General features: G+C 41.9%; 1 protein-coding gene across 2 annotated transcripts; it reads left to right on the top strand.

The window, feature by feature from the left end:
* The first annotated feature begins 36,503 nt into the window (after nt 1–36,503).
* On the top strand, nt 36,504–116,408 carry SMC5 (structural maintenance of chromosomes 5). Of its 2 annotated transcripts, XM_063455050.1 has the most exons (24): nt 36,504–36,926; nt 40,016–40,157; nt 44,615–44,667; nt 45,136–45,298; nt 54,237–54,371; nt 61,512–61,652; nt 65,878–66,039; nt 67,483–67,554; nt 69,257–69,512; nt 70,375–70,529; nt 70,803–70,916; nt 73,548–73,642; nt 75,983–76,115; nt 78,800–78,973; nt 82,408–82,577; nt 87,673–87,796; nt 88,432–88,554; nt 88,880–89,005; nt 102,228–102,323; nt 102,693–102,797; nt 103,993–104,112; nt 114,374–114,553; nt 114,635–114,730; nt 116,121–116,408. In XM_063455050.1, the coding sequence occupies exons 1-24, from the start codon at nt 36,808–36,810 to the stop codon at nt 116,256–116,258; spliced, it is 3,192 nt and encodes a 1,063-aa protein (XP_063311120.1). In that variant the 5' UTR covers nt 36,504–36,807; the 3' UTR covers nt 116,259–116,408. The 2 variants fall into 2 exon arrangements, with proteins under 2 accessions (XP_063311120.1, XP_063311121.1); XM_063455051.1 differs by lacking the exon at nt 44,615–44,667 and having other exon boundaries at nt 36,841–36,926.
* Nucleotides 116,409–144,179: the final 27,771 nt, after the last annotated feature.

Raw genomic sequence — 144,179 nt, 5'->3', positions numbered from 1 at the left:
TGCGCGGTGGGTGGGGGCCCTAATAAAACAATAAGGGGGGGGGGCCTATTGTCCTCCCCCCCTGGCCCCCACCCCTGAGCGGTGGGTGGGGGCCCTAATAAAACAATAAGGGGGGGGGACCTACTGTCCTCCCCCCCTGGCCCCCACCCCTGCGCGGTGGGTGGGGGCCCTAATAAAACAATAAGGGGGGGGGACCTACTGTCCTCCCCCCCTGGCCCCCACCCTTGCGCGGTGGGTGGGGGCCCTAAATGGACCCCCCCCCCCCATCAAGGTGACTAGGGGTCCCAAGCCCCTAGTCACCCCCCACCCAAAACATTCTATCCCCTACCTACCCCCCTCACCCTAAAAATAGTGAGGGGGGAATAAAATAACTAACCTGTAAAAAAAAAAAAAAATAAACTTACCATTTGACGTCTTCTTTTTTCTAAATTCTTCTTACTTCAGCCCCCCAAAAGGCCAAATAAAAATCCATAAACCCGTCGCACTTTAAAAAAAAAAAAAAAAAAAAAAAACGAGCGCAAACAAAAATTAATCCATCTTCACCCATGGAGGGCACGCCGCGTACTGAGCTCCGCAGGGCGGGTCAAGGCTTATAAAGCCTTGCCCCGCCCTGCAATTAGGCTTAGAACACAATGATTGGTTGGTTTAAACCAATCAGAGTGCTCTGTGTCATTTTACACAGCGTGGGAAAATTCAAAAGAACTTTCCCACGCTGTGTAAAATGACAGATCACTGTGATTGGATGGTTTTCAAGCCATCCAATCACAGTGCTCTGTGTCATTTTACAAGCGTGGGAAAATTCCAAAGAACTTTCCCACGCTTGTAAAATGACACAGAGCACTGTGATTGGATGGTTTGAAATCCATCCAATCACAGTGCTCTGTGTCATTTTACAAGCGTGGGAAAGTTCTTTGGAATTTTCCCACGCTTGTAAAATGACACAGAGCACTGTGATTGGCTTAAACCAACCAATCATTGTGTTCTAAGCCTAATTGCAGGGCGGGGCAAGGCTTTATAAGCCTTGACCCGCCCTGCGGAGCTCAGTACACGGCGTGCCCTCCATGGGTGAAGATGGATTAATTTTTGTTTGCGCTCGGTTTTTTTTGTTTTTTTTTTTAAAAGTGCGACGGGTTTATGGATTTTTATTTGGCCTTTTGGGGGGCTGAAGTAAGAAGAATTTAGAAAAAAGAAGACGTCAAATGGTAAGTTTAATTTTTTTTTTTTTACAGGTTAGTTATTTTATTCCCCCCTCACTATTTTTAGGGTGAGGGGGGTAGGTAGGGGATAGAATGTTTTGGGTGGGGGGTGACTAGGGGCTTGGGACCCCTAGTCACCTTGATGGGGGGGGGTTCATTTAGGGCCCCCACCCACCGCGCAGGGGTGGGGGCTAGGGGGGGAGGACAGTAGGTCCCCCCCCCTTATTGTTTTATTAGGGCCCCCACCCACCGCTCAGGGGTGGGGGCCGGGGGGGAGGACAGTAGGTCCCCCCCCCCTTATTGTTTTTATTAGGGCCCCCACCCACCGCGCAGGGGTGGGGGCCAGGGGGGGAGGACAATAGGTCCCCCCCCCTTATTGTTTTTATTAGGGCCCCCACCCACCGCTCAGGGGTGGGGGCCGGGGGGGAGGACAATAGGTCCCCCCCCTTATTGTTTTATTAGGGCCCCCACCCACCGCTCAGGGGTGGGGGCCGGGGGGGAGGACAGTAGGTCCCCCCCCTTATTGTTTTATTAGGGCCCCCACCCACCGCTCAGGGGTGGGGGCCGGGGGGGAGGACAGTAGGTCCCCCCCCCTTATTGTTTTATTAGGGCCCCCACCCACCGCTCAGGGGTGGGGGCCGGGGGGGGAGGACAGTAGGTCCCCCCCCCCCTTATTGTTTTATTAAGGCCCCCACCCACCGCGCAGGGGTGGGGGCCGGGGGGGAGGACAGTAGGTCCCCCCCCCTTATTGTTTTATTAGGGCCCCCACCCACCGCGCAGGGGTGGGGGCCGGGGGGGGGCAGTAGGTCCCCCCCCCTTATTGTTTTATTAGGGCCCCCACCCACCGCGCAGGGGTGGGGGCCGGGGGGGGGGGGGCAGTAGGTCCCCCCCCCCAATCTTTAACCCCGCGCAGGGGAGGGGGGGTGTTTATTGTTTTTTTTGTTTTTTGTTTTTTACAGTGAGCAGCCACAGGCTGCTCACTGCTTACTAGACATGCCCCTACTCGCGGTATAGCGAGTAGGGGCATATTATTTACTAATACTAAGTAATCTTTACTTAGTATTAGTAAAGTTGGCTGAAAGACCAATTCAGGTCTTTCAGCCTTTTAGTAGATAGCTCCCTGATACCGTGGGAATTAGGGAGTTATCTACTAAGCGGCTGCAAGATGCAGCCGCGGCAATGAATAGGATCGGAGTTTCATTCATTAGAATGAAATTCCGATACAAACAAAGTACCGAATTGCATCCTAACACCAATGGAGAATTCTGTTAGGATGCAATTCGGCAGTTTTGCCGGCGTTCTGTCTAAGTGACAGGACGTTTGGCAATACTGACAGGAAGCATTGTGGGAACAGGGAGGAAAGCTAGGGATCATGGGAAAATTGCTCTGACCAGCGGAAATGAAGCACACTTTGCTCCTCCGCTGGTCAGAGCTGGTCAAGCGGAGGAATCCCATAAGACAAAGAGTCCCTACTTTGTCTTATGGTTTTAAAGAAAACTAAAGGAGACAGGAAGAAAAGAATAACAGATCCCGAGAGAGGGGGAGAAGAGGAAGAGATTGAGGAAAGGTAAGTTCGGCATGACAGTGCCGCTTTAAGTGCCTTTCCCACGTCTGTATATAAGATAACCCATAAATGTGTGTCGTGCCTTGTAGTAGTTTATGTAAGTTAAATGTGCTTTTTTTGCATGGCACCAGACCAAGGCATGTTTTCTAGATTTCTGAGAGGTTTGTTTTGTTTGTCTGGGGCAATTTCAAGATACTGTGCTAATAACCATGATTTGGTTATATGAGACTGTTATGGATAGAAATTAATGTAGGTAAAATGTCTATTTACTGTGTGTACCTGTATTCAGTATTTACTCAAAATGGCTGCTAGAGCACTACCTCCCATCGACCAAACACCTTGTGTAACATAATGGCATCTCCATCCTGAGTAAAATCCCGAGATGATGGTGACATCACACTTTGGAGGAAGGGCATTAGATAAGACACTTAACACTTGACCAATTAAAGATGTACTTTCTATGTTATCTCATGTTTTGCATATGATGTATTTTGTGCTTTATAAAGGGCTTGCCGCCCCTCTAAGTAAACATCCCAAAGTTTTTCATTTACCTGAAACCTGTGTCTCAGTGTGATTTATTTCAGTGTGCACGCACCTTATTTCAAACAATCTGAACAGGGGCAGATATTCAAGCAAACACTTGGTTTGGTCTAAAACACGACTTCAGCTATTCAGAATACATTCTGGATGCTGTGCAGCTCTGTGAAAGATATCAAAGTATCAGTGCTGTAGAGTTGGTGGAGTGATTGTGTATCTATGTCTGTCAGTGTGTATGTGAGTGATTGTGTGTGTCTGGCTGTCAGTGTGTATGTGAGTGATTGTGTATGTATGTCTGTAAGTGTGTGAGTGATTGTGTGTGTCTGGCTGTCAGTGTGTATGTGAGTGAATGTGTGTGTGTGTGTATGTGTTGGTCAGTGAATGCGTGAGTCTGTCAGTGTGTGTTCAAGTAATATTGTGTGTGTGTCATTGTTTGTCAGTGTATATGAGAGTGTGTGTGTCTGTCAATGAGTGTATGCGTCTGTCAGTGAGTGATGGTCTGTCAAAGTGCGGCCATGACAGGAAAGGTGGGGAAAATTTTAATTGGGGGGGGGGGGGGGGAGACCCGAGCACCGTCCTGCCTAGGGCAGCCCAAATCCTAAATACACCATTGATAATATGTCTTGTTTTTACGAGTGTGGGTGGGATTATATAGAGTCCCAGTCGGACCACGTAGCATCCCCACAAGAAAGGAAAAAAAATAAAATAAATAATATATCTACTAGCCATATAAAATGCCACCAGCAATATAGACACTGTTTTGAAAATTCCTTTGATAAAATCAATGGCACACAAATGATCGAATACAGAAGGTATCCTAATAAAACTCATCACACTTGTTAGCTTATAATAACGCACTGATAACTAAACTGGAACATGTAATGAACTAGAGGAGAACAAAAGCCCTTCTTTTTTCTTTTGCAATGTTTAACCAAATTGTACTTGGGGAGGTCAGTCCACATTCAGTTTTCTGGTTTCTTTTGTTCTGCTTTTGGGGTCGAGTTCACAGAGGCGAATTTGCGTAAGACTACATTGGAGCACTTTTCAGGTTAGCAGTAGTCAAACACCATCTTCTAGCCCATTGCCCATCAGAATGGGCTATCATTAACTAAAATACTAATTATATATGGGCACTATAAAACATCTACTAAAACACTTCTCCAATAAGAATAATCTAAAATCTCAGTTGTGTCAAATCAGTCGTATAAATATAATCCTCATATGGCTGTCAATGTCTCAAGGCATCATGTAACATGGTTTGTATTAAGCAATCTGCTTGTTATTTATGTGTATACACCTCACACTATATATGTATGTTTATATGTTTATTAATGGATTGGAAGTAAAAAATGGAAAATTGCAATAAAGAAAATATATATATATAAAAAAAAATTCTAGCAAATTACCAACGAGGTAACTCCGTTCCTGAAAATAAAAAGGCAAGTCGGGAAGACTGGTTGGCTTTGCGGCACTTCAACATGGCTACAGAGAGCTCTGCAAAGTTGAAGATTTGAGCGAACTCTTGAGGAAAGTTGTGCTGCAAATGACAGCTTTTGAGCAGCAGAACTTTGATATGAAAGTAGTGAGCTCTTAGCATGAAGTCTCCAGGGATTGACTCTGGCTGATGTTTGGGGTATGTAGGCGGTGGATCCGGTCGGGCAGGAACTATATCAGCAAGGAAAGCAAATGATTTAAATGCCATGTGTAAATTCTGTAAGCTCAATGAGTTTCTGGAATATCTCTAAATCATAGGTTATTCAGCCTCGAGCGGTCTTTCATATTGGCTATTTTATAAGAATCAAGATATGTCACAAGCTACTGCACCGTGTCTACCATGCTATTATGAGCCTCTGCAAATGTTCCGATTTTGTTTTCTAAATCTTTGTGAAGGGTGTCCATGTAGTAATTAACTTGGTAATTAAGGTTTCAATGGAGGCCTGGAGAAAGTGCTTAATGAGCGGTTCATTGCCTGAACTGAACAGCTTTAGGGATCGACTGATTATCGGTCTGGCCGATATTCTGTATTTTCAGCAATATTGGCCAATGAAGATATCGATATTGCCAATAATGCAGACCAGGGCCCCCATCAGGGTCCTGGGGGGCCCAGCACACTCTTACGTACCTTCCCAGCAGCTCTCCTGTCTAACTCTAGTGAGTTCTGCAGCCGTCAGCGTGTTGCCACGGGTTACCATGGCAACGCTCCGTGCGAACGCAGGCCGCGAGAGTTAGACAGTGGAGCTGCTGGGAAGGTAAGTAAGAGTGTGCTGGGCCCCCCAGGGAATACCGTATCCACCCTCCCTGGTGGGGACTAAAAAGTCACTGCACCTAATAACAAGTTTGTTTTCCTGGCACTATAATGGTCTTTAAACTATTAACCCCTTAAGGACGCAGCTTCAGAAGCTGGACATACAATTAAAGACACAAGTAAATATTGCATTTTTTGCGGTCTGTAATTCAAGGATTTTACTATTAACATGACGTAAAGTCATGATTTTATTAATGACACGGAGGCGAGTATTATGCTACACTCTTTCTTTATTTCCCTCAGCAGCAAAGAAAAAAAAACTTTATAAATATAACAGTAGTAACATTAACAGTCTTAGTTGTATTCTTCCTAGTAACAGGAACAGCCAATCAGGTTCCACTTCTCCAGCATAATAGGCTCGGTCAGCCAATCCTGTTCCTCTTTATTTGTAGTCCCTAAGGAGTAAAGTGTCCAACCGAACATGAAACTGTACAGGAAGGAGTTTTCCCTTTCGATGTAGGGTAGATTAGGCTGTAAAAGAGGAGAAATATGGTAATACCTTAGCATCAAACTGGGTGTACGCATAATCATAGGTATTTGAGCTAGTGTTTGGTCATTGTTTGTCCAAGGGGATATTATTTAATTTGTACATACTGGTGAACGTATAGACAAAAGACTATCATAGTGAAGACTCATCTGGTTGCAAGTATAACTGTAATTTAATAGTCTGTAAAATGACTTACCGTAGGTCAACTTACCCAACTCCCGTCTACCTTTCCACCGTCGCCGGGTGGGAGGGAGGGATAATACTCGCCTCCGTGTCATTAATAAAATCATGACTTTACGTCATGGTAATAGTAAAATCCTTGAATTTTATTAAGACACGGAGGCTCCTATTATGCTGGTTTAAAGCTGAGAAACTACCGTTCCTGCGAAGTGTTGTATTGCTTTGAAGAAGAAATCACGGAAGGTAGTTTCTGAGGACCAGTCGGCCGCTTTCAAAATGTCTTCCAGGCGACAACCCATGGAAGAGGCCTTGGAAGCCATTGCTCCTCGTATGGAGTGAGGAGAAAATATGGAGGTGTCAATTCCTGCCGTAGTCATGATCCATTTGACCCAGCGGGCCAGGGTTGTGGTAGACACCGGTAGGTGTGGTCTTTGGAAAGAGATGAAGAGTTCATGTTTATTTGGGTCCCGCAACGTCATGGTGCGCATTTCGTAGAGTTGTAGGCATTTAACCAGGCATAAGAGAGGCTTGTCAGGAAAGGCTGGGTATGTCACTCTCTTTGTTGAGCTTTTTCTTCTCCGTGATATATCGAAAGTGACCCCTTCTGGCGTGTAGGACCTTGCGGTGATGTCTAACGCTCTAACGTCTGAGACCCTTTTGCAGGATATGAGGCATAGGAGCATGACCAGTTTTGCCGACAGTTGTTTCAACGATAGTGATGCATTATCCGGCCAAGATTCGAGGAAAAGGAGGATAATGGAGACGTCCCATAGCACTGAATAGCGTGGTAGCGGGGGTCGTGCGAATCTAATGCCGCGTATAAGACGGCATACCAGTGGGTGGCGTCCTATCGGTGCGCCATTGATGCCTTGGTGTGCGGCCGAAATGGCCGATCTGTAGAGGTTCACCGTCCGGTATGCTTTGCCGTTTTCAAATAATGAAGTTAGGAAGTGCAGGATCGAATTCAGAGGATCCGATATGGGATCCAAGTTCCGTTCCATGCTCCAATCGTGCCATTTGCTCCAAGCAGATTTATAAGCTTGTCTCGTGCCGGGTGCCCATGTGCTCTCGAGAAGTTGGAGAGTTGATTCCGACACCCCTTCGATTGAGTAGGGTTCCCAGAAACCAGCCATGCCGTGAGATGTAGTAATTCCTGTTGAATCAGGGGGTGAGGAGACCCGTCCGGGTCTTGGAGAAGATAGTCGAAGTGTGGGAGGGTGCGGGGTATGTCCACCACCATTTCCAACAGAGAAGGAAACCATGGTTGAGACGGCCATAATGGTGCCACGAGCACTGTCGTTCCCATCTGTTGCCGTAGATGTATTAGGCATCGGGGAATCAACGCAAAAGGAGGAAACGCGTAGTTCCTTGTGTAGGACCAGTCTTGGGTAAAAGCATCTGTTGCCAGTGCTTCTGGGTCTGGTTTCCAACTGAAAAATCTGGGGAGTTGTTTGTTCAAACGGGAGGCGAACAAGTCCTTGTCCAGAGGGCCCCATAGGGATTGGATGTCTTGAAAGACCCTGGGATCCAAGTGCCAGTCGCTGGAATCCCTGAGGTGCCTTGAGTATCAATCCGCCGTTGTATTGCAGAGGCCCGGGATGTACTCCGCTGTGACCGAGATGCCCTGTGCCAGGCAGAACTGCCAAAAGTCTCGTGCCAGATTCGCCAGGACCTTGGATTTCGTCCCGCCCAAGTGATTTATATAACGGACTGCTGATATGTTGTCCATTTTCAAGAGGATGGCACACCAGGCTTGAGTCGTTGAGAAACTGCGGATTGCAAAAGAACCGGCTAGGAGTTCTAGGCAATTGATGTGAAGCGTAAATTCCACTTCGGACCATCTGCCACCTGTAGAGATATTGCCACAGCGTGCACCCCAACCGTGCAAGCTCGCATCGGATTCTATTACTATGTCTGGTGTGGTGCCGAAAATGGCCCGGCCATTCCATGCTTCCATATGGGAGAGCCACCATCTAAGTTCTGTTTTTGCCTCTGTGTCCAGAGAGATCATGTCCGTGTATGAGGACCCGTCTCTCAGATGAGAGGCTTGCAGGCGCTGTAGCGCTCGATAGTGTAGAGGCCCGGGAAGATGGCCTGAATGGAGGCCGCCAAGAGGCCAATCACTCTCGCCAATTGTTTTAGGGAGATCAGGGGAATCTTCAGAGTGCGTCTGATTTCCTTCTTTATGGTGGCCAATTTTGCAGTCGGCAAATGTAGTGTCTGTAGAGTAGAGTCCACTACGAGGCCCAAAAACTCTATGTGTTGTGTAGGGGTCAGGATGGACTTTTTCCCATTGATAAGGAAACCCAGGTTCTGCAAGAGATTCTGAGTCCACGTCAGATGGGTCTTGATAATGTGGTTGGATTGACCCATGATGAGGATGTCGTCTAAGTAGATTATTAGACGAACCCCTCGACTTCGAAGCAGAGCCACCACGGGTTTCAGGAGCTTTGTGAAAGCTGAGGATAGTCCGAATGGGAGACAGGCGAATCTCCATTTTCTTCCTTGCCATATGAATTGGAGGAAGTTTGGGTGCTGACGTTCGATTGGTATAGTGAGGTAGGCGTCCTGTAGGTCTAACTTGACCATCCAGTCTGACGGTTGGAGGAGATCTCGGAGGCAGTGTATGCCTTCCATTTTGAAATGGTTGTAGGCAATAAAAGTGTTGAGCTGTTTCAAGTTTATCACTGGGCGGACGCCGTCGCCTTTCTTGGCAACTAAGAATAGGTTGCTCACATAGCCTGGGGTAGTCATAGGGATCTCTAAGATGGCTTGTTTGTGTGCCAATTCTAAGACCTCCTTGGAAATAAGGGAGGCGTCTTGTTGGGAGAATAGCATTCCCCGTGGCGGGGAGATTTGTACTGGGAGGGACAGGAACTCCAAGGTATACCCTCTTACCCAGGCATCTGATGAAATGTGTGACCATACATGGAAAAAATGTCGGAGTCTGCCCCCCACTGCCCCTAGGGAAGAAGGGAGTAGGAGAGGACTTACCATAAGGTCGTCTGCTTGGTCTGGTGCCACGTGATCCACGAGCAACCCATGGCCGCCTACGTTGTGGGAAGAAGGCCGGGGTGTTGCGGTGCTCCGTGAAGGAGGTTTGTCCAGTGTAGGAGCCTCGGTTCTGTCGGAATGAACCCCTGTTAACACGGCCGGACAGACGGCTCCTGGCTCTTCCGGCCCCACCAAAAATCTTAGGGTGGAAAACTCTGCGCATGTTTGATTGCGCCTTGTCTAGGGCAGTAAAGGTATGTACAAAGGAGCCAAGCTCCTTGACAAAATTGTCTCCGAACAGGAGACCACGGGCCTGGGTGCCCGGCTCGGTAATAGCCATATTTACCAATTTTGGCTCTATCTTTAATAAGATCGCCTTGCGACGCTCTGTGGCCATCGCACAGTTGGCATTGCCGATCAGGCAAATTACTCTTTGAATCCAACCACTTATGGCGGTACGATCTAAGTCTTGGTCGTTTTCGACCATATCAAAAATTTTGGTTGCTGGGCCCAATATATCCAATAATTTATCCTGGCAATTGCGCAGGGAGAAATCAAGGCCCTTATTAGGCTTCCAGCCAGTCTTGCCCAGGAATTGGACGATTTTTGGGTCTACTGCAGGTGTTCTGCAGGCCTCGTCCGGGACAGTAGGGCGTGGGCATTCTGCCCGTAGCTTATTGCGTGTTGCCTTATTTAAAGGCTTGCGAGTCCTTGATGCAACGTATTTGGCCACATGGGCCGAAGGGGACCAGTCTGCTGATCTTGAATGATGTAAGTCATCGGGGTCGAACAGAGGTTCCCCATAGGGGTCAACTAATTTGTTTGCATCGTCTGGGACCTTAAGCTCCATGTCAAACGATTCAGATGGAGGCGTATTATGCTCTCTGAGGCCATGGTCCTCGACCATATCATCGGATTTGGGGTCTGATGGATCCTCAGTATCCATGCAGTTTTCCTCTTCAATCTCGCTGAGATCTGACTCAGAATCTAGTTGGGCTTTTGCCCATTTCCATAACCTAGCCGATTTTGCCCGGCTAGTGGCTCTTTTGCGCGGTGGTATATTAGGCGCGCCATCTGTGACAGGTTTGTAGCTGTCCATCTGTGAGATTGAAGAGTGTTTGGTTTTTGCAGTGGCCTTACGGCCAGTGTGAGGTTGTGAAGGGACTACTACTGGCAAGGCCTGGGTAACGGTCGGCTGAGCCGATTTCTGTGCCTCAAGCAGAGCCTGTGTAAGAGTCTGCGAGAAAGATTCAGACATCAGTCCCATGGCCGATGTGAGGGCCTTAGTCATAACATGTGACATAGTGTCGTCAATCAGAGACTGCATATCAGCAGTGGGAGCAAAATCAGCGGGGTTAGCCGCTCCAGTTTCAGATACCCTTGTGGGTGTTTTAACACTCCCTGGTTTGGTGACAAGGGACCCAGAAGGGGTGGGTAAATCTTTCTCACCAGGCATGCTTAGTATGACACTGGTAGTAATAATAATATCTGAGCTGAAACTAAAATGGGTTGATTAACCCAAAGGAAAAGCAATATACCTTTAAGAACAATAAATTAATTACTCACATAAACTTTAGATTAACAGCAGTAATTGTCTGACCAAATATAGAAGATTCACAGGTAATAAGTAGGAAAAATAGCAAGGAGGGAGCAAAGAGCCGTCCGACCGCCACTACAGCTTTAACCCAACTCCGAGGTCCGGACGTTGGGGGTGGAGCTGTGTGTGAGCGCGGGAAGGCAAAGAAAATGGCCGCCGTGGGCGGCAGAGATGGAAAGAATAGGGAGATTTGGCCGGTAAGTTGTGCTCGCGGCGAATGTGTGATCACTATAAAGTGTACACATTCCAGCGCCACGAGCAGGGAACCGGCATTTGAGCTCTGTGAGCTCCGTGGATGGCGGCCGCTCACGGCGCCAGTAATGAAAGGGGGGCGCGAAGCGCCGAATGCGGCTCCAGCCGACGTCCCCGAGCCGCTCGTTAAATTAGGCTCTGGGGGACAGGCTGGACCGCGGAAAAGATTAAAGGCAAGAAAATATAGCGGAATGAGAAAGAATCAATAAATTAAAACAACAGTAAAATACAAATAACGGTATAATACTAATGATACCGGAGAAACTGACGGAAGCGAAGCACAGAGAGATGGACACAGGTTTCTTCAGGAAGGAAGAGATTCTTTATTGGATCACCGATCGGGACTCAGAGGGACTAACGTCACCAAAATACAGCAAGTTCTGAGCCCCGGACAATAGTGCAGGCTCCTTATATAGGCACATAACTCCTCCCATATTAAGCTCCACCCGCACATTCTCTTAACCAATCAACACAAATAAGAATTAACTTCCTGTTTGACCGCATGGCTTGTCCAGCACAATGGAGGAGGGGGAATACTACATCCTGTATTCTTGCACATGCTCCGTACACTACTGATCGTATCTTGCCTCGTGCAACCAACTGATCGATACGTCAGCATATGCACGTACACATGCCACGTGGTAATCTCGGCCTACTAAATTTATTTTTACCGAGATTCCACCACATTCCCCCCTTTGATGCCTCTTGATATTTCACAATTACTTGAGGCATCACTTAACCTTGGTTTGCATACACCGCAAGTTACCTTGAACCAGACCAGACTTATCTTATGATGTGAATCTTCAACACTCATCTTCTTGCATTGGTTCTCCCTGATTTAGAGCCTTATACTTATAAATCGCCATTATCTGTGCAGCAGCCTTCCTCTCTGCTATATTTTCTATCAGGCTTTGCACAGACCTAACTACTAAGGGTATAAGACACGGCAGGAGTAGACACAACATTAAAATCAGTAGGACTCCACCTACCACTGCCTTAAGCCCTCCAAACCACTCATACCAGCTACCAAACCAACTACTTGGATTATACCCTTTCCATACCTGAGTAGGCACATGCGCTAGTTTAACCATATGGCTAGTAAGCTCAGCTATTGCTTGCCCTTCGTCATCTATTTGAAGACAGCAATTGCTCAGGTTAAACTTCCCACATACACCTCCCTCTACTGCCAAAAGGTAATCCAAGGCTAATCTATTTTGGTAGACTGCTGTCCTCATCCTGGTGTTATGCTTTGCTAGAAGATTGAGCGCTTGTGATGTCTCGTTAGTAATAATCTCAACCACCGCCTGTAATCTTATAATACGGTTGAGCATATAAATAGGGGTTCTGTAACCAAAGGTACCATCCTCAGCCCACGTGGCTGGCCCATAATAATCTATGATACGCTGGGGAGGCCATTCATTATCTTCCCAGGCGCCTATCTCTATGGGTCCCCTTTTCTTCCTATGATTCACATCATACACTTTAACACCTAAAGTCTCACCTGTTTCAATCGGTAACAAGAAGAAGGATGGTTTGAGCATACCCAACACACATGCCCCTTCCCAGTCCTGTGGCAACTCCGAATAGGCTTTCTTACCACAGATCCAGTACAAATTTGCTGGGGCTCTCCAGGTAGATGTGATGGATAAATCAAACCACACATCCTTTAAATTGGCGTATCTAGCAAACGGGTTAGATGGTTCCGAGACATTTGAAGCCGACCACCAAGTTGTATTCTTTGTATCATCATCATAAGCTTTTTGCCCTAGACAAGTTAATTCTCCTACAGAAGTATTATACATTATTCCTTTCCTTGCTATGCAAACATAACCTATGATGGAGGTCTTTAATCTCCACTCAGATTTACCTCTAACACTCATATGATAATCGGCTTGTGTAGATATCAGTTGGTCAACTGCCTCAGAACCGGACATTACCTCCTTTGCTTCCCAAGGCCATTGGTCTCCCATGTTAGTACCTCCACACACATAGCAGTTGGTAACATTAAGACTACCGGCAATACTTTCGGCTAAATCGATGAACAGGTTTTTAGCATTATGGGGGATCTTATTATCTATACTCATCTCTTCATAAAAGGAATGGTATACTTGATGAGTTTGGGAGGATACCGTATCAGTCTCTATCCCTATAAACAATAATGTCCCAGGATCTAAACCCGTCCCGTATATCTGAAACCCAAATAAATTGCCATATTTGTCTAAGAACTTATCGGGGTTATTTATAAGTATATGGATGGGATTACATTCCATAGACTTACAATATGGGCTAGTCGGCAACTTAGTCACTATCATGTCTTTGTCTACTGTCTGTCCCCAAGTCGCCCACCCCACACAAGACCAATATGGGCAAAAGTTATAATCTTTATTTGGGCATCTTGGACTCACATATTTATTTTTACTACTGGGACAAATATATTTATCATTAGACCCATACGTCCTCTCCCATCTAAGATCCCCACATACATTCCACGGCTTTCTACCACTCGATATCGCTTTACACGCATCAAATAGCAGAACACCCGAAGAATGTACGGATTCTAACACCGTCTTGTTAATTAGGGTCCCCTGAGGATCTCCATTCCTGAGAGTCAACCAAATACGAGGTTGATACTCTGGACTGAAGCACTTAGGTTCTCCTACTCCTAAATGGCACACACTATAGTCTATATTTAAGTATCTACATCTCGGTACATCTCCTTTACACTCGTATTGTGAATGCCAAATTAGGGTTTGGGAAATATGGTTACCTGTTCTCGTAGTCTTAATGCATACCTCACAGCTAGGAGTGTCGGTACCTCTACCTTCCTGAATATAAAAACACATATAAATAAACACTATCAAAAGCACATCTTTCGCCGTCATCCTCAGTCTTCGTCCGTGCGAAGGCGCCTCAGCTTCCAGGATGTGAGGGCTGCAGGGAATGGAGTCCTGCTCGTCTTCACAGGTGTCCCTTCGAGACTTTCCTGGCTTATATACTATGTGTTGGTAAGCGGACAGGCTTTGTTATGGCCTTCTCACTCACGCACCAAATCCCTGTAACAATAAAATTTGTAATCCACACGATTCCTCGTTACTCCGACTGAGTAGTGCGTTTTAACCGGATCTTGCAGGGATTCTCTGGATCTGCTGTAACTTGCCAAGAATCGACTGCTGCTGGTTTAACCCTGGAGTGATGTATCCACGGAGTCACTTCGGCTACTTTTATCGCTGTAGGGGTAGACAAAAGAACAACATAAGGACCTCTCCACTTGGGCCCTAACGGTACATTATTCCACTCTTTAATCCACACTTGATCTCCTGGAGGATAACTATGAACAGGGGGATAAATATTCACAGGTAATCTATCTTGTACCCATTTCTGTACCTCCTCCATAGTCTTACCCAACTCTACAACCTGCTGCCGGGTAATTCCTTCTCCCAACTGACTCAAGTCCCCCCTTAAGTTACCAAGTACGGGAGGTGGTCGTCCATACATGATTTCAAAAGGAGAGAGGCCCATCCTTCTGGTAGGGGTACTGCGGATTCGCAAAAGAGCTATGGGTAAGAGAACGTTCCACTTAAGTTGGGTTTCCTGACACATTTTAGCCAACTGATTCTTAATAGTTCTATTCATTCTCTCTACCTTACCAGAACTCTGGGGTCTATATGCAGTATGAAGCCTCCACTTTATACCAAGCATATGAGTCAGTTGTTGTAGGCACTGATGAACAAAAGCTGGACCATTGTCCGATCCTATAGAACAGGGTAGTCCATATCGGGGTATTATTTCTCGTAGCAGGAATCTTACAACTTCTCCTGCTTTCTCTGTACGAGTAGGACATGCTTCTACCCAGCCTGAATAGGTGCACACAATTACCAACAGGTAACGATGTCCACCCGATTTAGGCATCACTGTAAAGTCTATTTGTAGATCGGACATGGGGAGTCCCCCCATAAACTGGACTCCTGGTGGCTTTACTGGTCCTTGTCTTGCATTATTTTTAGCACACGTTACACATCTTCGTACAATGGCCTGAGTCAAGTTGGACAATCTTGGTATGTAGAAATGTTTTCTAAGAGATTCTTCAGTGCTGTCTCTCCCAGAATGTGTCCCGTTATGATAATTTTGGACAATTTCTACCGCTAGTGATGCTGGTATGACTATTCTTCCATCTTCTAGCTGATACCACTTGTTCTCCAAATACTTTCCTGGTTCAGTCTTTAACCACTCCTCTTCTTGAGCTGTATAAACTGGAGTCCATTGGGACAGTGGAGTTGGTATAAGAGCAGCTATATGCCCCACATACTCCTGTCTTCCTGATTCAGCAGCACGCTTAGCTGCACTATCTGCCATCCGATTTCCCTTGGTTACATCACCATCTCCTCTCAGATGCGCTCGACAATGTATGATACCGACTTCTTTCGGCTCCCACACTGCTTCCAATAGTTGTAGGATTTCAGCTGCGTATTTGATTTCTTTGCCTTCTGAATTCAGTAGTCCTCTTTCTTTATACAAAGCTCCATGGGCATGAGTGGTTAAAAACGCATACTTAGAGTCCGTATAGATATTCACTCTTAAACCTTCAGCCAATTGTAACGCTCGTGTTAGTGCTATTAATTCTGCCTTTTGTGCTGATGTTCCTTTCGCCAGTGGCCGAGCTTCTATCACCTTGTCTATTGTTGTTACTGCATATCCTGCATAGCGGATCCCTTCTTTCACATAACTACTGCCGTCGGTATAATATTGAACATCGGGGTTCTGGATGGGAAAATCACGAAGATCTGGTCTACTTGAGAATACTTCATCCATTACTTCCAAACAATCATGTTGACTTTCAGTAGGTTGTGGCAAAAGGGTAGCTGGATTTAAGGTGTTTACAGTCTCTAAATGCACTCTTGGGTTTTCACACAACATTGCTTGATACTTGGTCATACGGCTGTTACTAAACCAATGATTTCCTTTGTAATCCAACAACGTCTGTACTGCATGTGGGACTCGTACATAAAGTTCTTGACCCAGAGTGAGTTTATCGGCTTCAGCTACTAGCAGGGCGGCTGCAGCTACGGCTCTTAGACAAGGTGGAAGTCCGCTGGCCACTGCATCCAATTGCTTAGACATATAGGCAACAGGTCTTTGCCATGATCCCAAGTACTGTGTCAATACTCCCACAGCCATTCTTCTTTGCTCATGTACATATAAGTAGAATGGTCGTGTGTGATCAGGTAGACCTAATGCTGGGGCACTCATCAAAGCCTTCTTCACATCTTCAAATGCCGTTTGCTGTTCTTGGGTCCATAAGAAGGGGTCGTGCTCTGTACCTTTGATAGCTGCGTACAGAGGTTTTGCCAGTATCGCATAGCTGGGAATCCATATCCTACAGAAGCCTGCTGCCCCCAAGAATTCTCGCACTTGTCTTCTATTCTTGGGTATTGGTATTTGGCAGACAGCTTCTTTTCTCTCTGGCCCCATAATTCTTTGACCTTCAGAGATATGGAATCCCAGATATTTGACAGTTGGCAAACACAACTGAGCCTTCTTTCTAGACACCTTGTATCCTGCCTTCCAGAGAATGTGTAGTAGATTGTGCGTTGCTTGCTGACAGATCTCTTTTGTAACTGCTGCTATCAACAAGTCATCTACATATTGTAACAATACACACTCTCCTGGGATGGACTCGAAATCCAGTAGATCTTGACTTAGGGCTGAACCAAATAGGGTAGGTGAATTTTTAAACCCTTGGGGCAGTCTTGTCCAAGTCATCTGGCGTTTTGAGCCCGTTACAGCGTTCTCCCATTGGAAAGCGAAAATACATTGACTTTCTGCGGCAATTCGGAGGCAAAAGAAGGCATCTTTGAGATCTAAGACTGTGAAGTAAGTAGCCCCGCCCGGAATTAAAGCAAGCAGGTTATATGGATTGGGTACAACTGGATGTATACTAACAACCGCATCATTGACTGCTCTCAAGTCCTGCACAGGTCGATACTCATCTGTACCGGGCTTTTGAACAGGCAGCAATGGGGTGTTCCAGGGGGAAGTACAGCATTTTAGGATACCATACCGTATGAACTTATCCAGATAGGATTGGATGTTCTTCTTAGCCTTCTGCGGGATGTGGTATTGTCTTAGGCTCACTGGATAAACCCCAAGTTTTAGTTCAATTTTTATAGGTGGAATATTGCGGGCCAGTCCTGGTGGGTTGTTCTCTGCCCAAACTCCTGGTATGTTAAATAATGTCTCATCACTCCTAGGGTTTTGGCTAGTCAACACTGTATAAAGTCGCCACTCTTCTTCCTTTGGTACGGATAATGTCATGATACCTGAAGGTCCATTAAACTTTAAAGATGTTGTTCCATTTGGTAGGAACGTAATCTGCGCTTGTAATTTTGATAGCATATCACGTCCCAGCAATTGGACTGGACATTCAGGCATATAGAGGAATTGATGTTTTACTACGTGGCCTCCCAATGTACAGAGTCGACTTTTAAGAACCGGTTTTTCAGCACTTCTTCCAGTTGCTCCTATCACAGTAATAGTCCTTCCAGATGGAGGAGCAACTAGATTAGTCACCACTGAATGTTCAGCACCAGTGTCGATCATGAACGCACTCCTTTTTCCCCCTATTGATACATCGACCATAGGCTCCGCTCGACCAAGGGGGATGGAGCCCGGTCGGTATCAATAGTCCTCCATGACCGTGTCAGCCAATCCTACGAAGTCCCTACCTTCTCTATCGCGGGACCTTTGCGCTGCTGGAATATACCTGTCTTCCCTAACACTTCCTCTGTTCCCATTACTCCCTCTATTACCATTACTCCCTCCGGGGCCTCCTCTACCTCTCGCTCTGCCTCTAAAGTTTCCGTAGCCTGCCCTGGGTAGGTCTCTCTCGTACTGCTCTCTTTGCGGACATTCGTTCCTCCAATGCCCTTCTTCCTTGCAATATGCGCACTGATTCCTACTCAAAGGCTCCCTACTCCATCTACTATCGCCTCTATCTGGGCCCCGTCTATCTACGCCTGCGATCGCTACCGCTAGCATATCAGCCTTTTTACGCATCTTGCGCTCTTCCTCTTTCTTACTTTCTGTTTCCCTATTCATATAAACTTTATTCGCTACCTCCATTAGTTGGGTGATTGACATACCTGCAAACCCTTCTAACTTTTGTAGCTTGCGCTTAATATCTCCGTAAGCTTGGCTGACAAAGGCGGAGTTCACCATTCGGGAATTATCTGCGTCTTCCGGATTAAAGGGGGTATACAAGCGGTATGCCTCCAATAATCGGTCATAAAAGACACTGGGCGCTTCATCGCTTTTCTGAATCACCTCAACTGTCTTCGACATGTTAATAGCTTTCTTTCCTCCGGCTTTCATGCCAGCAATTATAGCGTCTCTATAGGCTCTGAGTTGGACCATATCAGCACCATTTACGTTCCAATCGGGATCGGTGTTGGGATAATGTGTTGCGGCCCATGCTGCTGGATTAGCTTGGTTCAAAGCACGGGCTCTATCCTCTAGTGCTTTAATGGCTGCTTGGTTAATTCTTGTCCTTTCCTCATTGTTAAACAAAGTCATTAATAACTGCTGGCAATCAGCCCATGTCGGGTTATGTGTCTGTACTATTGAGGTGAACAGATCAGTCATAGCTTGTGGTTTCTCAGTATACGAGGAATTGTGGGTCTTCCAATTTAAAAGATCGGTTGTCGTGAATGGGACATATACAAAGACTGGGTCAGCATGTGCCATTTGGCCTGCGGCATCGATATAGGCTGACCCAGGATTCAGACGAAGAGGCATCTGATAGTGTCTTAATTGTTGGGCACCGGTCAACTGTCGGGTCTGTATGGGGCTACGTGGAGGGGCGTCAGTCATAGGTTCCAGTCGGGGAGAAATAGGGTATGGGGATATGGGAGCTTGGTTTTGGGAAAAGGTTGTAAATAAAACACTTCGAGCCGAGCTAGATGAAGCTCGACCGGAAGTCTGAAGTGGCGCCAAATCAGGATATTCGTTTTTAATGGGGGTTGGTTCTGATTCCGGAAGGGGAGATTTAGTACGAGGGGGGGTGGATCCTGTACTGGAGGAGGAAGCGGAAGTGGATGAGGTTAATGAGGGGAGGGTTGCAGGACTTCCTGCGTTTGCGTCACTTCCTCTTAACGGAAAGTAAGGGGGCGGCAAAGGGATCTCGGACTCAGGGGGCGTGTCCAAAATGGGCCTAACACCAGTCCTAGTGGACGAACAAGTCCTAGCTACCATGAGGCGACACTGCTCCTCGTGGCATGTCCGGAGCCATTTTGGCGAGTCATTTACGGCCTGTCTCCAACAATCAATATAAGGAAACTGGCCGTAAAGTTCAGGCCTACCTGATACAGCCACGTGTAAGCGCTGTACCAGAGTTGGATCCAAACTGCCACGTGGCGGCCATGCCGCAACCAAAGTAGGCCACTCCCTAGTACACAAAGTGACCAAACGTACAGGAGACATTTTAACCCCAAAATCACAAGTTTTGAATCCCTTTTTAAAATTCTTCACCATACAACCTAAGGGATCCGGAATCGTTGACTGCGACGCACCCATACTTAACAATGGAACGTCGTCGACAACGAATACTATGCACGCGTACTATTCAACAGTCACACCCGTTTCCTCTGGCAACAGCACCACGTGGTACGGTTACCAAGTGAAACGTACACAATAACAATAAACACTCAGGGAATTCCCGTACACACACAGCTGCTACACCAGTCACTATATAATCAATATTATGCCCTTTGGCGTAACTATACAGTCACCCACGCTATAATTCTCTATATACGAATTACCCGTCTATAACACACCCCAGTAACATCGTCTTTTACAAATAGCGGTTACAGTACGGTTAGCATAGGTCAAAGCACAAGTTAAGGTCACAATACAATTATTAGTGGTTATGGTGTTAAACATGCAATGGACGACAATGATTAGTACTTATATACAGTGTCAGTAAATATACAGGGTTATGGTACCGTGCACTATAATACAGCAACACACTATTAACACTCTCGCTAGACGGCTGAGCTCGCGCTATCTAACAAGATATACACTTTACTAAACAATCGTTAACACATTTACAATTCCCAACTAAACTATTGGCCAGTACCTTGAATGGACTACCTAAAACTATATACACCCGTTTTGGTTAGCCACACTGCCCAATCACCACATATAGCGAGCTAGAGAACCGAATTTACACAGGCGCCTCTTAGTCGCACTATCAAAAGTCTAGTGGGTTCCAAATTTACACGCCTTCCCACTTAGCCCAGATAGGTTGAGAGCTAGCGAACCGAATTTACACAGGCGCCGCTTAGTCTCCCGGTCCCTCCGACCTAGCGAACGTAATATACACCCTAGAACGCTAGTCTAGACAAGACACCGGTGTCCGGCTAGGGCTATTTACACCAGGACCCCGCCTGACTAACAAAATCAAACGGTCTGACTAAAGAGCGTTCGATCGAGCGGTGCGCCTTCGCTCCTTCCCTCCGACAGAGGGGGCAGATACACAGATTCAAACCCCTTTGGGCCTACCGCACAATCGGTATACCCCTAGTGGGTCCTGCCGTCTAAAACAGCAGTTGTCTTACCTCCTCGTTCCTGAACCTGAGTTCACACTCATCGACGGGGACACCCCAGCACTTCTTACGTAGAGGCCGATGATCTCCTGGACAACAGACCAGTGGCGCCGAGACGAAGGGAGGTCCACGCAGAAGTTCAGGGGTGCAGCCGTAGAGAACGTGGGCAAAGATAGACCGTCTCACGCCTCTGCCTCTCAGCTACCGTTGAACGATGAGCTTCCCGGCCAATGCACCAAATGATACCGGAGAAACTGACGGAAGCGAAGCACAGAGAGATGGACACAGGTTTCTTCAGGAAGGAAGAGATTCTTTATTGGATCACCGATCGGGACTCAGAGGGACTAACGTCACCAAAATACAGCAAGTTCTGAGCCCCGGACAATAGTGCAGGCTCCTTATATAGGCACATAACTCCTCCCATATTAAGCTCCACCCGCACATTCTCTTAACCAATCAACACAAATAAGAATTAACTTCCTGTTTGACCGCATGGCTTGTCCAGCACAATGGAGGAGGGGGAATACTACATCCTGTATTCTTGCACATGCTCCGTACACTACTGATCGTATCTTGCCTCGTGCAACCAACTGATCGATACGTCAGCATATGCACGTACACATGCCACGTGGTAATCTCGGCCTACTAAATTTATTTTTACCGAGATTCCACCACACTAATAGTAGTAATAATAATGAATAGTAAGAATAATAATAATAACAATTAATAATAGTAAAATGATAATAATGATAATAATAATCCCACAGTTAAGGAGCTTAACTGAGGGAGCAGCAAAGAAAGAGGAACAGGATTGGCTGACAGAGCCTATTATGCTGGAGAAGTGGAACCTGATTGGCTGTTCCTGTTACTAGGAAGAATACACCTAAGACTGTTAATGTTACTACTGTTATATTTATAAAGTTTTTTTTTTCTCTGCTGCTGAGGGAAATAAAGAAAGAGTGCAGCATAATAGGAGCCTCCGTGTCTTAATAAAATTCAACTGCAATTGGCAGTTACAGATTGCAAAATACAAGGACTTAAATGGAATGTAAATGTGAATCAAATTTAGAAGTTGGCATGTTTGTCTTGACAGTTTAATAGCCATCACAGTAAAAAAAATGTGCCACATAAAAAGTATATATTTATATAAAGTAGACATCACTGGCTATTTACCTTAGGTTATTTTGAGACTTTTTTCATAACCATTTTACTACTAAACTTTTTTTTTTCTACATACACACATATAACAAGTTTTTTTAATGTGTATTTCGTAAAGCTTGTGTATGCTTTTCCTGTACAAAAACCCATATTGTGTTAGGCTACATCTGCTGAGTACAATATCCCCGTTGTATGCATTTGCCACTATTCTGTGAAGCTACAATGCCTTAGAGGAGACCAAGCTATATCAATTTCTATAGATATAATTTTCATAGACGGATTTGATGGCCCTAGGACTCATTTTGTGGCTTTATAGTAGTTTGACTGTTGAAATAACCACACAAAGACCTTCCATTTGAAAAAGACACTCCAGGTTATCTTATATGGCATATATTGTACTTTAACGTGTGGCCATTTTTCACCAATTTATATAAAATTTTGTGGTGAGAAAAAAAAAAATTGAATTTTTGACATACGTGTTGCATTTTTACTGGGTATTTTGCACATTTCATATGTTCCAGTGTCATAAAATCCCCCAAATTATGCTCAGTTACCTCAGCATAACCACCATTATGTATGACAGACACTATTTTGTGAATTTACAGTGCTGTGAAAGAGACGTGTCAATTTCTGATTCTTCCGTAAATTTTCATAGAAGGTTTTGATAGGTCCGTATTCCATTTTAGAGTATTTTAGCAGGCTGCTTATTCCAACTACCCCACAAAGGCATACCATTTCTTAAAGAAGACATCCCACAGTATTGCAAAAGGCATATTTTGAACCTATGCGTGGGATAATTTTTCCGCTAGCTTCTACCAAGTGTAGTGGTAATGAGCCTTTTTGACACACACAGCGAGCTTGTACTGTATATTTTGTTTTGAATATTTTTTATTGTTTTCACAATATAAACGCATATATCAAACTGATTTGTAATAAAGCATGTAGTTGCCCGCGCAGGGGCATAACCATTAGTAAATAAAGGTGTAAACATTTTGTCGCTTACGCAGAAGCAGATTTGTCATTTGCCTGTATAGCTGAACATATTGGTTCATATTGTCGACTGATCTATGCAATTAAATTGGATTATCGCTTCATGAGTTGATTGTGTACTCTATGCAATCAATTTTCCTTATAAGATCAATGCAAACATTAAAGAACGTAAGTTGTATTCCCACAGTATAGGTCTTTAAGCATCTAGTATTTAGGCTAACGTAATAAAAGGAGCGAGTAAAGGAGAAATTTACATATAAGTAAGAACATTCCCCCCCCCCCCCCCCCTTTTTACCTATAGCATGCAGTATAAATCCTTGCGTGAGTAAACGCTCTAGGGTATTCCTGTGTACTGCTAATCTAAATGCTGTATGGTCCGACGTATTGCGCAATTAATCAACTGAGTCTACACTTTGGTGTGTAGTTGTGAGAAGCAAATGTAATTTCTGGTTGAGGCGTGAGTATGCTATTATCTAAGTGATGTGGGATTATTTAAAAATCCTTATTGTACTCGTATTGAATTATTGCACTAACCCCATTTTAACCTCATACTGTGAATCCTCCATTTTGTCCCTCCTAACCTGACTTCTTCATTCCTCCATTTTGTCCTCATAACCTAACTTCTTCATTTTAAAAACTACATTACTTGACAGAATTTCCCAGCATATCTAATACAATAGACAAAGACTGTATTTTCTATAAAGACATGATTAACTCAGGAACTGCTGACTTTCCCTTAACTTGCAACATAGTATAATTTGAAGGCCATGAGAACACAGTAGTAATGAAATGTTCTATTCATAAGAGACCTTGCACCTGGCCACGAGGCCTGAGATCACCGACCGTGTAAAATGACGCTCAAGACCCCCTTGTCCCCACCCGTGTCCAGAACAATCCCACCTCTCGGTGGGTGGGCACGGGACTAACCACTTAGTTTTTGAGCCAATTAATAATATTGATAGGTGGACACTAATCCCGACACTTAACAATTAATCCAATTAATGATGTTTATTTGCTGATATTCTAATAATCAATGATGACGCAAAATGCCTCTTAAAAGGGCCTGCGCGCCCGCTTTTTAATCACTTGCCAGTAAATTTTCTCGAAGTTATTTTAACCTGAACCTTGTGTGTCAGACTTAATTACTTCAGCGTATATACGCAATTCAATTTTATCAATTTGGACAGGAACAGATAGACATTTAAACATTTTGGTTTACTGCTAAAAAGTACCATAACAACTTGGCGCCCAACGTGGGGCATCGGGCTATGTCCGGCCGGTGAGCCGTCCTAAGGAAGACAAGGGTGGACGGAGGAATCCAGGGGGAAGGAAAGGAGATTGATCACCTCCAGGTACACGGTAGAGACTTCTGCAGAGCCACCGGTATGTTCCGGCCCCTTTGATTGACCCGTCCACGTGTCTGTGACTGCTTCCCGGGAGGACATCAAAGACAGGTAATATCTTGCCCGGTGTCTCGTTACTCACTTGTTTACCTGCATTTTAGTCTATCTGTTGCCTGGGTGTGTTTGAATTGTTTGCCTGTTTCCCCATTTTGAGATAAAGGGGGGTGGACCTGAGGGGATTTGCCTGGGTCTTCGGTTTGTCTGTCTATCTGTTTGTATTTTACCCCTTTTGGGATAAAGGGGGGTGGACCTGAGGGGATTTGCCTGGGTCTTCTGTTGCCTGTTTCACCCCTTTTAGGAACCACGGTGCTGTGGTTGTAAGGAAAAAGGGGGGTTGACCTGTGGATGTGTTCCTGGGGGTCATCTTTTCCTGTTTAACTCTTTTAGGAGCCTCGTGGCTGGGGCTGTAGGGAAAAAGAGGTGTGTTGGATCTGTGGAGATTGTGTAGACTCATAGTTTCCTGGGGATCCTTCTTGTGTCACTTTGATAGCCTAGCTAGCTTCTCTGTGCACGTTACTCTGCTTGCAGAGTGGTGGTACCCTCCAGCTTTGAGCGCTGAGCTGGAGCCATTCCAATTTTTATTTTGTGGTGTGTGAATTCGGGCAGGCATTGCTGTCTTCATCACCACGGAGTAGTGGGACTTATAAAGTGGGTTTTTATAGGGGCACTACAAGAGTGAGGGTAGCGCAGACACTATTAGTGGGCTGCTGTGACGAGGGAGGCATATGGATTTCGGACCGGTGTTAGCTGTTATCCTTGGCCGCTGGTAGTAAGATACTACGGGATTGAGGGAGGTGACTTTGGAGTAAGCACACGAGTGAAGGAAAGGGATCACTGTTGATTTCATTTGAACTGTGATGCATGCACTGTATTTCAACTGTATTGTTGTCTTGTTTGTTTAATAGGAGTCTCATGAACTCCGGTGTCTGTCTCTAAGGATTTTTTCCTTGCCTTTCATCTTTTCTACACTTTCTATATTGTTATACTATCCACTCCCATTTCTCTTAAAAGAGAAGTGATTGGTCACACACTTCTCACCTCGCTCCAATCCGTGTCTACCACCCCGGGTAGGCGGATTCAGTGACTAGTCTACGTTTTGGGAAGACGCACCTGAGAAAGTCCCACGGTTCTCAGGTGGCAGTCGAGCATTGTAGACGTTCCTGTTCAGTTTTCCTTCTCTCTCCCTATATCTAGGACGCTGGTATAGGGGAAAAGGGATTATGGGGCAGGATTTAAGCAGGCCCAGTAAGGGCTGGTTAGCATGTGATTTAGTTGAAGACAGAGAGGGTGAGGAAATGGTTAAAGGTGTTGAAAAGATTGCAAAAGTGTGTAAAATTGCTGTACCGACATGTGGAAGATTGCAACCAGAAAGTTGGCGTAGGTTACTGACAGAAAAGAAAGGCAAGCTTACAGATAATGGTTTATTAAAGACTGCTGAAGCATGGTACAGAGTAGCGAAGGCTATTCAGCTAGAAGGTTGGGTTGAGGAAGAAATAAATCACAAAGTGTGAAATTGTTTGTGTATCATAATAACTGTGTTGCTGGGGTTTATCCTCAGCCAGCGCCCCAAAATGGCGCCCAGGGAATGTCTATCCCCAAGGTTCAGTCAGCAATAGGTGATAGCCAGCTGACTATGTTCCCCACTCCCAATCCTCCCGAAACCCATCCCATCACCTCCCCTGTCTGCCCGGTCCTGAATTCTGATGGATCTTTCTTTTCCCCTTCCCCGTCTCTAACATTCCCATCATCCTCATCCATCCCTACGCTACCTGCTGTGCCTACTCCTAACATTTCGTCTGCCATTCCTTCCCTGCATTCTCTCTCCGTTAATGATCCCCTCCTCTCTTCATCCGCCCAGCTAACCACCTCCTCCACCCTTGCTCTGGCTCCTCCCTCTGCACCCACCTCTACCAATCCCTCTCCGTCCCTTCCCGTCTCCACCCCAGTCCAATACCCCACCTCCTTAAATGTAAATACCCACCCTACTCTCCTCCCCTCCCCAGCCTGGCCCTACCCCTTCCCGTATCCCATGGCCCTGCCCTATCCCGGCTACCCACAACCCCTTCCCCAAGCCACTCCCCAGGTTCCGGTCATGCCCAGTCCGGCACAGTCTGCCCCGGATGTGCCCACATCCAACATGGCCGCCACTTCTTCCCTTAATCCTAATGCAGTTCCCTTTCCGGCCACCAATATGGCGGCCCCCAGTACAACCCTGATGCCGGTAATTCCCGGTGACTACCTATCTGGTTATGACCCGCTAACCACCCATGCATCTGGGACCCCCTCTCATCCCCCGATCCTGTCACCTCACCCGGGCCCTGCACGCAAGAGAGCCCAGATCATAGAAATAGATGAGGAAGAGGAGGATAGGGTATCCCAGGACTCATCGGAGGCTGCAGGAGCCGCTGCAGGAGCCTCAGCTCATCGTTCTATCGATGATCCCTTTGGTCACAAGGGTCGGGGAGAACGGGCCCCTCCTAAGTATGTTGCTTTTAACCCCACTCAAGCTAGTGCATTAATGAAATCGCTCCCTGACCCAGAAAAACAGCCTATGCCTTTTTACCGAGGGATAGTTCAAATTCAAAAGACTTATTCCGCTGCCTGGCGTGATCTACTGAGCATTTGTGCTATTAAAGCAGGGGATGCATATTGGCCAAGCATGGCCCGTCACCTCAGTACAGATCTGCTTTCCAGTGATGTTGATTACCCCTCCGGGGTAACCTTTTGCAACCAATTAAGAGAATGGGCTAAGGACAAACTTGCAGATCAGGCTGCTGGCCTTACTGATGTTATTCAAGATAAAGGAGAATCAGTGGAAAGGTTTCATGCAAGACTGTATCAAATGTTTACAGATTTGGGGTTTGATCTTACTGACAAGATTCATTCACAAATGCTGTCCGGTGCGTTTGTCCAAGGTGTTAAAGACTCTATACGCAAGGGAATTATTGCTGCCCGCCCTGAATATAAGGTTGTCCCCCTGGATACTTTACTCCTGGTTGCTAGGGGCCTAGAATCTGCCCAGACCCCCAGAAGGCCAAGCTCTGCTCCTCTTATGGTGTCACGCACTACCCCTGTTCCCAAGGGCACCAGACCAGAGGATGGTTTCTGCTTTAATTGCAAGGCTAAAGGGCATTTTAAAAGTGATTGCCCGGAACCCAGGAGAGAGCCAAGAAAGCCATCCAGGCCTGCCCCGGCCTCTAAGGCCGAGAAAGAGGTTCCAATAGTTGAGGAACCCGATGAATAGGAAATTGGCAAGCCTGTGTCTGTAACCCCTGTCATGGCAGTGTCTACAGGGGATAAGGGGGGGCCACTTGCCACAGTAACTTTGCCCATTGAAGGCCACCCTACCACATTTCTTGTTGACACAGGTGCAGCCCGTAGTGTTCTGCGAGAACAAGACCTGCCAGACCCATCTTTCCTGTCAAATATTGATGTCTCTTGTGTTGGAGTGGATGGCCAGCCAAGACATAGCCCTTTAACAACTCCACTACGAGTTGGTTCTAGCCTGCTTGCTCGTTTTGTGATATCCTCCACATGCCCAATTAACCTGTTAGGTGCTGATGTTCTCTCACGCCTGCAAGCATCCATCACCTTCACCCCAGACGGGCAGGTAGAAATGTCTACACCTCTATCTGAATCAGACACCTCAGCCCTGTGCTCCTTGCCTCTGATGCTGCATTTAGAAAAGCCCCGTGAGGAAGCAGCTGAATTAAGGTCCAATATACCAGAAGTATTAAAGACACAGGTGCCCGCCAAATTATGGTCCTCAGGCCCAGAGGACATAGGTCACCTACATGTTCCCCCTGTGGTGGTAAAGCTTATTCCAGGAGCTAAGTTACCAAGAAAGCCACAATATCCATTAAAACCAGCACAGGCTGCAGCCATTTCTATCCAAATCAAGGCACTCTTGGAGAAGGGTGCTCTGATAAAATGTAAATCTGAATGCAACACCCCATTGTTCCCTGTGAAAAAGAAAACTCCCAAAGGTGAGCCAGAGAAGTACAGGATGGTTCAGGATCTCCGTGCTGTCAATGAAGCTACCGTCCTGGACACCCCTCTTGTACCAAATCCCCATACTCTGCTCTCTGGAGTCCCACCATCTGCAAAATTTTTCACAGTCATTGACCTGGCCAATGCCTTTTTCAGTGTCCCGCTAGACCCATCCTGTCAATACCTGTTTGCTTTCACCCATGAGATGCAACAGTATACCTGGACTGTCATGCCCCAAGGGGCACAAAATTCTCCGAGTCAATTTGCAAAAGCCATGGGTACCATCCTTGACCCATGGCAAGCTGAGCACCCAGAAGTTGTTTTGCTCCAGTATGTGGATGATTTACTGCTCTGTGGAGATGATATACCCACTACTGAAAAGTGTTCAATTAGTCTTCTCTCCTATTTGGCAGAACAAGGATGCAAAGCTTCACTCATCAAGCTGCAATTCTGCCAATCTTCAGTAATTTTCCTTGGACATTGCCTATCTCAAGGTACCAGACATCTTACTCGGGACCGGGTAAGAGCTGTGCTGGATATTCCACCTCCAAGGACTTCAAAATCTCTTCATGCCTTCCTAGGCCTCATTTCCTACTGCAGACCATGGATCCCAGAAGCCTCTCTGCTTATGCAACCTCTCTATGATGCACTCAAGTCTGACCCATTCTGTCTGACCACTGAAGCTCTGGACAATTTCAATGCTCTCAAACGAGCCATTGCTTCTGCTCCTGCCTTGGGCCTACCTGACTACACCAAACCTTTCAAATTATTTGTCTCTGAAAGACAAGGCCATGCAACAGGAGTTCTCACCCAAACTAATGACTTAAGAGGCCGCCAGAGGCCTATTGGATATTTCTCATGTCAACTGGACATTGTGGCCAGAGGGACTCCCTCCTGTCTCAGGGCAGTTTTTGCTGCAAGAGAGCTCATAGAAAGAACCTCAGACCTGGTCCTTGGCCACCCTCTGGTTGTTTTGGCCCCTCATGACATTTCTGCCATCATCAACCAAGTCCAGCTCAAGCACGTGTCTCCAGCCAGACACCTGCGCCTACAGTGTCAACTTCTTTTGCCTGACAACATTTCCATTCAGAGATGTCAAGTGCTTAATCCATCCACTCTTCTTCCACTCCCTGAGGGGGGTATCTACTATGGATTCATCACGGATGAGACCTACATTTACCTGCTCTGTGGGTGTATCAAGAAGATCATGCACCCACATTTGACATTTCAAGAAAATGAGAATCCTCTCTGTGAAGGCCCAGATTACGCCTTCTGTACCATGTGGTACAAACCAAACATTACTCCCGAACCTTGCTATGAAGATGAGCTTTACCACTGGACTGATGTGAAGCTCACTGCCCAAGATTTCTATTGTGACTCTGAAGGCAATAGCATGGTCTTGGTCCAACTACCTCAACAACTTAACTACCTCTACCGCCATTGGGATACTGCTATCCCACATATTCCTGTTACCAAGTTAAAAACAAGGTCATGGAATGATCTTGGGCCCATGGCAAAGTTATGGGCCACCATGGATGAAGAACAGCTACAGGAGAATGGTATTGCCAAATACCCAACAATTGACCTTCTAGAAGCATGGCCACGCCATTTCCTGGAAAAGGAATTTCAAGATCTGGTCATAAAGAATGATTATGACCCAGAAACACCTCATGACTGTTTCGAACAGATGAAAATGGAAACAGTGCACTTACCAACTGTACATGAGAATCCATTACCAGATCCAGATTTTACCCTGTTTGTGGACGGTTCAAGATATGCTGATGAAGAAGGAAGATACCATACAGGATATGCCGTAACCACAACAAATGAAGTTATCAAATCCTCATCTTTACCACCAGCAATGTCTGCGCAAGAAGCTGAATTACGGGCTCTGACTTCAGCATGCAAAATTTCCGAAGGAAAATGTGCCAACATCTATACAGATTCAAGATATGCTCTGGGTGTGGCACATGACTTCGGCCTAATTTGGAAGACAAGAGGATTTCTTACCACCGCCGGTACACCAGTCAAACACAGCACTGCAATCAAGGAGCTAATGGATGCCCTCCTACTCCCTAAAGAAGTGGCCGTTTTGAAAGTCAAGGCCCATGGGAAATTGGATACAGATGAAGCAAAGGGCAACCATTTAGCTGATCAGGCTGCTAAGCTAGCGGCCAGGGATCTGCAGGAAGTGGATGAAGAAGTGTCCGGACAAGAAGAAGAAGAAGTTCCTATTTTTGCTCTGCAAACTCTTCCTACTGATTTGCGAATTTTGCGAGAACAGCAAGCTGCAGTCACTCCTGAAGAAATCCAGAAATGGAAAAAGAAAGGAGCTGTCCAAAAGGACGGAGTATATTACAACAACTTCAAATTTTGTCTTCCCAGGAATTTATATCCAGCAGTTGTCCAATGGGCACATGGGCCTGCACACCTGTCAAAAGAATTGATGGCCGCCCTCATACAGAAGTATTATGAAGCACCTGGAATTACAACATTGATCAATAGTTTCTGCAAGGCCTGTGTCATTTGTGCAAAATGCAATCCAGGAAAACCAATCAAGGTGCCTGCAAAACACCTGGCAAAGCCCATGTACCCCTTCCAAAGAATTCAAATTGACCACATCCAAATGCCCAAGAGTGGGCCCCATGAATATGCACTAGTCATAGTGGACATGTTCTCAGGATGGCCAGAGGCCTACCCAGTGACCAATATCACTGCAAAAACAACCGCAAGACGCCTACTTACAGAGATAGTATGTAGGTTCGGACTCCCAGAAGTCATTGAAAGTGATCAAGGCCCAGCTTTTACAGCAACAGTGACTAAAGAAATTTGGACTGCTCTAGGGGTGACTCTAGCCTTCCACACCCCTTACCACCCACAAAGTAGTGGTAAAGTAGAGCGCATGAATGGCACTCTAAAAGCCAGAATGTTAAAAATGTCACAAGAAACAAAAATGCCCCGGCCAGAAAGCCTGTCAATAGCTTTATTTAGTGTTAGGCACACACCTAGAGGGAAGCATTCACTGTCCCCATATGAGATTTTATTCTGGACAGCACCCAGACTAGGTTGTTATTATCCGCAGCAGTTACAGCTCCAATCAGATGTTTTAGTAGACTATGTAACTGAACTTGCAAGTGCCTTAAACAAAATACATGCCCAAGTTTTCTCTTCAATTCCAGATCCCGATTTGGATACAGGTACCCATAACCTGCTTCCCGGAGATTGGGTTCTAGTCAAGAAGTTTGTGCGGAAAAATACCCTGGAACCAAGATTTGACGGCCCATTCCAAGTTCTCCTGATTACCGCAACCTCCGTCAAACTGGCCGGTAGGCCAAATTGGATCCACGCTTCCCACTGCAAGAAGTCCCCTGCCCCAGAGGAAGCAGATACCGCACAAGCATGTACCTCTGGTACACCTTCTCCTTAATTAGCCTCATAAAGGCCCAGCAAGTAGCCATCACCAAAGATGTTAGTGGGTACACCTTCTGGTACAATTCATCATGCACCCATGTGGCTACTTATACCTTTGATTACTGTGATATTGTAGAATGCCCATTTCCCACATCACAAATCCAGAGTATCTATAGAGATATCCCTCACTCAAAAGACCCATATGTTTGTGTAGTTGACAAGCAATGGGGGCACAATTGTGACCATTGGGGGGCGGCGGGATGGAATGCCGGGCCTACCTGGGGTTACAAACCAAAAAGTGCCTTATCTAAAGTAGATGATCATGGTAGATCCCTTCTCCAGAGAATGACTTTGAGAAAGCCTGGGGGGGGGTACACCAATGAAATTAATCCTTAACATTGAGCATCCAAGCCCCACGGATGCAGACCAGTATGTGATGGGAATGTATTGGAAAAAGGGTTCCTACCGTAAATTAGGGCATTTCTACCTCAAAGATATGTGCAACTCTTCTGAGTGGCAAGGGGCCACCCATATGGTCCCTAACCCATTAAAACCCCATATCCAGACCTTTCAAGACATGATGGCCATTGCTAACCCCACCTTTGAAGATACCATGGCCGCTGAAACAGGTTTTAATGATGTTAACCTATGGTTAGAATGGATGAAATACAATGCTAATAAGCATAACAAGACCGCATGCTATGTGTGTGGCGGTGCCCGGCCTCACCTGGGTACTGTGCCTTTAATCCTGCCAGTAGATATAGAAGAATGTGTTTTAAGCCTTTTTGCCTATCACTATGATTTTAACAGGTCCATATGTATAGCATGGACAAAGGAGTATCCTCTCCTAACCAAGGATGTCAAACCCCCAGATGGTATTACCGTGTATAAAGGTAATTACACTTGTTATGCTAATTATGATGGAATTGGTAGATTCTTGGGTAACTTCTCTAAGGGGTATTGTGCTACCTACAGAAATGTCTCTATGAACTTGTTGCAATTTCACACCAGGTCATTAGGAGATATTTACTGGTTGTGTGGGGATTTACAGCTAAGATCCAGAATGGACAAAGAGTGGTGGGGGGAGTGTACTCTGGCTAAAGCCATTATGCCTATACATATCATCTCTGACACACACCTCGTCACCCATGAGTCCAGGCACACTAAGGTTAAGCGTGACGCCCCAGTGAAAGGAAGTTTTGATCCTCATGTTTATATTGATGCCATTGGAGTGCCTAGGGGGGTGCCCAATGAGTTTAAAGCAAGAGATGAAGTTGCTGCAGGATTTGAATCACTTTTTGCCATAGTTACCACGAACAAGAATTTAAATTGGATAAATTACATTTATTATAATCAACAACGTTTTGTTAATTATACCAGAGACGCCCTCCAGGGGTTGGCCGAACAGTTGCAGGCCACATCCCAAATGGCTTTCCAGAATAGAATGGCCTTAGATATGATCTTAGCCGAAAAAGGAGGGGTTTGTAAAATTTTGCCCGACACCATGACATGTTGTACCTATATCCCGGAAAACACAGGCCCTAATGGTAAAGTTACATTAGCCATAGAAAAATTAAATGACCTGTCTGAAGAGTTAAAAAGGAATTCTGGGATAAAAGATCCCTGGGAAAGATGGTTTGGTTGGATGACAGGATGGCAAAAGGCTTTAATGCATATTGGTATGGCAATACTAATTTTTCTTTTTCTCTTTGCTCTTCTCTTTTGTTGTATCCTCCCATGTCTGAGAAAATCCCTCATGAAGACTGTTGACCAAGCGGCACCCACTTTCACTCATCTTGAAGTTGATGACCAAGATTTACAAGACATCAACTCACCCTGTATACCGCTGCAAACAATCCCTTTTGTTGATAAAGTGCAGGAATTCTAGGAAGGGACCAGCTTAGGGACAGCATCTGTCAGTGAATGGTAAAGGCCCCGTGTGGAGAAGTGGTGGGTTAGCTGCCATGGGACACCCATGGGTGTGAAGTGTTCGAGAGCCATGCTGACGGATGAGTTAGCCTATCAGGGTCAGATCTAGGGACAGTCTTGCACTTTGCATTAACACCTAGCTAGCGGCCACGGGGTTTCTGTGCCTTTGGGTTAACACGTCTTCCTGGTACTAACTCAATAAAGTTTTATCTCTTAGAATCTAACATTTCATAGGGGGGACTGATGTGGGATTATTTAAAAATCCTTATTGTACTCGTATTGAATTATTGCACTAACCCCATTTTAACCTCATACTGTGAATCCTCCATTTTGTCCCTCCTAACCTGACTTCTTCATTCCTCCATTTTGTCCTCATAACCTAACTTCTTCATTTTAAAAACTACATTACTTGACAGAATTTCCCAGCATATCTAATACAATAGACAAAGACTGTATTTTCTATAAAGACATGATTAACTCAGGAACTGCTGACTTTCCCTTAACTTGCAACATAGTATAATTTGAAGGCCATGAGAACACAGTAGTAATGAAATGTTCTATTCATAAGAGACCTTGCACCTGGCCACGAGGCCTGAGATCACCGACCGTGTAAAATGACGCTCAAGACCCCCTTATCCCCACCCGTGTCCAGAACAATCCCACCTCTCGGTGGGTGGGCACGGGACTAACCACTTAGTTTTTGAGCCAATTAATAATATTGATAGGTGGACACTAATCCCGACACTTAACAATTAATCCAATTAATGATGTTTATTTGCTGATATTCTAATAATCAATGATGACGCAAAATGCCTCTTAAAAGGGCCTGCGCGCCCGCTTTTTAATCACTTGCCAATACATTTTCTCGAAGTTATTTTAACCTGAACCTTGTGTGTCAGACTTAATTACTTCAGCGTATATACGCAATTCAATTTTATTAATTTGGACAGGAACAGATAGACATTTAAACATTTTGGTTTACTGCTAAAAAGTACCATAACATAAGTATTGATCATGCTATTAAATAGGTTAAAGACAGAAGCACCATCTAGGGTAAGCGTTGAACTACACTATTAGCTATATAGCTTCAGGATGTCTATGTGGTGGAATCTCGGTAAAAATAAATTTAGTAGGCCGAGATTACCACGTGGCATGTGTACGTGCATATGCTGACGTATCGATCAGTTGGTTGCACGTGGCAAGATACGATCAGTAGTGTACGGAGCATGTGCGAGAATACAGGATGTAGTATTCCCCTCCTCCATTGTGCTGGACAGGCCATGCGGTCAAGCAGGAAGTTAATTCTTATTTGTATTGATTGGTCAAGAGAATGTGCGGGTGGAGCTTAATATGGGAGGAGTTATGTGCCTATATAAGGAGCCTGCACTATTGTCCGGGGCTCAGAACTTGTTGTATTTTGGTGACATTAGTCCCTCTGAGTCCCGATCGGTGAACCGAATAAAGAATCTCTTCCTTCCTGAAGAAACCTGTGTCCATCTCTCTGTGCTTGGCTTCCGTCAGTTTCTCCGGTATCATCTATATTTATATTTTTATATAATAAATATCTAAAAAGACAAAACGTTATTGCTTCCAAGACAATCCTTATTATATATTGTATTCTCAATTATTTATATATGTTAAATAGAGGATCTCTTACTAACTATATAAAATTATGGCTAAGATATCTGTATGGTTAGCCCTACTAAGTTCTATGCTTTAAGACGTTATAGTGGTAAATAAGGGAACCAGCCGCGATTACAACATGCTTCTCCCTATATGAGCAGCAGAAGTGGCGCTCATAGAGAATGAAAAAGGATGGCGTCCCAGCTGGGCAAGTATGGCACCATAACCACTACAGAAGCCTGTTTTGGTTATGGTACATGAGGTTTCACTTTTACAAAAGGGGATATTCTGCTAAGCAGACATTAAAGGACCACTCTAGGCACCCAGACCACTTCAGCTTAATGAAGTGGTCTGGGTGCCAGGTCCAGCTAGGGTTAACCCATTTTTTTATAAACATAGCAGTTTCAGAGAAACTATGTTTATTAATGGGTTAAGCCTTCCCCCAAATCCTCTAGTGGCTGTCTCATTAACAGCCGCTAGAGGCGCTTGCGTGATTCTCACTGTGAAAATCACAGTGAGAGCACGCAAGCGTCCATAGGAAAGCATTGTAAATGCTTTTCTATGTGACCGGCTGAATGCTCGCGCAGCTCTTGCCGCGCGTGCGCATTCAGCCGACGGGGCGGAACGGAGGCGGAGAGCTCCCCGCCCAGCGCTGGAAAAAGGTAAGTTTTACCCCTTTTCCCCTTTCCAGAGCTGGGCGGGCGGGGGACCCTGAGGGTGGGGGCACCCTCAGGGCACTATAGTGCCAGGAAAACGAGTATGTTTTCCTGGCACTAGAATGGTCCTTTAAGGTGGTGCTCTCCCCTCTCATTAATATATATTTATAGATCTTTCTATATGACCAAAATAACGCACAGCCCAGATATATAGATAAGCAGAGATGCTTGTGACACACAGTAACAGGAGATGGATGGCTTACTAGCTGACACAGTGATGGGAAAATCACGCCGAACATTTATAAATCCCACAAACAAAAAAGGAATAAATAATAATAATATAGTATTTTCTCCCTGGTCTCCCTTCGATCCTGCGCCATTACAAGAATGACAGCAAACGCGAGCCTTCACGGGGTGTGGAAACATCACAAGGGGGCGGAGCCTGCCGCACGGAGGTTTGCGCGAGCCAAATGTCATAGCCTGGATCCACCACGTGACGTCCTCTCAGTTATCGACAAAGCGAAACCATCCGCTCTAGACTGCTAGCCCCGCCCACTGACAAGCTGCCATCCAATGCGGTTACGCTGAGAGAAGGAGCGCGCGCTTGGGCTATGTAGTGTCGTAATGCCCACTCTACCCACAATGCAGTGTGGTTGTGACTCCTGGCTCGGAGGGAGTTGTCGTTGTTATTATAGTTTATAATACACACTGGCAGGGTCCCTCTGGGTGTGCTGTTTAACTGATGTGAGCCGAGTCCCGTTCAGACAGTACATTAACTGGAATAGGACTAGAAAGTGATGGTTTTGCCCACACGCAACATGGCCGCCGGAGTGTTTCGGTCTGGTTAGTGTCGGGCGGCGGAGGAGGAATTTGAAGTGAGCGAGAGGGAAGCTCCGGTGATCTGGTAACGGAGAGTGGGGCTGTGAGATAGGTGCAATGGCAGCTCCGCTGGCCAAGAGGAAGTCTGATGGGCGCAAGGTGTTCACTGGCAGACCCGAGCCGAACCCGCAGCTCGTGGAGGGGGCTATTGTCAGAATCAAAATGGAAAACTTTCTGTAAGTCACCGGGATGGGAGAGTATGAGCGCTACATGTGGGTGGGCAGGACCTGGAAAGTGCTGCTGTGGAGTATGTAGCATTCACATGCTTCAGGAGGAGACTGGCTATTCAGGGTCTCAATGGAGTGCTTTGATTTCCCACCTGCAGCTCATACAGGTCACATGGCGAAACACACCGAGTTTACCCATTAGTATCCAGAACATGGCAGATATGACACATTGAATATTAATTGTCATACCCCCTCTTCTTTCTTAGTTTAACCTAGTTTAGGACATTATGTTGACCTGTCGAGATAAATGTGATGTGTTTCCAGCAAACATTTCAGGTTAGTGTTAGCTGAGACTTGGCCAGTGAATAATGTGTAACGCTGGCATGCTCACACAAAGTAAAGACTTCTCTTTCTACATATTGGGGCAGACTGGAAGTACCCAAAAGCGCTAAGCAAGTGTCTATGATCTATTTGTAAATAATTTGACAGCTTACTGTGGTACCAGAGAACTCCGGGCACAAGTCACCACTGAGCACATTAGCGGTTATGATGCTCAGACCATCTCATTTGTGTTTTTACTGCAGTGGAATGAGTGGACAGGTGTTTATTAGGTATGTTTGGCACAATAAGTTAGATGGTGTTCCAGGTTTGGGTGAGAGTTATTGTGGTATGAAGAGGTCATTAGTGAAACTGCTATAGTAGGACTGATTTTGGTGACATTATATATATATATATATATATCTATATCTTTAAAAATGAACACTATAGGGTCAGGAAATCAAACCTGTATTCCTGGCCCTATAGTGTTAAAACCACCATCTAGGCACCTCCCCCCACACACCTCCTGTGCCTCCCTAAATATAGTAAAATCTTGGCATTTTTCACACACAAACAAATATGAACGCTAACTTTGGACAGTGTTTGTGACCAAGTGACTACTAAAAAAGACTGGACGTACCCCATTTGCAATACTTTCAGTTGTATACTATTGTAAATGGTATGCCATCATGGCGGTAATTCTCGTTCCTGGGCTACCATATGGTCTCAAAGGCAACGTAACCATTAAATGTAACGTGCTATATTTGACCCTGTAACTTCCCAAAACACCATAAAACCTGTACATAGGGGTGTACTGTTTTACATGTGAGACATCGCTGAATACAAATGTGTATTTTAGTGCAGTAAAAGCAAACGGTATTATGACATTCAGTTAAAATGTCATGTAGAATTTAAAGTGTGTGTGTATGTGTGTATATATCTCCCATTTTTTTTGTTTTTTACATTTTATTCATATTAAATTGTTTCACAGCTAAATATTTGTTAAATGAAAACCCTGTTTCCCCTGAATAAAATATTTATTTATAAAATATTTTACCAGGAAAGATGCATTGAGATTTCTCTCGTTTTCAAGTATGTCCTGGGATAAATAATAAGTGTGGGTGCACTTAATATGGAAGAGGTGAATTAGTTTAACAGACATATAGTCAATTTCCAGGTTTAGTTTTGATCACAATGTGTTCATTTGGCTCAGGGTTAAAAGGACTGAGACAGTTGTACAAGTTCAGATCAAAATGTAAACAAAACCTTGAATTTGCTCCATATGTCTGTTCAACCGTAATTCACCTCTTTCATATTAAATGCACCCACGCGCTTTATATATAATTTTGTTCAGGAGAAACAGGGCTTTTATTTATATAGATATATCTATCTATATCTATATTATCTATATATATATATATATATATATATATATATATATATATATATATAATTATCTATATCTCACTATAGCTTCAGCAGCTCACCTTAAAGGGAATCTCCAGTGCCAGGAAAACTATCCGTTTTCCTGGCACTGGAGGGTCCCTCTCCCTCCCACCCCCCAATCCCCGGTTACTACGCGCCGCTCCTCCTCTTCATTGCGTTGGCCGGTGGGCGAGACTGATCCTGCCCACCGGCCGAGGAGACCTAATGCGCATGCGCGGCAATGCCGCGCATGCGCATTACGTCTCCCCATAGGAAAGCATTGAAAAATAATTTCAATGCTTTCCTATGGGGAAATGAGCGACGCTGGAGGTCCTCACACAGCGTGAGGACGTCCAGCGACGCTCTAGCACAGAAAACCTGTGCTATGAAGCAGGAAGTGCCCTCTAGTGGCTGCCAAACTCTGTGAAACCCCAGAAAGCGCCTATATGGGCGGTCTGGTAGCCAGTAGAGACAGTCTAAACACTACAATGTAAACATTACAGTTTCACTAAAACTATATTGTAGGACTAATGGGGACAGTGCCCCCAGACTGTTTCAATAAGATGAAGTTGTCTGGGAGCCGATAGTGTCCCTTTAAGGGGTTAAGATATTAAAAAAAAAATGTAGTGACTGTTATTCTTTAACAATTGGTTTAATAAAGCTAATTTTATTTTAATTGTTTACTCCTCGTACTTCTTGGAAAGGATAATTTATATCCTCCTCACTACTAAAATCAATAATTAATTGGTGTTGACCCTTTTGTTTTGCTCTAGTAAGCTACTGAATACTAGGAACACTATAGTGCAGGAATCACGCTTTAGGTCGCCTCCCCCCTCTAAGTGGACATTAAAGGCTTAAAATGTACCTTTTCTCCCTCACCTCAATGGCTGAAATCATCAGTCTGTATGATCTCAGTCAATACCCATAGAAAAAGCATTGGCAGGATATTGCACATGCACCAGTCTGCATCTCTTCGTAGAGATTCATTGATTTAATGCATCTCTATGTGGAGTGTTCAACCTCTATGTGGAGTGTTCAGCCTCAGATATTCAGTGTCGAGATGCTGAACACTGGTGCAGCAAACTGTGCAGCAGTGGACTAGGAAGCACCTCTTGTTATGGTCTCAGTTACTGTCACTAGAGTTTTTCCTAGGCAGCAATGTAAACTCTGAATTTTATCAGAAAAGACAGTTTTTACAGTGTTAAAACTGCAGGGACATGCTTTAGACACCAGAACCACTACATTAAGCTGTAGTGGTTCTGAGGATTATAGTGTATCTTTAATTATGCTCTAATTTTTATTTTTATTTTAAATCTATATGAAATTAAAAATGATATTTATTTTCTTCTTTCAAGAACCTATGACTTGTGTGAAGTGTTTCCTGGTTCCCATTTAAACATGATTGTTGGTGCTAATGGAACAGGGAAATCCAGCATTGTTTGTGCAATTTGCCTTGGATTGGCTGGGAAGACCTCCTTTATTGGTCGAGCGGACAAGGTACGTAGACTTTGTTCATACAAGGTGGAGCCCACCGTCCAAAGTAAAATAATTTTTTTTTATTTATTTGTTTAAATTAAAATCAATTCTTATTCATAAATGGTTTAGCAGAGTAGAGGAAAGCTGCAAATTTGAGGAGTTAGCACCCAGTTTGACACACTGACACACTGACACACTGACACACTGACACACACACACACACACTTCTTTTTGCATGCTATGTTAGAAGCAAATCCATAAAAGAGTATATCCAGTTGTCAGTTTGCACATTGTTATTGTACATGTTACGTATAATGTGTATGCTTATTGATACTATCAATGGGGGAAAAAATGTCATCCTTTTGTCTCCACTCACAGGACAAATGGGTTGGAAACTTAAATCTTGGAAGGCACTTTAGAATATAGAATACAAAACACTACATTAAAAGGATAATATGAGGATTAAGAGAAATCGATTATACATATCAGGGATCTTCACCATTTCCTAATTCTGGTAATACATAGGTTAAACTGTATATTAATATAAAACCAAAGGCAATTTGGGGATAGAGCTAAACATCTACAAAAAAAATATACGTACAGTAGTTGAATAAAATTATGGCATGAATGTCAGAAACAATTTTAAAAGCTCTCACAAAATGTAAAGCAATAATAAGCTGCAGAGTGCCTTACTAATGTTATGAGGCTAGATACAACCAAACTATCAGTCAGCCAAAGGGAATAATAACCTTTCCAACTACCTTCATTAACTCCAGCAGTAAAGCAAAGCTAAAAGTATTTTATTGGTGCGATATATTCAAACAACGTGTTTTATATATATATATATATATATATATATATAATTACATTTTAAATATCCCATAAGTTTTAAAATATACGATTGGTAAATGAAGTTATTTAAAGAAAACCTAATTCAATAAATATTGATAAGCTAAAGCTCATATATAAATTGTATACCCTATTTAAAAGAAAAGGTGGAAGACAGAATGAACCGCTCAAAGGAAGTGTTACCCAACTGCTGAGTCACAAATTAAAGTGGAGGTCTAGAAATATTTAAAGAATGAATCTTGCTGGAGGGATTAGGGCACAATTGGTTCTGCCTTTTCTTGTGAGTATGCTTTTAATGTAACTTGTGGTTGCTGAAGAAGTCCTAATCGGAAGAGATGCATTGGACCAAGATTCTTGTGTTTAAATACATTATTGTGCCAATAAATACTTTTAGCTATACTGCTGTATCCTGCTGGAGTTCCTGAGAGCGGTTGGAGAGGTTATTCCACCAGGCTGACCTATCGTTTTGGGTTCATCGAGCCCCTCAAAATACCAGGGCAGGCATGTTGGAGCTTATATTTTCTACACGAGTGCATTTGAACTTGCTTGTAATGTTCATGCAATAAAGCTATTGTACATTACCACAATATTAAAATCACTGCGAGATGAAGTGAATAATATTTATTATATTGTTACAATGACATCTGTCAATGGGTGGGATATATATGGCAGCAAGTGTAGTAATTTCTTGTTGGAAGCAGGAAAAATGAGTGTCTTTGACAAGGGCCAAATAGTGAGGGCTAAAAAAACATGGTCAAAACCTCTTCAAAACAGCAAGTCTTAGGTTCTCCCAAATAGCAGTGATTCGTAGTTACCAAAAGTGGTGCAAGGAAGGACAACCGGTGAAATGTCATCAGGGTCATGGGCACCCAAGGCTCATTGATGCATGTGGGGAGTGAAGGCTAGCCTGTCTGCTCCGATCACACAGAAGAGCTACTGTAACTCAAATGCTGAAAAATGTAATGTTGTTGACCATGATCGAAACGTGTCGGAACACACAGTGCATTGCAGTTTGCTGCATAGCCGCAGGCTGGTCAGAGTGCCCATGATCACCCCTGTCCATCTCTATAAGTGCCTTCGATCGGGACGTGAGAGTCAGAACTGTACCAAGGAGCCATGGGAGAAGGTTGACTGGTCTGATGAGTCATGTTTTCTTTTAGATAAGTGGGGTGACCCGGTGTGTGCATGGGAAAGAGATTGCAGCAGACTGACGGAGGCAATGTTCTCCTGGGAAACCTTGGGTCCTGGCATTTATGTGGATGTTACTTTGGCATGTACCAACTATCTAGAGATTGTTGCTAATCACGTGCACCCTTTCATGGCAATAGTGTTCCCTCAGAGCCGTGGTCTATTTCAGTGTGTGAAAAAAAGACCAACAGTGTGTCAACGCTATAGGATATAACACATACAGTATGGCAGCACTCAATCCCAGTGATACAAAAGTATACACAAAATACAGACAAATAGTTACCACAAAAGCGTGCTAAACTGATATTTACCAGAACCCTATCAGCCCTGGCTCTGGGTTTGCAATGCTCCATTTGAGAGGGAACATTCCCACACTGATAGAACTCCAAGTGGTGTGCTCACTGGAAACTGGTAGAACTGGGCAATATAAGAGAGAGAGATCCAATTGAATGGTATCAAATACAATTTATTAAACAACGGTTAAAAACTCTTACTTTGCGAGTGGTGGGTTATGCTGACATAGCTACCCACATAAAAGCATGTAAAACCGCAGATAGAAAGTCACTTCCTGGTTTCGTCCATCCTGATCACGTGATCACTTCCGGGTCCGCCTCTGTTGTGACGTATTTCGCCCGCCTCCACAGGCTTCCTCTGACAACGTCATGGACATCCAGCCCTTTCTTTTAAGTGTCTCACTCCTCCCCCTCTGTTATTTCATTGGTCCGGGGGCGTGGTTTCCTCGTAAAGGCTGGTTTCATTCTTCCTCTATGGCAGGGGTTCTCAACCTTGTCCTCAAGGACCCCCTACCAGTCCAGGCTTTAGGGATTACCTGGGTGTGTCTAAGGTGTTTAGAAAAAGAAAAAAAAACACCTTAAAGTCTAAGGTGTTTTTTTCCCTTTTTTCTAAACACCTTAGACACACCCAGGTAATCCCCAAATCCTGGACTGGTAGGGGGTCCTGAGGACTGGGTTGAGAACCCCTGCTCTATGGGAATCTAATGTCCCGCCTACCTTTGCATATATATGTTTAATCAGGAAACCAATATTTAAGGGCTAGTGTCCAACCTACTATTGCACATAATTACTAAATTAAACACACAGAATGCCATATATAAGTTTGCCTTTATGTTGAAACTATATTGGTACAGAAATATTGAAAAATTATATCATAAAATTCAAGATAAATTCAGTATACAGCTTATGTAAGCAGAGACTCCACTTAGAGATCCAAATGTAGACAGCTAATTGTTAATTATCAAGGATATCTCTGTATTATAATTAAAGAATAGGTATTGCTGAGTCCAAATACAGAATTTAAAGGGATATTCACCTCCATAATATCGCACCTTATTATTACGTATGGTTTAGCGACCCAATATGATATGAGGGTCTATATTTATCCTAAAAGGATACTAAATCTAAACTTTAATTGTCTTTCAGTGTGTTTTGCACTGCGTGTGTGGTATAGATGGTTTGTGTAACTATACTTGAGATAGATATATATCTATAGCTCTAATACTTGCTGTATGTAAGCCTTATGCAAACACGCATATCTTAATTTTATGTTCAGCTTTAAATGGCATCAGGTTCTTTAGAGACCGGGTGATTAACCATAACCATTTTTATTGCATTTGTGTCACACCAGACAAACCTGATTCATTTGATTCTATGCTAATTTTACATCCTCTTAAATATTGACAGACCATGGATAGTATGTAATCTCTAATACTGTATAACCTTCAGTATTCTTAAATGGTAAATGAATAAATGTAAAAGTAGTTAACATTTAAAAAAAAAATATATATATATATATATATATATATATATATATATATAAAAATTGTATTATAATTGGAGTTTTGTATTTGAAACTACAAGTTATCCACCTTTTCCTGTGCTTACTGTGCATCACATCTTTCATCCATCATAAACATTGGGTAAATGGAGAAGTTATTTATGGGGTAAAACCATTTTACTGTAATGGTGGACCTAAATTTTAGCGATAAATCTAGAAGTCGGAGTAACCCCACCCCTTTTTTTAAATGCATAAAGTAGAACCATGTGCTTCCACAAATTTATAGCTTGCAGAAACACTGGGCGAATCTTTCAGAGATCAGTAAGCCTTTCCAATCAGCTCTTATTGTCTGTGCATATTTCTTTTCCTATAAACCCTGTCCAACAGAGGTTTATGGGATAAGTTCATGTTCTTTCCACTCATCACGTAATATGAGTAGATCTGCTCAATGAGCAGATAGAAACCATATCACCCTGTTCACAGCCCCTTTGACAGTGAAATGGACTATATGCTGCTGGGATGAATTACAAACTTGTGCTGCATGTTGTGCTGTTGCACACCCAACGAGGACTAAGAGGCTGGTTGAGGGACCTTATTTTGTACAAAGCAAACTAACACTTTTCTTTTTTTTTTTTTCCTCTTCTCAGGTTGGATTTTATGTGAAACGTGGGTGCCAGAAAGGGATGATTGAAGTAGAACTGTAAGAATATTTTTTTTTTCTTGTTGTTTTATGGTGTACTTTAAGTTCCGTTTTTATTGAACAATATAAGTGTAATAACCATATGGGAATCGTGCTGTAACAAACACCCTTCAAGTAGGAGTCCATCATGCTTACAGCAAACATTCACCGATAAAGGAGCACAAGTTAGAGGGATATGAATAGCGGGAAAATTGGTAAGGAGGTGAGACAAGGGGTAACAGAGTATCAGAATTTTAGTGTAGTGGGATAGAAGACTAGCAGCCTTTGGAAGGAGCAGGGAATTTTACAATTTGAGAAAAACAGTGAAGGACACGATAGTTGAGTCAAAATGAGGGAGATGGCAAATGTAATTTTTACGGTCCTGTTCTAGTAGTGTCACATAGTAAGTATGAATTACCATATATTAATTAGTATACAATTATTACTTTGCATATTCTTTTTTTTTTTTTTTTATATTTTTATTTCTAGGTATAAGCCTTCGGGTAATGTGGTGATAACACGTGAAATGCAGGTTGCAAACAATCAGTCAACATGGTCTTTAAATGGTAAAAGTGTTCCTCTTAAAATGGTTGAGGAGACTGTGGCTTCCCTGAATATTCAAGTAGGAAATCTTTGCCAATTTTTACCACAGGTATGTGTCTCTTTAAAAAAAAAAAAGGTTTATTTAACAATTTGTAAGGTTTTTTCATGATCTGAATTATATATTTCCTATCTTGTAAATATTACTTTGTTGCATCAAACATTCTTTGTTTTAATTGTATACATTACAACTGCAGTTTGTCACGTATGTATGTGTGTGTATGTATATATGTGTGTATATATATTTGTGCTCGGAATTTAAATACGTAATGAATAGTAACTGTGAGCAAAGTTGGTTGTGGTGTGCCGAAAAACCAACGTACGAGTGGGCCTGTAAATAAAAGAGGGCCCACCAAGGAGAATGTTCCCACCCACCTACACCCTGTTATAATTACATTCTCCTTGGTGGGCCCTCTTTTATTTACAGGCCCACTCGTACGTTGGTTTTTCGGCACACCACAACCAACTTTGCTCACAGTTACTATCCATTACGTATTTAAATTCCGAGCACAAGTTAAAAGGCCTGAACTTGTGGAGGCCTGAATTTGTGGGAGGAGTAAGTCCCCTACTTAAACTCCCAGCCCCTACTCACCTCTGCCGTTCAGCTGATTGTTCCCACCCACCTACACCCTGTTATAATTACAATCAGCTGAACGGCAGAGGTGAGTAGGGGCTGGGAGTTTAAGTAGGGGACTTACTCCTCCCACAAATTCAGGGAGTTTTAGGTGTAGGTGGCAAAAGGAGGCAAAAGCCACCATGGTTTGAATAGAGAAGTCACCTTGTAGACCGAACTCTGCAGTGAATTTATTAAATATATTAAGTGCCCTATTGTAAGTGATAGCCGTGTTTGGTGATAATGCTTGGTGAGTGAGTGCTCTAGCGTGGTTCAAGAGTGTGCTTAATCCAGGATTAGCTCGTGGAACCGTGGTGTCCTGGATGGTTGTAGGTGAGCCGTTGGGAGTGCCTGAGAAAATGCCTGAAATTGAGAACGAGAAAGAGCGTCAGCGGCCGTGTTGTGAATCCCCGGGATGTGAAAACAAACTAAGTGAAACTGGCCGGATGCTGCCAACCAGGTCAGCTTGCGAATCAGCCGCATGATGGTTAGGGAAGATGATCGCCCTTTGTTCACGATTTCGCAAGCTGCCGAGTTATCAGAGTAGCATTTGACTGCCTTGCCAGACCAGAGATGACCCCAGGTGTGTGCGGCCGCCACAATGGGATAGATTTCAAATAAAGCTGAGGTCTCTCTGAATCCTGGCAAGGCATCCGTCTCAGTGGGCCAGTGGTTCCCGAAAATGGCTGCAAAACCGGTATTGGCTGCTGCGTCTGTGTGGATGATGGGTGAAGAGGTGGAGAGAGGGGGAATAAACATGGAGATTCCATTCCAGTCTTTCAAAAACTTCCCCCACATAGCTAGGTCAGCCTTGGCGTGGGGGTCCAAAGAAACTGTGCCAGAGTCCGGAACTCCGTGCATCAGGCAAAGAAGTCTGGATATGAAAGATCTTCCCTGCGGAATGATGCGCATGGCAAAATTCAGGGATCCGAGAAGGGACTGAAGTTCCTTCCTAGTGCAAACATCATTCCGCAGGAACAAGTCTATTTCCCCTCTCAAACGTGTCAGTTTGTCGTGAGGGAGGCTAGCTTTGAGGTTAATCGAGTCCAGTTCTATCCCCAGAAAGGTCAATTTGGTAGTGGGGCCTATAGTTTTGGCTGGGGACAAAGGGACTCCAAGTGTGGCAAATAGTGCAGTAGTGCTTTTGATTGATGTGGGTGATGTTGACCCTGGCTCTATAAGTAAAAAGTCGTCGAGGTAGTGGATAACGGAGTGACACCTGGTGATGTTCAGGAGCAGCTAGCACAACGACTCTGCGAAAATGTCGAACAGTTTGGGGCTGCTACGAGAACCGAAAGTGAGTCGTGTAGAGAAGTAGTATAGATCACGCCATTTAATACCGTGTAAGTGCCAGAGTGAGGGGTGCATGGGTAGTAATTTAAAAGCGTTAGTAATGTCCGTTTTGCTAAGCCAGGGTCGGTTACCAGATGAAATTATGGAATGTATGGCGTCGTCGATGGTTACGTATTGAAGTGAAAATTCGTCTGCTGGAATGAGTGCGTTTATGCTAGGAACAAAAGAGGAGTGCGGTGCCGATAAATCAATAATTAAACGTTTTTTATTAGAATATTTGTGAGTAGCGATGCCAATGGGGTTAGTGCGCCAGGAGGAAAATGGTGAAGAGGTGAAGGGGCCTATCATAAACCCGTTGGTGATTTCTGAGGCAATGAGGGAGTCTGTGGAGACTGGGTCTAAACGTGCAGACTGTAGATTAGGGCATTCTAATGTACCTGGGGGAATGGCAACTATACCCGTGAGAAACCCTTTAGTGAACCCTGTGGTGAGATAATCTACCAGATGCCTGCTAGGGTGAGACCTTAGATAAAAAACCAGGTTGTCGATGTTTATGTCGGTTAGTCATTTGTTTGGTGACAACCTGGCTGGACACATGGTCTTAGTATGTGCCCTGAAACATATGGAGCAGATGTGCAATAATCTACAGGCGCTGAAACTGCAGGAGCCTGCGTTAAAGTTATTGCACACCTGCGCCTTCCCTAGAAAGGAGATGGGCCTACCTAGCTTATCCCGAAGACCACCTGATGACTTGCTGTAGGGGGTGAAAGTAGAGTGAGGTGTGAAAGAGTGAGAGGTGGGTGTGGAGGTGGTGGGATCTGCTTCGACTGGACATAGGTCCGCCATGTGGGATGTCGAGTTGCATATGGCACAAGCCGGGGGCCTGAGTCCAGCGAAGTGGTGACAGAACAATTCAGTGTCCATCTGACCCCAGTTCATTTTGATATTGAACTGTTTTAGATGGGTCGCCGCCTTCGCTGACACTGACTTGTGGTAGTCATAGAACGAGGAGCCCCCGTACTTGATGCCTAGATCCACCACCTTGTGCAGATAAAGGTCTAACTCCTCTCTCCTGTGGGGGTACACTGTGCAAATAACATCTCTATATATCCCGAAGGCTATCACAAACTGTGGGATTGATAATTTTTTATTAAGCCTGGGATCCCTCGTCTTGAGTACCACAGAAATGTCGCCATAGTTGAAGGCCTTGTTCTCAAGAACATCCTGGGAGGCTATGAGCAGAGACACCAGACACACGTCCTTCCCGTCTAAGATATCTTTCTTGATAGAGTCAGGGACGGAGTGTGCTGGTGACTCAAATGGTGTAATGGCTGTGCCTGGTGCTAGGGGGGGGGGGGGTATGGGAGGGCATGTAGGTATGATGGGTACAGCCGTGATAGGAGCTGGGATTATCGTGATAGGGGCTGGGACTATCGTGATAGGAGCTGGGACTACCGCAGTAGTACCTGGGGAGGAGATGGCGCTCTCCACCTTGGATAGTCTGTTATTGAGGGCCTGAAGATTGGCCAAGATCTCTGCCAGGGTATCCTGGTTGGACGTGCTGTAACTAAGTGGTAGTCCTTGAGAGCTAGTGCCTGGCCTAGGCTCGGGGGCTTGGTGGGTCAGTAGCCTATAAAGTTCAGCCTTTCTGGCTGTGGCCGGGAAGGGGATTCCCCTGAGCCTAAGTTCGGCCGTAATTTTGGGAATAGTCCATGCTCTCAAGGACGTGGGGGTTGAAAGGGTGAGAGAATCGCTTGGAGACTCGGGTCTGGTTGGCGTGAATGGTATATCTTCAGTCAGTTCTTCGGTTGGCATGGGTTCTTGGGACATTCTAAAAAGGAAATGATTATGCGAAGATATATTAGTGAGGGAGTACGGAAGTTTGGGGTGTGTGGGGGGTGAGGTAAATGGAAGAACTGGACTGTAATGCTAGATGCCGAAGCGAAGAGTTTAACTGTTGAATGTTTTGGTAGGTGAGGCCCTGCTAATGCCAAGTGGCGGTGAGAGGCTCTACCTATGATTTGGCTTATGACGTGATTGCCACAGACGTGGTGGCGGGGTGTTGGCCTCTCGGTGACAGTAAAGAAGGATCAAAACGTGTGGCCGTGACGGGTGAGGCCCTGACTAGAGCCCTATAGTAGGGCATGCGAGGCTTCTAACTATGATTTGGGCGTGGGGCCGTACCTCCGTGTTGAGGTGGGGCGGGGATGGATGGCCTCGCAGGATAGGGTTAGAACTAATAGGGTGAGCTTAAGGCGTAAGGCCTAGACCCTGTAGCCAGTTCGATTGTATACTAAGGGTATAATGCGTGGCCTGGAGTGGTGTGTGGATACCAACCTTAACTGGACGCAAATGGTTTCTGGAACCTTTTAGGCAGATTAAGTGTAGTGAGTCTTGTCGTCTGGCTGTCCTCGTTGAAGAATCCTGGGAATTTAAGAAAGATGTTGATGTATTTATACGTATCGTGGTGGCGTATGATTTGTTTTCTTTTTGATAGGGGCCTGCGTTGAGGGATCTGGAATGTTTATGGAGTTTGATTGGGATGATTTTTGCTATTTTTAGAGAAGGCTGAATGAGGCCTAGGGTTGGAAAATGGACGTATTCGGGAAGGGCGTAAGTACCTGAAGGTATGGCTGAGTACCGGGTCAGGATTTGGTGTGTGATCCAGAGCCTGGAGGCCGTATGACCGTATGTCTGGATAGAAAAAATAAAGTAACGAGATTAACGTATCGTGGGCGTAAGCTTCTGAAAAAGCAGAAAGGAGATGATGAGACTACGTGAGGTCTTGTATGAAGATTTGTAAGTAGAAATTAGAGGACTATACCTTGGTAGGACGTACAGAAATTTCGTATGGACGTAGTAGGGTTACCAGTGTAGACCGGTGGAAGCCTAGGTTAAATTCAGGAGCTTAAGGATTGACTGAACAAAATATACATAGTTAACAACAGGTGCGATGGTATGTAATGAATTTTGTATTTTAATTTTATATATTTAAATGAATTTTACTTAGACCGTGAAGACAAAGAATGATAAAATACCGTACCTGTTCCTGTAAAGAAAAAGGCCTTGAAACTATCAACTTTAGCTCAAAGTGAGAAACCGAAGTATTCTGTAAAGTTAAAATATGTGGCGGCGTGATTATATGAGAAATGCTTTAGTACATGTGTTTAATGTTCCGGGTGTATTTACTGGTTAGACAAAGTATTTATTAGTATATGTGTCGTTTTACAGAAAATTTAGGGTAGCGAGCCGTATATTTTACAATAGTAGTGGGAGTATTAAGGTTAGTAAAATGAATATTGCTTGTCTAACATTGATAGAAAATCGAAAAGGCTGGTATTAACAATGAGTAAAATATATCACACTAAACAGACGAGTAGGTATTAAATAGTAACCTGATGTAGATTTATTTAAAATAGACCTACATGCATACAGTAGCCTATTTAAATAAGATCTAATCGCATATGTGTAGGAGCGTCGTGTTTGTACTTAACATAAATGACATAAGGTGGTCCTGGGTGACCGCATGTAAAGAGGGGTATACCGGTAATATCATTGTGTACATGGAATTATAAGCTAAGTAGTGAATAACGTATGAATATGTAAACGATATGTAAACGATATGTAAACGATATGTAAACGATATGTAAACGATATGTAAACGATATGTAAACGATATGTAAACGATATGTAAACGATATGTAAACGATATGTAAACGATATGTAAACGATATGTAAACGATATGTAAACGATATGTAAACGATATGTAAACGATATGTAAACGATGAGAAAAAGAACCGGTGCGAGCGTAGATTAGTTTAAACGAGCATGTAATAGTGTGATTAAGTTTAAAGGGAGCCTACCCCCACGTTTTTAGGCCCGAACGGCGGGAAAATAGCGGAACGCTATTTCCTTCGCCTAACTCACGAGTATGTGCCGGTGTTGAGACCGGAAGCCGGGTACCTCGACCGGAAAACGGCTTGGAGGCTACGAACGGACGGAGGGCTTGTTCTGAACGTCTGTCTGCTGGAAACACGAGAAAAATTCTGGCGGGAACCGGAAGTGCTGGTTGCTATGGGGACCAAACAATCAGCTGAACGGCAGAGGTGAGTAGGGGCTGGGAGTTTAAGTAGGGGACTTACTCCTCCCACAAATTCAGGTCTCCACAAGTTCAGGCCTTTTAACATATGTATATATGTGTATATATGTGCATTATTTCCACAAAATGAATCTACATTTTAACAGATCTCTTCTGATCTGCGTCCATGTTACACCTAATTACTGCACTATTTAGATTTGCATGCAATATATGTTTGAATTAATTTTAGATACACCTTTTGAAAATTTGTACACATCCAAACGACAATGCTTTGGTGCCCATCTTTATTTGCACACCATCTAGTGAATTTTTAGGCTCTAAATGTCCAGAGTGCATTTTTGCACCCTCTTATCTCTTTAACACCATTTTTATTATTGGATATGACCTATCCATTCATTTTATTTTAATTTTAAGAAATTTGAATACATGGCTATGATTTACAAGTATTTGTCTAATCTGTGATATTTTCATGATGCTTCCCAAAATTGCTTAACTGGCAGAAAAGCAAAAATGTTAATTCAATAATAAAGAGCTTTTGAGGGTTTTGTGGATTGTATATTTCAGCATTTTGAAAAACCTTTAGGAAGATTCAACTAAGCAAGTCTATATTGGACTTTGTAAACTATTAGGTATCCAGAAAATGGTTTGAAAATAACGTTGAGGTGTGTTTGAGGTATTTGTGGCTAACTACTAAGGAACAAGAGAAAAAAAATGTGTGTGTGTGTGTGTGTGTGTAATCCCTCCAACACACCTTTAACTTAGATGTGCATGATGTAGGTAACATGGAAAATAGACCATTAGCTGTTAAAGTGTCTCTGTCAGCAAAAATGTACTTTATCTAATCTAATTCAATATAGTTCTCTTGGTATGAATCTCTCTTTATTTAACCAATTTATTTATCTGAGTGTTGTAGTTTTCATAGAAATCTAAGGAAAAGTAAGGGCTACCTTTAGCAATCCTAATTGCTAATCGCAATCACGTTGACAGAACTTGGCAATGGGCGTGGCTTAAAACAAGATTTTGTTTCAGTTGCCACTCAGATTTACCTACAGTCCAACTGAGCATGGGCATTTGAAAACAAAATGGCTGCACCCAGATACTGAGAACTGGCACAAGGAAGAACATATTCTAAATATGCAAAATGCAAATAAGTTACAGGGAACATAAGGAAAGTAAAAAAAAAAAAATCTGAAGATAAACAGAACCCTTTAAATTATCTCCACTACATGGCACGATCATTCATTTAAAAATGTGCAACAAAAATGCATTTCCCTATTATGGTTTCATTATAATGTTTTGTATTTGTTTTGTATTAAACAATATGAAGCAGTTGTATTTTTATTCGATTACGTTTTATTTTTCATTAGTAATTAATCTGGTGCAATAATGTAAGTTAACAAGAATTCTTCTTGGAATTGTAGGAGCATGTCTGGCATTATTTGCAGGCTTTTTTTTTTTTTTTGGTCAATCTTTCTTTGAGGCATTATGTAATTCACTACAGAAAAGAGAATTTCAGTACATATTCAGAAGACATTAGTGTAATAGGTGCATAGTTCCAATCAGACTCAAGAACAAACTGCCTCATTTTACGTTAAGAAAATACATGTCTAGGCACAGGAGTAAACAGGAACATTAGACATACGATTTATCTTAGGCATGTGGTTATACGGTAAAGCGTGTGAGGTAAACAAGAGAAATTAGGGTTGCTGTCCTTTTTTTAAACAGTTTTATTTTTCATTTTATACCGGTTACAGTTGGGTAATCAAAACCAGTTTAGTTTAATAGCGAGTGGTTTTGGTATATTGATCATGCCACTACAGTCCAACTGCTCTATTCTTTGCTATTTAGGAGTTAAAGTGGACCTCTTATGCTCATTAGATTGAGTGAATTATGTTATCTATACATTGTGCTAGCAGTTTTGCCAGCAAATGTATAGATTAGGAGAAAAAGGCTATTTGAAGATATTTTCTCCCAGCTGTCAATCAATGCCTTCAACCAGGAGCTGTTGTTGCAATGGAAACTCCCAGTTGGTGCTTCTAGTGCTGGCCAAGGTGTATAAAAACTGAGTGCCACTACATCACTTATTTACAATACTGGCAACTAAGCCAGCGTGCTGACATCAAGGAGGAGGTTTTTACCTGCTTGGGCATGCATGTCAAGCATTGCAAATTAAAGAAAACTGCAGGTGGAGCAGAGGATGGCTTGGAGGAAGGTGTTACACGAAGAGTAACAGCCAAAAAGCAGTGCTGGAATAGAGGAAAGATGAGTAAATAATTCTATCTTACATTGAATAAATCATGTATCTTTGTAAAGTATGGTGTATTAAATATATACGGGAGTGACTTCAGGTAAGTGAGTTTTTTCCATTACAGGTTTACTTTAAATCACTTTATTTATGCAGCTTTAACCACACTTCCCCTGCATGTGACCTACACAGTCTACCTACAAATTTTCTGTAAACCGAATGTAATTCTGTAATTGCATCTTGTGTTTGATGAAAATTCAATTAACAGAGCAGGAGATGAAGTCTTAATAAGTATACACACTAAGGTGTCACATTTGATTGAAACCATTTTTTCCCTCCATGTTAGCTGTGTGAATCACAGACAGGAGAAGTGTGGCTAGAGCTGCATAATCAAAACAAAAGTAATTTAACTCCTAAATGGCGGAGAATTGAGCAGTAAGACTGCCAGGTCATTATCTATACCAGTGGTTCCCAAATCAGTGCTCATGGACCACAAACAATCCAGGATGTATGTATTTTTAGTTCAGTGGAGATACTCACAAAACATTTGTGGCTGTTTTAAAGACACGTTAATATTCTGCAAACAAAACGACAGAATTTGTATTCCTTGTATAGTCGTCGGCTGCAGTGTATTGACTAGGCATGTACATTTTAATACTACATTTCTGTTGGACGGTTGTACAGTTTTGCAATGCATGACTAATTATGTAGACTAATAGACCCATTTGTGATTATTCAGGATAAAGTGGGAGAATTTGCCAAATTGTCAAAGATTGAACTTCTTGAAGCAACCGAGAAATCAGTTGGACCTCCAGAGATGTACAAGTTTCATTGTGAACTGAAAAACTGCAGGGAAAAAGAAAGGGAACTTGAAGTATGTTTGGGGCTGGTTTGCGTGCATTTAAAAAATGTTTTTAAAAGAAATTGTATTTCCCACTTTCTTTCTCTTTCTATAGCATTTTCTTCTTGTTATTCTTCAGTTAATTTGATTGAGTATTTTAACCCCTTAAGGACAGAGCTTCAGAAGCTTGTCTTTCACTTAATGACAACGGCATTTTTTGCATTTTTTGCTGTTTGCGTTCAACTGCAATTTGCATTTTACTAATTTATTGCACCGACGCATATTATATACCGTTTTTTAGAGGACAGAAAGGGCTTTAATTTGATGTAACATACCGTATATACTCGAGTATAAGCCGAGGCCCCTAATTTTACCCCCAAAAATTGGGAAAACGTATTGACTCGAGTATAAGACTAGGGTGGGAAATGAAGCAGCTACTGGTAAATTTCTAAATAAAATTATATTAACTGAATATTTATTTACAGCGTGTGTATATAATGAATGCAGTGTGTATATGAATGCAGTGTGTGTGTATGCAGTGTGTATGAGTGCAGTGTGTGTATAATGAATGGAGTGCAGTGTATGTATGAGTGCAGTGTGTGTGTGTATGAATGCAGTGTGTATATAATGTATGCAGTGTGTATGAGTGTAGTGTGTGTATATGAGTGCAGTGTATATGAGTGTGTATAATGAATGCAGTGCAGTGTGTGTATATGAGTGCAGTGTGTATATGAGTGCAGTGTGTATATAATGAATGATGAATGCAGTGTGTGAGTGCAGTGTGTGTATGAGTGCAGTGTGTATGCAGTGTGTGTATAATGAATGCAGTGCAGTGTGTGTATGAGTGCAGTGTGTATGAGTGCAGTGTGTATGAGTGCAGTGTGTATGAGTGCAGTGTGTATGAGTGCAGTGTGTATGAGTGCAGTGTGTATGAGTGCAGTGTGTATGAGTGCAGTGTGTATGAGTGCAGTGTGTATATAATGAGTGCAGTGCAGTGTGTGTATGAATGCAGTGTGTGTATGTGTGAGTGCAGTGTGTGTATGTGTGAGTGCAGTGTGTGTGTGTGTGTGTGTGTGTGCAGAGCATTAGTTGGGGTTGGGCATTTTATTAATTATTATTTAATTATTATCTTAATATTTTTTTTTTAGGTGATTATTTTTTTATTTTATTATTAATTGTATATTTTTTTGTTATTATTTTAATAATTTTTTTTTCTTATTAGTTTTATTAATATTTTTATTTTTTCGTCCCCCCTCCCTGCCTGTTAGCTGGCCAGGGAGGGGGGCTCTCACTCCCTGGTGGTCCAGTGGATGGGCTGTAGGAGGGGGGCTGGCAGGAAGCTGTAACTTACCTTCACAGCAGCTCCTGTCAGCTCCCTTCTCTCTCCTCCGTCCGTGCAGCTCCCAGGTCGGCTTCCTCTGCAACTCTCGCGGCCGCACGGAAGCCGACCTGGGAGCTGCACGGACGGAGGAGAGAGAAGGGAGCCGACAGGAGCGGCTGTGAAGGTAAGTTACAGCTCTGCCAGCCCCCCTCTCCCCCCAGTCTGTATTATGGCAATGAAAATTGCCATAATACAGACACTCACTCGAGTATAAGACGAGTGGGAGTTTTTCAGCACAAAAAATGTGCTGAAAAACTCGTCTTATACTCGAGTATATACGGTATATATATATATATATATATATATATATATATATATATATATACATAAATGCTTATTTATTATTAAAAAATACAGAAAAATGCAAAAAAAATTAAAAATTCTGATTTTTTTTTTTTTTTTTTACAGTTTTTGCAATAATAATGTGTGCACAATTAGTGCAGGTTAAGGAAAGTAATTAAAAATAAATTCATTTAGTTGTTCTGATTTACAGAATATATAATGTGTCTGGGATTTTCATTTTTTTGTGGTAGTTACAGGTCACAAAGCACAAGGAGCAAAATAAACTTTAATGTGGAGCGATTTTAGAATTTGGTATGTTTGTCTTGTAAGCCTAATAGCCATAAAAGAAAACAAAATTGCCACACAAAAGTATATATTTATATAAAGTAGACACCACAGGCTATTTAAACAGAAACTGATAGTCAAAAGAAATGGCTATCAGAAAATAAGAGGGAACAAGACAGAGAAATGAGTGAAAGCTCGAAAACTGGAATGAGTGGGGTTTCACCAAATCCCAAGGGTTAACGTAGAAAAGATACAATTTATCCAGGAGCTTATACAATGAAAAAGAAAATGCCTTACAGGCATTTTCTTTTTCATTGTATAAGCTCCTGGATAAATTGTATCTTTACCACAGGCTATTTACCTAAGGTTGTTTTGACACTTTTTGAGTAGCCATTTCACCGCCAATCTCTGCTAAATATTGGAGTAAAATTGTGTTTTTGGGGGGTTTTCGCATACAAACTTATAACAAAGAACTTCTCATGTGTATTTTGTAAAGTTGGTGTGTGCTATTCCTGTACAAAGTTTTATTATGTGTTCAGTTACTTCTGCTGAGTAAAACGGTACCCCCATTGTATGTCTTTGGCACTATTTCGTGAAGCTACAGTGCCATATAGGAGACCTGTCCTTTTCAGTATTCACAGTAGAATTTTGAGAGACGGATTTAATGAGCCTATGCTTCCATTTGGGGTATTATAACAGTTTGACTGTTCAAACCCCCCCCCCACAAAGGCCTACCATGTGTAAAAGTAGACACTCCAGGGTATATCATAAGGTGCATATTGTGCCTTAGCATGCCCCCATTTTTTCACCAATATATGCCAAAGTATGTGGTAAAAAATAATTTGGGGCATTTTTTTACATACGCATTGCATTTTTGCTGGGCATTTTGTATATTTCATATGTGCCATTAAGTTCAAAACCTCCAAATTATGCTCAGCTAAGTCTTCTGAGTAAAAAGACATCCCCAATGAATGTCTTTGGCACTATTTTGTGAAGCTACAGTGCCATATTTGAGACCAAGCCATATCAGTTTTTACAGAACTTTGAATTTTGACGCTGGGCCTATGTGCAATTTCCAAGCATCTTCGCAGGTTTTAAATTCAAACTACCCCACAAAGGCCGCGATTGCGACGATCTGGGGTTAATTTTACCGCGTGACGGGCGAGGTCCGTCATCCGTCGTTAAGGGTTTCCCCAGGATGACGGACCTCGTCCGTCACCCGTCCTTAAGGGGTTAAGTGCAGCAGCTTGTTGTGGTTTTGTTTACCTTTAATGTTTCTACTTACTTAACCCCTTAACGCCGTTACGGCGTTCCATGCCGTCGCGGCTTTAAAGGGCTTTAAAGCCGTTGCGGCGGCATAGAACGCCGTAACGGCTTGCAGCCCCAGGAGCAGAGGTGTACTCACCTCCGCCGCGATCCTCTTCTGGGGGGCTGTCTGAGAGCCCAGGCAGCCCCCCTCCGGCAAATGAGGCCCCCGGGGGCCATGTGATCGCTCTCAAAGAGCGATCACATGGCCCCCTATAGCTGGCTATGGATCTGCCAGCAGGGGGACTGTCTAAAATATTAGACAGTCCCCCTGCTGGTAGGTAGTGTAAAAAAAAAAATATTAAAATGTTATAAAATAAATTAAATGCCTTTTTTTATATATATATATATATATATATAATATGTGTATATATATATATATACATATTATATACATGTAACGTCATACGTAATGTATTTTAATATTAATATTAGTATATATTAATATTAAAATACACTTAGAATGACGTTACATATATATAATATGTATATATTATATATATAATAGATCTACATATATATATTATATATATATACGCATAATTACAATAATAAATAAATAAAATAATTAAATAAATAAATAAAATATTGAAACAAAATATAAAATAAATTATATATTCATATGTAATTTCATTCTAACTGTATTTTGTTATTAATATATATATATATTGGAAACAGAATACACTTAGAATGACATTCTATATATATCTATCTATATATAAAATACAAATAACCGCAAATATATATATATAGAGATAAATACATATAATTACATTAGTATACACGTAGAATTTATATACCTATAAATGCATATATATTAAAATTCTACGTGTATATTTAAGTAATTTTTTAACATAATTATGTCATTTGATTAATTAAAATTTGATTGACATGCCTGACAACACAGGGAGAAAGTGCAGAGAATTTAATTTGCAAGCACTATATTAGACCCTGTAACTCTCCAAGACACCATAAAACCTGTACATAGGGGGTACTGTTTTACTCGGGAGACTTCGCTGAACTCAAATATTAGTGTTTAAAACTGGTAAATTGTATTACAACGATGATATTTTAAGTAAAAGTGAAGTTTTTTGCATTTTTTAAAAACAAACGGCACTTTTATGGACTATATTATTGTTGTTATATGTTTTACTGTTTTAAAACACTAATATTTGTGTTTAGTGAAATCTCCCGAGAATAACAGTACCCCACATGTACAGGTTTTATGGTGTTTTGGAAAGTTAGAGAGTCACATATAAGGCTTGCATTTCATTTTTTTGACATTGAAATTTGCCAGATTAGTTATGTTGCCTTTGAGACCGTATGGTAGCCCAGGAATAAGAATTACCCCCATGATGGCATACCATTTGCAAAAGTAGACAACCCAAGGTATTGCAAATGGGGTATGTCCAGTCATTTTTAGTAGCCACTTAGTCACAAACACTGGCCAAATATTAGTTTTTTGCTTTTTTCACACAAAAACAAATATGAACGCTAACTTTGGCCAGTGTTTGTGACTAAGTGGCTACTAAAAAAAAACTAAACATACCCCACGTTCAATACCTTGGGTTGTCTACTTTTTCAAATGGTATGCCATTATGGGGGCAATTCTCATTCCTGGGCTACCACACCGTCTCAAAGGTAACATTACTAATCTGGCAAATTTCAATTTGAAAATGGAACGTTCTATATTTGACCCTGTAACTTTCCAAAACACCATAAAACCTGTTAATGGGGGGTACTGTTGTACTCGTGAGACATCGCTGATTACAAATATGTGCATTTTGTTGCCGTAAAACCTAACAGTATTATGACATTTACAGCTAAAATGTGAGGCGGAACTACAAATTAAATTTTTTTTTTAAATTTCTCAGTTTTTTTTTTTAATTTTATTCATAATAAATTGTTTCAAATACAAATATTTTATATGAAATGAAAGCCCTGTTTCTCCTGAACAAAATGATATATAATAAGTGGGGGTGCATTTAATATGAAAGAGGGGAACTACGGGTGAACAGACATAGCGCAAATTCCAGTTTTTGTTTACGTTTTGTTTTGATCAGAACGTGTACTATTGACTCCGTCCTGAAGGGGTTAAAGGTTATTACATGCTTCTTTTGTTTAATGAATCTTATTTCAGTTTCATTCAGTTATTCATTCTTTGTAGCACAATGGGATATTTATACATGTCTGCAATAACACACAGCTAAAGAGAAGCAATGGTCATAACTAAATCAAAGACCTATATATGCCAACGCTGAAATTAAGCCATATTTGTGTCATTCTTAGTGTAAGTTTTGTTCAAAATGTAGCATTCTGTATCACTTTTTTAATCCAGGATGACGCACAGTGTAAATGTGGAGGTTTAGATTCCATAGGTCTATCTTTTTTTTTTTTTTTATCTTTATTTTTGCTGTGCAGATAAGAAAAATTACAAACTGGCTCCAGGTACCCCAACGGCAATCCTTGAGTTGCTTGGCTTGTATAACAAATAGGGTAGTTGCTAGGCATTGCACATTTTTGGTGATTTAGGTACAAGATAAGGTTACACGCAGATGGTATAGTTAGTTTAGCTAGGTACACGTTTAAACATGAGCGATATAGCATCCCCCCCCCGAGACCCCCACAGCTACATATGAATGCAGTTAGTAAGGCTAGAACAGTAAGACAGGTAATATTTCAACATTGCCATAGTTATACTGGGGCAGGTAAAGACTAGATATGACATCTTTAGCAAGTCCCCTTGTGACTCATGGATTCAGCTTGTTCACGTTGTTGTCCGGTGGTCTGCCTGTGTTGCGGCTGTTGCGGGGCTGGTTGACCGATGTTGCACTGAGTGATGTGCGGCATCCGGCTTGCTGTACCTGGACCCCGGTGTGTCTAGAGGGTGGCGTGTTGTGGAGTGGGGGCTGATGTTCCCCGCTGTTCAGGCAAGTGCTGGCTTGGCGTGCTGTGCCCCTTTGCAGAGAGTCACCTGAGGTAAGTGTCCCATTAGGGTGCCAGGATGCGTGTGTGCGGCTGGGATTTGTGGGTGTCCGCTCCTTTGGTGCTGCTGAACCACTTTGGTTGCGGCATTTGTGCGGTGGGCAGCTTTCAATCAGCTCTTGGTGTAGGCGCGCGGTCTCCGCCATCTTAGGGTCTGCATCTGGCAGTGCTGCTAGGCCTTAGTCTCAGTTGTAGCGGTTGGGGCCTCAGGGGGAGGACCGGGATCACCCCCGCCGGTCCAGAGGGGGGGGGGGGGAATGGAGCCGGTTCCTCGAGGGTGTAAGCCCCAGGTTGTACACTGTTTGGCAGGATAGCGGGGCGGCGGCTGTCCGCTCCACTCACCGCCGGAGTAGGCCTCCGCTTCAGCGTTGAAGATTTCTCCCCCAGGGGACTAATACTCATCGAGCAAGCCTCACCCTGGGTTCAGTGCGCTCTGCCCGTCGAGGGCTGCCGTTGCTGGCCGGTATTTCTGTTAAAAGTCGTAGTTTTGTGGTTGAAATGGCTTAGTTTTTGCTGGAGCTGGTCTGTCTTGCGACCGTCCAGCTCGGCGGTCCGGCCCCGCCCCTGATAAGTCTACTATCTTGTTGCTGATCAAAGAATCCTGCGTCAATATTAATGTGTGGATGTCGCTTGATAGGGGGTACCGTTTGAGAATACTCACTCAGGAATGGTGCACTGTATTGTTTGACACAGCAGAACAACACTTTCTAGAGGCTAGTATCCTGACCAGTGTTTAGAACTGCGCTTCTATGCGTTTTATTTTTTGCTTTTTTCTCTAAAGCACTAATAGACTACTTTGGAATTACTTGTTACTCACCATTCAACTCCAGTCTTCCAGCGGTGAGAATTTTAATAAATGTTTTTAATGATGTAGGGCTTTCTTTTTATTTCTTAATTGTAGGTTGCACTAAATAAACTCTCTTTGCTTATAACAGAATACTTACAATAGTAAAGCTGAATATTTACAGAATATGAAGCAACAAAATGAACGCTACAAGAAGGATGTTGAGAAATACTACGAAAAAAAGCGCCACCTTGATAAAATAGAAATGTTGGAAAGAAAAAGGCCTTGGGTGGTAAGTTATATTTGTTTGCTTGAATGGACAATTGGAAAACCCCAAAACAGCATGAATGGAAATAGAATTTTTCTATAAAAAAAAGCATGTTCATTTATACTACATAACCATCTACACAATGGTACTCAGACTCAAAATTATTGTGAAATCATGTAACACTCAAAGTGCACACTCTTAAAAAACAATGTGCGAAATGTTAAACCAGTGTACAAGAAATAATTTAGATACTCTATAAATGTATTTTCCTTGCAGTATATGAACCTAAATTAAGAAATGACAATGCAATAGTGTATCCCTATAAAATAATGACTGTCCTAGAGCAATGTGTGGAAGTAACTCACTGAAAGCAACTTGATGTACTGTAGTTTTGCGCAATAACCACAAATAAGTACATACAGCACGTAAAAATTAAAGTCTCTGTTTTTTCCTCTATTTATTCATTGTAACACAGAGTAACTATGTAATCTTATAAATCATAAAAGGGTAACTGTTACAACTTAAATACTGTTGGGATGGAGTTAAAATATAAATACCTTTTTATTGTTATATATTTCCTTTTTATATATATATATATATATATTTTTTTTTTTTTTTACTTGCTATTTTTATTTAAATATGCATGTGTTTGTTTTGTTCCCAAAAGAAGCTTATTCAGTAATCCAATTTAATTCATATGAGTAATTCAGGTATTTTATTTGCACCCCAACTGTGTATTTTATTATTATTTTATTATTTATATAGCGCCATCCGATTCCGTAGCGCTTTGTGTGTAATCCTGCAATACAATTCAGTTATAACAAAGTAGCCCTTTTACGATCACTACAATTACATTGTCACTCTGTGTTACAATGTATAAACTGAAAACACATCTGAGAATATTTTTTTTTACTTGCTGCTTGAAACACTGCACATCCAGAGTTATTTGCACTTGTGTCTCGCGGGCAAGTTGCACCCCCGCCACATTCTGGGCTGCATAATGTAAATTCCGTGCTTAAAAATTTCCATTATACCGAGGGAAGCTCTCCCTATCCCCTCTGCTATTTTTTCATTTCCCCATCCTTGCTCCTCCTGTAAATTGGTAAGATCAAAGCATTTGGACCTATGCGCGACTACCTTGATGACAGACAGGAATGCACTGAGCAGCGCTGGGAGTTTCAACCGGTGCTTTATTATGGAGAGTTAAATTTTATTCTTAAAACCCTCTTTGAGAGTTTTTGGTGGGGGAACCAAAAGAATGCAATTATGCTATCTTAAAGGGACACTATAGTCACCAGAACAACTACAGCTTAATGTAGTTGTTCTGGTAAGTATAATCATTCCCTTCAGGCTTTTTTCAGTAATTCAATTTTTTTTTTTTCAGTGATAAGGCAGTGTTTACATTACAACCTAGTGATCACTCCACTGGCCACTCCTCAGATGGCTACTAGATGTGCTTCTAGTGGCAGTGCAGCACAGATATTTAGCGTCTCCGCCCTCTGCACTGAAGTGAGATTTTACTTTAATTACGGGGGCTGGCATGGTTAGATGGTGATTTTAACACTATAGGGTCAGGAATAAATGTTTGTGTTCCTGACCACATAGTGCTCCTTTAAACAAAAAAAGTTTGGAGAAACCCTTTTAAAAGGACTTTACAGGTACCTTCCTGGTAGGCAGCCACTACAAGTGCTTCCGCTGCTACAACAGAGTTAAACTTGGTTATAGCTCAAATGACTCTCCTAGAGAACATTTGATTGGCACTGTGTGGCATTTCACGGTGACTGCTCTGTTTGGTGTCTTAGTGTCATGGGGTGCAGGTAAAGGTGTGTTTTTACTTACTTTAACCTGTTCCTAAACAGAGCCCATTTCCCCTTGGTGATATTACAACATGGTAAAGGTGAGTGTTTCAGAAAGGCTTTATCTTTAATTAGATTTAAGTTGTTATGTTGACTATTGACATATTTTGATAGAGCAGTCTGGGTAATTACAGGCAATTGTAGAAAGTGTATAAAAAGTACAAAAACACAATCTAGGAGCAATCCTTTAAAATACTGAAAAGGATGTTGAATAATTTTAGTTTCCTTTTATGTAATTGCAGACATATTTAACAAATATTTTACAAACCTTTTTTTCTATACCATTCCTACCACTGTAAATATATGTATAACATACATAGTAACACTGTGATGTGCAAGCTAATAGACCCCACTTTGTGTGTACTAACATACCCTGAAATGCACTAAATATTAAATGAACACTGTAGGCATCCAGACCATTTCAGCTCATTGCCCAGCAGTGGCAATTATTGACATTATTGAATAACTTCCTTAATTACCTTGCAAGGCTAACTCCACCCCTAGTGGATGTCTACTCGACTTCCAGGTTATTAGGTAACTTTTGGTTGCCAAACTGTCAGGCCCTTACCTGATGTGGAGTCTGACGTGCAGAGATATACACTCACCCTTGCCAATAAACAAACCAGGGTGACCAGGTAAGAAGCCACCTGGGCTGTAGTCTGTGCATGGGGGCTGTGCATGATATAGCTCCAGGTCACAGTACAGGCAAGGACAAGCAGAAGATTAGTCGTGGAAAGCTGAAGCCAGAGGTCAGAATAAATGAGATAGGCCGAGGTCAGGAGCCATCTGGGGAACATTGGATCAAGAACACAAATACAGGAAACCGAGTCAATGAGAGAGAGGCAGTGTTTTATACCTGGCTAATTAGCGATAAGCTTCAAGTGGACCGAGATAGACAGGAGCAGCCACAGGAAAAGTCCAGCCCCCAGTGCTGGAGACAAGGCAAGGAAAAACATTAGGCGGAAACAAGAACTGAAGCGTGGCTCAGAGGCAAAACAGCAGGCCCAGGACATAGAAGGATCCAGGTTCACGGTGAGAACCGTGACACAAACTGTCGCTGGACGTCCTCGCTCTACTGTGATGGACCGCCTTGACACCCTGACTGGGTACCTCCTACAAGCTTCGCTTCGTAGCTCTCCCCCGGAACACAGGGATGCTTCAGCCCCTTGCTGCCATAGCTTGGCTGGGGTCTTTCTGTCGCTTCCCGCCCTGGAACAGGGTCCTGGGTACAGCTTTAAGTGATTAAGCTCTCCTGCAGAGAGTATAGCTGATCCACCCAAACACTAGCCCAGACTGAGTGAATGGTGAAATGGAACTGGTTTATTATGGCTAAGTTGCCTGCTTTTATACACAGCCCCCAGCATGGGGTCTCCATTCAGTGCAAGACAAGCCCCTCTTCTAAATCTCTGTGCCTGGGAGATAATTGCCTTAAAGACAGGTAAGCTACTTATCTCCCAGGAACAGAGAGGCAAACACCAAAATATAAAAATACCCCAAACCATCATAAAATAAACCCACAAATAATACATCCCTAAACAGCCTTGATCTGAGAGCCAAAGTTCTCCAAATAGCTCTTAGATCCGTGCAGTGTAGGGGAAACGCCACCATGTTCTGACGGACTCGTGGTCCTATGCCCAAAATAGTTGTAGGACGCTTGGTGCTTTGGCCTGGTCAACTTTCGGGAGCTTCTGCGTTCAAATATATGGGGTGATCCGTCTGGCTCTCGGGTAGCGTTTGTTCCCCTTAGTCTCAGGCACCTTCCCTCCAAAAAGCGCTCTCCTGGCGGGTTGTTCAAAGCCCGGACCAAGTTGTCCGGTAACCACGGACCCACGTCCAAATGGGGTTTTCCAAATGCGATTGCGGCACATGCCACGCATTAGGTCCCCCGTAGGGAGAGGAGGAGCAAAGGCAGAGCCTAACACTACATCTATGTATGTGACAAAAGGGTTTTTATCCCTTTCATCAGCATGGGGGGTGGGAGGTGGGTAACGGGCAAGGGTGCCCTATAGGCTAGGAATACAATTTGGTATTCCGAGCCTATAGTTTCCCTTGAACAACTTCAGTGTTGAAATAATTTTTCGTAAAAAATGTAATACAAAATTACATAATTTTGTTTTGTGAGATAAGAAACAAACTAAAGGTTTGAAGTGGTTGACCTTTAAAGAAAAAACAAAATGCATAACATATGCATTAATGATCTATGTATAAATGAACATACATGTTCTTAAACCAGTATTTATATAGAATAAAAACGTCATTGTACAGTCGTGCCTAAACACGCAAACAGAATTGACTTTATTGTCCCTCTAAAAAAAATGATTTTGGCAGCGACTTTTCTTTGTTTTAAATGTTCTTTGATAACATTTCATCTTCACGTTTGTTTATCGTTACAGGAATATGAAAATGTGCGCCAGCAATATGAAGACTTAAAAAAGAATCGTGATCGTTTGAAAGAGGAAGTCAAAAAGTTACAAGAGAAGCAATCTCCTCTTAGTCACAAAATCCAACAAATTGAAAAGCAGCTGAAATTGATTGATGGAAAAATAAAAGACAAGGTGAGAAGTGTTTTAAATATGAATACGCTGATATGTTTACACTAGGGCTGTGACTACAATTTATTTTTGTAGCTCCGTAAATGGCAGTGTTGGATGAATTGCGTAAAGAATATGTGAAATTTCTTTTATAGAAAAAAAAGACAAAAACAAATCTAAGCTTCAAGTCCAGTGTTGGTTTCCATTTAGAACTGGATAATTATGTTAACAATTTGAATAGTACACTTGCAGCCATCAATGCTGATGTAGGAGTTAGTGGTTGAGTTGTGTTGAGTCGACAATGAACTGGCAAAACATAAGAGTGTAGAAACAAATATTAATAATTATTTTTCCATAAGTAGCCTGTAAAATGTTCACAATACACTCGGGGACTTTGATATTATTTTTGCAGATAGCAATTCATTCAGGTCATTGGAGAATTAAATTGATATTATCTTTCTGATGTATTTACCAAAATATACTCTTGGTGCTTGCCGTTTTGTTCATTATTCCTAAAATATTTTAATGTCTGTAAATCACAAGAAACTGGTACTAAACATCTCACAATTTCAAATGAATATGAAAGTTCTTCAAAACCATTAAAGGAACACTCAATTGTCCTTTAAAAGTCTTTGAAAAAGGGGGGGGGGGGGGGGCTTGCAGTCTATGAACTATCCCTGGAACTGCGAATGCATACGCGATCACGACTTTCTAATGCTTCTTAATGAGCTGTAAAACAACTCATTGAAAATGTGCTAAGGAAGGCACTCTTTAGCATAGCATGCCTGCTGCTTTTGTTATGAATCTGGCGTCAATATAGGCAGAAGAAAACCTCCCTGGCTGTTTCTGCCCCAGTTATTAAAGTGGTGATTTTTATAAACTTTTCCACTTAAAATCTGCACTTTTGTTAACTGCCCCCCCCAAAAATAAGACGGTAGGCTGGAGACAGACAAAACCCTTCAGCTAGTTGAAATGCTTTGAGTCAGGAGTGTTCCTTTCCAAAACACAAAATAATCTTTATTTTTTAAAATCTCACCAACTAGTTACAGTATAGACAGTCATTTCAATGGACAGGTTCCGTTTTGAAATCCCCTGTTGCGCCAAAGTGCTGATGTATTGAATTCACATTGCTTCCCTTTCATGGTGCAAAAGCCGTCTTTCTACAAGACCCTCTTTGTGGGTTCTTCCTAACTGATAACGTTTAAACGCCCTAGTACTCTTTTTATTTTGCATATAATTTAAAAATGCCAAACTATGCCCTGCCTTAGTTATTTTTTCTGACTCTATTGTGCATGTGGTCTCTGAAGCATAATTTTTGACTACTGTAGTAAATATTTTCATTTGAATAATTTGTACATAGCATGGGGGGTGTATGTGTATTAGTATGGTAATTATTGTTTCTTTGATTAAAAGCCAAGGCAGTAGTTTTTAATTTTATGTAAGTGTAACATTTATTGTTTTTAAAAGGGGTTGGAGATTAAAGAGACTTCACAGAAATGCAAACAGAAACAAGATGCTTTGGAAAGGAAAGATAAACAGGTATGTCTTTTTGTTCTTTTTGGCATGCCTATTCACTCTTTTCATAATGTTGCACTTGAAAACTATAGATTGACTACAAGATCATCCATTTGATTTGGATAGTAAGAGCAATAAATACCTATTCCATATTTGCAGTACACATTTTTTGAAAGACATTTAATAAAATGTTTCTTCAATAGACATTGCTGTATTTTCTGACCTGTACATTAAATTAGTATGTCATAATGGCAGTTGTGAAAATAATTGAGAGAAGAAAAAAAAAAAATGGCTGCTGAAAACTATTTTTTATTTTTTCCCCATCACGTGAACAATTATGTAAATGTCCTGAGGATGGAAGATAAAAAAAATGTAAAAGTTGCAATAAAAAAAATGTAAATTGTATTACAAATACAACTGCAGAGGAAAGTCTTATTTGATTGATCGCATATTAGTAAGTGCCAGCACTTGCAGTCTATCATTGCCATCCAAGGTGCTTGGATTCTCCAGTGAGAGAGCCAAACTGCAGACTGAGATTATCTCTGCTGTTTTGTAACTCAAATAATGGCTTCTCTCGGTTCACAGAGCAGTTCCACTCATCTGATCTGATGTGATGTAGTGGGACTACTCTTGGGTGTAAACGAGCTATACCATAAATGTCTGGGCAGAGTTTCATGAAAGTGTATACTCCATAGAACAAAGACAAAGTTTGGAGGCTCAACCTAGGGAACCTCACTAGACGGAGTCTACAAGAAAATGTTATGGCAGTTGTATTTTTTTTTTTTTTATTGCCTTGCATAGAGATACATAAGGGTAATTTCAAACCCCCTTTTTTTTCCCTTAAATGTACATATGCCGCTTTCTGCCAATATGGTTTTGATGTACATAATTATAGGGGAACTGACACTTCTCCAGAATGTTTAGTCTTGCCAAATATGTATTTGTGAGGCGTGAAATATAAAAGTAAGTGTTAAAATCCACCCTTCTATATTTACCTCTGTCCTGGAAGGGACCCTCTACCTTGGTTACCTGTCAGTTATTGTTATAGCTTTTGTTATTAGTACCTGACAGTACAGAGATACTATGCAGAGAAGAGAAACAATGACAAAATCTTTATATTTGCAATGTTTCACCTGACTGTGCCTGGACCAAACTGGGTTGTGATGTTTACTTTAAATGAACTGTCCAATGTTAAAAATAAATAATAGAGTTCTTTTTATAGTTTAGATTACTGCCCTATCCCCAATCAGCCAAGTCTGGCAGATCATCACGAGTGAAGGGAGGCCAGGGTATAAGCATGGCACTGAAACCAATTAATCTCTGTGAGAAGCACTCCTTTCCTCTTTGAGTGAGCGCTAGAGATTAGCGAGGAAGAGAATGCTACTGACTGGTTGACAGCCAACAAATGTTACCATGGGAGGGTTTTTTTTTTTTTCCTCTTGAAAGTGACACTTCTGTAAAATAAGAAAGGAATCAAGTGGTTTAGAAGACTAGATTAGAAAACACAAAAATTAAGCATCACATGCTAAAAGATTAATGCCAGGTATAGGAGATTTTAATTTTTTCGTTCAGTGATGTAATTTCCAAAGAAGCAACAGTTCCTCTTAATTTATTTTTATTAAAATGTGAAAATGTTTAGTCCTAACCTTTTCTTGGCTACATATTGTATGTGTACTTTTAGAACAAAAGCATTTCCATGTAGTCTCGTGTTTTTATTTCCAAATAGATAGAAGAAATCCAACAGTCACTGAGAATGAGGAGAGATGAGGAGTGTGACAGACAGAAGAAAATCTGCAACATTCGTAAGATGATAGAGGACTGGCAGAATGAGCTGAGCACAATGGACAACCGTGAACAACTTCAGCCAGAATTGGAATCCATTGCCAGTGAGCTACGACACATACAAGTAGAGAAGGCAAATGCTGATAGTGAACTAAGCGACTTACGTATGGAGAAGGACAACTTAGAGAGAGAAAGGAAAAGTATGTTAACAATTGTTATATTACTAGGCTTAAAATTTGATATTAGTATATATCATTGTGTATTAAAAATATACACGAATACAGACCAAACTTTATTTCAAGCCAGTTCCTTAGCCAGTTACAAAAACATTCTTTTATCTCTTGAAAGAAATCTAATACATTGCAAGTCAGACTATTGGAAGTAATTTGTTCTAACCATATTCTTAGCCGAAAACTCTGCTCTTTACAGCAATGTGAACTGAGGGCAAATTGTATGGTTGTAGTCAGATAATAGATCTTATAACTGTTGCTGGAAAATATGTCCCCTGGATTGTTGCCAGCCACTATATGGAGTTAGATTTTTCTTTACTGGAGGTCTGATATTTACCTGCCCCTGGCTGTGACTGCTTTCCATCATCGGCTGAGAGGCATCAGTGAGATGTAAATGTTTTCCTATTTTAAGGTTTTTATATTATTTGTATTTGGAAATCTTACAAAAAAATATTGAAAAAAACAAAACTTTTAATACCAAATCAATCAAATTCTATAAAAAAAGTAATCTGAACCCTTAAATAATTTTCCTTAGACTATTTAATTTACCTAAAGACTCATAACAAGCTAAGCTTTCATATATATATATATATATATATATATATATATATATGTATGTGTGTGTGTAATTACAAAAAAAATCTAATTAAATCCACGCCATAAGTAATTTCACTATAATGCATCTGCTAAGATGGTTCCATTCATGTCCTTCCATGAATAACAAAAAAAAACCTGGCAAGTATACTCAATAGTTTATTAGATATACCCAATTTAGAATACTCTCTTTTCTATGGCTGTCATGACTAAGTTTGAGTATAATTATTTTAAATAGATAAGGCTAATCGAATTAAACAACTTGAAGATTTACTGAATCAAAAGGAAGAAAGGCTGAAGAAAAGATTTGTTGACACTTACAATGCTGTTGTTTGGTTAAAAGAAAACAAACACCGGTTTAAGCAAAATGTCTACCAACCAATTATGCTTGAAGTAAGTTTTACTGTTGGTTTTATTTTTGGGGGTTTTCCTCCCTATTCTCAACATTGTTACTATTTATATTTGTGAGAAAACTGATTTAAAAAATAAATAAAAATTGATTATCGTATAATTAAAAATAAAGATTATTTTCGTTTCTTATAATCATTGTGAGATCATGACCCCTATTTACGGTTATTTAAACTTTTATTAGATACATGTATGTACTTAGATGCTTATTTTAAACTGATGTTTATAACATAGTTTATATCCATTTACATCTACTAGATCAATATGAAAGACCAACAACATGCAAAGTATGTTGAAAATCACATTTCAGCAAATGACATGAGAGCATTTGTGTTTGAAAACAAAGAAGACATGGACATGTTTCTGAAGGAAGTAAGTGGTAAAGTTCCTGGTTAGTGTTACCTTCTCGCTTTTTAACCCCTTTAGGACCGCCCTGTTTTTGCGATGTTGTACGTTAAGGACCAGGGCTCTTTTAACACTTTTGTGGTGTTTGTGTTTAGCTGTAATTTTCCTTTCTCTCATTTACTGTTCCGAAACAAGTTATATATTGGTTTTTTTTTCAGGACAAAAAGGGCTTTCTTTACATACCATTATTTGTATCATGTCATATAATTTACTTTAAAAACACATGTTTTTTTACTTTTGCTTGAAAAATCTTTTAATTACCTACGAACACTAATGAAAAAAACTGCTAAATAGATTCAAAATGTTGTCCTGAGTTTAAAAACGCCTAGTGTTTACGTGCTTTTTTGCTTTTTTCTTTGCAAGTTATAGGGATAGAAGTACAAATAGGAAATTGCTGTTTCAAAATATATCAATGGTGACATTGTAACACTATTAATCTCTGAATCACACCCCACATGTACATATTTTTTAAAAGTAGACAACCCAGGGTATTCAATATGTCACAAACACTGGCCAAAGTTAGCGTTCATATTTGTTTGTGTGTGAAAAAAGTAAACTAAATTGAGCGCTAATTTTGGCCAGTGTTTGTGACTAAGTGGCTACTAAAAAAGACTGGACATATACCCCATTTGCAATACCTTGGGTTGTCTACTATTGCAAATGGTATGCCATTATGAGGGTAATTCTCATTCCTGGGCTACCATACCCTGGGTTGTCTACTATTGCAAATGGTATGCCATTATGGGGGTAATTCTCATTCCTGGGCTACCATGCGCTCTCAAAGGCAACGTAACCAACCTGGCAATTTGCAATGTAAAAATATTTGACCCTGTAACTTTCAAAAACGCTATAAAACCTGTACATGGGGGTACTGTTATACTCAGGAGACTTTGCTGAACACAAATATTAGTGTTTCAAAACAGTAAAATGTATCAACAATTATATCATCAGTAAAAGTGCTGTTTGTGTGTGAAAAATGCAAAAAAAGTTACTTTCACTGACCATATCATTGCTGTGATATGTTTTACTGTTTTGAATCACTAATATTTGTGTTCAGCGAAGTCTCCCAAGTAAAACAGTACCCCCCCGTGTACAGGTTTTAGGGTGTCATAGAAAGTTACAGGGTAAAATACAGTTCTAGCAAATTACATTCTCTGGACTTTTGGCCTGGGTTGTCAGGCAGGTCCCTCAAATAAAATTACTTAATTATGTAAAAATATTACATAAATACGCACGTAGAATTTAAATATATATGCATATTTATATATTTGAAGTCTACGTGTATATTTATGTAATTTTGTATATGGACATATGCATATTTCGTATTTTTATTTATTTATACATAGATATATATATACAATTTAATTCTAAGTGTATTTTGATATAAATATATCTATTAATATCAAAATACAGTTAGAATAAAATTTCATAGATATAATTTTTTTCCCCATTTTTTATTTAATTTACTTATTATTTATATATTATAATATATATATATATATATATATATATATATATATATATATAATATACGTGTGTAATTTAATTACAAGTGTTTTTTTTATATTATATGTATATAATAATATAAAAATACACTTAGTATGACTCTATATCTATATATATATATATATATATATATATACACACGTCCCAGCACTCAATGCCCCCAGTCTTTTAATGCTCAGGTGCTGTCTCCAACCAAATTGTATACGATACCAGTAGAGAGCACTCGGGGGTCTTTCAAGGTAAATTTCATCTGTTGCTTTATTGAGCAATTACAAATTCACACAACGTTCCAGTCGACGTTTCAGTCTGTAAAAGACTGAAACGTTGGCTGGAACGTTGTGTGAATTAGTAATTGCTCAATAAAGCAACAAATGAAATTTACCTCGAAAGACTCCTGAGTGCTCTCTACTGGTATCGTGTGTGTGTGTGTGTGTGTGTGTGTGTGTGTGTGTGTATGTATGTGTGTGTGTATGTATGTGTGTGTGTATGTATGTGTGTGTGTATGTATGTATGTATGTATGTATGTATGTATGTATGTATGTATGTATGTGTGTGTGTGTGTGTATATATATATATATATATATATATATATATATATTACCATTAACTTTTTTATTTTATTTTTTATTTTACACTGCCTGTTGGCCGCCCGCTTCCGCTCAATATGAGCCGCCTGCCTGTATAGATTCTAGAAAATCTATTTTATTAGATAAAACACCTATAAAAATGCTAGCTGCTTTATAAATGTATTGTTTGTTCAAGATTTTTTTTTTTAATTTAAATGCACTGTGTTGCTAATGTTAAATACTGCAAAATAGTAATTATTGTAGCTCAAAGAAATCTATATATAGTACAGGTCTAGCATGTGAACACAAATTTTATTTTTAGATTTTATATATATATATATATATATATATATATATATATATATATATATATATATATATATATATATATATATATATATATATATATATATATATAGTGAGAGATATCTCTATTATACTCAGATTTATTTCCTATTGTTCTAAATGTAAGTTGTGTGTAGTTGCTATTCTGCTTTATTCTAATTTTTGGTTTTCTGTGTTTTAGATCCGAGACAATCAAAGGTTAAGAGTGAATGCTGTTTGCTCTCCACAGGAGTCATTTGCAAACCGAAACCCTACGAGACCTATAAGTGAACTTCAGTAAGCTATCAACTGAATTTTGAGAAAAGTTCTGCCCATTGCAAGATCATGCTCCAAGTAAAAAAAAAAAAAAAAAAAAAGTGTTTCCTATTTTAAAAAAAAAACAACTTTATGTGCATAAAAAATTAGAAAATAGGTCAAAAAGGAAAAACCTTTAAATTGATGGAACTTTTAGACCATCACGCTATTTAACAATGTCCAGATTTTGTAGAGAACGAGCATGACTATGGTCTTAATTTAGTTGGATCAAAAGCAGCCAGACGGCTGAAATCCATGGCTGAATTGTTAAAATAAGAACACGGATGCTTCAATTCTGTGCTCAGATTTTCAAACCACAAATTATTTGCCCACTGGCAGCGCAGCGCTACCAAATCTTCTAAGCATTACATTTTTTTTGGCAGGCAACCATTGCTGTCCAGTTGCTAGAAACGCCTCATTCCATATGGGTGGCAAAATTTAAAATCAATGCTCCACCCATGGGCTGCTGTTAGAGGCTACTAATAAAATATACACTTGTTCACACCCCACACACTTGTGCCAGTCTCTCCCTCCTCTACCCCATAGAGATACCAAGGGAAAGGGACTTTCTTCCAACTGGGCAGCAATGGCTCCCCAGTCACTAGTTTATATTTACAGTGAGCAGGTACTGCTGTCCACTGTTTAGTAGATATGCCCTCACTTTCTGCAGATTGGATCATAAAGTTTAATATTTTTTTTTTTTTTTTTTTCATTTTATTGTGGCAACTGGCTTCCTTTGCACTGCTGATGATTTTTTTTTTTTTTTAACTAAAGCAAATGAATGATCATTTACAAACCTGTTTTATAAATATTCTAAATCCCTATACTTTGTATAGAGTACGGATGTGAAAAGCACTGTTTAATCCAGACACTGAATGCATCTGACCAATTGGTGCAGATAAGGTCAGTTGAGTTTGCAGATTTCCAACTGGAGTGAGCTTTAGTAAATATGAAAATTGCCATTTTAGTTATAATTAAGGCATTTTCACTGGATTTTGTCCATACGAGAACATTCTGTGTTTAGGATATTATGAAAGTCACTGTTTGCAAGGTACGCTATAGCTTAATGTAGTTGTTTTTGTCAGTATTGTATGTCCCTGCAGAGAAAAGGCAGTGTTTACATTACAGCCTAGTAACACCTCCAGTGGCCACTCTTCAGACTGGGTCCATGTAAATGGACCCGCGTGGCGCTGAGAATTAGGTGTGTTTTCTTATTATGTAAGAGGCAGAAGGGAGGAGGGGGGAGGGGAGGGGAGGGGGGGGGAGGGGGGGAGGGGAGGGGGAGGGGGGGAGGGGAGGGGAGGAGGGAAGGGGGGGGAGGGGAGGGAAGGGGGGGAGGGGAGGGGAGGGGGGGGGAGGGGAGGAGGGAAGGGGGGGGAGGGGAGGGGAGGGGGGGGGAGGGGAGGGGAGGGGGGGGGAGAGCAGGGAGCAGGGACCCTACATGTGTTCCTGACACTATAGTATTCAGTTAAGCTAAAATCGCAGATTTGGCAAATTTCTCTAATTCCACTTTAGTCTTGACATCTTTCCCTGTTTTGAAATTGCTAGTTTTGACTTTAGTGAATAAACCCGGAATTATAATTTCTAAAAAACAGATCTATAGTTTGTAATATACAATATAGATAAATTGGCGCAACAATATAAATTGAATTAAAATCTGATATGCAGCACCCGCTATAAACCTTGGTAGTAGGGTACAGGTAGTAGATAACAAAAAGTGCTGGTGCGAAGGAATTAAAAAACAAAAAAAAAAAAAAAAAAAACACCAAGTGTTAATATATCATAAAGTGTTTTTAAAGTACATACAAAGTAGATATGGCGTTATCCCACATTACAAACACATCTATCAAGCACACATTTGCCTATACTTATAACCTGTAAGTATGCACTGTTGATTTCTGCAAATAGGAGACAAAAGGGGACAAAAGAAGCACTCCTCGTGCAATAAAGTTATTAAAATCATATAAAAGACTAAAAATCCTCTGAAAGAATAAAACTCAAATTAGGAGTGGTATTGGCCCCATTCAAAGCTATAACGCCCAAGGAGGATCAGTCCCTGGAGTACGTGGGATCCAATAGATGCTCTGGTGACCCAGGTAACCGGTGTAAAAATACTTTATTGGTATGTTAAAAAAGCTTTAGCAGCAAAACAAATATTAAGATCTAATATTTGTGTTTACACCTTTTTTTTTTTTTTTTTTTTTTTTTTTGTGTGTGTGATGCATGATAGGGATGCATGATTTTGAAAATATTTTCTGCAATTAATATGATCATTAATTTTAATGAAAACTCCCCTCACCCCCTCCCTTTTCTACCACACAGACGATATGGCTTTTTCTCCTACTTAAGAGAATTGTTCGATGCTCCTCCACCTGTAATGAGTTATCTGTGTTCTCAGTATTTTGTGCATGAAGTGCCTGTGGGAACCGAACAGACCAGATCTGTTATTGAAAAAGTAAGATCATTAAGAGCTCTGATATGAATTGGTACTATCGTGGTGTACTATACAGTAAAGAAACACTCAATATGATTCAGTAACAGATGAAAAGTTACTTCCTGTCATGCTGTGATCTCATGTTAAGAGTACTCCTAGGTCACACTTGCAAGCCAAATGTATTCCTGATATTTGTAAAGACGCTATAGAGATCTCTTCATATGCTGCTCTCTGCTCATGAACCATGTAAATATATATGCTTGCGTATATATCTATAGTGCCATGAAGAGCACAAATTCTTACCTTGTAAGACACAAATCTATTTGGCACATTGCTTTACTTTAGTCATAGTGCATGCATATGTTGTTTCAAACCAATATACAGCTGCACTAGGAATGACATTTGTGCCACTCTGGTGACTCCCAGAGTTTTGCATGAACACCCCGGGTATTGTAAACCGTAATTTAAATGTAAACACAAAGATAAAGCACCGCGCTTACAGCAGCAGTAGCTTAGTATCCAACAGCTCATAATACGTAGTAAAAACAAAGGCAATGTTACCTGCACTCTGGCCTAAATCCCTATGTACATTTAAACAAAATGGAGGCTCTTTAGTTTTATTCCAATGGCCATTTGAATATAAGGCCTCCTGCCACGTCAAGGTGAGCAAGGTGTCTTGACGTGGCAGATGATCTTATATTCAAATGGCCATTGGAATAAAACTAAAGAGCCTCCATTTTGTTTAAATGTACATAGGGATTTAGGCCAGAGCGCAGGTAACGTTCTCTTTGTAAGTCAAATGTGGTGAATGAAAAAAAAATAAAAAATCATAATCCAGTTTGTGCTGCATTTTGTTACCTTCAGCTGCTTCACCTGGAGCATCTTTTGCCAGAACGGAACAAAAGTTCTAATGTGAATTCCATTCATGCTGATAGCAGGCGTCAGCACAGCATGCTGACAACAGGCATCAGTTTGCACTGTGGGCTTCTGTACCAAGAATTGTTGAGTGACAGAGTAAACCTTTGTTGCTGTTCTGCTCAGTTTTTGTTTGATCAGTATTACCCCTGGAGCGGGTGTGGAAAGCATAAGGAATAAGAAGCTGGTAAATATGAAATAAAAATAAAAATATTAACCTGCTTTTTTTAGCCTGCAGAGTGAGGCAACTGTCTCATTCAAAGCTAAAGGATTTGAATGAGACATTTGTCTCAAAGTGATACATGTCGCTTTAATATTAAAGAATTACTTTTTTTTTATTCAATAGAACATTTACCATATATACTAGAGTATAAGACGACCCGCGTATAAGCCGAGGCCCCTAATTTTACCACAAAAAAATGGGAAAACGTATTGACTCGAGTATAAGCCTAGGGTGGGAAATGCAGCAGCTACTGGTAAATTTCTAAATAAAATTAGATCCCAATAAAATTAATATTTATTTACAGTGTGTATATAATGAATGCAGTGTGTGTGTGTTTGTGTGTAGTGTGTGTATATAATGAATGCAGAATGTGTGTGTGTTTGTGTAGTGTGTGTAAACTGTGTAAGGGGAGGGCATTTTTATTTAAATTTATTTATTTTAATATTATTATTATTTTAATATTATTATTATTTTATTATTATTATATTTTATTATAATATTTATTTTAATATTATTATTATTATTTTAATATTTGTATTTTTTATTAAACAGTTTTTTGTCCCCCCCTCCCTGCTTGTTGCCTGGCCAGGGAGGGGGGCTATGTTAATCCCTGGTGGTCCATTGGCAGTTCAGTGGGGGGGCTGGCAGAGAGCTGTTACTTACCTTCACAGCAGCTCCTGTCAGCTCCCTTTTCCTCCGTGCAACTCCCCTGTCAGCTCCGTTCTACTCACAGTGTAAGTCTCGCGGTCTGTGTGCCGCGCGGAGCGTTGCCACGGTAACCCGTGGCAACGCACTGACGGCCGCGGGTGTCGCGAGACTTACACTGTGAGCAGAACGGAGCTGACAGGGGAGCTGCACGGAGGAAAAGGGAGCTGACAGGAGCTGCTGTGAAGGTAAATAACAGCCCCCAACAGGACCGCCGGGCTTGTAATGAGCCTGGCGGTCCTGGTCTGTATTATGGCAATGTAAGTTGCCATAATACAGACCTTGACTCGAGTATAAGCCGAGTGGGGGTTTTTCAGCACAAAAAATGTGCCGAAAAACTCTGCTTATACTCGAGTACATACGGTAAATGTAATACTTAAAATAACACTCTAGACACCCACCAGATGCACTTTCTGGTCCCTAACAGAGTTTTCTACGTCAAATTATGTTACGCTTTGCATGAGGATGCCCAACATTGTTAAATTCCCCATAGGAAAATATTGATTCATTGCTTTGCGAGAGGAGGAGACCTATTCAGCACCAATGTAGCTTTGCCAATGGAAAGAGGGAAGTGAAAGAAAGGGTTTTTAACCCTTTAATCGCTGGATGGAGAAGGGGCCCATTTATTTAAAAACTGGGACACTATAGCGTTTTGAATACAGGTTTGTATTCTGAACACTATAGTGTTCCTTTAAAAAGGTATGATATGGATGTAAATTAAGATGATGTAATAGTGTGTTGTTTATTTTAATGATTTTTTTAAACTCTTAAATATTTGGTCATTTTAATGAAGTGTTTTCAGGAACATCACTTACTACTTCTTATGTGTTTTTTTTATGTTTGTTTTTTGTTTGCTTTTTAGGTTATTCAGGAAACTAGATTACGACAAATGTATACAGCGGAAGAAAAATACTCAACAAAAGTGTCTGCTTACACAAACAAAGTTATTTCTAGCAATATCTCTCTAAAGGCAGCACAGTTTCTAACTGTGACAGTGGATGCCGAAGAAAGACGGCAGTTAGAAGAACAGTTAAGGGTGAGTGACTTCATTTTATTTTTGAATGCTTTTATATGTGAATCCTCACTGGAGACATTGTTTTATAAATTATGTAAACTAGTTATTTATATAGTGCCAGCAAATTCCGTAGTGCTGTACAATGGGTGGACTAACAGACACGTAGTTGTAACCAGACAAATGGACGCACAGCAACAGAGTGGTTGAGGGCCCTGCTCAATGAGCTTATAGGAATGGGGTATAGTGACACAAAAGGTATAAGGAGGGGTAATGAAATAGGTTGCTAGAAAAGTATTCACTGAGAACTTAGGTTATTTTTGACAGTTGCAGGAGATGCGTAATGGGGGGTAAGCCGGGAGAATGAAAACCTGCTAAGGTTAAATGATATGCTTTCCTGAAGAAGTGTGTTTTCAAAGATTTTTTGATTGAGTGAAAACTGGGTGAGCATCTAACAACTGAGAAGGGAAGGGAGTTCCACAGAAAAGGTGCAGCCCTAGAGAAATCTTGGAGGCGAGCATCAGATGTGGGAGTACAGACAGAGGATAGACGTAGGTCTTTGGCAGAGCGCAGGGGCCTTAACGGGACATACTTGTGTATTAGGGAGGATAGGTAGGTTAGAGCAGCATTATGTAGGGATTCAAAACAAGAATCTTAAATTGAGCCCTATATCTAATTGGAAGCCAATGGAGGGAGTGACATAGGGGGGTGGCGTGGGAGGTGCGGCCGGACAGGAAAATGAGCCTCGCCACCACATTCATTATAGATTGCAGCGGTGCAATCTTGAAACACGTAACACCAAGAAGGGGGTTGCAGTAGTCAAGACAAGAAAGAGCAACGGCATGGACCAGCACCTTAGTCGCGTCTGGTGTTAAATAGGGGCGGGTGGAAGCGGCAGGATTTGGCGATCGACTGGACTTGAGGGGTGAAGGAGAGGTCGGAGTCAAAAAGAACGCCTAGGCAGCAAGCCTGCAATGTAGAGGTGAAAGTGATGTCGTTGACTTGGAGTGAGGGAGACACTGGAGTATTAACACTTGAGGGTGGAAAGACCAGAAGTTCTGTTTTGGGCAGGTTGAGTTTAAGGAAAGTGAGCAGCCATCCAGTTGGAAATCGCGGAGAGGCAGTCCGAGACATAACTCAAGATGGGTGGAGAGAGGACAGGTAGATTTGTGTGTCATCTGCATATAAATGATAATGGAAGCCAAAGGAGCTGATGAATTTACCAAGGGAAGCAGTATAGATGGAGAACAGTAGGGGACCAAGGACAGAACCTTGGGAAACACCAACAGAGGGGTTGGGGAGTTGCGTGCTTACAATGTTAGTGCATGCTGTTGTGTTTTTATTTTATTTATTTTTTTTCTCTTTCCCAAGTTTCAAAATAGAATTTTGTCACTCACCATCTATGCAACAGAGAATATACTTCTAAGTTGTATGTGAGAGAGTCTATAATGACTACATTTATTGTACACGTCACCTTTCATTTACTCTAAAACTACCGTATTTATTCGAGTATAACGCGCACATGTGTATAACGCGCATCCCTAATTTTAGATTAAAAATCGGTACAAAATTTTGCGCGTTATACTCGAATAAATACGGTAAATGAATAAAAACAGAGTATACTTGGTCCCCTTGGCCTGTTCTCAAACCAGTCCTTAAAAAGCAATTATGTGTTACCTTTTATTTGCCCCAAGCGAATAATTATTTAGCAGCTCCATCAATGGCTTAATAGCATTGGCCACTAATTTTAAGTCTTTGTGCACCCTCCACTGAGTTTATATCTCACAGTTAGGATAAAAGTTATCTTTAAATATTGGGCTACTTTCTAGTTTACGTGAATGGTTACAGTAAATACTGAATATGGTTTAACTTAAATGTAGTATATAATAGTATATGATGCATCAAGGCTTATTAGCTTTTTTTTATACTTTCATTATCCACGTTTTAACTTTTTAACAGTAGTATGCGTTCTTCCCTTCACCTGATATTTGTGCTATCCGCTCTGGGGTCCAGATTAGGTGTGCGGGTGGACCAATGTTTCCCGTTTTAGGGTATCTGCCTGTTGCTGCTATGGTTGAGGGATGGGGTTGGTAGCTGAGTGGGATTTTTGATATCTGGGCAGTGATATGTAGTAGGTGATGACTTTGGTGACCTTGGGAGGCTCTGTTCATTTGGCGCCGTCTTGGTGAGAAAGATCTGAATGTGCAGTGTAGTTTAGTTGTGTGGAGTGGTAACTGGTGGGGATTAATATCTCTAACAGAGGAGAGGAAGGGAGGACTGAGAGGGGTAGAGTGGAACAAGTTGTCAGAATTAGTGGAGTATATGGCCAGGTACTAGGTTGGAATTGGGAACTCGAAGAGCCAGGGGTCCCATATTTTGTCACAGTGTTTGGTTGTGTTGTGGATTAGGGCTGAAAGACTGTCTGGCCTTGTTTTTTTTTTTTTTTTTGTTTGTTTGTTTTTTAAGTCCCCCATGGTCGGTACTGTGGCTGCGCCCAAGTGTGTCGCGACGGATCTCCTGGTCGCTAGTGCTAGATTGGCCAGTAATTTATTTTGTGCCTGGGGTATTTCCCTCACGGGTTTGGAGTGCAGCCACAGCCAGTGGTCCCTAGGGATGGTCGTGTGTATGATTTTAGAGACTAGGGTTGTTACTTTAGTCCATAGTTGGGCTATTTAGTGGCATTCCCACCAAAGGTGATCGTACGTCCCTTTGTGTCCGCAGCCCTTCCAGCACAGGTCGAAGGTGGACATACCCAGTGACTTTTTAATGTATCTCTTTTCCCAGATGGCACTGTTGAGGTTTGAATGGACTTGCGTTTATCTCGCATGCAAGGGTTTTAACTTAAAAGGTTTTTCATAACATGATTCAGCTTGATAGCTCCATATTCCTGCATACTCTGCCTGTATGTTTACCATAACGACCTGCACAAAAATCTTACATGCACTGTCAGACAGGAAGCTGTACATCATCCTTGCTGACTAGACAAGGTAATCAAGTACTGAGGTGATGAGAATTTACAGGATTGTGTGTGCTCCAGAAGATAGAGGCCTCTTACCAATGAAGATATTGTATTTATTTAGAGCTTTTTCTCTTTTATTAGGTTATCAGTTTAAAAAAAAAAAGTTCATTTTAGAGATACGGAATTGGTTCATTTTATTTGTGACTGTCTGTTATTGCTACTGTTTTGTCACATTAGGAAGAGTTGATGCTTTTGTCATGATACGCAATAGAATTTAATATTTAATCCTCAAATTTAGCTTTTAGCAATTTAAATTATTGAATAAGATTAGGCCCTTCATTTTGCCCATGTCAACTTTAGTTGTCACTTAATTTTGTGGTAACAATATACTTTATTAAAATTATTTAAAATACTTTATTTCTAAAAATGAAAATTGTTATTAATTGGGTCTGATTGCAGAAGGTTAAAATGCACCGTAATGTATTTTGTTTATTTTCAGGATATTCAGAAACGTTGCATTCTTCTAGAATCTCACTGGAAAGAACTGGTTAACAAGCAGAAACTTCTAGATAAAAGAGATAATGAACTGAGACAGAGGAAAAAAGAAATACTGGATGTGAGAGCAAAAAAACGGCAACTCGAACAAAGAATTAGTACTAGAGTTGACAGGTGAGATGCTTACTAGATTATGGTTTACTAGAAAGTAAAACTGAACAAAATATTGAATTTACATATTACCTTCTATACAAAAGCAACTTCCTGCTTGTAAATAATAGAGCTGTTCCACTGTGAGTTACTTTTATATGAACTTCTCTAGCAACGTGCACACAGTTTAACCCCTTAAGGACACATGACATGTGTGACATGCTGAGTCACAATTTTCAAACTTATTTGTCAGCAAGCTTACATAAAATCAACTTGTCTTCAAAAGACTAAATATTTAAACTAGATTTTATGAAGTTAAACAATAAAATGGACACCAAATATCTTCACAATCCATTATTGTAAAGTGCATATAATTAGCATATGTACATAACATAAAGTGCATGAATAAATTCAAACTCTATAGAACAAAGTGCTTATATGTGCAATCACTTGTAAAGGTAAAATACAATATTATTTATAAAAGTGCCAATTTTTATACCAATTTGTCAAGTCTTCTGGAATCAGCCACTTGTATAATTTATCAAAAGCAAAAAAGAAAATAAACAATAGTGCAGATACCGTATTTTTCGCTCCATAAGACGCACCTCACCATAAGACGCACCTAGTTTTTAGAGGAAGAAACCCAGAAAAAAAATATTCTGAACAAACTGTCCCATAGTGTTTCTTACTATGGGACAGTTTGTACAGAATATTTTTTTTCTTCCCTGTCCCATAGTGTCCCCCCCTCCCATAGTCTTCTCCTCTCTCCCATAGTCTTCACTCACCCCCTCCCCATAGTCTTCACCCACCCCCTCCCCATAGTCTTCACCCACCCCCTCCCCATAGACTTCATCCACCCCCTCCCCATAGACTTCATCCACCCCCTCCCCATAGACTTCATCCACCCCCTCCCCATAGACTTCATCCACCCCCTCCCCATAGACTTCATCCCCCCCCTCCCCATAGACTTCATCCTCCCCCCCATAGACTTCATCCTCCCCCCCATAGACTTCATCCTCCCCCCCATAGACTTCATCCCCCCCCCATAGACTTCATCCCCCCCCATAGACTTCATCCCCCTCCCCATATTCTTCTCTCCCATACTGTCCCCCTCCCCTTGTCCCATAATTACTTACCTGTCTTGCAGCGTTGGCCGGCAGCACAGGGCGCACCGCGGTAGTGGAACTTGAATTTCATGTTCCGGTTTCCGGCGGGACTTAAAGGAAGTGCGCACTCAGCTTGTGCACACTTCCTTTCAGTCCCGCCGGAAACCGGAACATGAAATTCAAGTTCCACTACCGCGGTGCGCCCTGTGCTGCCGGCCAACGCTGCAAGACAGGTAAGTAAAGCTTCATATTCGCTCCATAAGACGCACAGACATTTCCCCTCACTTTTGAGGGGGAAAAAAGTGCGTCTTATGGAGCGAAAAATACGGTAGTCTTAAAAACATACGTAAAATAAACACCTATAGACTTCTAAAATGCCAACTCAAATTTTACAGAGTCTTTGGGATGGCTCTGTTTTATAGGCACTGGTGTATCTTTCATATGACTTCCTTCTTCTTTACATTGACTTGTAATCCTCTATCTTTTTCCCCAATATGGGCTGGTATCATAGAAGAAAAAGAAATGTATGTATTGTAATAAATTTGTATATATGTATTTCACACTCGCGTGCATCGAAGCCTTTTTACATTGGCTCACTTTAACCCTTAAGGATTGAGGCAGTTGTACAAGTTGTGATCAAAACAAAAAGTAAACAAAACTTTGAATGTGCGCTACATGTCTATTCAATCAGAATTCCCTTCTTTCATATTAAAGGGGCACTATAGTCACCCAGACCACATCAGCTCAATGAAGTGGTCGGGGTGCCAGGTCCCTCTAGGGTTAACCCTGCCTGCTGTAAACATAGCAGTTTCAGAGAAACTGCCATGTTTACATTTGGGGTTAAGCCAGCCTCTAGTGGCTGTTTTGGTGTGTAGATCATGCTCCTGCAGTCTATCTGCTCAATACTCTGTCATGTTCTCTGAGTGGTGTGTTATTTTCCTGCCTTTAAAGTGCCTAGCAATTTTTGCTTGGCTTATGGAGACAGGACAGAGGTGTTCTTGTTTCTGATTTATCTACATTTTTTGATTTAGCTTCATAGGGCTATGTTCCTGCATACTCTGCCTGTATGTTTACCCTAACTACCTTTACTCTGTTTTAGCTTTAGTTTGGAGTAAAACAAGGCTTTAGTAAAACAAGGCTTTAGTAAACTAGGCATTTTCTTCCTGTTCAGTTAATGCATGCACAGTTCCCAGGTTGTAAACTTTTTGATATTTTAGTTGCAGTTGCACAAAAATCTTACAAGCACTGTCAGACAGGAAGCTGTACATCATCCTTGCTGACTAGACAATGTAGTTAAGTACTGAGAAGGAGATAGGGTGATGGGAATTTACAGGATTTTGTGTGCTGCAGAAGACAGAGGCCTCTTACCAATGAAGCTATTGTATGTATTTTTCTCTTTCATTATGGTGTTTTGGTGCCATCTACTGGTCGCTTTTGCATACTAATAATGATTTCATGGAAGCTGCTGTATATCATGGTCACCTTGTGGAGGATGGAACACTCAGATGTTCTCATTGCTGTTTAACCCCTTAAGGACCAAACTTCTGGAATAAAAGGGAATCATGACGTGTCACACACGTCATGTGTCCTTAAGGGGTTAAGGTAGTATACCTGCCTAGAGTGCACTAAAACATTTCTCTGGGCTGTATGTTCTGCATTCCAAACATTAAAGGGACACTATAGTCACCAGAACAACTACAGCTTATTGGATTTGTTTTTGTGAGTAGAATCATTACCTTCAGGCCTTTTGCTGTAAACACTGTCTTTTCAGAGAACATGCAGTGTTTACATCACAGCCTAGTGGTAACTTCACTGGCCACTCCTCAGATGGCTGTTAGAGATCCTTCCTTGGGTCATGACTGCCTAAAATGCATCCAAACATTCAGTATCTCCTCCCTCTGCATGCAGACACTGAACTTTCCGCATAGAGATTCATTGATTCAATTCATCTCTATGAGGAGATGCTGATTGGCCAGGGCTGTGTTTGAATCATGCTGGCTCTGCCCCTGCTCTGCCTCCTTGTCAGTCTCAGCCAATCCTATGGGGAAGCATTGTGATTGGATCAGGCTACCACTTCTGATGTCAGCAGACTGCTTATTTGTTTTGAGGGAAATAGCATGCAGAGCTACAGCTTCAGGCTTGAATACAGTAAGATTTTGCTATATTTATGGAGGCATGAGGGGCTCAGGGGGGCTAGATGGTGGTTCATAGGAAGGCTATTTTATGCCCTGTATCTTGTGCGCATCTTGGCAAATCTTACATGGATGTCACTACTGCTGTAAAGGTATTTTGGTTATTTTATTTTACAACTTAAAGGGACACTATAGTCACGCAGACCACTTCAGCTCAATGAAGTGGTCTGGGTGCCAGGTCCCTCAGGTTTTAACCCTTCAGATGCGAACATAGCAGTTTCAGATAAACTGCTATGTTTACATTTGGGGTTAAGCCAGTCTCTAGTGGCTGTCTTCCGGACAGCCACTAGAGGTGCATCTGCGACGCTGGAGGCATATTATGCCTCCATTGCACAGAGCGTCCATAGGAAAGCATTAAGAGATGCTTTCCTATGGACACTTTGAATGCGTGCGCGGCACTTGATGCGCATTTGGCTCCGCTGACGTTGGCGGGGGAGGAGAGGTCAACGGCGCTGGAATAAGGTAAGCTGCTGAAGGGGATTTAATCCCTTCAGCGCCACGGGAGGGGGACCTTGAGGGTGGGGGCACCCTCAGGGCACTATAGTGTGGAAAACTGCTTTGTTTTCCTGACACTATACTGATCCTTTAACATTTAAACAATAAGTCCGAATACTTAGAGCTGGATAAAAATGTCTGATTTACCCTCTCTTTCTTTTCAGTATAGTGAGGTATGCCCAGGGTATGCTATTCCCTTGTCAGTTCTTCCTGCCCCCCTCCCCCTCCCCCCCCCCCCCCCCCCCACACACACTCAATTTTTATGGAGTCCTTGTGTCACAATCTTGGCCTTTGTCTAAGACAAAATAATCATGGATATGTATTTTGCTTTTTCACTATTATTAAGGTATTTTAAGTCTGCATTGTCCCTAGGCAATTTGGAATATGCTGAGTTTACTTCTTTACAATTCCTGCTGGTAACAACGCTTGGGAGGTTGTTGACCAAAAGGCAGTACCACTGCTGATAACACATTAACTCTTATTAACTTGAACAACTTCTGCAATATGGAAGGGTGCATTATCCTGCTGAAAGAGGCCAATGCCATCAGGGAACACCATTGCCATGAAGGGGTGTACGTAGTCTGCAACAATCTCTAAGTAGGTGGTACATGCCAAAGTAACACCCACCTGAATCCCAGGGCCCAAGGTCCCAGCAGAACATTGCCTAGAGCATAACTCAACCTCCACCAGCCTGCCTTCTTCCCATAGTGCAACCTGTTGCCATCTCTTCCCCATGTAAACAACGCACATGTACCCTGCCATCCACTTGATCTAAAAGAAAACTGGATTCATTGGACCAGGCAGCTTCCAATGCTTTATGCTCCATTGTCCAGTTGGGTCATTCACATCCCCACTGAAGGTGCTTTCAGCAGTGCACAGGGGTCATTATGGGACTGGTCTACGGATACTCAGCCTCATACACAACAGACTGCGATGCCCTGTGGCCAGCATTACGTTTTTCAGCAATTTGAGCTAAAGGTTCTGTGTGATCGGACCAGATGGGCTTGCCTTCACACTCCATTTACATCAATGAGCCTTGGGCGCCCATTACACGGATGCCGGTTCACTGGTTGTCCTTCCTTGCTGCACCACCTTTGGTAGGTACTAACCATTGAATACCAGGAACACCCCACTGGACTTGCCATTTTGGAGATGCTTTGATCCAATTGTCTAGCCATCACTATTTGGTATTGATGAATGGTATTTACTTCACCTATCAATGGTTTTAATCAGTAAAATTATGTTTGTGTGTGTATATATATATATTTTTATTAATCGAACATGTACTCTGTATGATGTTAGAATGTCTTACCTTCTCTTTTATAGTTTAAAGGAGTTGGAGCAAGAGAATATGGATTTAGAATCTGCAGAACAGCAAGCCAATGCCAAGATTAAAGAAATCAGTGTCCAGAAAGCCAGACTTGTTAATGAACTAACACAATTAATTAAGGTAAATGTTGCTATTCATATACCATTATATACAAAATACATTCCTTTTGATACACCGGTATAGAATAACTAATGTAACTATAGCCTACGATTGTTAATTTCAGCATTAAATATGCTAAGATTTGGTTATTTGTGCAGTATACAGCAAATCAATTGCTAACAGAAGATTGCGACTGTAGAATGAGAATCAAGTAATTTGGTTTGTTAGTGCATGAGCTGTAGTACCTTTTTAAATCTTCAGCATCACGGGTTTTATTCTCCGCAATCTTGATTCAAACACAAATTCTTTTGATGCTAATGAGACTAGTAATCCTGACTTCACTTAAAATAACATGTCTATCTCCATGTTCTTCCTGGTAACTTACTTTTTAAATAATCAATTCGGCCCATGTACAGTTTTAATAATAATGTCTGATTCTTTCGACTTGATATATGTGTTTTTCTAGTAGCTTTTTTTTCTGTGGCTTATAACACAGCTACAACCATGTTTCACAGCTACATTAGGTTAATACCCTTATGGTGCATTAATTGGAAACAATGTGAACACTGTTAATGGTAATGACTGTGTATTTGGTTGGTTTGTCCAAATCTCAAATTCCATAATTACATTTCTTTAATTTGTATTTTTATCTCCAGAGCTGTACATTGCGTAGTATTGAAAAGGTGGACTTGGCCCTTCAAAGCACTGCTGTGTTATCAGAGAAGAATAAACTTGATTCAGAGTACAAAGAGGCTATATCACAGCTCAAGGACCTGGATGTAAGCAAATAAGCATTCCTCACAATAATAGTATTGGGTCCTCTAAATATGTCTGCAGAATTTCTCCATGAATGAATTTAACCGCTCTAGGAATCTAGTGATTACTTAAATGGTTACTCCAACCACTATGGCCACTTCAGTGATTGGAAGTGGTCATGGTGGTAGGAGTCAGTATTGTACCATTTGAAACAATGCAGATGCCATAGAATGTTCTTTAATTATATGCTGTTTTTCAAAAGAACTATTCAGATTTGATTTTGTAATAGTTATTGTTTTGTTATTATAAACATTACGTTACATATTGTTCATATTTTCTGTCTTCAAGAATCAATTTATGCATGCTGATGAGATGAAGCGAAGTTTACTAGACAATTGCAAAGAACTGTTAAGAAAAGCAAGACAGGCTTGTAACTTGGGGGCAAATCAGGATGTCCCACAAGATTTCCAGACGGTAAGTATTTGCGTACACCTCATATTTAAATTGTATTAACATACCTATCTTTTGATTTTGGTAAAATCCTATGATTAGGAATCTACTAATTTCTATGTATAAAGCATCTACCAGCAATGCAGTTGTTACTTTTGTGCAAAGTGAACGTGAAAATGATAAAATTTATATTGCGTGATGTAGTACAGAACTGTACAGCCAGCAACTTCCCTCTGTACAAAAGATAAGGCAGCCTCATACAATTGTTTGTCATCTTTGACCTAGTCAGTGAGGTGGGGCTGATACTCTTCTAGGTATTGTTAGCATGTGGTCCTAAATGAGCTAAAGCTTGTTTGCAACCTTAACCCCTTAAGGACCAAACTTCTGGAATAAAAGGGAATCATGACATGTCACACACGTCATGTGTCCTTAAGGGGTTAAAGGTAAATTATAGACACAAAGACTACATTATCTCAATGAAATGTTCTGGGTGCCATGTGTCCCCAGTTTTTACCCTGCAGATCAGCATTTTTTTCATTGCATGGTTTAGGTACCTGTAATAGCTATCACTTTGAAATGTCTGAGGAAGCACCTCTAGCAGCTATCTGCGTAAAACTCTGACCATCTGACTAGCGCAGTGCAGTGTTTGGCGTGCATGTGCACTACTTTCCTATGATCTTGATGATCTTAGCCAAGGAGTGAGAACCAGCCATGGAGACCAGAGTTAAATAAAGTTAAATAAAGAGTGGACGATGCTTCCATATTCCATGTTCTATCTAAATCCAGCAACTACATGACTAGATACAAATTGAATGTATATTTGACTGATTTTAGGTTAAGGTACCCTCTTGATTATGGACGATATTAGTTTAAATTTGAAATTTGCATATCGTAATTGTGGATAAGAGGGGAAGTTTATTTTAAAATTTATACTAAAACCTGCTGTCTGGTTAACATCTAGATGTCTTGTTAATGATCTACCCGCAGGTTCGGTTCAGAACTGTTATTCAGGGGAATTGTTCCTGTTTGGCAAACACTTCAAGATTGTAATTTTTAGGTGACAATTTCTGGCCAGCCTGTTTAAAATCACAAGTCGTTCATCAATTTGTGGCAGCATTTGCCAAATTGCACTGTATGTCTAGAAATCTGGCTGGCCCACATGTTTTACCACATCCTCAGATACTATTTTACGGTTTCATCTTTAGGTTGCCGTTGGTTACTACCCCAATCCTCCTTAATCTACTCCTATAGAGGACATTTTCAATTACCAAGTTTATAGTCCTTATTAGCGGAGGGTACTGACTTTCAGAGATCTCCGGCCTCTAAGCCATAGGCTAGTGGTCCTGCGAGGCCAACACTCATCCTCCTACTCGGAGGTATACGCCCATCGGTCCAACGCATAGTTATCCGCCTTGCATGGTTGCATAGAGAGGGCCTCACCTGTCACATCCATACTATCTTCTTCAATTGTCACCGCGAGTCTGATACACCACCACAACGTTCGGTGAAAATACTCTGTTTAACTTCAGTATGGCTTGGAGTAGACTCGATACGGAGTTATTCTGCAGACGTTTTGCAGGCCTCAGGACTCCTGCTTGTGCAGTTTGCACATCCCCGTCACACGCAACAAATGTACGCCCTAACACAGCAGAAGCTTCTTGGGGCCACGCAGTTTCTTACACACCTGCAAAATCTGGTACGGTAGTTCATGATATGCTGGGTAGGGACATTGGTTTTTGGGGCAAGTTCCAAATGTGCAATAATTTTAAGGCGGGTACTTGCGGTTTCTGTGCTTGCAGGTTATTGCAGGTATTAATGTTATGTGTTTTGCTGAACTATTTATGGTACCAACCCTCACAATCTTCTCTTTTAGTGGTTATTGCAGGGGTTTCACGATGGTATCATACACATGCCATATGATACGCTGGAATGCAATAATTTGCAGGCAACGCTAGTAGATCCAGAATCAGTGGATAATTGATAAAGACTAAGTTGGAACAGGGAATTGTTTTTGGGCCTTTTAGGTCCCCCCCCTTTTTACTTCTTCGGGAAGAAATCCTATTGGTATAGTCACTGGTAAATCTTCACATAAATACTGATTGATCGTTGACCTATCGGCACCACATTCCTCCACGGTTCCTAGTCTTAACCCTCCCGTACCCTCTGAAGGTTTCTTATTGCAATGTTCCACCATGGAAAATGCCATCTGTGCCTTCTTGAAACTGGGGCGTGGGCATGACTCAATAAATCTGATATTGTCATATGTGTTCAAACTATTTCCCATTCACCCTCACTTTGGCATCTGCACGGTATTAAGAGGCAGGGTTTATATTATTTTCTCCCGGTGTATGTTCAGTTCCAAGATAGCCCCAAGATATTCGATATTTTGCTGAAACCTTGTGCTGGTTGCTACTTGTTGTATACACATAATTGAAGACCACTTCCAACCCCCTTGCGGTCTCACAGTAGCAATCGGTCTTGTTTTAATCCCTGGGTATACCGGTCTCCACTAAAAGGACAGAAGGTCCAGACATGGTTATACATTTTCTGGATATTCAACTAGACTCAGTCAACATGCAGTCTGGTCTTCTTCGTGGAAAGATTGAGCACAGCCTCTCAAGTAATTACCTATACTTGCAGTTAGGTTCTTGCACCCGTAAAGAACTACAGTCTATGCTTGGTTCGCTCAATTTTGCCATGAGGATCACCCCACAAGGTAGATCCTTTACTTTCCAACTACTCTGTTTGTTCCCTGACCTTCCCTCAGACAATACCCGCATCACGTTAAACCCGCAAGCGATGGCTGACTTACTGATGTGGCGCACTTTTCTCTCGACATGGTAGGGGAAAGCAATGTTTATTCCCCAATCTCCGACAATTCCCCGACATTCTGGACAGATGCTGCGGCCAATTCGAGTTTCACAGCCATCTGTGGCAATCAATTGCTCTGGGATCCTGGGACTAATGAAATCAAGTCCCTAACAAGTTTTCCAAAACATCGGTCTTATTCGAGCCTTACCAAATAGTGGTGGCAGCAATTATCTGGGGTCCTGGCTGGGCACGTCACTCGGACAGATGCTTCTCAGACAACCTCACTGTCTGCCACATGGTAAACAAAGACCAGCATCATTTTGGTTGTTATGAGGTTTTGAGGAGACTCACTTGGGTGGCGGACAACTATCCATTTTCCTCACTTATATTCATATCCCTCCATAGCCCTCCATTCCGAGACATATTAAATGTTTTATTATCAAACGTACTGAATCTTATCCACTTAGCACTCGTGGTTTACACTAGGAAATCATACGATAGGGCTTTATATCAAATTCATAGCCAATTTTTTTAATTCATGAAATGTTTGCTACAGAGAATTTATTGGAGTTTACGTCCTTTTGCCACCTTAAGTTAAAAAATTATCATAGAACACTATCAAACTCTACCTAACATTCAACATCACATGCTGAAACAACACCCTAACAAAACATGAGTCCTATCATCCCACCAAATTAAACCTTACTGAAAGGAATACAAAATCTGACACATTACCCTCTAAAAGACTATCCATTCCATAGCAAACTTTTCCAATCAGTATCTGATTTATTAGTCATGTCATCTTTTGAACCTGTCACCGATACGGTAATTAAAACTGCAATATATCTAACTTTTTACAGATTCCTACGACCAAGAGTTCACCTCTATTTAATGTACTTCCACATATTACCTTTAAACTTTAAATATCCATAAATCTATAGATCACTACATCCTTTCACTTCCCTACTCTAAACCAGCCAGATGGCACGCCTGGTTAACCTGACTTATCCAAGTAATTTTAAAGTATTGTAGAACAAATACATTTTGTATGATACACTTATTTTTATCCTCTTTATTACAGGCTTACTGCATTGTCGGTTCCAACACACTACAACCGACTGGTATTATTAACTATGATGTTTATTACTAGTTATGTGTTATCTAACCATTACAGCAATATTGTCCCAACCACAAATTTAAGGCGGGGCCTGTAGTTGTGGGAGGGGCTTAGGTCCCCTTTTTAAGGGCCTTCAATCCTCTCTCACATAACGTTATTGGTCTGCGAGTTGCCCCTCCCACCACTCCATCTTTTCATATCACTCTCTAAGGTAGGCCCTCTTTATTAAAGGCCTACTGCATTGTCGGTTCTGGCACACCACAAACGACTGGTGTTTTTAACTATGATGTTTATTACTAATTATGTGTTATCTAACCATTGCGGCAATATTCCTCCGACCACAAATATATATGTGTGTGTATATATATGTATATGTGTGTGTGTGTATATATATATATATATATATATATATATATATATATATATATCTCCTTTAAATTTATCATATTGCTCGAAGTTAAAATGCAATATGTGATTTAGATGCACATTGCTCCTTTAATAGCGACCTGTTTTGTACTTACTAGCATACCGATTAACCAGTGTTGTTAGTTTTGTTACAACATGTTTTGATACTTTTGTATATTGAGTTTGCAAAGATAGATCTAGTTGGATTTTCTGTACAACTCTGTTTCTTCTCAACAGTGGGTCTTGGGTACTCTATCCTTATCTGGTTCTCTCGCTTTATCCAGTCCTGAATAGGCATGTTCTCTGTGTTGGGAGTTGCACCCCTTGGTCATTTAGCCTCAGCAGGTGCTCTTTTACATTATTTGTTTGAACTCACAGTATATTAATAGTCCACTTATTGAGATGAGCTCTTGACAAAGGCGCATGCTAGCGCCAAAACGCGCGTTGAGCGTTACCGACTCTAATTTAACTTAGACTGTCCTACTGAGGACTATTACTTATACCTGAGCGTTACTGACCGAGCGCTTGAGCGTTACCGATTCTAATTTAACTTAGACTGTCCTATTGAGGACTACCACTTATACCTGAGCGTTACTGACCGAGCGCTATCGACTTTAATCTAATTTAGATTGTCCTATTTAGGACCATTACTTTGTTCCTAACTAAGGATTATAGATTTCTTTTAAACTATTCCACACTGTCCTACTTAGGACTACAGTGTAGCCTATCACAGGGTCGCTGAGACTTAATAGTTTGGATAATTGGATTGGGGGTTTCTGAATGGTGGGGGAATCTTTTTAGGGCTTGCTCTATACGTATATTTGCTTGTTGGACACTGGGTTTGAAGGGGTTATTTTACTAATATCCTCACTACATCATTCTCCTAAGTATACCTACAATAGACAAGTCTCTAGTTTCCTCCCCCCCTTACCTTGCCACCGACTGTTTTGTATATCAGATGGGGATTTAACGTAAGAGTTTTCCCGTTATATTACTTGTGTAAAGGCCATCTATTTACATTTAGTGACCTTCCAGAGTATTTGGGAACTAGGTCTGATAGGTCCAGAGTTACGTGTCTTTTTAACCTGGACATCTGGCTGGTGTTTTAAAGGGTGTTAAGAGGTGTATGGGCTTAATTTATGATCGTTTCCCTATGCGATTCTATCTGCCGTCCACTCTCGATTTTCCCCTCATATTCTATGACACCTAGCTTGTATTTTGAGACCACTTGGAATATTTAAACTAGGGAGACTGTGTCATTTTCTGACCACAGTGCAAGTTCGGTGTACACTGCTCCCTCCAGATTCCTCTACGTTCTCCACAATACACTATCGTCAACGTTGGCAATACCCTCTACACCCCCAATGCTATATGGGAGTGCATCTACCTAATACTGTACATGACTCATAGATACTGTATTCACTTATAAGCCGTCTAAACAGTTGCAAATACTATCTATATTACGAGTATGTTTCAGTTTATCTAGACTTCCTACTCCTCCCATCTCGGCACTGTATATACTAATTTTTAATCTCTTCTCTATTCCCTCAAGAGGGACTAATAAAGATTTATATCACTGTACATAGTTCGTTCTATGCTCCCATTCACAGCACTTTTTTGCTATACACTGACGGAGCAGACATATCTAGGGTTTAGAAGTTGAACATGGATGTACTGAAACAGTGCACTCTATTTCAACTTCCTCTTTAGCCTGTGAAGAAATATAGTCCACAGTTTCAAAAAGTGATGATTGATGGGCTTTCGAAACAATTCCTTCAGTGGGACAATGGATTTGACTGGCAGTTTAATCTTCAATACTGCAGTCAGGAATCTGGCAACGTCCATGTCAAAAGCCCATTTGTGATCGGTGAGGTCCAAAAGCGCAAAGACATGTACCTTAAATGATCACTATAGGGTCAGGAACACAAACCTGTATTCCTGACCCTATAGGGTTAAAAGTACCATCTAGCCACCCTGGTCCCCTCATGCCTCCCTAAATATAGTAAAATCTTACTTGTATTCAAGCCTGAAGCTGCTGGTTTTGTCCCTGTTTCCTTTAGACCTGCCTGCTGACATCAGCAGAAGTGGTAGCCTGATCCAATCACAATGCTTCCCCATAGGATTGGCTGAGACTGACAAGGAGGCAGATCAGGGGCAGAGCCAGCACAATTCAAACACAGCCCTGGCCAATCAGCATCTCTTCATAGAGATGAATTGAATCAATAAATCTCTATGAGGAAAGTTCAGTGTCTGCATGCAGAGAGAGGAGACACTGAATGTTTGGATGCATTTTAGGCTGCCATGACCCAGGAAGGATCTCTACCACTAGGCTGTAATGTAAACACTGCATTTTCTCTGAAAAGACAGTGTTTACAGCAAAAAGCCTGCAGGTAATAATTCTACTCACCAGAACAAATTCAATAAGCTGTAGTTGTTCTGGTGACTATAGTGTCCCTTTAAGTATTATAGCTGAGACCCTTATCAAGGCCCAATTGTAGGAATTCCAAAACTTCTTTAGTAGAAGAGCTATAATTCTCGATTTATTTTCTTAATAGGTGGCCGAATTAGATTTCTGGCCTTTAGGAGGGTATCAATCAGAGCAGAAAAGAAACCATTGTCTTTAAGCCTTTCCCTTTTAATTTACATGCCTTCAGGTTGAGGGAGGGATGGATCTGGATGAAGCACTGGATCCTGATGATGGAGGGATGGAATTTGTGGGAGATCTAATGGAAATTCCTTGCAAACTGTCAGAAGTAGGGGAACCATGGTCTGCAAGGCCAATACGGAGCTATCTTGACTATAGCGACTTTCCTGCCACAACCTTCTCAGAAGAGGAAAGATGAGTGGAGTTGGTGGAAATGCATAACCCTGGTTGAACTGCCATCAGCATGATGGGGCATCTCTTCCTGCAGCTTGGGAATCAGAAAAAAACAATAATAGGCGCTCACTATAGTACAATTGATTATTTGGTGAGGGCTGCGGTACAAAATACAAGGATTCACAAAACCTTGTGAGATAAGATTAAAAAAAAGTGGATGGCGTATACAGCACCCAAGATTTATACGTACAAAGCTCTTCAGGGGGTACAATACTTTGAACCTCAGAATAATAGAAAAAGACAATAATGGTGCAGTACAATATGGTAAAGTACAGATTATATAAATAGCTATATGGGAACCACTCACATTTGATTGAGCTATCTAAGAGCTCTGCTGTATTTCGCGTGGACAGTATAATCCCTGCCTAAGGATATGTGGTGGTATAGGTAGTGCTGGTGCTCCAGATGAAATGCAGGTATGCGTGGTATATATGGAGACAAGAAAAGCAAGAAAACTCCAATGGTATAGTCAGTACTAATAAATAGAATTAAAAATAAGTAATGTACTTACATTTGATAGAGCAAGACTTGCTCTTCTTAAAACAGCATGGGTGATATAATCCCCACCTATGGATATACTGGTACCAGGTAGCAAACAAAAAAACAAATAGTTTATATAAAAAAGTAACTAGTTATTTAACAAAAAGATAAAAACAATCTAAAATTAGGTATAAATGTCCCACTTGACGCGTTTCGCCTGTTCAAAGGCTTTTTCTGTGTGTGTGTGATGTAGATTAATTTAGAAATAAACAAATATGTTTAAATGTCTCTGTTCCTGTCCAAATCTGAGATGATTAAATTGCGTATACGCAGAAGTAAGCTCACACTGACACATGGAGTTCAGGTTAAAAGCACTTCAGAAAATTTAATGGCATCTAGTTGGAAAACCGTTATGCAGACCTTTTTAAAGGCAAAATGACATCATCATTGAATATCAGATAATAACAAATAAACATCATTAATTGGATTAAATGTTATGTGACTATATCAGTGTCCACCCATCAATTTTATTAATTGGCTCAGGGGTTTGAGTGACTAGCTAGGTGTCCTCCCACCGGGAGGTGGTATTGTTCTGGACAAGGGTGTGGACAGAAGGCTCAGGCGCCATTTTTCCCAGCATGAGTTTTACTCGGTGGAAAGGGGGGCTTGAGCGTCATTTTACACAGTCAGTGATGTCAGGTCTTGTGGTCAGGTGCAAGGTTCTTTTATGAATAGAACATTTCATTAGTACAGTGTTCTCATGGCCTTGGCTCTGGCCTTGGTTATACTTTGTTGCATGTTACAGGAGATTCAATAATTCCGGAGTCAGCTATGTCTTTATAGAAAATACAGTCTCTGTTCATTGTATTAAATGTACTGGGAAATTCTGTCATGTAATGTAGTTTAAGATGGAGAATCTGTCAGGTAATGAGGACAAAATGGAGGGTTTTTCACAGTGTGAGGTTAAAATGGAGTTAGTACAATAATTCAGTACAAGTTCAATAAAGATTTTTAATAATTCTACATCATGTGTGTATCTCTATCTCTATCTCTCAGCATTGTGCCAAAATAGGATTGTGATGTTCCATAGCGCGCCGATTGTGCATGTTGCCATATTCTTCTTGTGTTATTTTATACTGCCGTTGCTTTGTATCGTTGTATTTGTGTGTACATGAGCTATTATATTGTATATGTTCACGATTAGTTTGTCGTATCGTGTATGATACATATGAATGTGGGCTGTGTATGGGGGCTGCTTGTGGAATTGTGTGTGTGGATGGATTTGTTACATTGTGTGTTTGGTAGTGTGTGTGTATGCGTGGGGCTGTTTAGGGTATTGTATGTAAGAGTCTGCATGTGGGGTTGTGTGCATGTATGTGGATTGTCAGTGGTGTTAAATTTGGGAGGATTGTGTGTTGGCTCTTCGTATTATTTGTATGAGGGGAGGGTTATTCTGCATCTACGTGTATATCTAGTAGTGTGGGTGGCTTCCCTGGCTTTCAGTGGGTACAAGGCTGGCCAGGTACAGGTCAAGGACAGGAGCTCTCTCAGGACTTTGGAAAGTGTTCGAGGTGCGGTGCTGAGACCTAAAAGAAGGGCTCTGAATTCAAAATGTCCTTTCTCTATGGCAAACCAAAAAAAAAAATCTTGATGTTGAGAGGCAATGGGATTATGGAAAAAAGTGTTCTGTAAGTCTATAGACATGACCCATTGCCCTGAGAAGACAGCTTTTATGTACTGCAGGGATTCCTTCTTGAATATGAATGAAATCCACACATTCTTTCTGTATATGATACCTTTACAATAACCTCTTCTTTCTGAAGGGATGGGTTGAATCTCTGTAAAGCTTCTCTCGTGTCTTTGTCCCCTGCCTATTTTCTCTTTTGGAAACTGCGATATGGAGGGGTTCTGCAGAATTCTTGTAGATATTCTGTAAATGATATTTAGCTCTTGTCAAAGCCACTGAAATCGTTTCACTTGTCTATTTTCCGTGCTTCCAATGAGTTCAACAGAGAATCGCCTTTTTTGTTTTATTTTTTTTATAAATCTTTATTTTCAGTGCAAAATGTACGAGTTTCACAAACTTGTGCCGTAGAGGCTATGATAAATTAGCAACACTGTAATCAAGTTACGAGAAAAAAAAAAACTTTAGCAAGGTACATTAAACACATTTTTAGTTATAGCAGGACTGTCGGGTTGTATCGGCATGTGATCGTATGGTAATAAAAGTGGGTATGTCGCTCTATAGTCAGTAGCACCACTAGCGTAACCTGTTAGTGTTGGTTGGTAGTGGATGTTGGGTCTATTGACTTCTATTGACTCCGACTTCTATCTGGAGGGATACTCAGGGAATATGCCCTATGAGTGGCTAGGCTAATTGCGTATGTCCATGGCTTAATTGTGTAGGTGTTACGCTGTGTGGTGCCTCGCTAGGCTAGGTCTAATAGTGAGCGGTCTAGTTGCACAGTACACGTCCGTTCAGGAGTAGTGTCAGCTAGTGCGAGTCTATAGATGTCAATGTTGGGCCATGTAGTGGTGGTCCGCCTGTGCTGTCCAGCGGAGTCCCTGTATGTGTGTGTCGTTTGTATGTGCAGAGCCATTTAGGTCTTGTGTGGGCTCTGTTGCAAGCAGTTCCCCTGTGACCCTGGGGTTGGGGGGGGGGGGGAGGGAAGAGGTGTTATAGTAAAAGAGTCCCGGAGTGTGTGTAACCGCGTGGCGGTTGGTGATAGGACAGTTCGTCTTGGGTATTAGGGCCAACTGTTGAACTAGAAATGTCCCATTGTCCCCGGCCGGGGTAGGTAGGAGTTGATGTTGATTCAGGTCGTATCGTCGCGTGGTCCTCTGAGGTCTGATGCCCCTCCGCTTCTCGCTGTCCTCTGTCCGAGGCTGGGGGTGGTGGTCAAGCCTTGGGTCTGTAGTCCCAGAGTCGTTAGTAGTGCCGGTCCCTCAGTGGGGTCTGATATTTTATAATGTGTCCCTTCTTTAGTTATCCACAGGGTCTTTGGCGTCGCCCACCTGTAGTTAATGCCTGCTTCCTGGAGGGTGGTTGTGATTGGTCTCATCATGAGTGTTTCTCTGCTTAAGTCCTGAAATAGGGAGAGTTGACAATTCTCGAACTTGTAGGGGGTCCGTCCCCGAAATGCCGCCATTAGTCCCATTTTATCAGTCATGGTACAACAGCGTAGGATGAGGTCTCGTGGTGCTGACGTGTGAGCACGGGGCGATTTTGCTATTCTGTATATGCCATCAAAGACAAACTGCTTGGCCCCCTTGTGCGGTAGGACTGTCGCCACAAGGCGCCTGACGAAATGGGACAGCTCTTCTAGTTGTATGTTCTCTGGGACTCCCCTTATTTTTACGTTTTTTCTCCTGCCTCTGTCGTCTAGAATATTTAGTTGCCTGGCCATTGAGGCTTGTGTTGATTGCAGATTCAACATTGTTTCCCTCATGGTGTGAAAGTCCTGTTTCAGGTCTGTCAGGCCTGTTTCAGTTGCCTGTGTGCGGGCTGTCACTGAGTGTACTTCCGTGGTGAGTGCTGCTAGATCAGCCTCCCACATTCGTTTCAGGTTATTTTGCAGGCCGGTGAGCATTTCCTGTATGTCATTTTTAGAGGCAGGTGTGTGGCCCCCTGCCGTCGGTAGTGCTATCGGGGAGTGAGTGTTGGAGGGGAGCATATCAGGGTGGTCCCCTGCCCTCAATGTTGCCTCCGGAGGATGAGCATTGGAGGGCATAGTGTCCGCGTGGGCTCCCTCCGTTGAGGAGGCAGGTGATGGCTCGCGGGGCGCCGGAGTCATTGGGGAAGAGGAGGATTGCAGCATGAGGCTGATATCTCGCTGCATTTTCGGGTTGAGAGGAGGTTGCTTTTGCGACCTTCGCCCCATTTCACTTGCCTCTGTTTGTCCGTGGCAGTCCGGCGTGTATCGCGGATCGTATCCCCAGGCGAGCTCTGCCGGTTGTCCGCACGCAAGGTAGGCCTTGGTGCCTCGTTTTCGGGGTTCACTGCCCGGGGTGGAAAAGAAGGGCATCTGTGTGTTCAGCAGATTACGCTGGAGCTGCCTCGCTTGTCAGGGGCCGTGTATCTCGCAGGATGCTTTGGATTTTTAGCCGATTAGAATGTTTTTTCTCCGGAGCTCTGAGAGATGGCGTCCTCTCCGTTCAGGCTCCAAGCTCCGCCCCCGCCTTTTTTGTTTTATTAATCAATTTTAAACATGGATTCCTTGGAGTTGCAAAGCCAATGAACCTCTTATGGACATTAGCTTCGTTGTTTACATTGCCCCCTAGGGACACCTCCAAGTGGCCACGCCTCATATGGCCACTGAAAGTGCTTCCTGGGTCAGTGCTGCACAGTAGGCTGCACTGTCGTTTAGCGTCTGCACTTTCCACGTGGAGGCGTTGAATATTTCTCATAGGAATGCATTGATTTACTGCATCTCTAAAAGGAGGTGCTGATTGGCCAAAAGGGTGTTTGGCCCTGCCCGCCTCCTTGCTGATTTCAGCCAAGCCAATGCTTTCCCTATGGTGATGTCACCAGGTAGGCGGATCGGGGGCGGGGTCAGCGTTGGCGGATCTTCGCTGCACTGGAAATAAGTTGTCTTAACATTTTAGGGGGGGGGGGGGGTTACACTATAGAGTCAGGAATACATGTTTGTGTTCCTGACCCTATAGTGTTCCTTTAAGGAATGTGAATTAATATTCCCTTACTATAGAAATGGATGAATAAATTGTTGCCAACTAGGGAGGCGGGTTTGTAAGGGGGCTACCCACAGACCATTTAAATGGACATTATAGGCAGCTAAACAACTTAATGTCTTTGAAGTGGTCTGGATGCACAGCCCCTGTAATCTTAATCCTGCAATGTAAAACATTGCAGTTTTTGAGAAACTGCAATGTTTACATTGCAAAGTTAAGACTGAATCTACTGGCTGTTTACCATATAGCCACTAGGGGAAGGCCTAATGTGCAGTACTCGCCGTGCATGCGCAGTAGGTCCCTCCAAAGGCTGACATCGGTGGAGGAAGAGCAGAACCCAGTGCAAAGAGACTCCGCACTGGAATCTGGTAATTCTTTATTTATTTATTTTTACTGGGCGGTGCAAGGGTTAAATTGGCATTATAGTTTTCCTTTAACATTTTATCTGTTTGTCCTCATTTGCTCAGAGAAGATTGATTTCTGAGTGAATACATTTGTGATGTTTGATTCAGTGCTGCCAAACTCATGCCAGGCATGTTTTATCATTGCTTTGTACTCTGTATTTATGTTTGGCCTTTCCCTTTGAATAAAGCACTTTCCTAGTGAAAGATGGTTTGTTCATAAGCTGAGGTTGTTTCTGTTTTATTATTGCTAATTTGCACTTACAGAGATTTTTTTTTTTCTTATTTTGAGCACTTTTTTCCCTTAAATTAAAAATAACTGCATGCTCCAAAATGTGCTAGCTTCTTCGACTTCTCAGAACGTGGTGTTACATTGTTCTCTTCAGTCACTACTAATTTTGAATTTATTCAGTGTGTTTCTATTTGACCCTAATTATCAGACACTTTTTCTTTTCTCCTTCATAGGCTTTCCAGGCTCTTCCTAATACACTGGATGAAATAGATGCTGTGCTAAACGAGGAACGATCCAGAGCCTCTTGCTTCACAAGCTTTAATGCTTCAGTAGGTTGTCTTTTTTTTTTTTTTTTGGATTGTAGTTGCCCTCCCACGCTGTATTAGAGCTCTTGGTAATAATAAGCTAGACAGCAGGAACAATATGCTTTAAATGCCAGAATTTGACTCTATTAGAATTTTAAGTAGAGTCTTTAAACAAGAACAGAACATACTGTTCTCATTTTTTTTCCTCACCAAAAATACTGTGCTTAACCTGACAAATGTCATTTGGTTGCGTTGCCATGTGTAATTTCCATCCTACTTTTGCTTTTAAGAAGCATCCAAAAATAATGCAAGTAGCATGTATTTAAATGTTTTGCTGGTTTCCAGTTCATTCTAAGATGCAGTGTTTTTTTTTTTTGTTTTTTTTTTATTTAGGTTGTTGCAGAGTACAACAAACGAACAGAAGAAATAAAACAGTTGACAGTAGAACTTGACCAGAAAAGAAATGAGTTGGATGACTATAAGCAGAATATTTCACAGGTAGATACACTGTGTGGTCAAATACAAAAAATAGATTACCGCGCCTAGAACATAATAAAGCCCATAGGTGAAATAACATGTAAATCCTATAAACGTACTTTATGTCTATAGGCTCTTTGTCTCTTATACAGTGTGTGATATCTCAAAGAGAAGGGAAAAAAACACAATAATAGTGCAATATGTCCTTAACAAAATAAAATAAAGTGCTGTAATGAGAGCTCACTCACAATTTATAGAGCTACAGAGAGCTCTGCTGTGTTAAGCGTAGACGGTACAATCGCCGTCACAGGATATATTCAGCTGTAATGATGGTGGACTTTGCCAGTATATTGGGGAATCCTTGTAAGATTGACTGCTGCCTCCAAGTATATAGCAAGCACCTAATTTCTGTTTCTTTTTAACATTGAGTGTGGTGCCCAATGTGTTACTAGGACAGTTTTTAAGAGATGCAATCAATGTGTGTGAGAGTATTGCATATGTATCTAATAAATGTGTTTGTAGACAAACCTGTAAGTATACGCAAAATACAGTGGAAAGAAAACCTCATTCAGTAGCCAACTCTGACTCACTTTTGGATATTGCTGGGTATCTAAATATACCCCAGTGTCAAAAAGGAACACATTTTCAAATGGCAGATATTGGCTGCATGTATTTATACAGAAAATAGTCTGCAATATCTTTGTGTGTAATATGATATGCTGTTAACTTTACCTAACTGTATTAAAATCTTTACCTGAATTTTAGTCCCCAGGTGAAAAATGGCACTAGTAAGAACATGAAACTTAACCAGTATGAGCGGATTGTGGTTGTCAAAGGAAAAATATTAACATGTATAAAAATTACATGGTAAAACTTTTGTAGATTTCATCATTAGATTGTTTTCACTAAATGTCCACTAAATCTATAATTCACATGTTCATGCATTGTTAGATTTCCACTTACTACTCTAGCATCAGCATAGAGGTGCTTTTTGAAGAGATTGACTTATTGGAACCACTAAAATCTACACAGGCCATGAAGAAATTTATAGTTTATCTTCTAGGTAATATTAAAATTTGAATTAAGCTTAAAAGGACACTATATTCACCAGAATAACTACAGCTTAATGTTGTTGAGCTTCCATAGTAAATGTTGGTCATCGTATCAGATCTTCTAAATATGTTTCATTACTGTTGCTGCGGTCTTTGTATTACAGGTGAAAGTACGTTGGCTCAATCCTTTGAAGCAGTTAGTTGAAAAAATCAATGAACAATTCAGCAGCTTCTTCCGCTCCATGCAATGTGTCGGTGAGGTGGATCTTCACACTGAAAATGAGGTGAAAAATGTATACAAATTGTGTAATCTGCATGATGGTGCTTGGTTCTAATCCACGGAGCAGTATCCGGGCAAATTGTGTGAATGTTTCTGTGAAAATGAATGCCGATTACATTGACTAAATTAACAGTAAATTGTAAAACTGCCCATCACATTTGTGAGGATCACTCAGGGCAGGGGCAGGGCCTGACAACGTACCAGGATGGTCACATGACTCTGGAGCTCCTCTGGGGAATCAACTTAAGGAGTCTGAAACTCAACACTGCTAGCCTAATTTTAGTCACGAACCACGAACCATGAATGTCACCCAGGGAGTATCCTGCTGATTATAAGTTACTTGTCTGCCTGCGTCTGGCGCTCTAAGCCCATGCTTGATTTTCCAGTGCCTACAGCCACATACAGGGGGGAGGCAGCCGCTGCTTAGTATTGATCTGTCACATACCTGTTTAACGTCCCCTTCCCCCTCTAGACCGGCGGGGGATATCTCTTTCCCCACTTGTATATTGACAAGGTCCTATCGACAAACAATCCAACCTGTGGCTGAGCCAAGGGGCTGAGGCCTGGTTCTCAGGATGGCCACTCTGCTGAGGTCTATAGCCAGAAACGCCTTCCTGCAGCTGTCCTTGCCATTTCGTTTAAATGTACATAGGGATTTGTGCCAGAGCGCAGGTAACATTCTCTTTGTTTTTACTAAGTGTTTTGAGCAAGCCAGAACGGAGAAGTCTGTACTGTGGAATTATTCCCTCCTTCACAAATGCCACCCCTCCTATCCCTCTCCAAATCCCTACATTATGTTTTATGCACCTAGATGTCTTCCCCACCCTCTCTGTGCAGCCACATCTATTGACTTTATGGTTCCTTGGAAGATGCTACTGACTGCGCTCTGGCTTGGGGGAGTTTCTAGAATAGGGAGGCAGGCAGGCTTAAGTTGCAAGATGAGCTGGACATCAAATCCACTTGTCTCTCGTGAATGCAGACTCTGCATGTATACACCGTGTGGCGCTCACTGCATCTAATCAAGGATTGAATTTGGTGCTTCTCTACCAGATGAAGCTGATAGGTGGGTCATGGCTATCATTCAAGGTCAGACAATGCTTCTGTTAGAGAAGCATTTGATTGGGCTGCAGAAAGGCATCGGGTGACACAAGGTGATGTTGGAGAGGGCATTGAAAGACAACTTGGCCCCCACTGCTGGATGTCACCTAACTTTTTTATCCTGTGTTACACAAAGAGGATTGGGGAAATAATTGGCATGCGTTCAATAAGGTATTTATAAATAAAAATGTTGGAGTAACCCTTTTTTTTACTACCCATTTTCTTTAGAGTAGTTTCCACTCTACAAATACATACAATTGGTGGAACACTTTAGGCGGATCTGTAGGAGGAATATCACATAGAGTAATATTGTAAAGGAAAATAAAAATTGTTAAGAATCAAGAGTAAATACTCACAAACATGGAGCCAAATATAATCATAAGGCTCATGAATAGCGCAGGAGGACTCTTTTAGGACGTCCTCAATCCTCCTTCCTGATGTATTTGGTGCAGGTGATAGATGAAAACAGACGTCTTTGCAAACGAACAATTCTTTATTGTAAAAGCATGCACCTACATATAAGTGCTGATGCTGGTTAAAATAATGTCTGTGGGATATCTCTATATGGGTACTGTCTGGAATCAGATCAGACCCAATGATAAAAGTCCCAAAAAGAAAACAGTTTTTTAAAAGTCCAATGGGTCATATAGAAGTCCAAATGGTACCTTTGGTAGCTTCTGTACCAGTGCCGATACGCGTTTCGCCACTATAGGGGCTTCCTCAGTCGGTGGTGTTTCCACTCTAGTTAAAATATTTTGAAAAGTAATCCGTGTATAAATTCCCTAATACTTTTTCTTGTAGAAAAAGACATTGGATTCCAGCATCATATTCCCCATGACCTCTCACTCTAATATTAGATGTATATGTGCTGTTTGGGCCAGATGGTAGGGATTTGTTTCTCTACATCATGGATCCAAACCCAGTCCTCAAGTGCTCCCTACCAGTCCAGGATTTAGGGATAACCCTGTTGAGCCTAAAGTGTTTTGTTTTCTTTTCTAAAACCTGTATTCCTAAAGTTCTTGTGCCCCTATTTATTTAGATCTGCCCTCCCCACCCCCACACTTTGTGAATAAAAGGTTAAAAACCCTTTGTTTACATTAGATGTCTTCATGCAAAGTATGAGGACATCCAATGTGGTTTCACAGAGTTAAACTTGAAGAATGAGATGAAGAGGTCTAGGTACCAATAGTGAAAACATATAATTTAGCAAATGACAGATCTCTCTCTACATATCTCAAAACAGAATGCACCTGTCATGGTTGATTGTTTCTTACCTGTTCTATGTTACATTTTGTATATATTGTTTTTTGTATTTTATTGTACCCTATTGTATCAATGCAATGTTTTGAGAACCCAAGACGTACTTGAAAACAAGCGAAATCTCAATGTATCCTTCCTTGTAAAATATTTTCTAAATCTTAAATAATCGGTGGCATAGTATGTGTTGTCATAATAAAGCTATTTTGTTGTAATCTTTAAACTATGGTAAGTTTAGTCTACCTAGATGTTTGGGCTGGGATATATATATATATATATAGATAGATTAGATAGATAGATAGATAGATAGATAGATATAGATATAGAGAAAGATAACTAGTGGATTATAAGTAAAGGGAGAGGAGGACATTCGTCCTATAAAACTGTCTCACTGAGGATATGTTGTCTACTTGGTGCCACGAGTCAGTAGAGAAAGGGTTGCTTCAGGAAACTGCATGTGTATAACTGGCATACTGGGCCTTGCCACAATCAGTGCAGTATATCAAAGTTGCACGCCGTAAATTTAACATGGTTGATAATCACCTTGTGCTTGACACACTACTCTGCTAGGTTCCTGGTTTGCATCAATTAGTAATTCATTGTTTGCATACAACCATTTACACAAAACAATGCATAAAATTGATGCTCATACCTTGATCTCTGTTAAGTTATGTTTTGTTCTGATCTCTACATACACCTGTTGTGGCAATTCTTTGCCCCTTTATGCCTTTCCCGCCGTTAGTGTTCCATGCCATCCCCATATTAATGGGCTTTAAAGCTGTTGCGACAGCATTGAGCATTGTAACCACTTTGAGCCCCAGGAGGTCCGCGGTACTCACCTCCTGGCTGCCATACGGTCTCAAAGGCAACATAACCAATCTGCCAAATTTCTTATATTTGACCCTGTAACCCTGTAACTCTCCAAACATAAAATCTGGGCATGGGGGTACTGTTGTAATTGTGAGACCACAAATATCAGTGTTTTAGAGCAGTAAAACATATAATGCTGATATCATCATCGGCAAAGGGGCAGTTTATTTATGAAATTGCAAAAAACAATATGAACGCTAACTTTGGTCAGTGTTAGTGACCAAGTGGCTACTAGAAGAGACTGAACAACCCTTATTTTGAATACCCGGGGTTGTCTTCTTTTTCAAATGGTATGCCAATAGTTTTCATTCCTGGGCTGCTATCCAGTTTCAAAGGCAATAAAACCAATCTGGCAAATTTTAATGTGTAAAACCAGATGGAGTCAAAGCGCTTAAAAATATCTGCAGTGCTGCTGCACTACCCCCAAGTGACACACAGTGACACAAATTAGCAATAGATACCAGAAAATTGGAGTGCGCTAGCAACTGCACTGGAGTCAGGATCTTCTCTGAGTACTCTGAAAAAATATACAGTATATAGTGCAGACTATCTGTATAAACAGGGTATGCAAGATTAAAAGTATATCTGGGGATCAACTCACATGGGCCAGAGCCCTATCACCCCTGGCTCTGGGTTTGGATTGCTCCAATGGAGAGGGATAAACCCACAGTATAGCAAAACAGGATACTCTTCTGAATCAGATGTAATATCTAGGCAGTATAAACAAATAGAGAGGCAGGAGCCCAAATTGAATAGTATCAAACACAGTATTTATTTAAACAAAAGGTTAAAAACTCTTGAAGTAGTGGGTTTGCCAGCAATAAACCCACAACTAGATAAGCAAGAATTTACACACAAAAAACGATGCAGCTTAGACACTTCCGGGTTCCAGTCACGTGACCGCTGGGACCGCCTCTCTCACGTGACATCACAGAGGCGATCACTTAACCGGAACCCGGAAGTGTCTAAGCTGCATCGTTTTTTTGTGTGTAAATTGCTGGCAAACCCTCTACTTCAAGTAAGAGTTTTTAACCTTTTGTTTAAATAAATACTGTGTGTGATACTATTTAATTTGGGCTCTCTATTTGTTTATACTGCCTAGATATTACATCTGATTCAGAAGAGTATCCTGTTTTGCTATACTGTGGGTTTATCCCTCTCCATTGGAGCAATCCAAACCCAGAGCCAGGGGTGATAGGGCTCTGGTCCATGTGAGTTGATCCCCAGATATACTTTTTAATCTTGCATACTCTGTATATACAGATAGTCTGCACTATATACTGTATATTTTTTCAGAGTACTCAGAGAAGATCCTGACTCCAGTGCAGTTGCTAGAGCACTCCAAATTTCACTGTGTATAAACTGAAAAGGGGAACGTGCTATATTTAACCCTGTAAGCTTCCAAAACAAGTACTCTTGTACTTGTGAGACATTTCTAAACACAAATGTGTGTTTTATTGTAGTAAAAGGCAACAGTATTCTAATATATACAGTTAAAATGCCACGCAGAGCGAATAACATTTCTTAATTTCTCACACTTTTTTAGATTTTATTTATATAAAATGTTTTATATATAAATGTGTGATATGAAATGAAGTGAAATATATATTATGAAATGTTTCTTCTGAAATATATGATATATAAGTATGGGTGCACTTAAAGCGGCACTGTCATGCCGAATTCCGTTTTTTTTTTAACCCGCCTCAACTACATCCAATCGACCCCCTAGTCATCCCCAAATGCCCCTATGCCCCCCACATTACCTATTTTTTATTCTTTATTTTCTGCCCGATCTTTATTCAGGGCGCCGCCATCTTTGTGTGGGTAGGTGAAGTCCCTGTGGGACACGTCATCTGCCCACACTAGATAGCCCTGAGATTCCCGCACATGCCCAGTGAAACACCTGGACATGCGAACGGGAATTTCACCTATTCATTCATTCATCAGACAGACGAATGAATGAATAGAAAAAATCAGACGAACAAACTAACACTGTGTATCAGTGTTAGTTTGTTCGTTCAGTTTATTACAAGGAGGGAGCTACCGGCGTGCAGCTCCCTCCTTGTAATATGTAACTATAGAAGCGGCAGGGAGCAGAGCTCCCCACCACTTCATAAGCCCCCCAGGTCCCCTCCTCACTCTATGGGGGTCAATATGACCCCCATAATAGCACAAGGGAGATTAAAATCTCCCCAATGCCCCTACTCGCTATATCGCGAGTAGGGGCATGTCCACTAAACAGTGAGCAGCCTGTGGCTGCTCACTGTAAAAAAAAAAAAAAAAAAGGGTAATAAGGGGGGGACGGGGGGCCTACTGTCCTCCCCCGCCGGCCCCCACCCCTGGACGGCGGGTGGGGGCCATAATGGGAATGAGGGGGGACCTACTGTCCTCCCCTCAGGCCCCCACCCCTGGGCGGCGGGTGGGGGCCATAATAGTAATAAGGGGGGGGACCTACTGTCCTCCACCCCCCGGCCCCCACCCCTGGGCGGCGGGTGGGGGCCATAATAGTAATAGGGGGGGGGGGACCTACTGTCCCCCCCCCCCCCGGCCCCCACCCCTGGGCGGCGGGTGGGGGCCATAATAGTAATAAGGGGGGGGACCTACTGTCCTCCAGCCCCCGGCCCCCACCCCTGGGCGGCGGGTGGGGGCCATAATAGTAATAGGGGGGGGGGGACCTACTGTCCCCGTCCCCCCCCGGCCCCCACCCCTGGGCGGCGGGGGGGGGCCATAATAGTAATAAGGGGGGGGGACCTACTGTCCTCCAGCCCCCGGCCCCCACCCCTGGGCGGCGGGTGGGGGCCTTAATGGAAAAGGGGGGGGGGACCTACTGTCCTCCCCCCCGGCCCCCACCCCTGGGCGGCGGCCATAATAGTAATAAGGGGGGGGGACCTACTGTCCTCCAGCCCCCGGCCCCCACCCCTGGGCGGCGGGTGGGGGCCCTAATGGAAAAGGGGGGGGGGGACCTACTGTCCTCCCCCCGGCCCCCACCCCTGGGCGGCGGGTGGGGGCCATAATAGTAATAAGGGGGGGGGGATCTACTGTCCTTCCCCCCCCCCCGGCCCCCACCCCTGGGCGGCGGGTGGGGGCCATAACGATAATGGGGGGGGACCTACTGTCCTCCCCCCGCCCCCACCCCTGGGCGGCGGGTGGGGGCACTAAGTAAATTCCCCCCCCCCCCCCCCATCAAGGTGGCTAGGGGTGCCCAAGCCCCTAGTCACCCACCCCCCACCCAAATAAAAAATGCCCCTACCTACCCCCCTCACCCTAAAAAATAGTGAGGGGGGAATAAAATTGCTAACCTGTAAAGTAAAATTAAACTTACCATTCGACGTCTTCTTTTTTCTAAAATCTTCATTTTTCAGCCCCAAAAAAGGCCAAATAAAAAACCATCATAGCCGTCGAACTAAAAATAAAATAAAAAACCCGAGCGCAAAAAAAAAACCCGACGAAAAAGAAAAAACCCGAGCGCACAAAAAAATAATCCATCTTCACCCATGGAGGGCTCCGCGCAGACTGAGCTCCGCAGGGCGGGGCAAGGCTTATAAAGCCTTGCCCCGCCCTGCAATTAGCCTAAGAACACTCTGATTGGTGGGTTTAAGCCAATCAGAGTGCTCTTTGTCATTTTACAAGCGTGGGAAAGTTCTTTGGAATTTTCCCACGCTTGTAAAATGTCACAGAGCACTGTGATTGGATGGCTTGAAATCCATCCAATCACAGTGCTCTGTGTCATTTTACAAGCGTGGGAAAGTTCTTTGGAATTTTCCCACGCTTGTAAAATGACACAGAGCACTGTGATTGGATGGATTTCAAGCCATCCAATCACAGTGCTCTGTGTCATTTTACAAGCGTGGGAAAGTTCTTTGGAATTTTCCCACGCTTGTAAAATGACACAGAGCACTGTGATTGGATGGCTTGAAATCCATCCAATCACAGTGCTCTGTGTCATTTTACAAGCGTGGGAAAGTTCTTTGGAATTTTCCCACGCTTGTAAAATGACACAGAGCACTGTGATTGGATGGATTTCAAGCCATCCAATCACAGTGCTCTGTGTCATTTTACAAGCGTGGGAAAGTTCTTTGGAATTTTCCCACGCTTGTAAAATGACACAGAGCACTGTGATTGGATGGCTTGAAATCCATCCAATCACAGTGCTCTGTGTCATTTTACAAGCGTGGGAAAGTTCTTTGGAATTTTCCCACGCTTGTAAAATGACACAGAGCACTGTGATTGGATGGCTTGAAATCCATCCAATCACAGTGCTCTGTGTCATTTTACAAGCGTGGGAAAATTCCAAAGAACTTTCCCACGCTTGTAAAATGACAAAGAGCACTCTGATTGGCTTAAACCCACCAATCAGAGTGTTCTTAGGCTAATTGCAGGGCGGGGCAAGGCTTTATAAGCCTTGCCCCGCCCTGCGGAGCTCAGTCTGCGCGGAGCCCTCCATGGGTGAAGATGGATTATTTTTTTGTGCGCTCGGGTTTTTTCTTTTTCGTCGGGTTTTTTTTTTTTGCGCTCGGGTTTTTTATTTTATTTTTAGTTCGACGGCTATGATGGTTTTTTATTTGGCCTTTTTTGGGGCTGAAAAATGAAGATTTTAGAAAAAAGAAGACGTCGAATGGTAAGTTTAATTTTACTTTACAGGTTAGCAATTTTATTCCCCCCTCACTATTTTTTAGGGTGAGGGGGGTAGGTAGGGGCATTTTTTATTTGGGTGGGGGGTGGGTGACTAGGGGCTTGGGCACCCCTAGTCACCTTGATGGGGGGGGGGGGGGGAATTTACTTAGTGCCCCCACCCGCCGCCCAGGGGTGGGGGCGGGGGGAGGACAGTAGGTCCCCCCCCCATTATCGTTATGGCCCCCACCCGCCGCCCAGGGGTGGGGGCCGGGGGGGGGGAGGACAGTAGATTCCCCCCCCCCCCTTATTACTATTATGGCCCCCACCCGCCGCCCAGGGGTGGGGGCCGGGGGGGAGGACAGTAGGTCCCCCCCCCCCCCTTTATTACTATTATGGCCCCCACCCGCCGCCCAGGGGTGGGGGCCGGGGGGGAGGACAGTAGGTCCCCCCCCTCATTATCTTTATGGCCCCCACCCACCGCTCAGGGGTGGGGGCCGGGGGGGGACGACAATAGGTCTCCCTCCCTTATTTTACTTTACGGCCCCCACCCGTCATTTAGGGGTGGGGGGCAATATTTTTTTTATTTTTTTTTCTACAGTGAGCAGCCACAGGCTGCTCACTGCTTACTAGACATGCCCCTACTCGCGGTATAGCGAGTAGGGGCATATTATTTACTAATACCAAGTCATTTTTACTTGGTGTTAGTAAATTTGGCTGAAAGACCAATTCAGGTCTTTCAGCCTTTTAGTAGATAGCTCCCTGATACCGTGGGAATTAGGGAGTTATCTACTAAGCGGCTGCAAGATGCAGCCACAGCAATGAATAGGATCGGGGTTTCATTCATTAGAATGAAATTCCGATCCGAACAAAGTACCGAATTGCATCCTAACACCAATGGAGAAACGGTGCTCATTCTGTTAGGATGCAATTCGGCAGTTTTGCCGGCGTTCTGTCTAAGTGACAGGACTTTCGGCAATACTGACAGGAAGTATTGTGGGAACTGGGAGGAAAGCTAGGGATCATGGGAAAATTGCTCTGACCAGCGGAAATGAAGCACACTTTGCTCCTCCGCTGGTCAGAGCTGGTCAAGCGGAGGAATCCCATAAGACAAAGAGTCCGTACTTTGTCTTATGGTTTTAAAGAAAACTAAAGAAGACAGGAAGAAAAGAATAACAGATCCTGAGAGAGACGGAGAAGAGGAAGAGATTGAGGAAAGGTAAGTTCGGCATGACAGTGCCGCTTTAATATGAAAGAGAGAAATTATGGTTGAACAGACATAGCACAAATTAAAGATTTGTGCAATGTCACAAGTACAGAGTGATTCGTACAGCCAAAACAGTCAGATGAAACGTGCGTCGAGTTAGACGCAAATAAATGTATATGCTCAGTACCTCTATGCTTGCTCCAATTGCCATTTTGTAGTTTCTTTATTAAGTGGATACAACCACTTTCTTTAACGGCAATCACCTATCAGATATTACCCTTCGACCTTAAGTTCTAATGGAGACTCCAATAGGCTGCTGTTTTGGCTGTATTAATCACTCTGTACTTGAACAATTTACTAAAAGCCACTCACATATATAAGAGACTACACAGGCTACATAGATCCCTTCCTTTTTAATACCACCAGCACGTTTTTGTTTTTTGTTACACAATTTTTTTTATTTTTTTTTTGTTGAGTCCACATACTTGGCATAGTACAATCTAATAAAGATAATTTCATATATACATTATATCAAATATTTTGTGCCCTCTGAGTTGCTACTATTGTTGTGGGTATACCTCAGGGGAATTCTAGGGGAACGGCTATTCGCCTCCTATCGGCACATGCTACCATCACCCTCCTCTCTAGCCCCCCGAGGAATCTTTTTATTTATAATATATGATACCATGTGCCATTGATGCAGACTTTTATAGTGAAGGTCTACTATATTTAAAAAACTAATTATTTCTTTTTTTCTTCGTGTATAGATCTGTACCACTGATCTAACTGTATATTTACGCCCATTACATATATCTACCTGCAATTTTGAGTCAGCTCAGTATCTGGTAAAATATAGAAATCATGATAACTGATCATTTTGTAAATCTGATTGTTGATAGAGAAATGTTTTTATACATTCATTAATCAGGAAGATAATCACAAATATTTAAAGCTTTCTTTGTAAATTAAATTCTATGTTTAATATCCGTTTTATCAAACTAAAACATTCTTCATGATTCCACGTTCAATTAATGCTAAACTTGTTTAAATATATCATTTTCTGAGGTTACGGTGTAGTTTTGCTTAAAGTCTACAGATGGAATGGGTGGACACTTCATGGGTGAGAGTTATGGGATATATGCTGGTTTCTAATTTTGGTTCAAACATTCATATAGTATATGTTGCTGCATTAACACTTACATCACACACTGTCTCGTCCTAGGAAGAATATGATAAATATGGAATAAGGATCCGCGTGAAGTTTCGAAGTAGCACACAACTGCATGAGTTGACACCACATCATCAGAGTGGGGGGGAGCGCAGTGTTTCCACAATGCTTTATTTGATGTCTCTTCAAGAACTCAACCGGTGCCCTTTCAGAGTGGTAGATGAAATAAACCAGGTAACAGCTATAAAAGATTACGAATGGATGAATTACCGTACAATAGTCTGCATTGATAACCGACTCTCCTTTTCTCCCAAGGGAATGGATCCCGTGAATGAAAGAAGGGTATTTGAAATGGTTGTGAAAACGGCATGCAAGGAGAACACTTCTCAATATTTCTTTATCACTCCAAAGGTAATCCATATAAGGGCTGCAGACAAACATAGTGTTTATGCTGGCAATGTGTGTTAATATGTACATATTTATATAAACAAAAAAGAGGAGTACCACACACTTACTGAAATTCTGGTGCAGCCAGACCTAGGGTTGGCTACCCCTCCTGTAGTAGTTAAAATTGTTGTCCAGGCATTCAAGGATCAGTTCAACAGCAGGTTCATTGGAACAAAGAGCAACGTTTCAATCCCTCAATGGATGTTTTGCAAGCTTGAGAACAATCCCTTGTGGGATCGAAACGTTGCACTTTGTTCCAATAAACCTGCTGTTAAACTGATCCATGAGTGCCTGGACCACAATTTTGTTTAACTAATATGTACATATGTCACAAAATCACTTCAAGAATAGTATTTAATTTAATTTGTTATTTGAGACTGTTTTGTGACTAAACATTCCAAATACAAGGATCAAACTTAATTTAGCTGGTGCCCTGCATTATTCTTTAAAAAGTTCCTCTTTATTACAAAAATACTTTAAAATGGCACTGGCAGACCCAATGATAAGTGAGAGAAAAAGACAAAAGTTTGTAAAGTGACTGACGTATAGAAAGATAGTTATGCAAACGTGGATCCAATGCACCCAGATTTTGGGGGGGGGGGGGGAGAGAGAGACACTGCACATACCGACTCATACCACCATGACCACTTCTAAAAGCAGATGCATCACAGATATGTTTCTTTTGTTTACTACAATAATTTCTGTGTTAATGTCATTATATTTCATTCATTTAGTTAAAGGAACACTATAGCGTTAGGAATACAAATGTGTATTAATGCTTTAGTGTCCTTGTCACTATTTAGGTGACTAGGCCCCTCAAGAGTTAATTTACTTTATTTTTTATTTTTTCTCATGCTGCTCTATCTGTTGCTGGTCCCACCTCCTTGGCTGAGATCGAGATTAATGATCTCAGTCAATCCAATGCTTTCCCATAGTAAAGGCTAGTGCACATGTGTGGCAACACGCCTCACTGCGCCAATCAGATGGGCTCTCTAAGACCATCTGATTGAAATAGAAGAGTTTTGCTTCATTATTGTGCGGAAGCGCCTCTTGTTACCATCTTATTGACGGCCACTAGAGGAAGTTAATCGTTCTGCATAAATGACAATGTTTTCTTTGCAGGCTTGTGTTTTCAGCATCAGGGTTAAAAAGGGGGGCACATGGAATCCAGACCTTTTCATTGAGAATGAAGTGGTCTTGGTGCCCATAGTGCTCCTTTAAGTAGAAATTCATATTAATATGCATATTTATCCCCCCTATAATTGATTAGGCTTTTAAGTTACCAACAGTTGCAAATTATTTGTCTGTGTGTATACCTGAATAGTAACACTTTTTTTTTTTTTTTTTTTTGCAGCTCCTCCAGAATCTTACTTATGCAGATAAAATGACCATATTGTTTGTTTACAATGGCCCTTACATGCTAGAGCCCACAAAATGGAATATAAAAGCTTTCCATAGACGACGTAAAAGAGTTGCTGCAGTGGATACCTGACTTTTTTTGCGAATGTACATATACATTTGATTACATCTCTCCCACTGAGGTCTTTGAAAGTGCAAAACGGATTCTTGCAATAAAAAAAGTTCTTTATTTTCTAAAATATCTAAGCCCAGTCAAGGGAGGACTTACTCTCAAGGATTTTTTGAGGTCTTTTATAAAACGTATATATAATATATATGTATATATATATATTTTGTAAAATGTTTGTGCATTTCTCTTGTCTGCTGCAACTAAAACCATATACAAAATATCTGTGTGTGTGTGTGTATATATAATATCACTGCAACATTGGTTAGCGATTGAGTTGTTAAAAACTTGTTATATTTTAAGTGACCACACAAATGTTTAAATTTGGTTATATTGTTAATGCTTGTTTATATGTTAGCCATGCAAACATAATTCTGTATTTCTGCTTATTTTATATATAGGCAGTAATTTGACTTTGTTTACTGGTTCTTTCTCTAACTATGATAGTAGTTGCATACAGGCTTCACCTAGAGAGTTTGGGAATTGCTGCTCTTTGTGAGGTCCCTTGGTGCAGAAAGTGGCAATTTAGCTCTGCCTCTAAATATTCAGATTCCCTCCCACTGCAAAGGCACAATCTCATCTTTGTGGATAGTTCCGCACTCTATTCTTAATTTCTCTTCTTTAGTGGATGAAACAATATTTTTTTTATTTTTATTTTTTTTTTGCTTAGTTCAGTTGTTGCCATAGCCCAGTAGGAGGGAAAATGTAAATATTCTTCAAACAAGGATAGTTTGGGAACATTTCCCACCTATGGCCGTAACTTGATAAGCAAAGCAAAAGTTTTGGGCTTTACTGCTCAAAGCTAGCGTATGTTCACAATATGTTTTTTGGGTTTTTTTTTTTAAAACATCCAATGGGTTATTTATTCATCACAACAGTGGAGGTACACTGAACACTTTCAGATACTCGGTTACAGATTATCTGTAATTTTCCCATTTGTATTCTTCAATTGTCATTGTATTTTTTGCACTTGGCTACAGGAGCTTTTGAATTAATGCACCTTTTGTGTGCTTTCAGATGGTAAAGTGGATTCTCATTATGTACAATGTGTGTTATATCTGTATATATTCTTTAATGGCACATGCTTACCTTTAATAATATCCCGTTAAGGGATACTCCAAACACCTGGATATGTATGCATATTAAAGTAAAATAAAACAATCTGCTATTAAAATCTGTAGAATATATCTTCACCTTCATTATCGAATAATGAACAAAAATGTCAGAAGCCATACACAAGTAGCCTTTGGGAAAGCTTGCTCAACATAATTGTCCTACTGTGCATGACTCACTGATTTCTGTAGGATATTGAAGTCACATGTGCATGTTTGCAATTGTGATGTCATGATCTGTTTCTATTATGAGAGAACACTAGATAACAACTGATCTACTTATTGAGTAGTTGCACAAGTGCAAACTTCGCAGTTGTGCATGTATTTATTTTTGTGTGTATAATATATATCTTTTTGCACAATTAATTAGAGAAATTTCTTCCTGGAGAGTTTCCCTACAATGTATACAAGAAATAACACTTGTTTAAACACATAAAAATATTTTTAATAAAGGTATATTTCTTGGTACACTATAATTCTAGATTATTTTGCACAATTTATAGTGACATAATTTCAACCAGCTTCTCCTACCGCTAGCTACATTTTACAACAGTTTGACAAACCAACAGATTGGTTAAGTGGTTTAATGCATGGAGAGTTTCTTAGAAAAGCACCTTTAATATAGTCTTCAAGCTAAATTTGGTTAATCCAGGGCATGTTCTCACTGGCTGAGGGCGTTCACCTGACACACACAGCCATTGAAGGGTGGCCCAGTTTAACTCAGTAGTACTAAATGGATGCTTCTGCAAGGGTGCCCAGCAGGACCCAGTTAGTTGTTAAGTCATTCTAAAAAGTTTTGACAAATTACTCCTGTAATGTTAGACAATATTTTTGGATGTTTGTATGTTAATTGATTCTGATCAGTGACTTATTTTTGCCTTAGGCTGAAGTACTAGGATGTTACTCTGAATTGCAATGTACTTTTATATGCAGTTTAGCGTGTGTTTTCTTTTCCATTTCTTTTGTTTTATGTAAGATTAAACCTAATGCTAAGTAGTGTTCTGTGTGTTTTTTGTTTTGGTACAACAGCTGTTTTTAATACATTGTGTTTGTGAAAGTCATGTATTTTCCAAGCTCTGAAACCAAAATCATGTTTTGTTTTTTTGTTTTTTTTGTTTTTTATTTATGGAGCCAGATGAGGCTTTATCCCTGGAATGAGTTCACCATTGCTCGATCATGCTGAAAAACACCATTACTGCACAAAAAATAGATGTATCAGAAAAATACCCAATTGAGTGTAAAAGCAAATAGTCCCAAAAAGTTTCACCTTTATCTTGGCTTCCTCAGTTGAGGTAAGCAGAATAATACAAGTCCGGGTTGATGGTCTTAAAATACCCTGTTTAATTCGATTTCCCTGGCTTTTTCCGCCTGTGGAATGCACAGTGCGTTCCATTAGTCTCCGGCGCGCAGTGGTGTCATCACGCGCTATCTGGTCCATCCTTGAAACGCAAAATGCGTTCCATCTGTCTGCGGTGCATCATGAAGTCGTCACGCGCCTTCTGTGTCGTTCTTGGAATGCAACAGTGCATTCCAATATCTCCCCCATCTTTTCCGATTTCCTTTGTGGTGCGTACCTTGCGTTCCACTATCGGTTATCAATGCGGAAATCTCTAGTTTGTATTGTTCATATGCACAATGTGATTAACCCCCTTAAGGACACATGACATGTGTGACATGTCATGATTCCCTTTTATTCCAGAAGTTTGGTCCTTAAGGGGTTAAAGGTTTTAGGAGTAATCCATAAAAATTATTCAGTGGTGAATCTAAAAATACATGTTTACATACATAGGGAAATTAAACTAGAATAATAGTGAGTAAACACACACAAGAAAAAAATATAATATATATATATGATGTAGATTAATTTAGAAATAAACAAATATGTTTAAATGTCTATCTGTTCCTGTCCAAATCTGAGATGATTAAATTGCGTATACGCAGAAGTAAGTTCACACTGACACACGGAGTTCAGGTTAAAAGCACTTCGAGAAAATTTAATGGCATCTGGTTAAAAGCGGGCTCGCAGACCCTTATTAGAGCAAAATTACATCATCGTATATCAAGATAACAACAAATAAACATCATTAATTGGATTAGGTGTTAAGTGGTTATGTCAATGTCCACCCATCAATATTATTTATTGGCTCAAGTACTAAGTGGCTAACTAGGTGTCCTCCCACCGGGAGGTGGCGTCATTTTGGACACGGGTGTGGACAGATGGCTCAAACGCCATCTTTCCCAGCACGAGGCTTACTCGGTGGGAAGGGGGGCTTGGGCGTCATTTTGGGTAGTTAGTGATGTCAGACTCGTGGTCAGGTTCAGGGTCTTTTTTATGAAAGAACATTTCATTAGAGCAGTTTTCACATGGCCTAGCTATAGTATACTTTGTTTCATATTGCAGGAACTTGATAATTCCGGTGTTAGTCATGTCCTTCTAGAAAATACAGTCTCTATGCAGTATTCTAAATGCTGTTAGGAAATCTGTCATGTAATGAAGTTAAAATGGAGTTAGTACAAAAAAAATTCAATAAAGGTTTTTAATAATTCTACATCAGTCCCCCCCTATGAAATGTTAGATTCTAAAAAAGATAAACTTTATTTGTTAATACCAGAAGACGTGTTAGCCCAAAGGCACAGAAACCCTGTGACCACTAGCTAGGTGTTATTGCGAAGTGCAATTCTGTCCCTTCCTTTCCCTGACAGGCTGCAGCACATCCGTCAATACGGTCAGGAAATCTCTTCACTCCGCTGGTGGCCCATGGTGGCTAGTCCACCACTTCTCCGCACGGCAGTCAGTTCCATAGAGACGGACGCTGTCCCTAAGCTGGTTCCCTACCTAAAACTCTTGCACTTTATCTGTAAAAGGGATAGTTTGCAGCGGTATACAGGGTGAGTTGAGATCTTGGAAATCTTGGTCATCCACTGTCAGATGTGCAAAAGTTGGTGTTGCTTGGTCTACAGTCTTCTGTAGGAATTTTCTCAGGCAAGGGAGGACACAATAAACGAGAAGAGCAAAAATAAAAAGAGAAATTAGTATTGCCATACCAATATGCATTAAAGCTTTTTGCCATCCTGTCATCCAACCAAACCATCTTTCCCAGGGATCTTTTATCCCAGAATTCCTTTTTAACTCTTCAGAGAGCTCATTTAATTTCTCTATGGCCAAGGTGACTTTACCATTAGGACCTGTGTTTTCTGGGATGTAAGTACAACAGGTCATAGTGTCGGGCAATATTTTACATACACCCTCTTTTTCAGCTAGAATCATGTCTAAGGCCATTCTATTCTGGAAGGACATTTGAGATGTAGCCTGCAGCTGTTCGGCTAAACCCTGGAGGGCATCCCTGGTGTAGTTAACAAAGCGTTGTTGGTTGTAGTAAATGTAATTTATCCAATTTAAATTCTTGTTTGCAGTAACTATGGTAAAAAGTGATTCAAACCCTGCAGCAACTTCATCTCTTGCTTTAAATTCATTAGGCACCCCAATGGCATCAATGTAAATGTGGGGGTCAAAACTGCCTCTTACTGGGGCTTCACGCTTAACCTTGGCTGGTGTGTGTATGGACTCATGTATGTCAGGGTGTGTGTCAGAGATAATATGTATAGGCATGATGGCTTTAGCCAGAGTACACTCCCCCCACCATTCCTTGTCCATCCTGGATCTTAGCTGTAAATCCCCACACAACCAGTAAATATCCCCCAATGACCTAGTATGGAATTGTAACAGGTGCATAGGGACAGTTCTGTAGGTGGCACAATACCCTTTGAAGAAGTTACCCAAGAATTTACCAATTCCATCATAATTAGCATAACAGGTGTAGTTACCTTTATAAACTGTAACACCGTCTGGGGGTTTGACATCCTTGGTTAGGAGAGGGTATTCTACTGTCCATGCTTTGCAGAGGGACCTATTGAAGTTGTAGTGGTAGGCAAAAAGACTCAAAACACATTCTTCTATATCTACTGGCAAGGTTAAAGGTACGGTGCCGAGGTGAGGCCGGGCACCACCACACACATAGCATGCAGTTCTGTTATGTTTGTTGGCATTATATTTCATCCATTCTAACCATAAATTAACATCATTAAAACCTGTTTCAGCGGCCATGGTATCTTCAAAGGTGGGGTTAGCAATGGCCATCATGTCTTTAAAGGACTGGATGTGTGGTTTTAATGGATTTGAGACCATATGGGTGGCCCCTTGCCACTCTGGGGAGTGGCACATATCTTTCAGGTAGAAGTGCCCTAATTTGTTATAGGAACCTTTCTTCCAATACATTCCCATTACATACTGGTCTGCATCTGTTGGGCTGGGATGCTCAATATTTAGGATTAATTTCATGGGTGTACCTCCTCCAGGCTTCCTTAGGGTCATTCTTTGGAGGAGGGATCTACCATGGTCATCTACCTTAGATAAGGCACTTTTGGGTTTGTAACCCCAGGCAGGCCCAGCATTCCACCCTGCAGCCCCCCAATGGTTACAATTATGCCCCCATTGTTTGTCAACTACACAAACATAGGGGTCTTTTACATGTGGGATATCTCTATAGATATTTTGAATTTGTGACGTAGGGAATGGGCAGTCTACAATGTCACAGTAATCAAAAGTGTAAGTAGCCACACGGGTACATGAAGAATTGTACCAGAAGGTATACCCACTGGCATCCTTAGTAATGGCTACTTGTTGGGCCTTAATTAAGCTAATTAAGGAGATGATGTACCAGAGGCACATGGTTGTGCGGTATCTGCTTCCTCTGGGGCAGGAGTCTTCTTGCAATGGGAAGCGTGGATCCAATGTGGCCTACCGGCCAACTTGACGGAGGTTGAGGTGATCAGGAGAACTTGGAATGGTCCGTCAAATCTTGGTTCCAGAGTGTGTTTCCGCACAAATTTCTTGACCAGAACCCAAACTCCGGGAAGCAGGTTGTGAGTACCTGTGTCAAAATCGGGATCTGGAATTGAAGAGAAAACTTGGGCATGTATTTTGTTCAAGGCACTTGCAAGTTCAGTTACATAGTCTACTAAAACATCAGTTTGAAGCTGCAACTGTTGCGGGTAATAACAACCTAGTCTGGGTGCAGTCCCAAATAGAATCTCATATGGGGATAGTGAGTGCTTTCCTCTAGGTGTGTGCCTAACGCTGAATAAAGCTATTGACAGGCTTTCTGGCCAGGGCATCTTTGTTTCTTGTGACATTTTTAACATTCTGGCTTTTAGGGTGCCATTCATGCGTTCCACTTTGCCACTACTATGTGGGTGGTAAGGGGTGTGAAAAGCTAGGGTCACTCCCAGAGCAGTCCAAATTTCTTTAGTCACTGTTGCTGTAAAGGCTGGGCCCTGGTCACTTTCAATAACTTCTGGAAGTCCAAATCTACATACAATATCTGCAAGTAGACGTTTTGCTGTTGTTTTGGCAGTGATATTAGCTACTGGATAGGCTTCTGGCCAGCCTGAAAACATGTCCACTATTACTAGTGCATATTCATGAGGCCCACTCTTGGGCATTTGTATGTGATCAATCTGAATTCTCTGGAATGGGTACATAGGCTTAGCCAGATGTTTCAAGGGCACTTTAGTTGGTTTTCCTGGGTTGCATTTTGCGCAAATGACACAGGCCCTACAGAAGCTGTTGATCAATGTTGTGATTCCAGGTGCTTCATAATACTTCTGTATGAGGGCAGCCATTAAGTCTTTTGACAGATGTGCAGGTCCATGTGCCCATTGGACAACTGCTGGATATAAATTCTTAGGAAGGCAGAATGTAAAGTTGTTGTAGTATACTCCATGCTTTAGGACTGCTCCTTTCTTCTTTCATTTCTGTATTTCTTCGGGGGCAGTTGTAGCTTGCTGTTCCCGTAAGATTCTTAGGTCAGTAGGAAGAGTCTGCAAGGTAAAAATAGGAATTTCTTCGTGTCCGGACACTTCTTCATCCACTTCCTGCAATTTTCTTGCTGCTTGCTTAGCAGCCTGATCAGCTAAGTGGTTGTCCTTTGCTTCATCTGTATTCAACTTCCCATGTGCCTTCACTTTCAGGATGGCCACTTCTTCAGGGAGTAGGAGGGCGTCCATTAGTTCCTTGATTGCAGCGTGTGTTTGACTGGTGTACCGGCAGTGGTAAGAAATCCTCTTGTTTTCCAAATTAGTCCGAAGTCATGTGCCACACCCAGAGCGTATCTTGAATCTGTGTAGATGTTGGCACGTTTTCCTTCGGAGATCTTGCATGCTGAAGTCAGAGCTTGCAATTCAGCTTCTTGTGCAGACATTGCTGGTGGTAAAGATGATGATTTGATAACTTCATCTGTTGTGGTTACGGCATATCCTGTGTGGTATTTTCCTTCTTCATCAGCATACCTTGAACCGTCCACAAACAGAGTGAGGTCAGGATCTGTTAGTGGATCCTCATGTACAGTTGGTAGGTGTATTGTTTCCATTTTCATCTGTTCAAAACAGTCATGAGGTGTCTCTGGGTCATAGTCATTCACTATGACCAGATCTTGAAATTCATTTTCCAGGAAGTGGCGTGGCCATGCTTCAAGATGGTCAGTTGTTGGGTATTTGACAATGCCATTTTCCTGTAGCTGTGATTCATTCATGGTGGCCCATAATTTTGCCATGGGTCCAAGATCATTCCGGCAATGTCCCAATGACGATACAAGTCTGCAGTTCTTTCAATGAGTTCTCTTGCTGCAAAAACGGCCCGAAGGCAAGAAGGGGTCCCTCTGGCCACAACATCCAGCTGGCAGGAGAAAAATCCAATAGGCCTTTGACGGCCTCTTAACTCATTTGTTTGAGTAAGGACTCCTGTAGCATGGCCTTGTTTTTCAGAGACAAATAACTTGAAGGGTTTGGAATAGTCTGGAAGGCCTAGAGCAGGAGCAGATGCAATGGCACGTTTTAGTGTACCGAAGTTGTCTAGTGCCTCATTGGTCAGGCAGAATGGGTCTGACTTGAGTGCATCATAGAGTGGTTGCATGAGCAGAGAGGCTTCTGGGATCCATGCTCGGCAGTAGGAAATGAGGCCTAAGAAGGCATGTAGAGATTTTAAAGTCCTTGGAGGTGGAATTTCCAGTACTGCTCTAACTCGGTCACGAGTGAGATGTCTAGTACCCTGGGATAGACAATGGCCAAGGAAGATGACAGTTGGTTGACAGAATTAAAGCTTGAGAAGTGAAGCTTTGCATCCTTGGTCTGCTAGATAGCAAAGGAGATTAATTGAACATTCTTCTGTTGTGGGTATGTCATCTCCACAGAGCAGCAAATCATCCACATACTGGAGTAGGACAACTTCTGGATGGTCTGATTGCCATGGGTCAAGGATAGAGCACATGGCCTTTGCAAATTGACTTGGAGAATTTTGTGCCCCTTGGGGCATGACAGTCCATGTATACTGTTGCTTTTCATGTGTGAAGGCAAACAGGTATTGGCAAATTGGATCCAGTGGTACACTGAAGAAGGCATTGGCCAGATCAATGACTGTGAAGTATTTTGCAGAAGGTGGGACCCCAGAGAGCAGAGTGTGTGGGTTTGGCACAATAGGGGTGTCCAGGACTGTGGCTTCATTCACTGCACGGAGATCCTGGACCATTCTGTATTTCTCTGGTTCACCTTTTGGAGTCTTCTTCTTCACAGGAAATAATGGGGTGTTGCATTTTGATTCACACTTGACAAGAGCACCCTTCTCCAAGAGTGCTTTGATTTGAATTGAGATAGCTGCAGCTTGGGCTGGTTTTAAAGGGTATTGTGGTTTCCTTGGCTCCTGGAATGAGCTTTACCACCACAGGTGGAACTTTTAGGTGACCTATGTCCTCTGGGCCTGAGGACCATAGTTTTGCAGGAACAGCTGCCTTTAGTGAATCAGGGAAATTGGACCTCAGTTCCTTTGCCTCCCCATGGGGTTCTTCTAAATGGAGCATCAAAGGCAGGGAGCACAAGGCTGAGGTGTCAGAAACAGATAGAGGGGTAGATAACTCTACTTGTCCATCTGGAGTGAAAATGATAGATGCCTGCAGGCGTGAGAGGACATCAGCGCCTAACAGGTTAATGGGGCATGTGGGGGATACCACAAAACGAGCAAGCAAGCTAGGGTAGTTGCCAACTCGTAATGGAGTTGTTAAAGGACTGTGTCTTGGTAGGCCATCCACTCCTACACAAGAGACATCAATATTTGACAGAAATGATGGGTCTGGCAGATCTTGTTCTCGCAGAACACTTCGGGCTGCACCTGTGTCAACGAGAAATGTAGTAGGTTGTCCTTCAATGGGTAGAGTCACAGTGGCAAGTGGCCCCCCCTTATCCCCTGAAGACACTGCCATGACAGGGGTTAATGACACAGGCTTGCCAATTTCCTAATCATCTGGTTCCTCAACAATTGGAACTGTTTTGGGGGCATGTGCAGCCTTTGTCACTTTCTTAGGTTCTGGACATTCACCCCTGAAATGACCTTTAGCACCACAATTAAAGCAATGTCCATCCTCGGGTTTGGTGCCTTTTGGAACAGGTCCGGAGCTGGACACCATGAGAGGAGCTGAATTGGGCCTTCTGGGAGTCTGGGCAGATCAAGACCCCTAGCAACAATTTATTGGTACTCATTTTATCTACCTCGGAAAGATGAAAGGCTGAGTCAACCCTGCCAGGATTTGAACCTGCGACCCAAGGGTTAGAACATATTCTGCTGATGCATTAGCCCACTGAGCTATTTACACTACTACTGCAACGCATACTACCAACAAACCCAAACAAGCTGGACTTCCAGATACCGACCCCAACTCCTCTTCCATACTAATTAATTGCAATTCCCCAAATCCAACCCACCCCCTCCCTCAAGGGGAAGGGGTGGGGGGGGCGCAGGGCCCTGCTGTTAAGGGCACACACACTGCCCCCAACTCACCCATGGACAGAAACCTCTAATTACTACCCCCTCCCCCTCATAGACCCTCGACTGGTACACCTATCCCCAAGACCAGATAGATGCAAGCCCTGCATAGAAGTCTCCAAAGAAAGAACAAGGAGACACAACCTACCACACAAGAAGGCACAGATGGGTGCATAACTGCCAAATGGGCATCGAGATGGGTGAGCTATTCCATAGAGGAGACACAACACCAACTTCTTAAGTTAACATTCCTCGTATTGCCACCCACATAGACCAGAGAGGGACCGATTTCAAACAGGGCAACTACAGTTTAAAAAGCAGCCTCGACTACCCGCAGCACCGAGAGTGTACGGCACACCACAACACAATAATATGTGGTCTTGACCTGATCCCCTTGACTAACCCATTACCTATACCAACTGTGTAAACTAATTTACTGTCACTCATTATCTGCTCATAAACCTGATTGTATCAACACGTGCAGATGTACTTAATGATACCCTAGCTGTAAGCTTGTCAAATGTGAACGTATCCCCTAACGCCTCTTCTTTGTTCTGTAACCCCACCCCTGGTAATTAAAATCTGAAAATTGATACAAATAAAGAAATTATAAAAAAATAAAAAGAGTTTAAAATAAAATATATACATATATATTTATTATATATATGATCTAAATATATATATATATATATATATATATATATTATCAAAATACACGTAGAATGATATTGATTAAAAAAAATATATATAAAATATAAAATAAATATGTAAATATGTTAAAAAATACGTTTAAAAATAATTTAATCTGTAGGTGTAATTTCGTTCTAGCTGTATTTTGATATTTATATATATATATATATATATATATATATATATATATATATATATTGACATAGGCGTGCGCAGCTTATTGCATTAGGGTGTTCACCCTTAAGCACAAACACACACAGCGTGTATATGTATGTATGTATGTATATATATATATATATATATATATATATATATATATATATATATATATACACACATATATATATATATATATACATACACGCACACACATATATACATGTTCATATATATATATATATATACACACACACACATATACATACATAGCTGTGTGTGTAAAGGTGCTGTGTGTGAGGGTGTTTGTGAGGGTGCTGTTTGTGTGTGTGTGTATGTGTGTGTGAGGGAGCTGGTAGTGTGCTGTGTGTGTGTGCTTGTTAGGTTCATCTTTCAAGTGAATCCATACCCCTAACAGCAATGTCCAGTGAAGCAGGAAAATGAGTACTGACTGCAAAATCGCAGATAAAGGGTAAATGCTAGGACGGTAAGGGTATAAATAGGGAATGGACTGAAAGATAGCCTAAAGGTCAGGCTCGTGAGATTTGAAATAGTCTCTATCTCCGATCCTCACCTTGTTCACATAAAGACTTATGTATGCATGACATAAGAGAAAATTCAGCAAAATCACCTAAAAACTACTTACAGTTTGATTCTGCCATAAAGATGGATTGCTCCGAGTGTATGTCGCCCAGTGCCCCCATGTATCAGTGTCTTAGTGCCCCATGTTTCTTAGTGTCTCATCGTGTATCCATGTCCCCAGGTCACTAGGACACTAGGGGACATTGTGAGACATGGGGACACTAGGAGACATGGGGGCACTCAGTGTCCCCATGTCTCCCTGTGTCCCCAAGTGTCTCAGTGTCCCTAAGCATATCAGTCTTCCCAGTGTCCCCTAGTGTCCTAGTGACATGGGGACACTGGTAGACATGGAGACACAGACACTATAGGACACTGGGAGACATGGGGACACATACACTAGAGGACACTGGGTGAAGACAATACTTCCTTTCTGTCCCTTTCTTTGAAATATAATAAATCAGCAGGTTTATCAGGAGGTGCCTGATTCTGGTACGTATTAATACGGTCTAGTAAAAGTGAAGAAACAGTAAGGCGAGCGGCTGCAATGATGTTGGAAGGAGGTACAATGGTCTCAGGTTCAGTGGGTGTTATTTCCAGTAGTTCGAATTGTCTGGAGATAGCAGCTGCTTTAACATTGCAATACCCAGGCCTGTGTGTAATCGAGTATTGAAAGCGTGATAAAAACAGGGACCGTCTTGCTTCGGTCCGAATATGAATTCGGACGAATTTCGGGCAATTCGGACATTCGGGTACTTCCGAATGTCCAAAGTTCCGAATTTCCGAAGTGCTGAAGTGCTCAAGTGCCGAAGTTCCGAAGCACAGTATTGCCTAAGTACTAATATACTTACCCAGTGAAAGAAGAAGAATGTTACATTGTAAACAAATATAAATAAAAAGTATACAAACATAGCCAGGATTCAGCTGTAAGCATTTGCAACACTTACAACAATCAAGTAACATATATTCATATAAAATGTAAGTTACTTGGCCAGTCAATGTAATGACAGGAATGAATAAGTAGATAACTCCCTAATTCCCACAGTATTAGGGCGCTATCTACTAAAAGGCTGAAAGTGTGGTTGCTCACTGTAAAAAAAAAAAAGACCTATTTCTCCCCCCGCCCCCACCCCTGAGCGGCGGGTGGGGGCCTAATGTAAAATAATGGGGGGGACCTATTGTCCTCCCCCCGGGCCCCTACCCCTGAGCAGCGGGTGGGGGCCCTAAATCACAGTAAGGGGGGGACCCTAATGTCCTCCCCCTGAGCGGTGGGTGGGGGCCCTAATGTAAAATAATGCGGGGGGGACCTATTGTCCTCCCCCAGGCCCCCACCCCTGAGTGGTGGGTGGGGGCCCTAAATCAGAATAAGGGGGGGACCTAATGTCCTCCCCCCTCGGCCCCCACCCCTGAGCAGTGGGTGGAGGCCCTACAGTAAAATAAGGGGGGGACCTAATGTCATCCCCCCTGGCCCCCACCCCTGAGCAGTGGATGGGGGCCCGACAGTAAAATAAGGGGGGGACCTAATTTAGGTCTTTCAGCCTTTTGGTAGATAACTCCCTAATACCGTGGGAATTAGGGAGTTATCTACCAAGCGGCTGCAAGAGAAGTCCCGAGGTGCCGAAGTCCCGAATTTCCGAAGTGTCGAAGTCCCGAAATTCCGAAATTCCGAAGTGCCGAAGTTGCCAAATTTCCAAAGTGCCAAAGTTCCGAAGTGCTAAAGTGCCGAAGTTCCGAGGTTCCGGAGTGCTGAAGTTCCGAAGTCTTAAAGTGCTGAATTGCCAAAGTCCCGAATTGCGAAAATCCCGAATTTCGGAATACCGAGCCGAACCGAACCGAAGATTTTCCCCATGCACATGCCTAATAATAATTGGAAAACCCAATAAATCGTTGAATGGCCTTCCCTAATGTACTTGGGGAAGCAGCAGAATGTAATAGCTTCTAGTTTGGTAGGATCCATACTAAAACCTTTATCAGTGATGACATAACCTAGAAAATGTACTGTAGTTTGATCGAAGAGGCATTTTTCTAACTTACAGTACAATCCATTTTGGAGCAATCTGGTTAATATCATTCTAACATACTGATGATGTATTTGAAGATCAGGGGAATGGATGAGGATGTCATCTACGCATACAACAGCACACAAAGGTAGAATAGCACGCAGAACATAATTGATTAGATCTTGGAAGACAGCAGGGGCATTACATATGCCAAAAGGCATTACCAAATATTCGTAATGTCCAATGCGGGTGTTGAATGCTGTCTTCCATTTATCACCCTATTTTATCCTCACAAGATTATAGGCTCCTCTTAGATCAAGTTTAGTGAAATATCTAGACCCCTTAATATGATCAAACAGTTCGGTTATGAGTGGAATGGGGTAAGCGTTATGGATAGTAATCCTATTTAAACCCCTGTAATCTATACAGGGTCTCAAATCACCCTCTTTTTTGGATACAAAAAAGAATCCTGCTCTGGTAGGAGACGAAGATCGCCTAATGAAACCTTTTTCTAGCGATTCCTGGATATACTCCTCCATAATAACGTTCTCCCTTTCAGAGAGCTGATAAACCCTACATAGGGAGCCGGACAATAAATCTATGGCACAGTCGTCCGCAGTTTATCAGCCTCTCTTTTCTCGAATACTTTAGCAAGGTCTGCATATTGCAGGGGTACGGTATTAGATAAAGGAGAGACTGTAGGCACATTAAGAGTGTATACAGGACATAGATGTGTTAGACAGTTTATATGACATTTCTGTCCCCAAGATAATATTTCAGACCTTTACCAACCAGGAAAAGCCTAAAATAATAGAACAAGAAGGAGAATACAAAATCTGAAATGTTATCTGTTCCTTATGCAAGACACCCACAGACATACACAGTTCTTGTGTTTCATGCGTGACAAGTGGGTTGTCTACAAGGCTTGTTTTGATTTCAATATTTTATATTTTTTTTTATGTATAAAAAATATATATTTTATATTCAATCTGTAATGATTGTTGCTTCTGTTAGCTGTATGAGCTACTTCTTGTCTTCATATTATTACTGCAAACAGGGCTGGATTCCTATTATGCAGATTAGGCAAATGCCTACATCTCTTGTCCTGTAGGGAGCACCTCATTTTCCTGTTAAATTCCCCCTCCCTACCTCCTCTCCTGTGTCTGCTAGCTGCAGGACTCTGGGATCACTGCTGCATTCAATCTGAGGAACGTGATCTGTACCTGGCCCCGCACCCTCAGACTGAACACAACGATCTACAGGAGGGGGAGGGCTGGCCAATACAAGGGAGACAACTCAACTGGTGAGCCAAAAAATAAACAAAAAGGAAAATGAGGATGAAGGGAATGGATTCACCACTTAGATAATATACCCCTATTATATATTGACTGCTTAGTCTGTTAATTATTTATTGTACTGATATATTTAAACAGTGTATAAAGACAAGAATAGAGCAAATAAATAAACTTTATTTAAATTGAGCCCTATGGAAGACACAGTCTATTTAAAAGATCACTATAGGGTCAGGAACACAAACATGTATTCCTGACCCTATAGTGTTAAAACCACCATCTAACCCCCCTGGGCCCCTCGTGCCTCCATAAATATAGCAAAATCTTACTGTATTCAAGCCTAAAGCTGTAGATCTGCATGCTGTTTGCCTAAAAAAAACAAGCAGTCTGCTGACACAATCAGAAGTAGTGGCCTGATCCAATCACACTGCTTCCCCATAGGATTGGCTGAGACTGACAAGGAGGCAGATCAGGGGCAGAGCCAGCATGATTCAAACACGGCCCTGGCCAATCAGCATCTCCTCATAGAGATGAATTGAATCAATGAATCTCTATGAGGAAAGTTCATTGTCTGCATGCAGAGGGAGGAGATACTGAATGTTTGGATGCATTTTAGGCAGCCATGACCCAGGAAGGATCTTTAACAGCCATCTAAGGAGTGACCAGTGAACTTATCACTAGGCTGTAATGTAAACACTGCATTTTCTCTGATTCTACTCACCAGAACAAATTCAATAAGCTGTAGTTGTTCTGGTGACTATAATGTCCCTTTAAGTACATACAGGAAGTGGCCATTATTAATAGACTAAGCACTTAATATAAATAGGGGTATATTATGTAAGTGATGATCCCATTCCCTTCCTCTTAACTTTCCTTTTTATTTAATTTTTGGCTGAATATTAAAGATATGCTATAGGCAACTGGGCAGTGAGGCTGCATGGGCATGATCTATACACCAAAGCAGCTTAATTAAGCTGAAGTTGTTTTGGTGTCGATAGTATAACTTTAATGTCTTTGTAAATTATGCCCAGCATTGGGATAAAAAGGGTAGCTCCTTTAATTTCTCAGATTTTTTTTTAAAGTTCTTTCATGTTTTGTAAACATCAGAGTTAACAATATCAAATACCAAATCATCATTTGTTTTGTTATTATCTAATTTTTTCCCTTCTCTTTCCTTTCTTTTCTTTTATCTTTTCCTTTCCCCTTCTTCATATTTATACTTTTCCTTTTTCCCAGTTTTAATTATCCGATCTTTCTTCAATTTTATTTAACAATCAAATACGAATATCAGACTAACCTAGACATTTATTTTGATCGCAGTGCTCCGGAACCATAGCTAATAAAAAAAAAAAAAACATTGTATTGTTTTCTCCAAACCCCATTAAATCCTGATTGGCTCTTATGTCTACTGCCAGGGATTAAATTGATAAAATATATAATAACGGTGATAGTGGGCAGCCCTGGCGTGTGCCGTTTGTAATCCCAAACCATTTGTATTTAATACCAAGACCCACAAATCTACCTTGTGGGCCACTATATAAAGCCATAATAGCTCCAAGTATCTTACCCGAAAATCCAAAAGATGACAGGGATTCTCTAACAAAAGCCCAGCTGACCCTGTCAGCATGGATATACGTTCATCTCTGGCCTGCTCCAATATCCCAATCATATTTCTTGTATGGTTAGTAGAAAGTCGTCTCGAAATAAATCCTACCTGGTCTTTATGTATTAAATAACCAATTACTCACTTTACTCTATCTGCCAATATTCCCGCGTATAACTTAATATCTTCATTCAATAGGGAAATCGGCCGGTAGCCATCTACTTTCTCTGGATTCTTTCCTGATTTTTTTTTTTTTTTTCTTTCTAATTCTTTATTTTTCATGTGCTCAGATTCACAACAAGCGCGCAGAGCCACGACAGCGTCTGCACGCATTTTCATAACATTTTGCAGTTTAGACAGCACATTTTTATAGATAACATGAGGAATACAGGCAGTTAAACATAAAGGTAGTATAGTGCAGCATGCTAGACTGAACGTGCATTTAACATGGCTAGTAGCGCTGGGGTTTGTAAGTCTAAGGCATTGCATTATTAAGAACGACAGCTGTTGTGGTTAGGGTGTGATTTGCACGTTATCAACTGTTACGACATGTCAGCAGCCCTACCGCTAGTGTTAATTCAAACTGAAGGTATCCCATGAGACAAGACTGGTCAATAACAAGATACATAAGCGGGTATAGTAAATATAGTAGTCCATGGTTATGGACTCTTCGGGAGGTGAAATAACAGCATTTAAAAAACAATTGTTACTTTATGAATAGCTGGCTTGTGGAGAGCAGTTCATATGAGTAACGGCATAATGTGGAAGTCTATTTATAGCAAGACATGCCTGGCAGACTCCGCACTCCTGCTTGTGCTTATCCGATCCCTTCTGGGCGCCTGGTACATACCGCGGGGGCCTCCATCACACGGAACATCAGAGGCAAGTGTCCTGTGAAGCGCCAGGTTACCAGCTTATGGTGGGGTAAGTTTGTTCCGTCGGTTGGTCGGCACAGTCCCGGTGGGCTGGGCGCCATATATCGGGGGTGGTTTTGACGCGACTTGAGACGAAGGCAGGTGCTTGTATTGAGGCAGGCTCTGCGTTTCCGTTTGTGTCTCCGATACCTTCTTCGGCGCCTTTTGAGGGGACTTCTAGTGACTGTTGGTCTGTGTCCACTCCTTGGGCCTGTGGGTGCCGGGGGAAGTGGCGCGTGATTAGACCGCTTGACGTTAGCTGTGGTCAGCGCCCTCTCCGAGATCCTGGCCCAGAAGGCAGCAAGGATAGCGTCCAGCTTGATCAGTGTGTTATTCAGCTGCTCCCCGCAGTCCCCCCTGTTTGCCGGCTTGCTTGTTGCATCCGCCATTTTGGGGTCGGTGACTCTAGGAGTTTGTAGTCCCTGGGATGTGTGAATCAGCGGAGGGTGTGCTGCTGTTGCCGGGATGTCCCCCACCGGCAGGGGGGGGGGAAGGCTTGTGGGTGGTCCTCCGCAGGGTTAATATTGGCTTTTGGGGAGTCCCAGGCTGGGTGATCGGCTGCCTCACCCGCGCCCTTACCTCCACTTAGGCCTCTAGTCAGGCTTGTTGTTGCTGCGGTAGGCCCCAGTGATGCAGCCCGCGTTTTCGGTGGCTCAGCGTTATGGGAGTAGTCCCTGTATGATCCAGCCTGCATCCCCTACCAGGGTGGTGCGTTTTTGATGAGATTGTAGCATGAGAACCAAGTTTATTTAGCTTAAACAGGGATTTCAGGCTGGAGCTCGTGTTACACACTTCTGATCAGCTCCACAGCCAGGCTCCGCCCCCCCTTCTTTCCTGATTTTAATATTGGGACAATATTACCTTTGAGCATTTCCTCTGGAATTTTAGTTTTCAATATAAATTCATTAAAAGTAGTCTCCAGGTAAGGTGATATTTTGTTTTTAAATAATATAGAAGATCCCCGCAAACCCATCTGGGCCTGGTGCTTTATTAGGCTTCAGTATTTCTATCCATAAATGTATTTCTTTAAAGAGATTGGTGCCTTTAATTCCTTCAATTGTATCCATGGGACCCTTGGTGTGATCTTGTCTCTAAAGAAATCCTTTGGATCTGCTTGATTATGGGGTAGATTATATAGCTGGTAATAATATTCATTAAAAGACATCCCAATTCTCTCTGGAGATAAGCAAGTCTCGCCCTTATATATGATTTTTGAGATTTTTTTTGTTTAATTTCTTTTTTGAGTCTATTAGATAATCTATCTGCCCTATTACGTCTATAATAAAACGTTGCTTTTAATCTTTCAAGTATTTTACTTACTTTATTTATTAGGAGATCATTAATCTTATTTTGTAAGATAGAGATTCTATTAGACAACAACTCAGTAGGGGATGCTTTATTATCTCTTGAGAGATTATATACCATATATACTCGAGTATAAGCCGACCCGAATATAAGCCGAGGCCCCTAATTTTACCCCAAAAAACTGGGAAAACGTATTGACTCGAGTATAAGACTAGGGTGAGAAATGCAGCAGCCACTGGTAAATTTCTAAATAAAATTAGATCCTAAAAAATTATATTAATTGAATATTTATTTGCAGTGTGTGTGTATGAGAATGCAGTGTGTGTATGAGTGCAGTGTGTGTATGAATGCAGTGTGTGTGTATGAGTTTTAAGATTCCTCTATCTGTTATCTGACCCGTAGTAGTTTTTTTTTGTCTAAAAGTGGGTCAAATACTGAATTGAAATCCCCCCAAATCCCTGGAATTCCTTGATTAACCGAATCTGCTCTCTCTAAAACCTTACTTATAAATGGTAATGATGAATGGTTTGGGGCATAAAGACTGATTAGTGTGTATATGATGTTATCAATCTTACAAACCACTATAATAAATCTTCCCCCAGTGTCTTGTTCTGTATAGATATTTCTGAAATGTAAGTTCTTAGACATCAATATAGCGACCCCTCGTTTTTTTTTTTTTGTGTTCAAGGGATGCGGAAAGGATCGTCGTATAGATTTTAGAATTTATATTAATATTATCCTTCTTCATCCAATGCGTTTCCTGCACACCACAAATATCAATGTTCTGTTTCCTCAGATATTCTAGTAAAATAGATCTCTTAAATGGGGAATTAAGTCCCTGGACATTAATTGTAGCAATTCTAACCACAGTCCCTGAGTATTTTCCTTTTCTGATCCCTGGGTCCCCCCGCTTCATATCCGGACATCAAAGTTCCGGCTCCACTGCAAATCAAACAACAAAAACACATATAAAACATAAAAAAAACCGCAAATCTTGGGGTATAAAAATGTCTTTGTGGGTGCCTTACCCTAACCAGAGGCATCAAAATAATTGCCATTAAGAGATGGCAACCCGAACGGAGGTCTGCTTAGAGGAACATGTTTCTCATTTCCTTCCTTTCTCTCACCCTTCTTCTCCCTCTCTTCCCTTTACAAGTGAGAAGAAACAACAACAACAAAAAAACTAAAGAAAGAACTATCTATAAGATTGATGCTTAAAATTCACCTTCCATTCTTTACTAAATCAGATCTTTCTCTCTGGTCAGTCTATCCTCCCCCCCTCTCTTCCCTTCTCTTTTCCTTTTCCTTTCTCTGCTCTCATCTTATTTTATCTGGATGGAGGAGAAGGGAATAGCTATTTGTCGTGGGACCTCAATTATTCATTTCTTTGTGTTAAGGTATATATTTAGTGATTGTATTATAATCATGATATGTGAGACCACTCTTCATATTATATACGTTATAGTGTCATATTTTTTCCATAATTTCAATTCTTTAGAGATCATAATCAAGTGAAAGTGCAACCCATCTTGTAAAGTTTTTCCCCCTTTTCACTTCCTATCTCCTTCCCTTTACCTACCCTTTCCTTATTCTTTATGTTTCCAAAAACAAAAAAAAACAGTGTATCATTGAATAATAATACTATATCATTAGTATATCAAAATCAGTGTTTCATTAAAAAAATTAAATTAAAAAATGTGTGTGAAGAGTAATAAGCCTCAGGACAACCAGATATTTCTCTTTCTCCTTTCCTTTCCTTTCTCTTTTTTATAATCTTCGATTTGTATTTCTTATCTTTTAAAATTATTCTAGTATTAATATGGGGGTTATTCATATTCGATAAAAAGCATCGTCCTGTTTGATATTTTTATGTAATATTGTGTAACAATCCTATGTAGTAGGTGAGAGAATAAAACAATCTTCTCTTCTCTTTCATGTTCTTTTTAAAGATTTTTTTCTTTAAGCCATGCGGTGAGTTTTTCAGGGGAATCACATATTGCCGTACTGTATTATTCATAGGAGATAATTATTGTTGTGGGAAAACCCCATTTGTATTCTATATCCTTATTCCGTAATACCTTTGTTAATTCAGTGTAGCGTCTTCTTTCGGATCTAGTATGATAGGACAGATATGGGAAAATCTTTATTTGTGCATATGTGGGGATCAGGTGAATATTTCTAGTTGCTTTTATAATCTGATTTTTACGTCTGGATGATGCACTTTGAGCTGTGGATTCCTGGAGGTTTGAAAGTCCTATGGTATCTCTTCAAGGCATGGTTAAATTCTGATGTATCTATATCAAGTGCTTTTATAAGTTCCAGTATATATGTTTCAAGTTCTTCATGGGTAATCAATTCTGGAATGTCTCTGAGCCTTAAATTATTCCTTCTGAATCTGTCTTCTAATTCAGCAATCTTTTTAATCCATGTTGTATATTCTGTCGTCTTGTTTTTTTTTTTTTTTTAATTCTTTATTTTTGTAGTGCGTATGTTAGTTACAGGCATACACATGGTACCCCAACGGCATTCCATATGCAGGTTTCAATACATTAGTTACAGTAGGGGGTAGATAAACAATGCACTTTTTTTTTGTGTGTACATATATTAATGAACGCATTACTGGAATCAAGATTATATAAACATGCTTGAAGTACATATCTAAGATATGCTTCCGACCTAAATTTGCAAAAGATGAATGATCTAGACATGTATATAAACTAGTTAAGTTGAGTATTTAAATAATTAAAGCAGGTTTAGCGAATCTGACACAAGTTAAGCCACATTAGCTGAGTCGCAGCAGGATAGGAAAGCTAGGCATAAGTAGGCCAAGTTAAAGGCTGTGTGTCTGTTTAAGCTATACATTGCAACGATGTGGGCTATATTTATTAAGATTAACATAAGTTTGATCAAGATTGGTGAAACCTGCTGGGTCAGCTAATGAAACTTATAAAGCTTGTAGTATTCATTCTGGTTCTGGGTATGTTGCTTCCATGGAGGTTTCATCCTGGGTGGTCGAGGCTGCTTGTGGTTTCACTGAGGGTAGGGACTAGCATCATGGTGGCCTTGGACCGCACAGAGGGGAGCAGTCTTGTGTTCAGCCGATGCCTGTTCTGCTTTGTTGGTGAGGCAGTGGGTCGGTGTCCGTCAGGTCAGGAATCTGGGCGCAGTCCATCTTCGCTTTACACTGGGTTCCGTGCAGGGTACCTGTAAGCTGCAGCCGTGGTGAGTCAAGCCTGCTATGTTTGCTTGTCAGGAGGCTGGTAATATGGTGCTGGATGATGTTTGGGGAAACTTGCCGCTTTTTTTCTCGCTGTCTCTGATGGAGATGGTCGCCATGTGGATTTCCTTCCCCTCGGTTTAGCAGCTGTCGTCCACTTGATTGGGCCGCTTTCACAGCCCTCCGTTGGTGTGGATTGCTGCAGGGACAGGCAAGAGTTGTTCTGTCCTCCTGCGTCGCGTGGCCAGAGGGCTGCAGGTCCGGGACACCCGCGATGGTTACTGTGGATGCGGTGAGAGAGCAGGTTTTCCCTTTTCCCCCTGTGCACATGACTCCTGCCATTTTGGATGCTGTGCTCGGGCCGCCGGGCCTCAGTTGCGTTGCCGCAGTTGGGGCAGTTGGGTGAGGACCGGGATCACCCCCACTGGTCCATGGGGGGGGGGGTCAGGACTGGGTCCGCTCGGGGTTGTGCCTCTGGCTGGGTTCCGTTAGGTAGGATAGTGGGGCGGCAGCCGTCCACCCCACTCACCACCGGAGAAGGCCCTATCTGGGACATCGCTGACTTCTCCTCCAGGGGACTGAAACTCGACGAGCCAGCCTCTCCCTGGATCCAGTATTCCCCTTGCTCTGAGGCCCGTCGCTGTTGGTCTTTATTTATGTTGTATGTCGTGTTTTAATCGCTTAATCTTAGATATCATGCATGAGCTGAGCTTGCTTGCGACCGTCCAGCTCGGCGGTCCAGCCCCGCCCCCTCGTCTTGTTTTTTTAATTAAATCTTCATGTTGTTAAAAAAATTTACTTTCAGTTGTGTCATATATACTTAATTTTCTTGAAGTTGCCTCCTTAATTGTTGTTGTTCTTTTTTAATTTCTTTCATCGTGTTATTGATTTCCACTTTAAATCTTTCCAATTGGGAATCAAATGCTCGTTCTAGAAAAAGTTATTATTTGATCCTCTTTTTCTGTATTAGATGGAGAATTTTTTGAGACTGGGTCTTGCAAATTTGGAAGACTTATTAGTCCTATCTAAATTAGTTTTACTTATTAATTTGTTGTAATCCAGTACCATAAACTATATAAAGTTCACGTTAAGGTTTTCTCCTCTTTCTCCTCTTTCCTTACTCTATTCTTTCCCCCTTTCCTCTTTCCTTGCTTTACTTTATCCCCTTTCCTCAGTTGCGTAACCACGTGGAGCGTGTTACGTCTTCGCTCAACCCGATTTTTTTTTAAAGTTCTATTAAAGGGACACTGTAGGCACTGTATCTGCTTCATTTCATTAAACTGATTATAGTGTCCGGAGTTCCCAAGTTCCATAATTTCATTCAGCATTAAACAGTTTTTCACATTTTTATGTTTCAATGCTAAATTAGAGTCCTCAGCAGCCTCTCCCTTCTGTGCTGCTTCGGCGAATGAGGAAGTATTAGCATGAGCAGCAATGGGCAGCTATGATTGGCTGAGAGTGTCAGCTGTCTGTTTTTAGGCTATCAGAGCTCCAACTGACGGTATGAAGGGTATGACTACAAGGAAGTGTATAATCTCTGCCTTGGCCACATCTCCAGAAGAGGCCGGACTCTGGGTGGCCTGGATCCCTTATTTAGTGTTAAACTGCTCTGAAATGATTTAACATTTTATGGAGAGACAGTGCCAGGGGACCCCAGGCATCATAACCAATTCAAAGACATGAAATGATTAAAGTGAGTACAGTGTCCCTTTAATACATATTGCTACTAACCCCACTTTTACACACCCAATAATAAACACACTGTTACCGACATACACTATACACAAACTGACACACATACTTAGAAATACGTACACTCATTGCTACCTATGCGGATACACACTATAAAGACACAATCACTCTTTATGTGTTTGTATATTCAACAATTTGTATCATATCTAAACAGTCCAAGTACTTTTTTTTTTATTAGTTTAGGGGGCGCACTTCAAAATATTGTCCCAACAAGCACCAACGATGTAAATCGGGCCCTGACTGCAGATAATCAAATTAATCAATAGTTTATTAGTATCCTGCTGCATTAACCATGTGCACACATGGGAGCTGACATGTTTCATAACAGCAGCAACATTTACTAGTGGCTATTGTTGTCATAGGGAGAGGACTAGAGAGTTAGACAGAGAGAGCGAGACATTATACAGTATTGGTATCTATGTATTGCATTGCTGTGTAATCCATGAAGACTTTGGTCTTCTTTCCCCAGCAAGCTAACATGATGCTGCCACAGATGAAGTTACACCCATGGCAGTAAAGGACTTTAATTTTGTATGTACCATTCATCTGTAGGCACCAGGCAGTTATAAAAAAAATAATATGAAAACCTGTAGCGCTGAATAAAGTTTAAAAAAGCAAAAAAAAAAATTAAATGAAAGTAGCGGGAAAAGTAACCCTTATAGAGAAAAATAACCACAAACCTATCTCATGCACTGTAAGTTAAGAAAAAAAAGGGTTCTTGCGCTCAAATATACATTGATAAAATAAATTACATTTAAAAAAAACACAGTCAGTATTTCAAAATATAAATCTAATGCACCATTTCATTTACACATAAAATAGGCCAAGTGAGTGGTAGTATCCTTAAAAAATAATAGTTTTTTAAAGTATAAACACTTAATGGGTTACTGCTGTCACCAATGCAAATGTAGCAGAAGTAGTTTTGATGTATAGATCATGTCCCTGCATTTTATTTTAGTTTCCATTTGGACTTTGCCTAATTTTTTTTTTTTTTTTATTTCTTTTATTGAGGCATTTGTGAAGGGGTACAAAAGAAAGAGAGGGAAATGCAATAACAGTTTACAGTTGGGGTAGGTACATTCAACTTGAAGAGATTACATTTTCCTGAGAAGTGATGCCTCTTTTTTTTTTTTGTGTCATATAACAAAAACTTGACATAACCATATGCAATGCCTGTCTTGCTAAACTATGAAAAGAGAATCATTAGGCTATGCAGTATTTTAGTCACGTATTAGGTAGATAAATTGTCAGGCTGTAGTTTCAAGGTGATGGCAAGCTAGGTAACTATCTGATTATGCTTCAGTAGAAAAATACACATTTATGTGCAGTCAGTCGATTGTGTAGGTATTAGGTTAGATTGACTTGGAGTTGCAAAGGGTGTATAGGCTATAAGTAATAGTGAAGCATGAGTAGGTCAGGTACAATAGGCATATTATTTATACAATTGCTGAGTGTGAATTAAATGTCGAGGGATATATTAGCCTGGACATAGCCGTGCTTAGTAATGTATTAATCTGTGTGACAGATGGTACTATGCCTGGCTTTGAGTCTCAGTCCTTTTGGGGGATCAGCTGATGCCTTGTTGGGGCTGTGTATGTGCCTCATGTGGTGGTCGTTGCAGCTGGTGCGGTCTCCTCGGTGTGAAGGCGCTGACATCCCCTGGGCCATGTATAGTTGCTGAAGGCACTGAGTGTAGCTCCGACCAAGCTGTGTGTCGGGTAAGGTTCGCCTGTCTTGGGCTGAGGTAGCATTGTATGTACCTATGGCATCTAGGTGTAGTGCCCTCGAGGGGGTGTTATAGTTGGTTATTGGGAGCTAGACCTGTCTGTTTAGGGCCAGTGTGTTCCCTATGGTCTACGTCTCCTGCTGTGGGGCATGTATGTGTTTAGTGAGACCTGGTGAGTGCGTGGGAACCCAAAACCTATATCCACTGGGTAGTATGCAATGGTTGCTGTCAGAGTGTAAAGGCATTAGAGTGTGTCCCAGTGTGCATAGGCTTTTGCATAGTGCCGTTGAGTGTCGTTGCTAGGGTTTGGACTATCTTTAGCACAGGTTATTCTGGAGCTCCAGTCAGGGCAGTGTAGTCAAGGTGTTGGGAGCAGGTGTGAACGGGGTGGCGAGTGTAAAACAAAAGGAACAAAAATCTGAACTTAGCAATTTGTAACAAAGTGTAAAGTAGAGTAAGGTGTCACATTATGTAACTGCTCCCTGTCCATTCCGGGGAGTAAAAGGGGTTATATTGTCCACGTCCCAAGTCCCAGAAGTGTGTCGGGCCCTCCGCTCCTGCGGGTCATCGCTTATACCGACCGCTGCCAGGAAGGTGGCTGCCTCTGCCACGTCTGTGGCCTTGAGTTGTCCTCCTTCTGTGAGTGCTGTAAGGGTTCTGGGCGTAGTCCAGCGGTATGGTATGCCAGCCTCTTGTAGCCGTTGGGTGATGGGTTTCATAGAATTTCTCCATAGTAGGGTGGAGCGGTGGAGATCCTGAAACAGTGAGATCTTGTGGTTCTCAAAGTCCAGAGGTGACTGCTTATGCATAGCTCTTAGTAAGGCTTGTTTGTCTTGTCTCGTGCCACAGCGCAATATTATGTCTCTTGGAGCTGTGGGTGGTGCCCTAGGGGACTTGGCGATGCGGTATGCCCCATCTTGTGTGAATTGCTTGGCTAGTTTCGCTGGGAGTAACTTAGTCACCATTCTCCTGATGAGGTGTGGTAGTTCCTCGTTTGACACCGTTTCGGCTACTCCCCTGACCTTTATATTTTTCTGGCGTGTCCTTTCGTCAAGTGCATCTATTCTGTGGGAGGTGTCAGAGTGCTGTGTCTGCAGCCGAGCGACAGAGTCTCCTACTGCCGCAATTTGGCGTTGTAAGTCGGCTATAGTTGCGTCTGTTGCCTGGACCCGGGCGGTTACTGCCCGTACTTCAGTCCGCACCGCGGCTATGTCGGCAGCAAAGAGCTTTTGGATGCGGTCAAACAGGTTGTCTATGTCCTGCCTGGTCGCAGGTTCTGAGGTAGTCGGGGTATGCGTGGTTTGGGTCTCCGCTAGGGGTGACTTTTGTGCAGTGTCACTCACCCCTTCCTGCCCCTGGTGGGCACAGTCCTCTGTCTCGGTCTGTTCCTGCTCTCTGTGTGGCCGTGGACGTTGGAGCAGCATGCCTATGTCCTGTGTATCTTGGGGGGCATGTGCCTGTGATTTATGGGATTTTCTGCCCATCTCTCCTGTCCCTTGTACCTCTGTTTGTTGGAGGTCGGGTGTGAGCCAGTCCGGGTCCCACCAGGCTGCTGAAGTGGTTCTCAGGCCGACTGTGTGAAAGGCCTTGGGAGGCCGTCGTTTTGATTTTGTGCCCGTTGGGAGAAAAAAAGGCATCGGAGCGTGCCTCTCGGGTTCCTGCAGCCGATGGAGGTGTGCCCGTCGGTGTTTGCCCGGTGGGTTAGCGGGTAAGTCCCGTTTTCGGTGCGCGGCTCGTGGAGCTCCAGAAATGGCGCCTGTGCTAAGCGCCCGCTAAGCCCCGCCCCCTCTGGACTTTGCCTAATTTTGTTGGTTGATGTAAAGTAGGGCCAAAATGAGGGAATTTCAATTTGAGTAATGTGTGCTTGTGTTCTGACTGACTATGTGAGTTATAAATCTTCTTTTGTGATCTATACATAGCATGTTGTAACCTTCAGCAGAATTTTTTTTAGTGCCCCAGGTGGGCGTGGTCATCTTTCTAACCCCTCCACTTTGCAACGACTCCACTTCTCCATCTAGACACACACTGACTGACAGTCACACACTCTCACTGAGAGACACACACATTCACTGATTTGTCACACATTGACAGAAACATACTCAGACAGAAACATTGACACACACTCTCAGTGATAGAAAAACAATCTCAGTGATTTGAATCACTCACTGACAGACACATAGTGGTACACAAAACAAGTCCAGCACTCAGCGTTTTAAATCTCAACATACATACCGTAATCACACAATTACACACACACTGCCCCATGCATACCTAGACAGTCACACACAATATAATACACACACATTTACACTGTCATATGGACACTGTATCAGTCACACACACACACACACACACTCTCTGTGTCACATACACACAGTCCTTGCTGTCATGAACACTGGGAGGAGGAAAGGAGGCCAGGTCCCTAGTGTTGGTTTAGTGATTAACCTTGTCAGACATGAATTAACACACCATCACAATCATCACAGACACACAGATCCTTGATCATCATGGACACAGACACACCAAAACACAGTCACAGACATTCACGCATTAACACAGTTACAAGCATTCATAAAAAAACACAGAGGCACATACATTAAAAGACACACAAAGTCCCATACATAGGCACACAACACACTCAGTCACATAGACATAGCCTTATGTATAGCAGGT

This window comes from Pelobates fuscus, chromosome 5, assembly GCF_036172605.1.
Source record: "Pelobates fuscus isolate aPelFus1 chromosome 5, aPelFus1.pri, whole genome shotgun sequence".
NCBI lineage: Eukaryota > Metazoa > Chordata > Amphibia > Anura > Pelobatidae > Pelobates > Pelobates fuscus.
This window is presented reverse-complemented; position numbering and strand designations above follow the sequence as displayed.

Coding starts and splice junctions, on each gene's coding strand:
- SMC5 (XM_063455050.1), top strand. CDS start 36,808: ATGGCAGCTCCGCTGGCCAAGAGGAAGTCTGATGGGCGCAAGGTGTTC. Junction 45,299..54,236: donor TTTGCCAATTTTTACCACAG/GTATGTGTCTCT, acceptor GTGATTATTCAG/GATAAAGTGGGAGAATTTGC. Junction 54,372..61,511: donor AAAAAGAAAGGGAACTTGAA/GTATGTTTGGGG, acceptor TGCTTATAACAG/AATACTTACAATAGTAAAGC.